Source organism: Paroedura picta, chromosome 5, assembly GCF_049243985.1.
Source record: "Paroedura picta isolate Pp20150507F chromosome 5, Ppicta_v3.0, whole genome shotgun sequence".
Taxonomy (NCBI): domain Eukaryota; kingdom Metazoa; phylum Chordata; class Lepidosauria; order Squamata; family Gekkonidae; genus Paroedura; species Paroedura picta.
In genome coordinates this window covers 111142000-111286178 of record NC_135373.1, presented here as the reverse complement: position 1 = coordinate 111286178, position 144179 = coordinate 111142000, and the positions used below count along the sequence as shown (strand labels likewise).

General features: G+C 44.6%; 1 protein-coding gene and 1 long non-coding RNA gene across 2 annotated transcripts; one reads left to right on the top strand and one right to left on the bottom strand.

The window, feature by feature from the left end:
- Nucleotides 1-65469: 65469 nt before the first annotated feature.
- Nucleotides 65470-127102, bottom strand: SYT10 (synaptotagmin 10). The gene is made up of 7 exons (XM_077339898.1): nucleotides 126637-127102; nucleotides 106139-106505; nucleotides 92407-92971; nucleotides 84890-85010; nucleotides 82551-82722; nucleotides 78834-78963; nucleotides 65470-75290 (listed from the first exon to the last, which is right to left on the bottom strand). Exons 1-7 carry the CDS (start codon nucleotides 126770-126772, stop codon nucleotides 75219-75221), a joined length of 1563 nt encoding a protein of 520 aa, XP_077196013.1. The 5' UTR covers nucleotides 126773-127102; the 3' UTR covers nucleotides 65470-75218.
- On the top strand, nucleotides 113654-119060 carry LOC143838513 (uncharacterized). The gene is made up of 3 exons (XR_013231406.1): nucleotides 113654-113817; nucleotides 117646-117739; nucleotides 118354-119060. It is a non-coding gene; the product is annotated as an uncharacterized LOC143838513 (long non-coding RNA).
- Nucleotides 127103-144179: the final 17077 nt, after the last annotated feature.

The window sequence follows — 144179 nt, the reverse complement described above, 5'->3', positions numbered from 1 at the left end:
TTTGGCTCGGTTTGGCAGCCTCGGTGATCACCGAAGCCCAAAGCGGTGCATAGGAAGCCAGCGCCACAGTGGGCTGCAGGCTGGAGTTTGAGTCATGGCAGGTTGCCCCACCTCTTCCTACTCCTACATGGGGGAGCTTTTGGCCCACTGTATGTTGTCCGCCCCGAATTTGTGCTCCCAAATGGGAGCTGGAGCAGTGAAGTTCCCAGTGCAGAAACGGTCTTTTGAGGACCACTGTTTATTTTGCCAGTTTTAAATAGAAGCAATGGGGGGGGGGGGAATCTAAGACTCACTACATCCAGATCTTTGAGCTACTGACCCCAGTGTTCAGTTTTTGGCTGTTATGAAAATATGGGGCGAAATAATGTGTTATAACGGCTTTTAGAACTCAGACTACGGTAGTTGTAGATGCTCAATAGTTAAGGTACAGAACGATCTCTCAGTGCAGGTCTCTGTCAGAACCTGTTCCCTCAGCATACAGATCTCTTAGGACTTTTCCCTTCAGCTGTTGCTAATCCATCAGAGTGTTTGGAGCAGTCTGTCACTTCAGGTCTCTTGCTGTATGAAGGTTTAATTCCTCACTGGGTCTCTGATACTCCAGCACTCTGCTTTTAAAGCATTGTCCTTCACAGTATACTTTCATGAGCCCTCAAGAACTAGTTTCCGTTATCTCCTCAAGGCCTGTATGGGAGGGGTCACCCCTAGATCTTGTACATGTGCATGTAGGGTGCAGTCTTCCAGTGTGTGCCTTAGGGTTCTCTTCCAGTTAGAAACTATAAAGAAACCTGCTTTTTGAAGGTACCAGAGTCTCCTATGTGCTGGCTGTCAAGCAGAACTGAAGGAAGCTTTGACAGATAGGCTGTCTACTGTGCCTCAGAGGATACCACAGACCCAGGGAAGGAATCCATCCTCTGCCATCCCTGATAGAGGAAACAGATAACAAATTTCTGCTATCAAATGACGTCCACCAGAAAAGCACTCGTGTTTTTGTCCCTTCAGTTTCTTTTCCTGCCACCCGTGCTTTATGTCAGGCCCACAATTATAAAGCCCTTTAGGAGACAGACACCTGTGTGCTGTCGATTGCAGCCTCTCCCGATCAGCTTTTCGCTTGCCAACATGGGGATGGGGGAAGAGCCAGTGGTGCCTTTTGCTGTAATGATGCTTATTGTGCTCATGCCCCCTCGAGGGAGAGCAACCAAGCCAGGTAATTGGGCTCCTGCAAATTTGACAGCTGCAGGCAGTAATCACTCTCTTTGCTCTGCCTCACATGGCAACCGGCATGTTTACATGGGGGGCTAAAAAGTGGCACACTCTTCTCATCCTGCAACAAGAGAGGAGGCAGGAAGGGAGCAGGGTAAAGTTAAGGGGGAGAATGGGAGGCTGCGACAGCAAACGCTTTGCTCCGGTTAACGGAAAACAATGATGTTTACTTTGCACAATGGAACCGTGAAAGTTTAATAAGGTGCCTTCAGATAATGACTGACAGCCCAATTGTCCCTTGGAAGTGTACACAGTTGTTATTAATCATGTCTATAGAATTTCTGGAGGCACAAAACACTTCTTGCATTCACATCCAGATCAGGAGGAAGCAGTTGAGCTAACCTGTCAAGGGCTTCCTGGAAAAAAAGAAACAGCAGCCAATGGCTTTGGAAGGTGACTATCCCATGCTCACACACCAGTACACAGCTGTAGAACTCTGCTCCCCACCAGTAGGCAATACTCCACAATATCACTTCTATTAGAGTGGATGCCATTTGGTTTCTTTCTCCAGGGCATCATGTAAATGAACTTGGTCAATGCAAGGGAAAGAGGGTTACCTTCAACCCGGCCCTGTATAAAAGGGGACCCGATGGGGGCAATGTGGAATTGCTGTGGGAGGCATGGCCCTTTCTCTCCAGGCTGGAACCTGATCAAGATGTGGGCCTGTTAAGAGAGGGAAGGAAGGATGGCATGGGAAAGAGGCTACTGAAGGCAGTCTAAGTTAAGATTTGGCTGCAAATGGCTTTTTCCAATGAGGAACAATTTAGGCAGAAGACCTGAAGAAGACCAGGCAGCAGAGATCAGCACCAAGCAGAGCTTCTTCCTAGATGAGGCAGGGTCAGCAGACAAGTCCAGATTGTCCCTGCTTGGTGCTTATCTCTGGGGAGAGATGGAGGACTCAAATTAAGGGGACGGTACTTTTGCAAAAAGGAGGTAAATAAAAGACTTACGGAAGCTGATCATGAGGGTGGGCAATGAAGGGTACACCAGGTGATGGATGTCCCCTCCCCCTGAGGCATCATGGAACATAAGGGCTGCCATGTGGTAACTTTGGTTATGAATGCCCTGTGTGATCCCATTTGTGCAAGGAAGGAACTAATTAAAGGTTTGATTTTCAAGAGAGTTGTTTCTCCATTCCTGTAGCCTCAAATATACCATGAAATCTGATTTAAGCCAATAACTATGGAATCAGACTCAGTCGACAATCCCTCCTGGTCTTTATTTCATACTGCAGGATTTCACGTTTCTTCTATGCCCCGAAATATCTGCTTAGTTCCTTCTCTTTCCTTTGTCCTGAAGGCCAGCCTGAAGTACAGTTGTGCAGCATTTGAAAATCTTTTTAAAGTACTGTTTTAAAGTTATCGACCGGATACTATTTTAACCCTATGTTAAAATACATTTTAATATTATCTGGTAAAATATTTAATAACATACATTTTGGATCCAACACAGATTTAACTTTCAGTATGTTTTGCATCTCGTCATGAATAATGACCCAATATTTCCTCATTTTCTGACAGGTCCACCACATATGATAAAATGATGCATTTACATTTTGACATTTTCAACATTTATAGATGTAACTCTTGTTAACTCTTGCTATGTGTCTAAACATTTTAGACCATTTTTAAAGCATTTGACATTCAGTGAATTTCAACTCATTAACCCACTTTGATCTAAACTTATGCTCTCTCCAATATTTTGAGCCCATATTATCATAGGTTTTTATTGAGTCATATTGCAATTAAAAAGTGCCTCAAAATGATCTGTTGAGGCTAAAACAACTGCTCCAAAATACTGCACAAGATTGACAATTTTTATATAATTCCTATTAACAAAAAAATAAACCCTTCCAGAAAATGCCTTGCCTGTGTAATTTCTATATATCTTTTGGTTGTTCCAAAAAGAGCAATCAAAAATAACACAAAATAAGAAGAGCCAGAGGTCCATTGAGTCTAGCATCCTTTTCCACACAATGGCCAATCAGTCACCCTGGAAGGGCAACAAACAAGAACAGAGGCCAAGGTCTTAATGGTGCCTCCTGCTATAGAGGTATTCTGGGGCTTACATCTAAATGTGGTTACCCTTCAGTCACCATAGCTGGAAGCTGTTGATAGACCTCCATGAACTCATCAAATCCTTTTTTAAAGCTATCTATGCCTATAAGCACTAATATGGCACAAGAAGATTGCTCAGCATATCAAGGGAACAATATTTGCACCCCAGACCTTAATACTGCATTACCATTAAAAAGTGTACATATTCCGCGTAGAAAAATTGGTTGAAAGGCTTTTTATTTTTAAAAAGGCAGTTGTCAAGGCGAAAAATCTCACCAGCTGCCTTTGACAAAGTTTCCCAGCACGGTTCTTTTGAGTGCTTGGCAATTAGCTTGCCTTGTAATTGTGATCTCAGAATCAATTGTAAACAAATGCATTAAACAAACATCTTAGATGCTGCATTCACTTGAAAGGGAATAGCATTATTTTTCATGACAGTCACCAGATGGATAAATTAATGCCTGATGCCCCTTGTTGAGAAGATTCAACTTAAACAGAAGGAATGAACAAAAAACAAACATCTCATTCCGCAGATGTTGAATAACGGATTTTCAGTGTGCTTTTCCAGCTGGATTTTTCCTGCGCCAAACGGTCAAATCTACGTCTAATGTGCACCGAAATTACATTATCCAACATGTGCGGAATGATCAGAATAATTTGTCTAACAGAACCCCAAAGTCCCAAGTTTGGAAGTGGTTGGTGAATTCAACAGAACAGGCTTTCTCTCTCATCTCTGAAGATCTAGGTCTGGAAATATGAAACTGTTTCCCTCAGGAAAGGTAGATCATAGAATCATAGAATAATAGAGTTGGAAGGGACCTCATGGGTCATCTAGTCCAACCACCTGCTCTATGCAGGACACTCACAACCCTGTCGCTCATCTACTGTAACCTGCCACCCCCTTGAGCCTTCACAGAATCAGCCTCTCCGTCAGATGGCTATCCAGCCTCTGTTTAAAAATTTCCAAAGATGGAGAACACACCACCTCCCGAGGAAGCCTGTTCCACTGAGAAACTGCTCTAACTGTCAGGAACTTCTTCCGGATGTTTAGACGGAATTTCTTTTTAATTAATTTCATCCCATTGGTTCTGGTCCGTCCCTCTGGGGCAAGAGAGAACAATTCTGCTCCATCCTCTATATGACCATTTATGCACTGGAGGTTTTTTGATGAGCTGCAGGCTGGAGTTTTAGTCGTGGCAGGTTGCCCCACCTCTTCCTGCACCCACATGGGGGAGCATTTGGCCTAGTGCACCTCATCCACCCCCGATTTGTGCTCGCTCCTGCACAGGAGCTGGGGCAGTGAAGTTCCCAGTGCGTAAATGGTCTATGGCATCCTTTTAAATACTTGAAGATGGTTATCAAATCCCCTCTCAGTCGTCTCCTCTCTAGGCTAAACAGACCAAGCTCCCCTAACCTTTCTTCATACGCCTTGGTCTCCAAACCCCTCACCATCTTTGTTGCCCTCCTTGATCACAACGCGAGCTTTTCAAAGCCAGAGGAGACGACAAAACTACAGCATTATGAAAAGAGGCTGCTGAGACACACATGAAGCTGCCTTTGACCCTCCAAAGTCAGTATTGTCTACTCACACAGGGTGGCGGCCATCCAGGATCTCAGTTAGAGGTCAGGCAGAGGTTATCCACATCACTCCTGTATGGAGATGTCAGGGATTGAACCCGGGACCTTCTGCACGCTAGGCAGAGTCTCTTTTGCTGAACTACAGCCATGGATATGATAGTCTTCCACTACTGTCAAATCTTCTGCTATAAGAACAACGATAGGCAACTCCTAGAGGGTGTCTATATGGATGTTGTTGTTAGGTGCTAAGTTGTGTCCGACCCATCGTGGCCCCATGGACAATGATCCTCCAGGCCTTGCTGTCCTCTACCATTCCTCGGAGTCCATTTAAGTTTGCACCTACTGCTTCAGTGACTCCATCCAGCCACCTCATTTTCTGTCGTCCCCTTCTTCTTTTGCCCTCAATCGCTCCCAGCATTAGGCTCTTCTCCAGGGGGCCCTTCCTTCTCACGAGGTGGCCAAAGTATTTGAGTTTCATCTTCAGGATCTGGCCTTCTAAGGAGCAGGCAGGCCTGATCTCCTCTAGAACTGACCGGTTTGTTCGCCTTGCAGTCCAAGGGACTCGCAAGAGTCTTCTCCAGCACCAGAGTTTAAAAGCCTTCAAGGATCGCTGCCTTGCCGTGGCAAGGGGGCATGCGTAGCTCAGTGAAGCTATGAGCTATGCCATGCAGGGCCACCCAAGACGGACTGAGCTTAGAGCTCTGACAAAAGGTGATCTACTGGAGAAGGAAATGGCAAACCACTCCAGTATCTTTACCATGAAAACAAGTTCTGTATGGACTAACCAGTTAGAAATAGTGTTTCAGCTTATTTCAGGGTCTCAGCTGTGGCAAGCTCAGAGTCTGTTGCCCCGGCTCATACAGCTTAGTGAGGGCTTTAAAAAAAACCCTTCCCTCCCTGTTGCTGTTGTTTCAGGACTCAGAACCTCCTTTTCTAGGTGCTGCCTGTCATCTCATCCTCAGACTGAATCGACTGCAAAGTATCCCAAACTGGACAAGGCACCACCTGACCCTGCTGCTGCTAATACACAGCCCAAGTTGGTAGGCATGCGAGAGATGTTACCTTCCAAAAGGGTCGAGCAAAATGGTCACAGTGGGTCAGGGAGAAGCCCACCTCCTCCTGCAGTCCCCCTCCTAACAGACCTCTCAAGACCTGAAGTCAGTAGGTATGACACCTTCTAGATTTAACTTCTGGAGACCCTGGGGAGTGTTTACAGTACTTGCACGTACTGGCTCCCTGATTATGCCATTTTCTGCTGTGAAATGTTTTTTTTCTTGCTATCTGTTTTATCTGGCCACAGTGCTGTATTAAAATAAAAATAAATCTGAATTACAGTCTTTGCACTGAAAACAATTTAATAAGGCATCTCCGAAAAAAAGCAAAGGTTTGGGATAGCGATTTCCCAGAGATGGGTGCCAGGTGGAAAAAAAGGTTCTGTCCCTGGCAAACAGGAAGAGCATGCTTGTAAGTCTTTGACTCAATGACTGGGCTGGCTAATACTTCAGTTTGGTCCCCTGATTGGATGTATCCAAAGAACGCACTTTATTTATATACGTTAATCGCAACCAGCTTCTGTCTGAATGAATCTTGGTTTATTTTTCTTGCCAGCAGAGGGCACCACCGAATGCAAATATGTCCTGTCTCCGTCCCTACGTGCACAGAAACAGCAAACTGAAAGTTTATTTGGGGTAAAGAGACTAATCATTCGATGTCCTCGCCACACAAGCTGTATCTTGGCATTTATTTATGCTGCCATGCATCTCCCAGAGAGAAGATATTGCAGAGCTGAGAGAAGTGCAGAAGAGGGCAACCAGGATGATTAAGGGGCTGGGACAACTTTTCTGTGAGGAAAGGCTACAGCGTCTACAGCTTTTCAGATTAGGATAAAAAGCAACTGAGAGGGGAGGAGGGAGATGAGATAGAGTCTAACATGCTCGTCGGTGCTGGGGCAGAGTACTGGAGTACTTCTTCTATTTGTTGTGGAGAATAGACCGCAGGAGGAAGTGGGGGTCCCAGGTGGGGGAGCATGAACAGAGGAGCCAACATCTAGTTTTTTCAGCCAGACTGGGAGCTAGTTTTAACCATCAGGTGAAAATCACCTGCAGACCTGCTTGTGCAAGGGAAAGTATTCCGCTGAGCATGTGCAGAATGCCTTTGCTTACCAGTGAATACCGCTCTCAAGCTCCTGGCGTCACTTTCCCACACCAAAAAGAAAACTTGGAGCTAAAGAAGCAAGGCTTATTGTTGAGAGAGGTTTAAAGTCCAGAAGCTTTTACAAGACCAAAAACCACCCATCTCACAGCCCTTTTGTTTCTTTTTTCCCCCTTTTCTTCGTTGTCTTTTAAACTTTTATGATTGCACCGTTTGATCTTTTATAATTCTGACAATTTTCCCTGATACTCCGTGTTGATCTTTGGCTACACTAATAAATTGGATACCTTCTGTTATAACGGCAGTCCTGCTTAGGACAACCTGTCCAGTCATAGCGCTGAGTCAGAAGGTCCATGGTCTCATCAAAGGCAGGTTATCCAGCCATGAGGGGGTCATATTCCAACTTCATTCAGAACTAATGGTAAGAACAGGGGCAGCCAGATGGTCCCTAGGGCCCCCACCAACATCAGGTTAGGCACAGGAAGTCAGCATAAAGTACAGGAAGTCATCAAACAATCGATTGGTTAGCTTTAGCCCTATAGCAGTGGTGGCCAAACTGTGGCTCTCCAGATGTCCATGGACTACAATTCCCATGGGCCTCTGCCAGCACTGGCAGGGGCTCATGGGAATTGTAGTCCATGGACAACTGGAGAGCCATCGTTTGGCTATCCCCTGCCCTGTAGCAGAGGGTTTGCCAATGGTGGTTGTAGGTCTTCTCAGGCTAAGGATGGTAACCTTCACCTTGGGGCTCATTGTGACAATGATCTCCCTGATGCCCTTGTCCAGAGTGAAGTAAGAATAGCAGCCCACTGGACCACCGAGCTACTATGGACACTTCCGTAGGAAGTATTAAGATGTGCCTCCAGGCCATAGCTCCCCCCATGGTGGGCAATTTCCTGGCCATTGTGCCCACTGAAGCTCTAGTGCTGAGGCTTTTACCTACCTCAACTTTGTGAAGAGGCCACTGGACACTGACTCAGGTATCTACTTTAGGCCTTCACTACGGCCATACAGAGCCATTGCACCAGCTGTCACTGCTGATCCACCATTTGTTGAAGGAGCTGTCTCTCTTTTGGAATTTACAGCTGCAGCATGGCCAACCAGGTCATCAGGTCTCTGTGTTTCCAAGAGTTCCATTTGGGCTGTCTCCCAGGGCCCACTTTGTTGCCCCCTTCATGTCACTGGAACATTGTCCAGATTTCTATCTGTAGATGAAGCCGGACTTCAGTATTAGTGTGCTTTCATCTATTTATTCCACATACAGGATCACTGGTCATATTCCCACCCTGGAAATCTTGTTGGTCTTTAAGGTCCTACTGGGCTCCAGTCTGGCCCAGCCGTAACTCCTCAGTCCCAAGCCCCGAGCACCTGTATGTCTACCTCCTTCTCTGCTCCCTCTGACGGGACGAAGTGCTTTTTGAACAGACCGCTGCCTATTCCCCCAGTATGAGCACGTTGCCAGAACTTTCAAACAAATGCAAAAGAAAAAGAAAAAAAGAAAAAGAAAGAAGCCGTGTCTGATTTGCCACCGGCTAAGTGGTTTGGGAACTGTCCACTTGATGGAACGTTTCTTTGACTCTTGCTCTCATGCCATGAATGGGTCTTGAGTGAGTGCAGTTTGAGCAAAAATTAATGAGGCATTGAATGGTGGTGCTTCTCCTCCCCCACCACCCACTTCCAGGCTCAGGCTCTGGTCACTGCTTCATTTTGCAGAGAGTCCCATTCAGAACGGAACGGTGTTGCCAGTAGGGAAGCTTGTTTTGCTTCAGTGTGTATTACAGAGCCTCCATGGGTTGAGCAGGGGGTTGGACTAGATGGCCTGTATGGCCCCTTCCAACTCTATGATTCTATGGTAAACCATTTCCTGGCTCCGACAATACATCGCTGTGCTTTAAAGAAGTAATGTGCAAAAGCTGCACATTTAACGTCTAAGGCAGCCTTTCTCATCTTTTCCACCCTGAAACATTCTTCAGGCTTCAAGAAACCCCAGAAGTGGTGCAATGGTGCAGAATATGGTTGGGAAGCAGAGCTGTGGACACGCCCACCTGGGGCCCCTCCCCTTCCCATCATTGGCCATTTGGGGGAGGGGGGGGAGGTGGACATGACCATAAATGGTCATATCACTTGATAAATATTTAACAAATTTAGAAATATTTATAAAATTAATTAAGTCTCACCCATTCGGGAAATCTTTTCAGGGCCATCAAGAAATCCCATGGTTTTTACATAACCCTGGTTGAGGATGCCTGATTTAAGGGAATACAAATTTGGCAAAAATTAGAGGAAGAGCTAGTGGTAAACCACACCTGAAACACTCAATACAGAATTTGGGGGTGACCCTCCCAACACATTGAAAAGCAACACTGACAAGATTTTCTTGATCAGTTTTCTTGAGGAACAGGCAGAAGTCGTCTCCCATTCATCTGTATGTGGCAAATGAGGCCCAAATGTGCTCCCCATGGTACTTTTGACTGGCAGTTAAAATAATTGCTATTCTTAGCTCTGACCTGGATGGCCCAAGCTAGCTTGATCTCATCAGATCTCAGAAGCTAAACAGGACCAGCCTTGGTCCAGTACTTGGATGGGAGGCCACCAAGGAAGTTCAAAATCACTGTAGAGAGGCAGGCAATGGCAAACCACCCCTGAACATCTCTTGCCTTGAAAAGAGGCAACATAAGATGTCGGCATCTTGATGGCATTTCCCATCATTTTCTGATCCTTGATTTAGCAGCAGAGCCTTGCAATAGACAGCTGCTGTTGACTTATTGACTTCTGCATAGCCTGCCTTCATTTGTTCTCATGCCCCTTCTCATAATCAAGAATTAGGTAGTTAAGTTCAGGTGCCTGAGGCATGAATTATGTCTTGTGTCCCATAAGACTATTTCTATGGCTTGACACCCAAAGAAAAAATGTTGGTATAAATGGCCAAATATCATGTCTCTTCCAAGTCTGACAAGTTCTCACCTAAGTCTGGGCATGCAAGTGTATCTCACACAAACTGCAAAGCGAATTCAGCTAAACAGTCCCTTCTGAAACCAGTTTGGGCAAATGCTCAATTCTAAAGCCAAGGAGTCCAGCCTCCAGGCGATTTCCCTTGAACTAATACTGGCACACAGACAGGTTGTTTTTACAGGTCTGACGATCTAGGCCTGCTCTCACAGTCACCTAAGGTGTAATCACAAAACTGCAGGTTAACCCTGGAGCTGGTGTCAGTCAGAGGGAACACGAACCTGAGAATGGTGGGCCAGCCAACCAGCCAAAAATGATCTGCACAACCAAAACACATTGTAACAACAACAAAGGTCAGATCTTTTCAAAGCGGTAACGTTATTTAGGACAATAAAACAGGCTTAATCCATAGGTAAAACATTTACGCAGCATTTTTGTTAACTCTTCTTGGGAAACAATGGAACAAACTTTTAAACAGTTGTGAACTATTGTTACTGTTAAGAATATCAGGTACAGTTTTTACAAATGTAAATGATTCTCTGTATATTTTCTTTGGCTTTTATCTGGGTATAGGAAGGTCAGTTTAAAATAAAAAATGAAACACCCCTCTCTTGCAATGCTGTAACTCAGGGGTGCCCAATGAGGTTTATGGGCAAAATATTCAGGACAGTGGTAGAATTCACTGCCAGTAGATGTAATAGTGTCAGGAGCCATAGATGGTTCTAAAAGGTGATTTCACTGTGTGAAAAGGAATGCTGGGTCCCTTAATATGCTCTTATGCAGGGCTCTTATTTTCTGAAGTCTGTTTGAAGATGTCTGCAAATTATAGTAGTTAGTCAGTAACAACTATGATTTTATAAAGGTAAAGGTATCCCCTGTGCAAGCACCAAGTCAGTTCTGACCCTTGGGGTGACGCCCTCTAGCATTTTCTTGGCAGACTCAATACGGGTGGTTTGCCAGTGCCTTCCCCAGTCATTACTGTTTACCCCCCAGCAAGCTGGGTACTCATTTTACCATCCTCGGAAGGATGGAAGGCTGAGTCAACCTTGAGCCGACTGCTGAGATCGAACTCCCAGCCTCATGGGCAGAGCTTTCAGACAGCATGTTGGCTGCCTTACCACCCTGTGCCACAAGAGGCTCTATGATTTGTCTTGTGGATTCCTTGTTTTCAAGTAGACCTTGAGAAACCTCCAAGTGCAGGGTGTGTGGAGGGAAAGAGAAGGTACTAGAATAAATGGCTCTTGATATTTTATTTCTGTATTTGTAATTCCCAATCTTGGGGGTTATCACATGCTTACTGTTTTAGTGCCATTTCTTATCCCACAGAACGGGGTTGCCAACTCCAACTTCTCAAATTACTGGAGATTTGGGGAGTTGAGCAGGAATGGTTCCTCCAGGAAAGGTTTTCTCGACCAGGGTTTCATGAAACTCTAAGGTTTCTTGATGGCCCTGGAAGGGTTTCCCAAATAGAAGAAGAAGAAGAAGAAGAAGAAGAAGAGTTGGTTCTTATATGCCGCTTTTCCCTACCCAAAGGAGGCTCAAAGCGGCTTACAGTCGCCTTCCCATTCCTCTCCCCACAACAGACACCCTGTGGGGTGGGTGAGGCTGAGAGAGCCCTGATATCACTGCCCGGTCAGAACAGTTTTATCAGTGCTGTGGCGAGCCCAAGGTCACCCAGCTGGCTGCACGTGGGGGAGTGCAGAATCAAACCCGGCATGCCAGATTAGAAGTCCGCACTCCTAACCACTACACCAAACTGGGTCTCTTAGGTGGAATAGGTGGAAGTTAATTAATTTTATATATCTTTTAAATAAATGTTGAATATTTATTGGGTGATATGACCATATATTGTCATGTTGACTCACGCACACCCCTCCAATGGCCAGTGATGGGCCTGCAAGGGGTGGGGAGGGGAGGGACTCCATGTGGACATGTCCACAGCTATGCTTCCTAACCATATCCTGCATGATCACTTCATTTATGGGGTTTCTTGAAGCCCGAAAAATGTTTCAGGAGTTTCTCAATGGTAAAAAAAAATTGAGAAAGACTGTTCCAGGTGAACTAATCTGTCATCTGGAGATGATTTTATTTGTTTACTTCATGCCTTTCTCCTTGATGTAGATCCAAATCAACTGAGACCATTCTCCTCTCCTCTATTTTATCCTCACTCCATCCCTTTGAGATTGGTTTGGCTGAGAGTCTGCAGCTGGCCCTAGATCACCCAGCAAGCTTCCATGGCAGAGTGGGAATTTGAGCCTGGATCTCCCAGATCCTCATGTGACACTCTAAGCCAGCCTTTTTCATCCTTTTGACAATGGAAGTATACCGGAAATATTTTTCAGGCTTTGAGGTACCATGGAAGGGATGGCAGCCAGCCATGCCTTATATGCAAGTAAAATAAAATAAAAATAATAAAATGCACTCGGGACTGCAATGGATAAACTGCCCTGAACCTCAGGGGAGGGCAGTATATGAATGAATGAATGAGCTGGAGTCTGGAGCTACGGCTGCCCTGTGGAGACCCCCGATCTCCCAGTACCTTGAGCAGTGAGGATGGTGAGGGCCATGACCAGGAGGTTTGGCGCATGGAACATACAGCATGGGAAGGTCAAGCACAGGCTGGTATTGGAGGAAGGCAGCACTGCTGTGGTAGTGGCTGCCATCTTGGTTTTCCCATGTCACGGAATATCTGAGTCCCTCTAGAGGCACACCTTAGTACTGTAGTATACTGGTTGAAAAAAAACTCTAAGCACTACACCACACAGTTGTAATTCTGGGAGAACTGCAGGCCCCATCTGGAGCTTAGTCACCCTCCTACAGAAAGTGAGATGATCCCTGTTTGTCTTCCTGGCTGTGTTTCACTCAACATGCCAAATGGCATTTCCATCAGTTATGGCTGTTCAGATTTATTTAGCAAGCTCAGCCAGTGGAAGAATATGCAATTTAAAAGGAGACTTAGATAGCAAACACATTTAGGGTACAATCATTAGATTCAGTAAGCCAAAAACAGAGAGCGACACACCCCAAAATGTGTATGGAAGAATCAGCATCTCCTGCTTGCCATTAGCCATAAAGCTGGCACTGATATTTTTTTAATCAGCTCACAGTGGACTGTTGCTAAGGCACAAGGCATTTGCAGCTTTCGACTGAAGCTGGATTCATAAAGAGACAAGATCTGCAAATTAAGTGCTGTCAACAGAAATATTTCACCCGATTTCTTTGAAGTGGGAATATGTGCACATAGAATATATCTGCTAAGGCAGAAGGGCACAGACTGGATATGCCTAAACTGGCATTTGTCTAGCTGGATGTTCTCTTGCTGTTATTTACATTCCCTATTTCCATCTCAGGTTGTCTCCAAGACATTTTCCTAAGGAAAATGCAGAACTGTTAGGAAACTTGTTTCATTGACCTTGCATCAGAGGCTGAAAAGGTAGCCCACATTTCAGCTTAAAAATCCTTACTTGAAAAGAGACTTGCCTCTTCAGAAGGGCAGCTGGGAACACAGATGAAGAAGCTCTCTGATGTATATATATGTATATAGATTGGTGTAGTGGTTAGGAGCATGGACTTCTAATCTGGCAAGCCGGGTTTGATTCCCTGCTCCTCCCCCACATGCAGCCAGCTGGGTGGCCTTGGGCTTGCCACGGCACTGATAAAGCTGTTCTGGCTGTGCAATAATATCAGGGCTCTCTCAGCCTCCCCTCCCTCACAGGGTGTCTGTTGTGGGGAGAGGAAAGGGAAGCTCATACCTTGAATAAAACTTTGTTGGTCTTAAAGGTGCTTGTTGTTGTTGTTAGGTGCAAAGTCGTGTCCGACCCATCGTCACCCCATGGACAATGATCCTCCAGGCTTTCCTGTCCTCTACCATTCCCCGGAGTCCATTTAAACTCACATCGACTGCTTCAGTGACTCTATCCAGCCACCTCATTCTCTGCCGTCCCCTTCTTCTTTTGCCCTCGATCGCTCCCAGCATTAGGCTCTTCTCCAGGGAGTCCTTCCTTCTCATGAGGTGGCCAAAGTATTTGAGTTTCATCTTCAGTATCTGGCCTTCTAAGGAGCAGTCAGGGCTGATCTCTTCTAGGACTGACCGGTTTGTTCGCCTTGCAGTCCAAAGGACTCGCAAGAGTCTTCTCCAGCACCAGAGTTCAAAAGCCTCAATTCTTTGACACTCGGCCTTCCTTATGGTCAAACTTTCACAGCCATATATTGCAACTGGGAATACCATGGCATTGACTAGACGCACTTTAGTTGGCAGGCTGATGTCTCTGCTTTGGTGCTACTGGACTCTAAATCTGTCCCTGCCCCCTTACAGCAGAGCAGTCATAAGATATCAGCTAGTAGTGTTAGTGATATGCTGGTGTTAGATTTTAGGACTGGACTCTAACATTGGTTATGTTCACATACCTCCAACAACTAAAACTTCATGATGAATATTCCAGATCATTTTAGTTTTGGGTCAAAGACAAACCGTTAAATCAAAAGCCTACAATGGAAGATGCAGGAGGATGAAAGATTCATCGGATAGCAATTTTACACATTTGTGACTTCTAAATGGTTAGTCTGGGGAGCTGGATAAATCTTCTTGCAGTGACATTTGCACCTCAGATTTAATTACGTGTCATAGCAGATTCCTCTAAATATGTTCCAGCCATATTCTGTAAGAAATGGATGGCACCTTTCTTGCTTTGACATGGAATAAAATAACTGAGTTCAATTAAAATATGGAAAAAACCGACACACTGGAAAAGTGAAAACTTAAACTGCACCAAACTTATAACAGAGTTTCTAGTTGCTAAAGAAGTAATTACTTGCTAATTTATAAGCGTTTGGAATCAATCACAATGGGGAGTTCATAGTCTGACGAAGAGTGCTTGCACTCAAAAGCCCATGCCCTGAATAAATCTTTGTTGGTCTTAAAGGTGCCACTGGACTCTGGTTTTTTAATGGGTATGGGGTAGGGGAGTGGTTACCTATTATTTCCTCCTGCAAATGGGCAGCCTGTCCTCCCCCCAGCAACTGGATTAAATTAAATTAGGGTGATGTGATCACTGATCTACGCTGTAATGCAGGGGTAGTCAAACTGTGGCCCTCCAGATATCCATGGACTACAATTCCCATGATCCCCTGCCAGCGTTTGCTGGCAGGGGCTCATGGGAATTGTAGTCCATGGACATCTGAAGGGCTGCAGTTTGACTACCCCTGCTGTAAGGGGTCACTTGTCCCTATGCACAATACCTGCTTCTGCTTGGGAACGGCACCTTCAGCCTGCTTCTTGCCTCTCATGGATCATTAGCACGGACATGCCTATCTCCAACACCAATGGCTGTAAATCTTCATTTGGCATCATATACTAGGTTGCAAAGCATCTACCATAATCTTAAAGCAAGCCCAAGATACTTCCCACAGTGGAAGGGTACTATGCCATTACTTGCAGGCTCGTAGCTGGTTATTTTGGCACCTGGGTATGGAGTGGGGCTTGGTAATGTGGGGGCCCAAACTCTGTAGCCACCCCAGGGAGCATGCCCACACTACAGGTCACCCCATAGCCTGAAGTCCCGTCGCCTTCCCTACGGGCAGCTGTGGAATGGTCAGCCACCTGACGCTGAGGCATAACCCCAACAACTGGTCTTCTCCCTGAGGGCTTTCTGGAGGGAGAAGATTAGTCTTCTGTGTTCAGAAGGACTTCGAGGGCTTCCAGGACAGCAATGATCTAAAGATGGCAGGTTAGGTGGGTGGGGAGTGACCATCAGGCCACCTGCAGAGCAAGCAGGTGGGGGGACGTACAAGCTGGTTCCCATACTCAATCCACCCCCTCCCCCCAGACTGTGCTTCCTGGTAGAGGTGCAGGATGCCAACAATGTGTGGGGGGAACTAGAGGGGAAGGGGCACAGACAATGCACTCTGTGGTCTTTGGTCTGACAGGGCTCATGGCCAGAATCCAGGCAGAAGAGGGGGGGGGCTGGCTTGGCCACACAACACCAGCTCCCTTCCCTTCCCAAGTGCCTTCCCTCTGGTTGCTGCATTGCAGTGTCTCCCCATTGGTCATAGAAACCCATCTCCAAAGAAATCCCTTTGTGTGGCACATGATGCAGCACTTGCACCGGTGAAGGCAGGTGAGGCAGGCCTGGGCCTCTCTGCAAGGCCCTGCTTGGTCAGATTGCATGTCAGCCAGGCGCACTTGCTGTAGCCCCCTTGTAGGACCAGAGGTTCCTTGTGGGCTCTGGTGGGCATGATGCTGTGGACCCTTCTCCTCACCTTCCACAGACAAGATGGCTCTGTGGAGCTGCCCCATGCAGCAACAGTGAATGAATACCCAGCAGTACATGAGTCCCCCTCCTGTCACTCGGGGCCATGAAGTCTGGATGGACACCATGTGCTGCTGTCCTCTGCCCACAGGTACAGGAACTGCCCTCCTCCGTCCTTAGGGGCAGGCATTAGTAGTTCAGGTGGGAAGTGACCAGGGTCATTGATAGGCCTCCCACACACGGCAGTCACCCACCAGTGGCAGCCAGGGCATAGGTCATTTCCTCCCATGCTCCCCATGTGGTACTTAGGGCTTGTGCCCCAGCTGCTGAAGAATAAGAAATCCCCCACTTTCCCCCCTTTTCTCAAGCGGAAGGAGTTTCAAAGTGATTTCCAATCGCTTTCCCTTTCCTCTCCCTACAACAGACACATGGTGAGGTAAGTAGGGCTGAGAGAGCCCTGATATCACTGCTTGGTCAGAACAGCTTTATTGGTGCTGTGGCGAGCCCAAGGTCACCCAGCTGGCTGCATGTGGGGGAGCAGGGAATCAAACCTGGCTTGCCAGATTAGAAGCCACCACTCTTAGCCACTACACCACGCTGGCTCTGATGAATTGATGACCTGGGAGGTCCCTTCCAACTCTATGATTCTATGATCCTCTCTATCTTTATTGCTGGAGTTGTGTGGCTGTTGTGTACAAACTCTTAATTCAGTTCTGAAATGAAGTTCAGCATCTGATCCAGATCGCTGGCTGCACATTCCTAGGAGCCTTTGATGTTAAGCAGCAGGTATGACTTTCATGGTTATTAGTGCAGAAAATTCATTAGCCAAGTTGGTTAGGTGAGCAGATCCCATCGAGTTTATGCTTGCTAATAAGGTCAGGCCCAAACAGTGTATTCCCAACTGGAATTTCTTGCCCAGAATTAGAAAACAACAACAACAACTCCAAACCCATCAAAACGACTCAGTTTACACCAAATCTGCATCAGTTTGCTATTGAATAAATACAGTTCTGAAGAAACACACGCTGAACATGTTTTGACAGATTTAAAAAGTTCTCTCTTTTTTGTATGAATCGAAATAATCTTTTATTGAGGGGAAAGCACAAGCTGTCCACAAGATTATTGAAGAAGGAGCTTATAATGTGAAATGTTTTGGGTAGCTTATTAACATTCAGGCAGTGAGAATCCAGTTGAGAAGGAGTAGGAAGCCAAGGAATTTCTAATTTTTGATATAGTATTGCCATGAACTGAAGGATTGGAAGCACAGATGAATGACAGAAAAGAGTAGAGGTGTAAAACTTAAAGACTGCTAAACTTGATAGTTTGATAGTGGGTGAAATCTGGCTAAAGTATTTGGTCTCCAGGTACAACATTCACACCTACAGTTCAGTAGACTGAGAGTATTAGATAGGAAAGTACCCTATTGAATTGTAAAGAATTTATCAAACATATAAAATTGCCTAGGAGGTGTTTTATAACAGAGGGATAACATCCAAATCACAAGACACCATTGTCCCTGTAGCGACAGAGATGTGGAAGATATTGTCATTAGGCAGCCCAGGTAAGGGTGCGGGACCCTTACCTGTCCAGCCTGTCCTTTGGGAGATGTGAGGTGCATGGGAAGCATGCAGCTCCTCCCCCACAGCCTTCCCCGCCTGGCCTGCCCTTTGGGAGATGGGGATGGGGATGGGTGGGAAGGAGGCAGCCCAAACTCTTTACCTTAGCTTTGTCTACCCAGCCTGGCCTTTACGAGATGTGGAGGAAGGGGCAGGATGGAGGCAGCCCCCGCAACCTTCCCTGCCTGGCCCAGCCTTTGGGAAATGTGGAGGGAAGGAAGGTGGCAGGGCCCTCCCCCTGGGCATTTCTGGCCTGGCCTTTGGAAGACATGGGGGATGGGAAGGTGGCAGCCCACCTGTCCACAGCTTGCCCAGCTGGCTTTTGGAAGTCATGGGGTTGGATGGGAAGGTGGGGACAGTGGTGACCTATATAGACACTGTTGTACAGGGGTGGGGGTGGGAGGGTCCAGTGCCCTTCCAAAGCAGCTGTTTTCTTCAGGAGAACTGATGCCTTCTCTCCCTCCCTCCCCCTCTTTCTTTGTCTCTTTCTCTCGCCCTTTCTTTCTCCGTCTTTCTCTTTGATCTTCCAGAAGGTTTCCAGGCCCCCACCTGAAAACTGGCAACCCAGCGGGAGGTGGAGTCAGGAATCAAACCCAGCTCATAAGATGATAGTCTGCTACTCTTTAACCACTTCACCACACTGGATCTCAAGATTGAGTGGGGAGGAGGGCCAGAACCCAGAAAAGTCACAGTGTGGGTGTATGTGCTAGCGCCCATTATATTCCTGGTGCAACGGGCTTTGCTCCTAGTATAATATAGTCCAAAGCTAGAGAGATGTCTATATCAACTAAAAAAGTCCTAGTTCAAATTTGTCATCATCCCTCACTCCACTAGGACAGTGTTAATTTATCTGGATAACCATTTGTGTAATGACACCCAATTGCTATTTTGTTTCTAGCTTTCAGGCTAGTCATTTTTCAAGGCGCCTATAGTTAAAAGTCTTTCCCAGTTATTCTGTTGAATGATGTAAGAAGGGAAATCTAATTAAGACTAATGTATGCTAAATATTTTCATCTGGTGATGGTTGCCCTAACCCAGCAGATCCAGAACAGATCACAATTGGGATTTGGCCAGGGGGCGGGGAGGGGGGAGCACAGTAGGGATAAAAGCTACATGTTCAGCTCAAATCTGCAATTAAGCATGAAACTGCACACATGTAGAATTTGGAACCTTGCGTTTATGTTGACAAAAGTCATTTGTTTCTAATGTACACTCATGATAGGTACAATGAAGTCGTCTCGAATCACATACGTTCATTGTAAAACTATTACATTGTTCTGCCAGATTCAACACAAAAGGAACACACTGTTAATGCTATTAATTTGCCTGTTCTTATTATGACAATTTTCTCTCTGATTGAAAAAATGGAATCCAATTACCTAAGCAAATATCCCTTAATGAGGGTTCAATGAAAAGTACTGTTCCATAATAATGACTCTCAAATTAGTGTCGCCAAGTTTGTAGGCTTGTGGTGTGAACGCTGCTTGTTCCTTCTGGGAGGGATTTGTTCCTGCTCTCCAAATATCTTGTGAGATGTATTACGTGCAGCTGGACTGCAATATCTACTGAACCTCTTAATTGCTCTGGAGGTACAGTCAAAAATTCCAAGTCTGCTCTTGTCCTCAGTTAACTGAAACTATACTCCCTAATGGATCGGGCTGTCTTCTGTGATTTCTTGTATGCAAATCTGACAGACAGCTGAAAAAGTACCTATAGGTGGCCTGAAGTGTCAGTACATACAAACTACCATTTTATCAATTATATTTTTTCTTTTAAAATTTTAATAGAAAACACATCAAGACACCTTGGCCTAGTCTGCACACAATAGATAATGTACTTTCAATGCACTTTAGAAGTAGACTTTCCTGTTCTGCACTGGAAAATCCAGCTGCCAAAGCACATTGAAAGTGCATTATCCTTTGTGTGCAGACTAGGACCTCGAGTAATTTGGTGTCGTCTCCCTGCCAAGGAATAAACAGATGGACATTATCAACATGTGAGCATCATGCGTATTGACAAGGAACCCTGCACACACATGGATCATTATTTTCATGGAAAGGAGAGCCCAGAGCCATAACTGTACTAGCTAGGCAAACTCAACACCAGCCTCTATTTCAGTCTTAAAAGATATGACAGCCCAGCGTTCTCATCTTCAAGAAGCTAGGCACAGGAAGCAGATGAAGCAAGGAAAAGATTTTGAATTAGAATTCACAAAGTCTGGGGCAAATCGGAAGCACATGACTAAGCCAATCTCTGAGGTAAGTAAGGGAAGGGGGATGCAAGAAGAGATGGAGAGGACGGCAGCCGGGCCATCCAAAGGCAATCAAATAGTACCTGGTCAGAGGAGTCTGCTGTGAGGCAGGTGAGGAGGCAGCAAACCAGAACTTCCAGACAAGCCACTGTGCGTTTTCTGTGTCGTGTAGACCAGGGGTAGTCAACCTGTTGTCCTCCAGATGTTCATGGACTACAATTCCCATCAGCCCCTGCCAGCACATATAACCCTTAGGCTCCACAAAAGTCTAAGAGACAATGTCCAGAAATGGACATTGCAACCCTGAAAAATAATCCTGCAATAAAGATAATTACGTGTGAATATAAAGGGGATTCTTATATAATTAGAGGACCTACCCAACCCATGCCCATTTTGGACTGATGTTTGTGGATGAGTTACTAGATCCTCTCATTCTTGAAATTAAGATCTTAAGTCTTTTCATCCAGATAAGTGTCTGACGACAAGTCAAAAGTAACACTCATCAACTTTTCTCCTCTACAACAAGAGGGCTAAATTAACATTTGTATCTGAAGAACCTAACATCCTTAGGTTTATGTATCCCCCGGCTGAAATACTTTAGATACACCATGGATTCTGTTTCATATGTATTCCCAAATGGCAGATATGCCGGTTGCACCAAATCATTGTACCAAAATGCATTTTTAATGTAGGCTGCAAACCTATGCAGGTCTCCTCGGAATCACATCCACATAAGTATTTTTAGGATTGTGCTGTTAAACTGCTAAATTTTCAACTTTTTATTTAGGTTTATCTGTTTGTGTTAGTGCTTTTTTTTGGGGGGGGAGGGGTGAAATTGGCTTCCAGTTGTCCACATTACGTGTCTTTGTTCTGGTTTCTTCTGTTTCATTTCCATGGTTACCTAGTTTAGGGAACTGGAAATCGAATGAATTCTGACTTCATAGTTTTCATTTACCACATTAATCTTATCTTTCTTTTTAACTTCAGCTTTCATCTGTTTTTTTCTCCACATGTATCCCAACTCTGAAAGTTCTGTTGATTTTTCTTGCAAAGATTAAATGTATAACTGCGTCATCTTTTTTTCTTTCTCCTATTCCTGGTTTTTATTTCATTTCTTTCAGCCATCTTTTCTAAATAGAATCTCTTAAATTTGTTTTCTTGCCTCTCTATGAACCTTCCTCCTCTAGTTTTACAATCTCAAATAAAATTAAACACAGCAAATTCACTACCAGTAACTGTTAGGGTAATGATTCAGCTTATGTTTCAGCTTGATGTGTTATCTTCCTCCCAGTCATAAAATTACTCTATTAATTTGATTCCTTTGGTGTAAACTGATTCATCAGTATATCAAAACTGAGGATGAATGGCCAGCTCAATGATCCTACCAGGCATTAATTGTTCAATGGATACATTAAATATTCATTAGCAAATAAGCAGATCATACATTCATCAATGTTCATCAATAATATTATGTAATTTGACTCAGTCAAAGGATTCAGTCATCTTAACTAATTCATTTGATCCTTGGCTATAAACTAGTTTATCTAAACTAAATGACTGCGCCAAAGAAGTGTAACATGCTGACATGTTTTAATCAGACTGGGATTCCAATGCACATCTATCCCAATTACTTATTTATTTATTACATTTCTATGCTGCTCAGGGTGGTTTACATAAAACCTAGGGGAGTACATTATAACCATAATCATAACAGTAAGAACCAGTATTGATCAACAATAGCATAACAATTAGCAATGCAATAGAACATTTCAAACAGAATCTGTGTGTGTGTGTGGGGGTGTCAGTTGAGTTTAGGATGGGGAGGATGTCTGTGATGTCTCGGGGACCAGCTGAATGGCGTTAGGTCTGCCAGCCTCAGTGGAACATCTGGCGGAAGAGCTCCCTTTTACAGGCCCTTGGAATTGTGGGAGTTCAGGAAGGGCCCTGATCTCTTCTGGGAGCTCGTTCCACCAGGTGGGGGCCAGAACTGAGAAGGCTCTGGCCCTGGTTGAGGCCTGGCATGCTTCTTATTAGTAGTTAAAGCGGTGGCAAGGGGAAGGATGTGCAAATGGCAATCCTAGATCATCTGTAAGATTCGATGGGAATCTTCCCTTTTAAAGCGGTACTTTTAAAACAAACCTGTTAGCTGGCCAGCTGTGACATGTGAAATCTTTTAAGGAGTCACTTCTTATAGAATTATGGAGGTACTGAACTCCTCCCTGTTCCAGGGAATGTCCCCCCAAAGTCTTACAAGAGTCTGTGGTTCAACATTGATTTAAAAGCCCACACTCAACTCTCCAGTGTTGGCTGATGACAGACCCCCGTTTCCAATCTGTCCTTTTTGAACAAGATTATTGAACAGGTGGTAGCCAAGCAGTTATAGCAATATCTCAGTGACACATCTGCCCTTGGCACATTTCAATTTGCTTGTAGACTTGGTTTTGGAATGAAGATAGCTATGCTGGAATGCACTCATTGTTTACAACCTGATAAGGGAAGTGTCTTCCTGCTGGGCCTTCTGGATCTGTCCGTCATATAGCTGGTTATTCACTACTGTTGGAACATTTAAGGGCTGATGTAGGAATTAGGCAGGTAGCTCTGAAATAGTATGAAAAAATATACAAAATAACTAACTCCCACTCAATTGGGAAACCCTTCCAGGCTGTCAAGAAACTCCAGGATTTCATTAAACCCTGGTTGAGAAAGCTTGCCCTAAGGACAGTCTCTCTTCTGGCATGAGCCTATGAGGCTGTTCCATTTGGAACAGCTCTGTCTTCTGGTGGTTCTAATATCTGGGGGAATACAATTAATGAATGCCTATTCTTGGGTTTTTTTTGGGGGGGGTATCTAATACTCCAGTATGAGATAACAATCTTCCATAAGACATTTGACTTCGTTGCCTTTTGCAGTTTCAGGGGGGATTCAAGACTGAACTTTTTGGAAGGGCTTTCAGCTCACTCCGACAAGTGTTCATTATTTAGTCTTAAAGGGTAATTGGTTTGGACTTTTTAATGGGAGGCTATTTGCGTGACTATTATGGGTTTCAATGATGCATTTGTTATGTTATTTGCCTTGGGTATCTATTTTCTGGGAGAAGTTTTGCAAATGGGAGAAGATTCTGCACAGGCTTTTGTGAGCTCAGTCAAATGTGTTGATGTTGTATGTGCATAAAGGTAAAGGTAAAGGTATCCCCTGTGCAAGCACCGAGTCATGTCTGACCCTTGGGGTGACGCCCTCTAGCGTTTTCATGGCAGACTCAATACGGGGTGGTTTGCCAGTGCCTTCCCCAGTCATTACCGTTTACCCCCCAGCAAGCTGGGTACTCATTTGACCGACCTCGGAAGGATGGAAGGCTGAGTCAACCCTGAGCCGGCTGCTGGGATTGAACTCCCAACCTCATGGGCAAAGCTTTCAGGCGGCTGCCTTACCACTCTGCGCCACAAGAGGCTCTATTGTATGTGCATACTATACCCCAAATGGATGACCCAAATTCTGCTCCATCATCGATTTAACCCAAATATATTGGCAGGTTCCCCTGTGGGGCCTGGATAAAGAAAAGAGCTACCTGAAGAAGTCACGGCTTACAATCAGGTCCTACTGGCTTCTATCAATTTATCAGGATATCCTTTTGGACTGTATGGGGTGGTTGACTACCTTTCAGCATCTTACTTACTTAGGGAGTCCCCGGGACTTTCCTGACATGTATCTATCATCACTCTATTTATTGATCTTGGTAGTAGCATTTCAACCATCTGGATTAAGAACTGGAGCCTTTAAGGGCCACTAGTCTTACAGCCTCTTGTGGCTGTACAAGAGCCTCTTGTGGCGCAGAGTGGTAAGGCAGCAGATATGCAGTCTGAAAACTTTGCCCATGAGGCTGGGAGTTCGATCCCAGCAGCCGGCTCAAGGTTGACTCAGCCTTCCATCCTTCCGAGGTCGGTAAAATGAGTACCCAGCTTGCTGGGGGGTAAATGGTCATGACTGGGGAAGGCACTGGCAAACCACCCCGTATTGAGTCTGCCATGAAAACGCTAGAGGGCGTCACCCCAAGGGTCAGACATGACCCGGTGCTTGCACTGGGGATACCTTTACCTTTACTTTTAGTCTTACAGCTGACCTACCAAGTGTCAGATAATCAATTAAGAAGGTCAAATCTTGGGCTTCATTGAATCTGGGGGCACAAATACTGTTAGAATATGCAAGATTTGTAGTGTGCATAATTCAAAAGCATAGAATAATATCCTACAGAGGACATTGGATGAGATATAGAATCATAGAATCATAGAGTTGGAAGGGGTAACACAGGCTACCTAGTCCAACTCCCTGCTCAACGCAGGATCAGCCCAAAGCATCCTAAAGCATCCAAGAAAAGTGTGTATCCAGCCTTTGCTTGAAGACTGCCAGTGAACTTCCTGCTATCTGTCAAATAATCTCCTCCAGCATCCTGATTGGCTTCTTTGGAGACTTCTTGCTCCTTCCTTTGCTTGCCTTCAGAAGAAACAGAATGAATACAGAACAACAATTAGACCAGTAGAACACTCTCCTCCTTCTGGGGGCCTCCCTTTACACACTCCCCACCTTCTGTTACACCAGTAGAAATTGCTCCACAAGCCAACTGGGTGAACCTATGTCTGTGGCTACTAGGAGTTTGATTTGGTTGCCCAGTCTTTTAATGGGATGCATTTTACAGTTTAAGATATTTATATTGTATTTTAATGTAATTTTATGTTGTATTTAATCACATAATTAGCTGCTCTGAGACCGCAGGTGAGGGGCGGGATACAAATCTAATAAATAAGAACAATAAAGTTGCTTCTCTTCGAAATAAAACTATTTTATTCTTTTAAGCAGTCTGTTACTTAGTTCCTCTTTGCATATTCAAACTCTGCCAACAAATCTGATCTATGCCTGGCCCCGAGAGACTGTCCATGATACAAAAAAAACCCACGAGACAGCCACCGAATCAGTAATTAAATTGTCCTAAGCTGGATATTTTATATGCAGCTTCTTCTAATCAGGGATCAAATGGAATGGCCTTCTATATTCAACATGCTCATTACGAGATCAAGGAAATTAAGCAGGACGTGGAAGAGGGGAACATTTATTTATGAAAGATATATTTCAAAGGCAAAAAAATAAATGTCTCAAGGTATAATTTACATACCAATTTGTAGTTGTGCCAGGAAATTACAAAATTATTAATGCTGTTCTCAGGGGGAGAGTGGATAATTGGAGGTGATTTCAGCTTGCTCTTTACTAATGACGATCGCTCAGGAAGAATGCCAGAGTGATCTGTTTACAGCCTTTAAAAGTTTTCTCAAGCTATCCTATTGACAGCAATATTATATATTTCTTTCTAGTAGACAAAACGTGCTGTAGAGCAGTGGTCCCCAACCTTTCTGAGGCTAGGGACCGGCAGGGAATCGGGCCGCGCCCACGTACCGGGCCGCGCCCACACGTGCCACGCCCGTGCATCGGGCCGCGCATGCGCGATGCGTGGCCCGGCCCTGATTCCCTCTCCCCACTCTCCTGCAGTAAGAAGCTTCCCGGGCTGCAAGCTTGCAGCCTGGGAAGTTTTTTTACTGCGGGGGGGGGAGAGGGAGCCGTGGCCTGGCGCCATGGCCTTCACAGCCCGGCGCCATAGCCTTCGCGGCCCACCACCGGGCTGCAGCCCGCAGGTTGGGGACCACTGCTGTAGAGAGCCAGGAGGACACTGTCCCCAGCATCTCTGCCCATGTCCATCAGAAGCCATCCTGCCTTGCCAGCATGCATGCAGATTGGGAGAAGAGCCTCAGCAGCTTCAGCAAGAGGTCACTCTATCACAGCCACAGTGGCCATCAGATGTGGCACTCTGTAACAACAAGAAGAAGAGTGGGTTCTTATATGCCGCTTTCTCTCTACCCGAAGGAGTCTCAGTGGGGCCTTCCCTTTCCTCTCCCCACAACAGACACCCTGTGAGGTGGGTGAGGCTGAGAGAGCCTGATATTACTGCTTGGTCAGAACAGCTTTATCAGTGCCGTGGGGAGCCCAAGGTCATCCAGCTGGCTGCATGTGGGGGAGTGCAGAATTGAACCCAGCTCACCAGATTAGAAGTCCGCACTCCTAACCACTACACCAAACTGGCTCTCAAGGTTGAGGGCACTCAACGGGGCCCTTAAAAGTGTCCTTAAATGGTCAGGAGGCATTGGCCAAAGGGGAAATGTGCTGACGGCTTTATTCTGAACTTGGCTACTTGGTAGAATTGTGTGGTTTTTAAAATTGAATTTAGTATTACCTTGGCGAACTTGTGGTCTTAAAGACATATTCTCAAAAGTCCATCTTTGATTGTGTTATGACAAGGCTCCTTCCAGATCTGCGGATTCAAGTGTTACTGTCTTTGGTTTTTACTCTAACCTGTAATCTAGATAATCTAATCTAATCTGCTGCTTGATAATCTAATTTTATATTTGGCACTGTTAATTCTCTTCATTTTTTAAAATCTTGCAAAATTTTACAGCTTGCTCTTGGTTTCTTACCATTCCAAATAAATTAGCTTCTCTGTCTCTGTCACTCAGTATTCTTTCATCTAGAAGTAACATTTGGGCCCATTCCGTACAAGGACCAATGTTGCCAATTGGTTCCTGATAGTGGAAATGCTATTTTTAATAGTGCAATCTCTGAGGCCCATTCCGCACAAGGATCAATGTGGCAAATTGCTTACAGAAAGAAAAAATGGAATTAAAATAGTAGAATTCGGTGTAACGCATACCTGCCTTTGTAGTGGAATCCAGTTGCATTTCAATCGTTTCCCACAGGTTTCCGGTCTCGCCAAAAATCGCTAGAAAGGAAGCGATTTTTTCCGTGCTTTCTCCTGCCCTTGGCCGTCAATCAAATGAGCAGCCAATGGGCGGTTGTTACCATGCTCAGGAAAAGCCCCTTTTCCTTTAAGAACGGGTTTTTTTTTAAAAAAAAAGAAAAACACACGAATATGCCTTGATTTTGGCTTGAAACTCAACATCAAGAAAACAAAGATCATGGCATCCGGCCCTCTCAATTCCTGGCAAATAGATGGGGAAGAAATGGAGATAGTGACAGATTTTATTTTCCTGGGCTCCAAGATCACTGCAGATGAGGACTGCAGCAAAGAAATTAAAAGATGCTTGCTCCTGGGGAGGAAAGCTATGGCAAATCTAGACAGCATCCTAAAAAGCAGAGACATCACCCTGCCAACAAAAGTGCGTTTAGTCAAGGCTATGGTCTTCCCAGTTGCAATGTATGGCTGCGAAAGTTAGACCATAAGGAAGGCCAAGCGTCAAAGAATTGAGGCTTTTGAACTCTGGTGCTGGAGAAGACTCTTGCGAGTCCCTTGGACTGCAAGGCGAACAAACCGGTCAGTCCTAGAGGAGATCAACCCTGACTGCTCTTTAGAAGGCCAGATCCTGAAGATGAAACTCAAATACTTTGGCCACCTCATGAGAAGGAAGGACTCCCTGGAGAAGAGCCTAATGCTGGGAGCGATCGAGGGCAAAAGAAGAAGGGGACGACAGAGAATGAGGTGGCTAGATGGAGTCACTGAAGCAGTAGGTGCAAACTTAAATGGACTCCGGGGAATGGTAGAGGACAGGAAGGCCTGGAGGATCATTGTCCATGGGGTCACGATGGGTCGGACACGACTTCGCACATAACAACAACAATGCCTTGATTCCTTGCTTTCTCCTAATGTAGAGACCCATCTAGCTGGCAGCTGGTGTGTGAGCTGCTGTTTCACCGTTGCCAAGCTCCCCCGAGTGAAAAAAAAATCCCCCCCCCCGTACATGGGCGCGATTTTCGGCTGAAAATAAAGGGAACTTGCAAACGGGGCTGTGTTGTGCTTGGTGACTTGAGGGGAGCTTTGAAGCAGCTGTGTGGAGGGACTGCAGCCAGAGGAGCCTCGCTGGGTGAATGAAGGCTCACCGGTTCGTTGCTCTCCGCTCGCTCCGAGAAAATAAAATAGCGATCGCTTCACCGGAAGTTCAGAGGAGAGAGCCAGGGAGAGGGACTTTGCTGAAACCGCAACAATGGTAACGCATAGAACTTTTTCAAAACTGTTGCAGATTGTTTGCAAGAGTGTAGCGCTTTCCAGAGGATTAATCCACTTTTTGGGATTTCCCTGGAAGCGCTACAACGAAGCGCTTTTAGCGGGAGTATTTCAGGAGTGTGTCAGATTGTGTACGACGTCGTGCATAACTGCATATTAGTAGCGATTACAATTTGCGACCCTTCTGCTACATTATACTTGTGCGGAATGGACCTGAGTTATGCATACCTGCCTTTGTAGTGGATTCCATTAGCGTTTCAATTGTTTCCACAGGTTTCCGGTCTCGCCAAAAATCGCTGGAAAGGAAGTGATTTTTTCTGTGCTTTGTCCCGCCCCTGGCTGTCAATCAAACGAACAGCCAATGGGTAGCCGTTATCATGCTCCCGAAAAGCCGCTTTAACTTTAAGAACAGTTAAAAAAACACACACACACGTTGCAACGAATATGCGTTAATTCGTTGCAACGGAGAGCCCCATTTAGCTCGTGCATAACTGCAAATTAGTAGCATTTACAATTTGGAAGCCTTTTGCAACATTGAAGTCGTGCGGAATGGATCTTGAATTAAGAAATTTCGTTTTGGCAGTTTATTCATTTTGATTGCAGGGATTCTTCCAAGCCATGAAATGTTTAATTTTTTCCATCTAGATAAGTCTGTTGATGAAAGTCTTTTGAAACTGACTGTCTTAATGAATGCTTGTCTGTGTAGCAGAACTACAGTTGGATTTTTCACATTTGAGTTCTTCGAACAGTAATAAAACAGTGTATTTGTATAAAGAAGAAAAAAAAGGAGTTGGTTCTTAGATGCCTCTTTTCTCTACCCGAAGGAGTCTCAAAGTGACTTACATTTGCTTTTCCTTTCCTCTCCCCACAACAGACACCCTGTGAGGGAGGTGAGGCTGAGAGAGCCCTGAGACTACTGAAGAAGAGTTGGTTCTTAGATGCCACTTTTCTCTACCCGAAGGAGTCTCAAAGTGGCTTACGGTCGCCTTCCCTTCCCTCTCCCCACAACAGACACCCTGTGAGAGCCCTGATATTACTGCTCAGTCAGAACAGTTTTATCAGTGCCGTGGCGAGCCCAAGGTCACCCAGCTGGTTGCATGTGGGGTAGTGTGGAATCAAACCTGGCTCGCCAGATTAGAAGTCTGCACTCCTAACCACTACACCAAGCTGAACAATTTGGACAGTTAATCTTTGTGGTTTATAGTATATTTCACTTTGTATTTACTTTCCTTGCCTGTAATTTTGTGTGCTCCTTCCATGATATTGATTGTCATTGGTTACTGTGCATTCCGTCCTCTTCACAATATTTTCTTGTTGCATTTAAAAATTCACTATCATTTTTGTCTTTTGTATTGCTTTTGTATCCTGAAAATGATCCAAATTCCTCAATATGTTCCATTACATATTGTAGTGATTTGGGGAGGATCCACGACTGTTAGAAATGCATTTGTCTGCATAGCTTTAGGAATGTACCTGTAATTTTATTCTTTGTTTAAATCACATTATTCTGTTTTTTTGTAAGCTACTTCAGGTCTATAGTGGGGAGAAATGTGGCAAATAAATGCCTTAAATATTTCAGGTGGAGTGTAAGGTCACAGTTTAAATTGTCTGATAATAGTGTCCCTTTAGCCCAGGGGTAGTCAAACTGCGGCCCTCCAGATGTCCATGGACCACAATTCCCAGAAGCCCCTGCCAGCAAATGCTGGAGGGCCGCAGTTTGACTACCCCTGCTTTAGCCTATAAAAGCAGGAGCAGCTAATCACAAGAGGAAAACCACAAACCAATTTCTCATTCTTAGGTATTACTGAACCTGATGGAAATGGTAAACCATCTGATAAGCATACTTAGACTCTTGGATTATATTAGCACTTATACAACATAACGTCTATTAAACTAGGGAAAAAGAAGTGAGTTTTGCTCCAGCAACAAAGCTGTTTTAAAATGGAGTTTAAATTTAGAATGGCAGACAGTTAAGGAAAGGTTGTCTTCCATTGCTATGTGTAGTGGGTGAACATGTTTGATTTTCCTGCTCAGACCCATTCTGCACGTGTTGGATAATGCACTTTAATGCACTTTAAAAGGAGATTATCCTGTTCTGCACAGGAAAATGCAGCTGCAAAAGCACAATGAAAGTGCATTATCCAATAGGTGCAGCTGTCTTTCTAAAAGAAAAAAAAAGTAAAACAGTGTGCAGGACAACATAAAATGAGTATTTCACCCCACCACAAATGTTTATAGCATCTTCTGTAGCTCCCTACCCCACCAGCCATTCTGTTACATCATTTCACTGCTATTGCTGAAGGAGAGAGAGGGCCAACTTCCCTGAAAATGAGATTACATTTGTGTTACACATCATGCATTGTGCTTGGTGTTACGAAGTCTTCTGCAACAGATTTGGCTTGGGAAACATTGCCTAGTGCCAGTCTCTTAACTGCGATCAAGACGAAAGAACCTATTAATATGCGTTCTTCCAAAGACAATACATGCTGGCTGTGTGTGAGGGTGAATTTCAATCAACCGTCTCATCAAAGTGATGGATATTCTACATTTTCCTCTCCCTAATCTTTCCACAGACAGGCTCTCAGTGACCCTGCATGTTCTTGTTTGTAATGAAGCGCCAGATAGCCACCCTTGAAAGTCTGGCTCTAAAGAAAAGAAGAACAGCTAAGAGGACTCTATAATTACTCTGCACAAAACACATGCTGCGCCACTGGCATTGACTAAATAAAAGAGGAATTTAGTAGCTTAAGGAACAAAATCTCACCTTTAACTACAAAATCTGTAGAGATAACAAATCCAGAGAACAGTCTTAGTTCCTCACCAATCCATGAAATCAAAAAGCAATTTTAAAAGAGTAGCTTGTTTTAGGGTAGCTTCAGATCTGGGTGTATCATTTTCAGTGCCACTTTTTTTGAGTCCAGTCTCTGGCTTCTCTTTCAGGGTCACATTAACTTTGGCAGCAGCACTGAAAGTGATAAGTGCCCTGGTATTTGATCTTCTTCAGATACAGTACAAGCAAGCATTCTAGATACTCGTACTTTAGGAAGGAAACCTTGCCTCTCAATAGCTCGTACCCTGAAAATCCTGCTGGTTTCTAAGGTAAAGGTAAAGGTATCCCCTGTGAAAGCACCGGGTCATGTCTGACCCTTGGGAGGATGCCCTCTAGCGTTTTCATGGCAGACTCAATACGGGGTGGTTTGCCAGTGCCTTCCCCAGTCATTACCGTTTACCCCCCAGCAAGCTGGGTACTCATTTTACCGACCTCGGAAGGATGGAAGGCTGAGTCAACCTTGAGCCGGTTGCTGGGATCTAACTCCCAGCCTCATGGGCAGAGCTTTCAGACTGCATGTCTGCTGCCTTACCACTCTGCGCCACAAGAGGCTCTCTGGTTTCTAAGGAGATTTGTATCAAATGGGCAGTCAGTGGAGTGTCCGCAGAATGGGAGTGATATGATTTTGAGGGGAGACCAATCTATAGTGCCTTAGGGGAGTGCAGTTTCAATGTTACTGTGCTGTGGATCTTGGTGGCCAAGTCAGTATATCAAGGAACCAGGCCATCTTACAAACTAGGTAGGTAGAGTTAGGTAGAAAGCTTTTTTTTTTTTTTTTGCAGCATCATTAACTTGCTTCTCCAGTAATAAAGCATAACCCTGAAACTTTTAACTGAATCTGCAAAGGCCAGCTGAACTTTATCAAAAGTGGGGAGAATAATATATTTTAAGACCTCCCCCTTCTCAATCAGAATTACTTCTATCTAAGGTTAGGGTTTTTTTTCTTGTTTTTAGTTTCAGTTTTTTAGCCTCTTAGCCACAGCCACTAGGCAGTGATTCAGAAACTCTACTGCATCACTGGGAGATTGGGATAAGGATATTGGGAGCTCAATATTGTCAGTAATTTGGAGGTTGGTTGATGACAACCAACCTCCAAATTATGAATAATTTGTGCTAAGGGGTTTGCATAGAGATTGAAAAGGATGAGGGATAGAACTGCATCCCCTGGAACTCTAAAGCAGAGGTAGTCAACCTGTGGTCCTCCAGATGTTTATAGAATCATAGAATCATAGAGTTGGAAGGGGCCATACAGGCCATCTAGTCCAACCCCCTGCTCAACGCAGGATCAGCCCAAATGTTCATGGACTACAATTCCCATGATCCCCTGCCAGCATTTGTACCCCTGTTCTAAAGGATGGGTCCCACACAGATGACCACTGTGTTCCAATAGTCTGATCTATGAAAGATGATTAGATCCAATTCCATGCACACCACCTGATAGCTATTCCTGCCTTCAGGCAATTCAACAAAATGGTATCAAATCTATGGTATCAAAGGCTTCAGATCCATCCAGTAGAAGCAACAGAGAGGCTTAGCCTTTTTCTTCAAGACCTCAACTACACCTAGCAAAGCTGTCTCTTTCCTGAAGTCAGACTGAAAAGGGCCTAGAAAAGTTGAGCTATCCAAGAAGACATGGCATTGGTCCATCACAACTCTCTCAAAGACAGATTAGAGACGGGGTAATTGGACACATGATTTTTCTGTAGGGATATTTTTTTAAAGTAGTGGATGGATAACTGACTTCTCCCTGGCTATATTATGGGTCCTTCAGCTAGGGATGCCAACTCTATTGGGAATTTCTTGGAGGTTTTCTTTGGGGGGGGGGATGAGTCTAGTGCAAGGGAGTCCACTGTCCAGAGTGATACTCTGATTTTGGGGGCTTGGTGGGCAACAATGGGAAGGCTTCTGGAGTCCTGACCACATTGGTGGCCCTCTTGAGGGCAACTGGGCTTTGGCCACTGTATGACACAGAATGTTGGCCAGGATGGGCCATAAGGCTTAAATTAGGGATGGTTAGGAAAAGGGTGGAATAAAAGTCAAAAGATTTATACAAGCAGAAGATACATCAATAAATACAATAAATATGCAATCATGCCTTACTGAGGTTCCCCACAAACCCAGCCCTCCCCAAGTCCCCCCTCCAAGATCTCCAGGTATTTTTCAACCCAAGCAGACACCCTAAATGACTTTTTGTATTAGGTTAGTGTAGAAGATGTAGAGAGCTACAGGAAAGAATTGAACATGCTCATGTTTAGCAATGTATACATTATTAATGTGGTATGACAGTAGACCCATGACTTGCTTCTTTAGGCTAATGCCAGGAAATGTACAGTAGATTTAATATAACTGCCAAGGTTACAGTTCACAGCACTGATGAACACTGTGTCATTCATGTTCCCGTTGCTGGAGGGAGAAAAGTAGAACCACCACAGAAACTGGGGCCTTAAGTGATCTATTGATACCGGGGCTGATTCTGCACTTACTTTGTTTTTTCCATTGCAGATCCTGCTGAATTCAGATCAATTTGAACTCAGGTCTTCTTCTACCCCCCCCCCCCAAATTGAAACAGAAATTGTTCTGCACTTGATTGGGGAAGCTCAGAGCAGGGAGGGGAGCCAAGTGTGGCAGGAGTCTCTTTCTTTTCTTGAACAAGGGTGGGGAGAAGATTGGAGACAGCAGAGGAGGGAAGAATAAATCCAAGAGGCAAATCTCTGCTGAGAGAAGTTGGGGCTTCTGGAGCACAGTCACTTTAAGATACACCTTACAATCAGGAACCAGGAAATATTTGAACTGATGCTCTGGCCAATCAGGGAAGACTACTTTGCTGCGAGGCACAGAGAAGGATGTTAATTCACAAGAAGCAGAAATCTGCACACTTACTGATGGTGATTTTTCAAACTGAGGGTTATATCTACTTCTGGATATCGCGGGGGAAAGGTAGGACCACTCTGGATCAATCATGCATATTGCAGAGGGAAAATTTAAAGCATCCAAAATCAAAATGAAAATCGAATTCAGTGCAGATGGGAGGGATTTATTTGAACTGGGAGTGGGTAAAAAGCCCCTACACCCAGGATTCTCCATGAAGACATCTCCCATGATTATACTTTTGTTGGTTGTTTATAGGCTTTTACTGGCTCATTTTGTTTACATTCATTATTTTGCATTAACTGAATTTATTCTCCTGTTTCTGTAGCTGTTTTTATCCTTTTATCTCATAACTGTGTTATAATTATAAGCTATTTACATAGCTTAGGTGGGGTATTAAATATTGTAAATAAGTGCAAATTTGTTTGAACAGAAAGGAATGATGGTAGCCGCGATAAGTCTTGGGATGGCTTTCCGAAGAAAGTAAGCCTTCAGAGCCATAGCAGATGTTCAGAGGCCCAGCAAGATCATGTTCTTCAGCACGGCAAGATTCCACCTTACAGAAAGCCTATAAATTCATGTTAATATGCCTGGCAGTGATAATGCAATCTTGTGAAGGTAAAATCATTATTTGCGAATGGATTGGGTCAATTGTATTCCACTTTCCCCTCAGGGGTATAGCCCGTTTCTCAAGGCATAGATTCTCTCATCACCGTTGTTTTATGATTCTCTTTGAAATGGGCTTTGTTTCAATTTTCATCCCTAAGAGTTGTCTTTGATATGAGAAATAAAATAAAGGGGAAATGGAAAAACTGGAATTTATTCCATGGAGGTTGTTACAGGTGGGTGTTTTTTTTTTTTAAAGCTTATCCATTGCTCCTACTTGAATTTAGTAAGAAAGAATTGCTTGAAGGATGTTCAAGCGGAGTTATAGCTTTTTCCTCAGAGAAGAAGAGAATCAAGGCTCCGGTGGGAAAATTCTATGAGAAGTAAAACAAAATATGGCTCAAGGAGAAGGGAAGCAGCCAACCTGGCCCAACTTTTCAGGCAACTGATTTAGAAGAAGAGTTGGTTTTTATACCCCACTTTTCACTCCCCGGAAGAGTTTCAGAGTGACTTACAATCACCTTCCCTTTCCTCTCCCCACAACAGACATCCTGTGAGGGAGGTGGGGCTGAGAGAGCCCTGACAGGACTGTTTGGTCAGAAGGGCTGTGACAAACCCAAGGCCACCCAGCTGGCTGCATGTGGAGGAGCGGGGAATCAAACCCAGCTTGCTGGATTAGAAGCTGCTGCTCTTAACCACTACACCAAGTTGAAAAGGTTAGTATGCATACAGATGTACAGTGTACAAGGTATACCTGGAGCTCTCTATTTTTATCTTGACATTTCTCCAAGGAGCTCTGAATAGCACAGATGAATCTCTCCTCCTCCACTTAACCCTCACGATAATCCGGTGAGGTAGGTTTGTCAAAGGTCACCCACCAGTCTTCTTGGCTGAGGTCTATCCATTTTAGACTCTGATCTATCCACTTTCAACTCTATTCTATCAGCTCTGACTGTCAGGAACCCCTTCCGGATGTTTAGACAGAATTTCCTTTGAATTGATTTCATCCCATTGGTTCTGCTCCATCCTTCCAGGGCAAAAGAGAACAACTCTGCCCTTCCAGGGCAAAAGAGAACAACTCTGCCCCATCCTCTACATGGCAGCCTTTTAAATACTTAGAGTATTTAAAATAGTTTTAAATAGTTTAAAACTTTTAAATAGAGTAGGAACTTTTTGGAGCTTTTCAAATAATATCCTCCTTAGCTTGGATTGGCTTCCTCCCTGCTTTGCCTCCAGAAGAACATTAGTCAGTTAGACTGCTAGGACTATCTCTTACTCACAAAGTTTGTTTCCCTTCTTAAGGAAAGCATTTTATTCTTTAAGCTGCTTTACCCCTTTGCACACCTAAACTCTGTCAACAAGCTGAAGTGAGAAGAGAAGCAAATAAGGCATGGTGGACTGATATATGGAACTCCTGCCAACACAGGGCAGGGGGTGGGAGATGCCAGAAACCAGGATCACCAGCTCTGAGTTGGAGGTGGAGCCTGAGGAGGGCAGGATTTGGGAAGGGGAGGGACTTGTGGAGTATAAGGCCACAGAGTCCACCTTCCAAAACAGCCATTTTCTCCAAGGGAAGGGATCTCTGGAGATCAGTTGCAAAATAGCGGGAGGGCATGTAATTTGACTTGAAGAAGAAGAGTTGGTTTTATTCGCCATTTTTCATTTCTGAAAGAGTCTGAACTTTCTATTTTGGAACCAAGTACCACACAATCAATTGCCTGAAATGGGAGCCAGCTTTCATTGGGGAATCACTTCGTGGGTTTATTCTAATATGCTGCTGGACATATTTTGTATGGTGGTGGTAGTCGAAAGTAGGGATGGGCATGAACCAGCTCATGAGCCAAAATTTGGTATGATCAGCTAGCATATGAGGTACTCAGGAGATTTCTTTAAAAATTAATTGGGAGGATTACAGTTGCACTGGCATTCATTTACTTTTCTCAAAAGTGATGGCCAGCCAATCAGGGACAGACTGATTCTCTACGTCAGCATTGCAGGAAGTTAATCCGGCAAAATGCAGAAGATCTACACTATACTGGGGACTTTCAAAGGTGGTTTTTCAAATATAGCAAATTATATCTGCTCCTGGATATCGTGGGGTAAAGGTAGGGTCACCATGGTTCAGTCTTGCATGTTGCAGAGGGAAAATTTAAAGCAGCCAAAATGTGGAACTCAAATGGAGTGCACCCAAAAAATGCAGCCAAAAAATGGAACTCAAATGGAGTACAGAGGGGAGGGGTTTATTCGGGCTGGGAGAGGATAAAAAGCAAAATGCAGACTCGACCCTGTGCTCCAAATTTTTTGAAAGGTTCATCTCTGATTACACCCATCCACACAGAGCTATATTAAACTTGCATTATTTCAGAGCTGAACTTCTGTATTGTTCAAGTCAATTAAATGTTCTTTTAACCAAGGGTTTGCTTCTACTGTGCATGTTTTTTTTTACAATTAAAAAAACACACTGTTGCTATATAATTAAAATGAGTGAATTGTGCATTTTATCTACCACAAATGCAGCCTCAGTTCTACTGTTAAGGGCTGAAATATACATAATTAGTAAAAAAAATGGTTCAGGGACCAAAACTACGAACTCTGTCCTGGGATGTTGAACACAATTGGCAGCATGACCCTTTGCAATTAATTAGCTCAGTAGCAAACCCCATTTATAAACTGCCGTCTATGCCAAAAAACAATAAGTTCCCCAAGGAGCACACGGTGGACCCATAATTCAGCAAGTGATTAATAAGTGTTTATACAATCAGACACAGGCAAAGTAGGAATTCTTTTTTAATCATTAAGGAGACATGCTGCCACAGTTCAGTTAGCCAGCACAGAATACCTTCTAGAAGAGTCAGGCCTTTTGGTACCATGCTAGGATGAGAACCTTTAAGGCAGGCATTCTTAACCAGGGTTTTTGAAACCCTGGGATTTCTTGATGGCCCCAAAATGGTTTTCTGAATGGGTGGGAGTTAACTTCTATATGTTTTAAAAATGTGTTAAATATTTTGTGTCCAGAGGAGGGCAACAAAAATGGTGAGGGGTTTGGAGACCAAGACATATGAAGAAAGGTTGGGGGAGCTTGGTCTGTTTAGTCCTGTTTGGTCCTGGAGAGGATCTGATAAACATCTTCAAGTATCTGAAAGGCTGCCATGTAGAGGATGGAGCAGAGTTGTTCTCTCTTGCCCCGGAGGGACGGACCAGAACCAATGGGATGAGATTAATTCATAAGAAATTCCATCTAAGCATCCAGAAGAAGTTCTTAACAGAGTGGTTTCTCAGTGGAACAGGCTTCCTCGGGAGGTAGTGGGTTCTCCATCTTTGGAAATTTTTAAACAGAGGCTGGATAGCTATCTGACGGAGAGGCTGATTCGGTGAAGGCTTAAGGGGGCGGCAGGTTACAGTAGATGAGCGATTGGGATGTGAGTGTCCTGCATAATGCAGGGGGTTGGACTAGATGACCCATGAGGTTCCTTCCAACTCTATGATTCTATGATTCATTGGGTGATATGATCATATATGGTCATATTGACCTGCCCCCCGCCTTTCCCAAAATTGCCAATGGAGGGGGTGGGAAGGGGAGGGTCCCCAGATGGGCATGTACACAGCCATGCTTCCCAACCATATTCTGCATGATTGCCTCGCTTTTGGGGTTTCCCAAAGACTGAGGAATGTTTCAGGAGTTTCTCAATGGTAAACATGTTGAGAAAGGCAGCTCTAAGGAAATTATTTCCTAGTATGAATTCCTTCATGGAGAAAGCCTGAATGTGCAGGCATTGAGGGGATGTAGGGACTGTTTTTTTTTTAATTGCACTGCTTCTAATTCTGTAATCTAATATTATTGCATTGTGTGACTTGTTGTCTTGTATTCTATTGTAATTTTTAAAGCAACATTGTGTTGTCTTAATAATTTTAACTCAGATTTAGTATCTATTAACCAATCTTAACCTTCGTCGATTTTAGAATTATCTTTTTCTATGTCTTTTGTATATTTGGCAGGATTGCAATAGCCAATGGCTAATGCAATAAAACTAATCTGAATCCTATGGCATTGATTTTAAATTTTATAATCCACATGGAGTCTGAGCAAGAAAGGCAGCCTAAAAGTATATAATATGTCAAAAAAGACCTTTTAGATGTTTCAGGCACATGGTTCCTTTCTCCCTGCAGCTTCCTTAGTACTATTTTATTCTCCCTTAACTCCTGCTCCCAGACAATCAGGGATCACCTGGTGATACTACCATGGACATCAGAACAGACCCTGGAGGCCTGAGAAGTGTTGGAAAACTTCAAACAGTCCAACTTGAAGACAAGTCAGCCGAACTGTCAAGGGGGAAGAGTGATGGCAGCGGAGATTACGCTTGCGTAAGTGAGCTACAATATCAAAGGAGGCAATGAGCAGACAGGAGGAGGCAGAGATGATAGCAGCAGATGCTTGAGAGCTTGCATGTAGTTGGGAAAGCAGAGAAACAGCTGAGATCAGTGAAGCAGCCCTCAGTTGTTGAACAGAAGGCAGCTGCAGAAGGAAAAGCCTCATTGAAAGCAACAAGGTTCACTTGGAGAAGGTGAGGTAGGCACAGGCAGCTGTAAGAGATGGCATCAAGAAGATGAAGAAGAAGAGTTGGTTCTTATATGCCGCTTTTCCCTACCCAAAGGAGGCTCAAAGCGGCTTACGGTCGCCTTCCCTTTCTTCTCTCCACAACAGACACCCTGTGAGGTGGGTGAGGCTGAGAGAGCCCTGATATCACTGCTGGGTCACAACAGTTTTATCAGTGCTGCGGGGAGCCCAAGGTCACCCAGCTGGCTGCATGTGGAGGAGTGCAGAATCGAACCCGGCATGCCAGATTAGAAGTCTGCACTCCTAACCACTACACCAAACTGGCTCTTAAAAGCTTGGGTGGAGAGCCCAGTAGGAAGACCAAGGGGGACATGTGGAGGAGTAGACCCCAGATTTAAAAGGCTAACTTCCACTCAGAAGCCATGGCTCTTTTGTCACAGCTACATAGGCAACTCAAGCTAGCCGAGGGACTGCATGGCTCAGAGCTCTGAGTCCACCTATTCAGAGTCCTGAGTTCCAAAACCCCAGGACTGCAGAGGAGTTTACAAGCAAGAAGGTATGTGCTCTGCACGTCTGCTTTTCTCAAGTTCCCTACTTCTCTGAGTAACTGCAAATGGGAGGGTGTAGAGTTGATCTGAGAGTACATATAACATACTAATCCCATAGAGCACAATGGGGACTCTCTTACTGGCAGCCCACAGTGTCTATTAAAGCTTGGGAGGCTCATAATGTACTTCCAAGGCTGGAGAATTCCACCCCACAGTTTCCTTGGAATTTTGTAAACAGATCAATTGAGCGGAGATAGTCTGTCTGGAAATGTATTCATTCACAAACAGCATCAAAAGTTGTGCAATGTTTGTTTGAGAACCATGAACCGGCCAAAATTCGTGATGAACCATGCCTGGCAATCAGTATAAGGCAAATCTGACCTCAACACACCACTGCCAATGTTACATCCGATGCTTATCTGCTGTCATGACTTTCCCCACCCAAAACATCCAAGATACTGCACCCTTTACAATCTCTTTTCCTATGCACTTCCCCTAAATTTTGTGTTTTATTCTTTATATGCTCATTTATTTTATACACACACACACACACACACACACACAGAGAGAGAGAATAGGGATTTAGGCTGCGTATTGAAATGCAATTTGCCTCCATTTCTGAACTTCTCCTTGGCTGAAAGTCACAGTCCAATCAAAGTGTTTTATGTGTTTATGGCACTCAAAGATCTCTTACCTCTCCTACAAATTTCCATCACTCAGAAAGCTTGTATTAATACGGCTTTTCTAATTCATTATTCATCATTCTGGCAGTTCATATTTTATAATTACCACCTAGAGTTTAATTTGTTATGCTGAGTCTTGGAACCTAAAATTGTTTAAGTCAGAATTATGTTTTTGGAAAAGCCAAGACAGTCACTGTGTTATACAGAATGAATGGGAATTATGAACCCTTTCTTGAAAATGCACAAGTTTGAGGCCTTAAGAGAAATGCAATGTGCACTTGTGTTTTTCTTTGATTCTACTGATTTCCCAGGCAATGGTATATCTCCTTTCCAATTGGATCCTGGCAAGATAGGTGTCTGGAGGGTCACCCATATGGATTATTTGCAAACCACGGGTCAACCTGTGGCCCCAATGGTGGAAGTTATTGATCGTGATACCTGAGGCCTGACTTTACAAAAGAAAAAGAAATGTGGGCGATGGGAATCATAGAATCATAGAGTTGGAAGGGGCCATACAGGCCATCTAGTCCAACCCCCTGCTCAACGCAGGATCAGCCCTAAGCAAAATATTTCTATCTTAAGCCATTTTTGTTTGTCTCTGTGCATCTGTATATTGGAGGGATCCAAAAATGGTTCCAGAAGTATGGAAAGGAAGGTGATTCTGCTCTCCTGGACCCTACTTCAATGAAATAAATTCTCCGTTTATATTCAGGTTATAGTCTCTGGGAAGTCACAATATACTCTGGATACTGAGATTCCTATGGAGATTCATACTGAGCGTCCAGTATGTGGGTGGTGTGATTGCTCCAAGATTGTGGAGGCCAAAGTTCAGAAATCTGGAGTCAGCCATACACTCTTAGCCTAACCTATCTCATAGGGTAGTTGTGAGGAAAACCGAGAGGGGAATAAGTATGTCATTTCATACACAAATGAAATATTACTCTAATTGTTTCAGTCACGGAGTTCATGACATCTTTCCTCTCACCTTGTAGAATTCTCTTGCTTTGGTATTCAGACTATTATGACCACTGAAACTAGAAAGATGTCAAAGCCATACACAATTGAAATGTTCGCCAAGCAACTGCTCATGCCATTGTTCTTAAAAGTGAATGTGTATGCCATTTGCTCAGAAGAGAAGCTAGAAAAGGCACTGCTGACAATTTCATCCTCTTTGAGGTACCTAGCCTATCAAGATATGGCAGTTCAAGGTCATGCTGAGGAAGAGTCAGACCTGTGTCATCTCTTGCTGAGGATGTTTCACAAGTGAAATTGTGGCTGAATGAAACAAATTGCAATTGGATTTCACCTATTGTGAATGATATTTTTTTCGAATAATGGCTCACAAAGTTCTACATACATTTAGAGAAAGAGGCTGAAGTGGCTGTTTTATGTAACAGTGGATGTAAAAACAGATATCAGCACAAAGGAGAAGGTTCCATTTTGCATTTGCATTGCTATTGAGAAGAAGTCTGGAGGAATTCTTTTTTGAGTTTTATGAAACTGGGGTACTTATGGAGGAAGAGGGAGATAGCATGGGGAGATGAAGAGAGGAACAGGCTGGAGAAGGAGAAACCCTATTTGAGTTTGGGGTAGAGCGACTTCCCTTTAAATAAGTGTGCTTCCTGGTTGGTAGGGGAAGAAGAAGGCTGGAGAGTCTCTAGATGCAGTAACTGGCTAGTTGGATGGGAGGGGGGTAGAGAAACCTTAAGGGACTTGTTGAATCCTCTCCTAAACCCATTCTGAGCCCGGGGAAACCACTGAACTGAAATCAGGCCAACCAGTCAGACTCAGAACCCTTCTTACTGGTCATGTGTAATAATACATCTGTTTAATTTGTGTATCAAAGCATCCTGTTTTTCATTCTAGAACATGGCTGCTTCAGTTAAAAAAAAAACAGTTTAAAAACGTACGGTTAATTGTGAATGGCGGATCATTTTTGGAAATATGAATAATTTCATATAGCACTAATTTTCAGTTAATTGCTAAGTATGGGCTTGGGCTAGGATTAGCTCTGCAGCCCCAAAGAAATTGAGAAATCTGTGCTCCTGGTCCCCATGGCATCTTGTATGGACGAGCTAGGATTATGTAGGCAAGGTTTTGCATAGTGCAACAGCCACCAAAAGGGTGCCCATGCAAACTGTTTCTGAAGGACGCAGAAAATAAATTCCCAAATGGCTTGCCTCTGCTGCTGCAGTCAAAGGGGGAGCCAGTGTGGTGTAGTGGCTAACAGTGGTGGCTTCTAATCTGGCAAGGTGGATTTGATTCCACGCTCCCCCACATGCAGCCAGCTGGGTGACCTTGGACTTTCCACAGCACTGATAAAGCTGTTCTGACTGAGCAATAATATCAGGGCTCTCTCAGCCTCACTTCCCTCACAGGGTGTCTGTTTTGGGAAGAGGAAAGGGAAGGCGAATGTAAGCCCCTTTGAGACTCCTTCTGGTAGAGAAAAGCAGCATATAAGAACCAACTCTTCTTCTTCTTCAGTAATATCAGGGCTCTCTCAGCCTCACCCACCTCACAGGGTGTCTGTTGTGGGGAGAGGAAAGAAGGCCATTGTAAGCCACTTTGGAACTCCTGGTAGAGAAAAGTGGCATATAAGAGCCAACTCATCTTCTTCAGTAATATCAGGGCCCTCTCAGCCTCACCTACCTTCCAGGGTAATACACGGCTTCTCCCCATGTGCACTCAAAAGCTCAGTTATGCGCAGCAATATACCTGGCTGCCCAGTTAAATGAGGGAAAAAAAATACCAACAGTACCTCCTGTTTTATGGTTGAACTATAAAGCAATACAATAAACTAGATTTTAATCACCTCGAGACACTCTTTGGAAGTTTGGGCAGTAAAAAGTTCCTCAGGAGATAAGAATTTCTCCGCTTTGTTTTATAGTAACTGCAGAAAGCATGCCATCAAAATACCAACGATTGAAAGGAAGAACTTTACCCAACCTCGTTTGTTTGGAGAATAAAGTTTCTCTCGTTATGGATTTTGCCATTCTAGCCTCTGCAAGGGAAGCAGCTAACTAGGAAAATGAATCCTTTTATTGGCTGCTGAAAAATAAGCTTGTTTAGCAAGTGTTAGATCCAGACAGATGTCCAACATTTAAAATTGGTGGCTGATGTATAGCTGGTCTCTAAATTTATGCCTGATCTGCCACAGGACGGTAAGAGATTCTTTGTAAGAAACAGGCATTTTAAAAGGATGCCAGCACACAATCTTCTTATTTGGCCAGGCTTTATTTGGATTTATGCTGGATTGATTGCGCTTTGTCACAGATTCCTGCCTGCTGTGATCAATATCTTAATTTTTAATTATTTATTTATTAGATTTTTAGCCCACCACTCTTTAGAGACTCATGGCGGGTTACAATAAAAAATCCCCATAACACCCCACCTAGTCCCATAACAAGGCCAACAGGACATTAAAAGCAACCTGAACCAAGATTGGCTGTATAATCCCCCACTCCCTGCCCCTATTTCCTGCAGCTGTCCACCCTTGGGCGGGGTATGGTAGTGTCACCACGTAGCCTGAGGAGGGGTCTCATTATTCAGAGCTCTGACCTCAGCCAAAGGCCTGGTGGAAGAGCTCCATTTTACAGGCCCTGTGGAATGCTGATAGCTCCATCAGGGCCCTAAGCTCTCCTGGGAGCTCATTCAACCAGGTTGGAGCCAGGACTGAAAAGGCCCTGGCCTGGGTTGAGGTTAGGCACGCTTCCTTAGAGCTAGGGACCTCCAGTTACCATCCACAGAGTGGAGAGCCCTGTAGGGGGCATAAGGAGACAGGCAGTCCCTCAGATAGGCGGGACCCAAGCCATGGATGGCCTTAAAGGTCAGCACCAATACCTTAAACCTGATCTGGACCAGTACTGGCAACCAATGCAGCTGCCTAAGCACAGGGTGGATATGCCCCCCCCCCCAGGTGTACCCTAGCATGGACCCTAGAGGATGCGTTCTGCCCCAGCTGGAGTTTCCGGGTCAGAGATAAGGGTAGGCCCATATACACTGAGTTCCAGAGGTCCAGTTTAGAGGAGAACGTTGCTGATAATTTGTGATTGATGCAGATTTAATTATTTTTATTGGTTTGATAATTATATGGCTTCCCAAGTCTGCTAGCCTTGGTATATTAAAAAAGAGCTTCTCTATGCTCTATCACCTTTCCCCTATCTATAGCCCCTTGCCAATGGTTGAAACACGTAGAACGTTTACTAGTATGATTTTTCTACAGCCCTGCTCCATGTTTCTTGTATTTAGAGTACAGCTGCAGATAAGCTTTCCGTGGAAAGTAGTTCTAAAGTATAGAAATCTAAATAAAACAAACAAACAAATAAATATTGCCACAAGAATCACTCCATATTATCACCATGAAGACCTCTACAGGTCAAATAGAGGCATTCTCTCTATTAGTTTTCTTGGACTATTAGGTAGAGGGAGGGTGAAGCATGCAATAGACTCTTTAACTCTAGGCCTGTCATGGAGGGCTACTTTGGCCTAGTACTGATCCTGTTTGATTTCAAGTAGGACCTGGATGACCCAAGCTAACCTAATCTCACGAGATCCTGGAAATTAAGCAGAGACAGCCTTAGTTAGTACTTGGATGGTGCAGGGTTGCTATACAGATAGAACCCAAATCTGAGTCTCTAGCCTTGAAATCCCTACAGAGATTTCAAAAATGGAGTTGATGGCACTTTATACCACCTGGGAGAAAGGGAGAGATGAAGGTGTTGTGTGGTTGCTAGGTCTCTCAGAGCAGCCAGCAGGGGATGGGAGGTACACCTACAAGGAGCAAAGGAGAACACTGGAAATTAACACAATTTGCCTACATGACTCCTCCCCTGACATCCTTGAATATTGCAGCTGTCCTTCATACTCTGGGAATTTCCTTTCCATTATTCTCCAAACTCTTGCCCAACACATTGATCCTTCCAGCACTCATCCTGTAAATACATTAATAAATAGTTTACTTGGGGGTCTGTATTGTGCAAAGTCTGTATTAAGAGAGAAATAACAGTTTATATGGTAATGGCAGCTACAATTTTTACTTGCAAACTGAAGGTTTAGATCTCTACTCTAGAAGTATGGCAGACCAAAGCCCTGGTCTGATGTTACAGCAAACACATGGACATCCAGCCCGTATGTGTGAACATCTATTTGTAATTAAGAGCAAACACACATTGGTAATAAGGAGCAAAAGCACATTAACTTTACAAATTAAATTGGGGTCAGTAGCTGGTTTTATCACATGATCAGCTATACATGTCTTCTCTGTAACATGAGAATTACTCAATGCACATACAAAGAACATTCACATATACACTTGTATATGGACTGCATGTATGCGTAATGTAATTTGTGAATTGGGCTTAAGCCATTGGTCTGTTTCTATGTAAAAATACATTTATGATGGGGGGGGGGCACAAAAATAATACATTCTAAAATAATAAGCTTTCTTTCTTTCTTTCTTTCTTTCTTTCTTTCTTTCTTTCTTTCTTTCTTTCTTTCTTTCTTTCTTTCTTTCCCATTTAGCAGAGGATTGAACATTTCTTTTCTGACATTTATTCTCAGCATTTATTCTCAGGAATCTGCATACGTTTGTCCCTGAAAGTTTCACACTTAAGTCTGGGATGCTTAATAATTTGCATGGGTGAATTGCTGTAGTTTTCAGAACACCCCATTGTCAGTGCCAAGGAATTTGCACAAACAACAAACACCACCAACAAAAAGACTCCCATTTCTTAAACATAGTGACTTCAGGATATATATGCCTTTCCTTTCCAGTGTTCAAAGACACATTAACACCACTACGGATGTTCCTCGTTCAGTCCGGTTTGTTCTCCTTCTGTGAAAACCTCACCCTCTAGACTAACGTGCTATTTTTGCATTTGCATTGTGTTCTAAGCACATGCTTCCCCCTCCGCCCCAGTTTGCCTGGCACAATGTGTTCTTTCAGTAGCATGCTGCTAATACTTGCAAGCCATTCTGTGGGATACACCTTCAGAGCTCTTCAGCTTTAGAGGGGGAGGGGGAAAAAAAGAGGATGCATAGCTGTATTTGTACTATAAAATGGTTTTCTCCTTATTTCCTCCCGTCTGCAGCGTCCCTCATCTTGAGTGAGGACAGCTTTTTGCTTGAAGGAAATAATAGCTCCTTACCGTTGATGCTATCACCAAGAGCACTTCAAACGCATTGCCTCCGTAATACTTATTTTACAGGGCTCCCTATTGCAGGTGGCCAGATTAAATGCCACAGCAGGCTGCTAGAGAATCTGTGGCCAGGCACGTATATTGCAATCATCTTCTAGCTTTGTGAAGGTGTTGTCTGCTGTGATTTAGTTTATTTGCCTGGTTCCTGTAGTCCTAGCCCAATTGCGTTGTTGATTGGAAGCATTATACTGCCTTGATGATTGCATGTTTAAAATATTTTGCAACCCATATTGTCTTAACCTGGACAGCTCAGGGTGCCTTTCTAAACTTTTTTTTCACTGTTGAGTAAGCCCTTAAACATTCTTCAGGCTTCGAGAAACCCCAGAAGTGGTTTGATGCAGAATATGGTTGGGCTCCTCCCCTTCCTACCCCCTCCAGGCCCCTCATTGGCCATTTTGAGAGGAGTGGGTGGGTTGACATGACCATATATGGTCACATCACCCGATAAATGTTTAACAAAACTCCCACCCATTCGGGAAACACTTCCAGGGCTGTCAAGAAACCCCCAGGGTTTCACAAAACTCTGGTTGAGAAAGCTTGGCCCAGGCTTGCCTGATCTCATCAGATTTTGGAAGCTAAACTGGGTCAGGCCTGGTCAGTATTTGGATGGGAGGCCACCAAGGAATTTCAGGATTTCTGTGCAGAGGCGGGCAATGGCAAACCAACTTCTGTTTGTCTGCTGCTTTGAAAAGCCTACGGGGTCACTGTATGGCAGCTGTGACTTGACAGGACTTTATACCCCCACAACCCACCTTGAGTCTCAGTGAGGAAGATGGGATCCAAATGAAGTAAATCATGTCCAGTTTTCAGCTAGGGATTTCCTCATTCGCCAGCCTTTGTCATGATGCGTGTTTAGTCTCTGACAGTATGAGTTTTCCAAAGCAGTGTCCCAACGCTTAGAAGTAAGAGAAGATACATCATATTAAGATGTAGTGAATTCGCCCCATTTAATATCTATTTGGGATCACAACCTGCTTCTTATTGTAAAGAACAACACCTTCTGAAACTTTCACGGTAGCCGAGAAACACACTATAAATTCAGGAAGCAGCTTTAATTTAACATCATGCAAAGGCAATATATTCTAGTGAGGTCCCAGTAATGCATTCTTCTATAGTCTCACAATGGTTTTGTTAGTCTGGAATTCCTTCAGTTGACAGTGCTATCATGTCCCACTGCATCCAGGCAGCATAAAAGACACCCAGTTCACAGCAGCTAGCGGTTGCATTGCCTTTTCTCAAAAAAAACCCCACTCACATTTCAATGCTTTACCAATGCTAGCGTGGTGCAGTGGTTAAGGACAGCAGGCTCTAATCTGGACAACCGGGTTTGATTTCCCATTCCTCTACCTGCAGCCAGCTGGGTAACCTTAGGCTGGTCACAGTTCTCTTAGAGCTGTTCTTGCAGTGCAGTTCTCTCAAAGCTCTCTCAGCTCCACCTATCTCACAGAGTATCTGTTGTGGGGAGAGGAAGGGGAAGGTGTTTGTAAACTGTGGGGCTTCTTTGGATAGTGAAAAGCGGGGTATAAAAAACTCCAGCTCTTCTCCTACACACACAAAAAAAAAAACAGTGGTGGTGGTGGTGTATCATTTTGTTGGTGGAATACTGGTGCTGATTTCAGAATGCCTGAAAATTCCAACACTTGCCAATAGAGAAGTGCCCAAACTCCCAAAGTGTCCTTACTGTTCATGTAAGCAAGCCAAGCTGTTAACTCTTTGAACTTGCTCTCTAAGGATCGAGTCTGAGAACACAAGTTTTGTTTCCTAGGTAACTAATTGCCATTGTCTCCCAAAGCTAGCTGGGATTTGGAAGAAAGCCCATATTCAGACAATGGGCGGTAGAGAAGATCCTGAGCTTTATGGGATCTATCCGTTCACCCAACCTCAAAGAAAGTAAGCTTGTCTTGAATCTGCTTGGAACCGATCTGGTGGAGGAGGTAGAAATAGCCAAAAGAAAAGATTACTCTGCCACCCACCCCAAGAATATGGCCATATTTCTGGCGGCAAAGATAAGGATAACCAGAATGAGGAATGCCTTAAAATTAGTATAAAGAACTAACCTAAGGCTTACTCCACAAGAAAATATGGCCATGTTATCTTAGGGCAAATCCACAAGTTACCAGTTCCTGAATGTGATTAAGTATAAGAAATGGTCTTGAAATTATGAATTCCACCACCACAGAAAATGTTAAATGCTGCAGTGCTTCGGCTTCAATAGTCTCAAAAGGCTTGTGGCTTCTTTATCCACTGACCCCCTTGTAATAATAAAATTTGTAGCCACCTCCGGATTGAAAACTCAAAGCTAAACCTAACTAAAAAGGAGGCAACATAGGGTTGCCAGACCTCCCACTGGAGGCAGGAGTCCCCTGCTGCCAGGCTCCTTTGCCAATTACCTGGATGGCAGGTGGGAATTGACCCTGGAAAAGGAGATCCGTCCAATGTACAGCCATGTGTCTAGATCACTGCCCATGTGACCCGGAAGTGATGTCATCACACTCAGGACCTCATGGAGACACTCTAGTACTTGGGTAAAACTCTGGGGGATATTCAGGCCCCACCTGGGGGTGACAAATCTTCTAACTCTTCACCAGCATAAAAGAAAATGAGGAAATTCTAATGGTGCAGCTTTTTGTTTCAGTTTTTTTTTCTTATTAGTGTAACTTTTGTACTGGACAGTCTGTGCTTGTGTATCTCACCTGAGGGTTGGAAAGCCTAGAGGTAGGAGCGGGTTTGAGCAAGAGACGACTTTCAATAGTGGCGGTAACAAATCCAAAAAGTAAAAATCAACCAACCAACCAAGTTCTCTCAGCAACGTTCATGGAACTTACAGGGTAGCCAGCTCTAGTAGAGAAAATTCCTGAACATTTGGGAGTGGTGTCTAGGAGGGGCAGAATTTTGGGGAAAGGAGGAAATAGATTGGGGATGTGATGTCATAGAGTTTGCACTCCAAAACTGCATTTCCTCTATGGGTAAAAATTTATCACTGTATGGTGTAACTCCGGAAGAAATCCCACCACCTACCAACCCTACACTCTAACATAAATGAGAAGCAAGCACATGTATTTCTCCATGCATACTATGCACAACTACAAGTGATCAACCATTGTGCTTTCTCCCTTCACACTGTAGAACAGACACATTTGTGTTAGTGTAGATGACATACTGCTAGAGTTGCCATGAGTTCTCCCAGAATTACAACTGATCTTCAGACTACATGGATCAGTTCCCCTGGGGAAAGTAGCAGCTTCAGAGGGTCAAGTTTATGGAACTGGATCCCTGCTGAGCTTCCTTCTTTCCCAAAATGCCACTTCCCCCCACACCACTCTAAAATATGCAGGGAACTGTCCAACGGGTGCTGGGATCCTCAAATGGCATATGGATTTGTACTGAAACCATGAACTTCCATAAAGAAATTTAGGATGGAGAAGGTCTGACTTCCATAAGTTCTGACTTCCGTAAAGGAATTTAGGATGGAGAATGACTTCCGTAAAGAAATTTAGGATGGAGAAGTCCTGACTTCCATAAAGGAATTTAGGATGGAGAAGTTCTGACTTCCATAAAGGAATTTAGGATGGAGAAGTTCTGACTTCCATAAAGGAATTTAGGATGGAGAAGTTCTGACTTCCATAAAGGAATTTAGGATGGAGAAGTTCTGACTTCCGTAAAGGAATTTAGGATGGAGAAGTTCTGACTTCTGTAAAGGAATTTAGGATGGAGAATGACTTCTGTAAAGAAATTTAGGATGGAGAAGTTCTGACTTCCATAAAGGAATTTGGGATGGAGAAGTTCTGACTTCGGGTCAACTGTGAACAACCATTGGGATGTTCGTAGGCAGTCTGTTCTGCTACTCAACAAATAAATTGTCTCATATGGTCTTGGTGTTCAGGGTCATGTCCCTAGTGAGTCATGTACTTGTTGTCAGCTTTAAGCAATGCACTGACTTTTCCAGCACGCATTTCTCCTCTGTGTCACACTTATAATAACGACCTATCTCCCTGGGTTGTTGTATTAATGACAGATAATGAAGGTAAATTGCTGTATACACCAAACAACTATTTTATTTGAGTCCCTGTCTGAGCATTTGTAGGCAATTGTTTGTTCTTGGAAGGCTGCTTATGTTGCTAAGCAGAGGCAAGTGTTACTCTAGCATTTTCAGGTGAGACCAGGGAAAGGACAGAGAAAATGTTATCACGGTTGATTCCTAAAATATGCATGTTCAGTGACTTGCTGAAAGCCTTCTAGTGAATTCACAGTACTGTATATACTCGCATATAAGCTGACCCACATGTAAGCCGAGGAACCTAATTTTACCACAAAAGCTGGGCAAACTTATTGACTCGCATATAAGCTGAGGGTGGGAAATGCTCTCCCCCCCAACAAATACAGAAAAGTCAAGAGGATGAATAGCTGCTGGTTTTTGTACCCTGCTTTTCAGCCACAGAAACCAAAATAATAGTTTGGAAGAAGTGATTAAGAAGAGGAAGAAGTGAAGGCAAAAGGGGAAAAAAAAAAATCAGAGTCCCCCAGGCAAACCGTTGATGTCATACAAGCTGCCAGAATAACGATTGGGTGGCTGGAGCAGGCTTTTATTTCAATTATCGTATATACCCGCATATAAGCTGAGGAGGGCTTTTTCAGTGTGAAAAAAGGTGCTTGAAAAACTAGGCTTATATGCAAGTATATAGAGTATATTCTTGCACAGGAGACCTCAGCCTCTTAGAACCTTTGGATATTTTTGGAATTTGGAGAACACAGAGTGGGTGACACAATGGCAAAATCCAATAGTTGAAACCCTTCCAGGACCATCCCAATACTCAGGCTTTCACAAAACTCTAGTTGAGAAAGCCTGCACTAGGGTCTGTGAAACCCCTGGTCAAGTCTCCACTCAGCCTTAATGCTTTCCGGGTGACTGCAGATTAATCACTTTTTCCTCACAGTTTTACCTCACAATTTTATGTGTGGGGAGTTTACCTCACAGCTTTTTTTGTGGGGGGGAGAGATGGGAATTAAGTGACAACCATACATGCAGCCCTGGGTTCCTTGAAAAAAAGGGTAGATGAAGATTACATTAGCTATTTTAAATTCAAGATGAGAGCAAGTGTGATGTAGCGAACCAAATAGAGGAGGGGAGAAGCATGTTTTAGCTACAGAAATAAATAATTATGTATCCAAACCCTGTTATTGTTTTTAAAAACCCAATGAAAACCAGACAAGTTACTATGTTGGAGAACATTTCTGGATAGCCTGAATGCTATATTTAATTCATTGAGGGCCTCCATTTCTGGTATTTACCTAGCAATACTTTGAGCACATAGTCCATACTTGGTCTTTGCAGTAATCTTATCAAAAGTTATTGGATGATAGGGACATGTGACAGTGACTCGGCAGCCGAGACCTCACATCGCCTTTCCTACCAAGAAAGGGGTTCATTAGTCAGATAAATTTAGATCCAAGCCAGTATGCAATTATCCACAACTTCCTGTGGAGCTGGTTTACCAGCCCACTTGTATTCCATGCTCCCTCTTTCATTTTCTCCTGCCTTTATTTTAAGGAAAAGAACCCTGTCACAGAGCACTTTGAAACAGTGGGATCTGCCACCAAATGACATTTCATTAAAACATCTCAGCAGACTGCTGTTCATTTGTACAACCCAATCCAGCATATCTTCTCACAACACAGAATTAATTTATGGAATTCACTACTATGAGACTGGCTGCCGGCTGCTAGCTTAGGTGACTTTTAAAAAAGTCTGTCCAAGAGCCTTAAAAACGAAATGGGATGACCCCATTGAGAAGAAGCAGATCTTTGAAGGCTGGATGCTGGAAACAGGTAAATGTGATCATCCCATTCTGGCTCAATTTAAGGCTCCAGCAGATGTTAATAATAAATTTTTAAATTTATATCCCGCCCTTCCAGTGCTCAGGGTGGGTTTACAACCTTAAAAAACATATAAAAAGTTAAAACTTTAAAACATTCTAGTTCTGTCAGTCATGCCCTTGACTAAGTCCCAGATGGAGAAGGTTTGGTAGGAGCAGATCTCCCATCTTCTCTCCTTCCTCTCCTAGCAGTGAGGCCAGCCTCCTTGGTGGATGTTATTTTTGGCCTCGATCATAAACCTGGTGGAATAGCTCTGTCTTGCAGCCCTGTGGGACTAATTCAGGTCCTGCAAGGCCCTGATCTCTTCTGGGAGCTCATTTCACCAGGCCAACTTCACCTCTTTCAGGCTGGGGAGCCTGTGCAGATGTTGTTTTGACAATCTCAACACTGTTGGGGGACCATAGATGAGACACAGATCATGATGTTGCCTCGGGGGTCATGATGGTATAGAAGAATCATAGCGTTGGAAGGGACATCATGGGTCATCTGGTCCAACCCCCTGCAGTATGCAGGACACTCACATCCCTATCGCTCATCTACTGTAACCTGCCACCCCCTTGATCCTTCACAGAATCAGCCTCTCCATCAGATGGCTATACAGCCTCTGTTAAAAAAATTTCCAACGATGGAGAACCCACCACCTCCCGAGGAAGCCTGTTCCACTGAGAAACCACTCTAACTGTCAGGAATGTCTTCCGGATGTTTAGATGGAATTTCTTTTGAATTAATTTCATCCCATTGGATCTGGTCTGTCCCTCCAGGGCAAGAGAGAACAACTATGCTCCATCCTCTATTCAGGGGTAGTCAACCTGTGGTCCTCCAGATGTCCATGGACTACATTTGCTGGCAGGGGCTCATGGGAATTGCAGTCCATGAACATCTGGAGGACCACAGATTGACTACCCCTATCTATATGGCACCCTTTTAAATACTTGAAGATCATATCCCCTCTCGGTTGTTTCCTCAAAGGGGGGTTAACTCTTTAACCTCCATTTAGTTTTGCTTTTCAAAAGCTACTTCCTTGGTGTTAAGAAGAAGAGGCATGTCCTTTTCAAACACCCTTTTACTTTTAAAATGCCACTAGGGAAGCATAGACCCCACTTTACAGTAATGACACTGAGTCATTGAAGGGTTAACTTCCCTTTCACATCTCTGCATGGCTGCAAGGCAAATTTGTAAGGCTGCTAAAGCATTTCATGGATGGGACAGAAACTAGTCTTGGGGTGTTCTGTGAAGGGAAGAGGGAGGCAGGGAGTGCTTGAGCCATGGAACAAGAACAAGTGGATCCTTTAGGAAAAAGGGTTGCTAGCCCCGGGTTGGGAAATACCTGGAAACTCTGGGGGTAGAGCTGTGAATGGGCAGGATTCGAGGTGGGGAAGGACCTCAATGGGGTCCACCCTCCAAAGTAGCCATTTTTTCTAGGGGAACTGATCTTTGTCACCTGGAGATGAGGACATAGTGGCAGGAGCTCATGGGAATCATAGTCCATGGACATCTGAAGATGTCCAGTTTGACCACCCCTGGTATATACAATCTCAATTGGGTTGCAGGTCCCATCACATGACTTGTAAACATAGGTGATGCTGGAGAATTAACATTCCAGATTTGTCTGGAACGTATAGCACATGGCCAGGAGGGGTTTTAGCTTATTCTCCTGTGCCATTTTTCTGAGCTGAAATGGAATGCAGCCCCAACAACAGGGCAAACAGGCCCTCCTTCCAGCTATTTCAACTCAGGAAAATGCTGCAGAATGAAGGTCCAAAGCCTGTTCTGCTCCTATGCTGTGCTCCTCAAGCTAACCTAGGTCTCAAGCTAACCTACTCTTGCCATTTCTAGTTCTCTGAGGTCACATGTGTCTGGCTGAGGAACCCAGCCTGCATTCCATGTAATCACCTGGTTTGGCCATGAGATTTGTTCATAGCATCTGAACTGGGCTTCAGGCCAAATCAGATTGTTGAATGCTTTGATGAGGAGGGCCATACTGGTTAGAGCACACAGTACCAAATGACATGGACCAATGGTTGGACTTGGTGTAGGGCAGTTAATAGCGCTCGATCTGAACCAGCAAGACAGTTCTTATTTATACATCTCTGGTTTACTGCTTGCATTGCCTGTTTTGTGCTAAATGTGTCACTTGTCTGTGTACATAAGCATGTGAGCCACTTAGTCAAGCAAACAGGCCCTACGTCATCTTGTATCTTTGTGTGACTGATATTCCCCTCTAAAGCGTTTCAGATTTGTTTGTGTGTGTGTGTGTGGGGGGGGGGGCTTTCTTTTTGTAGGAAGGTTCTTGCACTCATAGGGTATCGGTCTTCAATGTGAAAATTCAATACCTCATAATTTTGATGGATACTTCTTGAAATTCTTATGATGGTCATCTTTCTTTCAGTCAGAGAAATGTCAAAGCATGTAATGTCATTGTCCAAAGAGCTCAGAGAGAGAGAGAGAGAGAGAGAGAGAGAGAAATTATGAAGTATTCTTTCAACAGTCTAATAAACCATCAAGAAAGCCATTAAGGATGAAAGGTGATAATTTACACTATCGTTTGGAAAGTCACAAAAGGGTTGAAAAACATTACAGCATAATCACTATTATTATGTAACATTTTAATGTACAAAAGGGTTTTACAAGCTATTGTCTTTATTACAGAGAGAAATGTGCCTAGCTCAAGGTTGCCTACCGAGTCCAAGGCCAAAGTAGAAAGAAATGAGAACTAATGTGCAAAACAGTTTGCCATTCTGCCTAACCTCTAATAGGTTCTCAAATAATCATTTTCACTGGCAGTCTTCAAGTAGCGACTGGACAGATACTTATCTTGAATGCTTTAGGCTGACCCTGCATTGAGGAGGGGGTTGGACTAGATGGCCTGTGTGGGCCCTTCTAATTCTAGGATTCTTTGATTTTCAAGAACACCAAGTCTGCAGTTTGGTGTCCAGGCTGAAGCTTTCAGTGCATTTAGGAAAACATTTCTGAACTTCCAGAAGAAAAAGCTCCACCAGAATTATGGAATACCTCTGGCTAGACTAGTTCTCCCACTTATGCGTGGAGTGTGTTTTGATATACAAACAACCATTGACATGACAATTGGGGGGACCGCTTTGTGAGAAGAGGAACTCCCTCCTTGCCCACATCAACTATTTGAGAGTGGCTTGGGAAGAAGTTTTTCCTGGTTTAAGTCTATGTCATCTACCATAGGAGATTTTAAAACAAGAAAGCCCATGAGCCTAGTTCTGGTTCTTTATTGTCTGTGCTACCAGGAAATCAATAGCTGTCACAATCCTGGCAGACTGAGATCTGTGTTCCTATATTAGATGCAGTTTCAGATATACTGGATCACCAAGGCCAGTCTCTAAAGCCCCTGAAAGGTAGAGGCACAGATCTTTTTCTATGGTCCAAGCAACTCATAGGAGGTGGGGGGAAAATATTGCATAACCCAGGGCTTTTCTGTCTGGGGTTATTACTTTCCAGGCCGCCGGGAAGCATTGAGGACGAGGGGAGGGTGTGTGTGTGTGTGGGTGGGGAGAGGCCCCCCCCACACACACAGGTATGCTTGCCAGGCCTTTGGGAAGTGCTCCCCCCCTAGCCAGATGGCTCCCCAGCGGCCTGAAAAGCACACCTGGGGCATCTGCGAGGCCCTGGGTGTGCTTTCCAGGCCTTTGGGAAGCGCTCCCTCTCCCCGCCGCCTGCGGCTGGGCCTCTTATCTGGGCCCTGCAAGTGGAGCCACAGAGTCACAGATGTGCCTGGCTCTAACAGCCAGGCACGTCTGTAAGGCAAGGGGCGAGGGCTTGGTGAGGGAGAGCGGGAGCTGTAGGTGCAGGGCCAATCAGGGTGCAGCTGGCTGCACCCTGATTGGACCTATTCCAACTCGGACAGGGAGGGCAGGAGCTGTAGGGGCAGGGCCAATCAGGGTGCAGCTGGCTGCACCCTGATTGGCACTGGAGAGGCTGGACTGTTCGTCCCTCAAGGCTGTTTCACAATTATTAAGAGGCACCGAATGGATAAGATGAACCTGGCATGCTGGTGAACCAAAACATTAATGTCAAGGGAATCCCCCCCCCAAAATGTTTAGAGTAAATGTACCATTGGAGGAAAAGGAGAATGAGAGGAAATGTGTCCCATCTTCCATGTGAAATGGATGAGTGCGAAAATTGTCTAACCAGGCACATATGTATTAATTTCTTATTATTTTCAAAAACAAAACTATCTTGCCATGGTCATGCGAGAGGTATTTGTGAGTGCTCTGTGTGTGCTGTGTGAGCAGGGGAGGGGGGGAAGATGCTGCTGACCAGGAGTGACCAGGAGCAAAGGGGGAAAACAACTCCCACAGTCCTTTGCGGAATTGTACATGCATTGAAGAGCCTCTTGTGGCACAGAGTGGTAAGGCAGCAGAAATGTTGTCTGAAAGCTCTGCCCATGAGGCTGGGAGTTCGATCCCAGCAGTCAGCTCAAGGTCAACTCAGCCTTCCATCCTTCCGAGGTCGGTAAAACGAGTACAAGCTTGCTGGGGGGTAAACAGTAATGACTGGGGAAGGCACTGGCAAACCACCCCGTATTGAGTCTGCCATGAAAACACTGGAGGGCGTCACCCCAAGGGTTAGACATGACCCAGTGCTTGCACAGGGGATACCTTTACCTTTACCTTTACATGCATTAGACCAGGCTTTCTCAACCAGGATATTAAGAAACCCTGGTTTTTTTTCATGGCCATGGAAGGGTTTCCTGAGTGGGTGGGAGTTAATTCATCCTTATCCATTGTTGCTCCTCTATATATTTATGAAACAGCCTAGGGGGTGGGACTTGTCCGGCTGTCCAAGTTGGAATAGGGCCAGTCAGGGTGGAGCCACTGATTGGCCCTGCCCCTGCAGCTCCTGCCCTCTGTCCCTGGACTCCAGCCTCTTTGCTCTCAGATGCCTCAGTGCCCAAAGCCAGTAGCAGGTAAGGTGAGAAGCCCTGGGCAAAGGATCGTAGTGGAGGGCCTCCTAACTAGGGCCTCTTGGCCTTCTAGGCTGGGCCTGCTGACGAGGGCCTCCCAGCCTGCTGACTGCTCATTAAGGACTGCTAAGGAGCTCTCTCCTGGCCCTGCTAATGAGCTGCCCAGCCCCCACCCGCCCCACTTGATCTGGCTGTGATCTGCTGCCCAAGGCCACCTTAAGCTGCCTGGCCAGGGGTCAGGGGAAGGCACCCTTTCAAGGCCCATTCTTAGGAATGGGCTTTGAAGCTAGTTTTAATATAATTTTTAAATTTGTTAAACATTTTTTCAATGATTTGACTATATATGGTCATGTCATCCTTCCCCCCCCCCAAATAGTGGGCCTGGAGGGGGTGGGAAGGGGAGGGGCCATAGGTAGGTGTGTACACAGCTCTGCTTCCCAACCATATTCTGCATGGTCATGCCACTTCTGGGGTTTCTCAAAGACTGAAGAATGTTTCAGGGATTTCTCAAGGGTAAAATAGTTGAGAAAGGCTGCATTAAGCAGTGCGTGTTCATGAAAGGGGAATGTGGGTTTATGGGTATGTACTGTTGTGCTAGATGTGCAGCTGGCCAGTGAACTCTGATGAAAGGCCTGATGAGTAGTCTCTCTAGCCATAAATAAATGGGGGGGGGGGAATATTTGGAACTGGTGATTATGACACAATCTGACTTTGTCCCAGCGGGCTATGGAACAGAAGGACATAGAATCATAGAATTATAGAGTTGGAAGGTACCTCCAGGGTCACCTAGTCCAACCCCCTGCACAATGCAGGAACTGACAACTACCTGCCCACCCACAGTGACCCCAATTTCATGCCTGATTTACACCCCCCCCCTCCAAATCCCCAGAATTCAGCCTAGCCTGGAGGAAATTCACCTACCATCCTACAGTGGTGATCAGCAATTCCCTGGGAATACATGGAAGGGCCATGAAAGGCAAACATTGGTACATCCCTTCCTGCCCACCCACTCACAATCTGCCTAAATTCATGAAATCAGTATTTATTTCAGGTGGCTATCTAGCCTCTGCTTTAAAACTTCCAAAGAAACATGATGGGCAGCCAAACTGAAAAACCACTACTGAGGTCCCTTAGCTCAGCTTGTCCCTGGGCCACTTTAATAGCCCAGTCCGACACTAAGTGACTCATATAATGTGCGAAGGCCTCAGTCTCATTGTTAAGGCTGGGGAGCTAAAGATGTTTGCATTGCAGATGTGAGAAAAAAGTGACTTGGGAACTTTGGTACTGAGGCAACCCAGAAATACTGCAAATAAATAGCACTGAAATCAGACTAGGCTTGCTAAAGCCAATAACAGAGCCCTAGGAGTATATGAAGATTTATTAAAACAATTCCAAAGCTCCCAATGCACTTAGAGCTAAATGTTCTTCATTGTGGGAATAGCTAATGGACATAAATGCAGGACAAAGGAGCCTGCTTGTGGCCATAGATCTATGAAATTCTCTTTAAAAAGCAGCGAGTTGCTGGAAAATAGGCATTTGTTGGGCCATGAACGGTCCAAGCCAATAGCTGCTTGCATTTCATGTTTAGATTCCCATTTCTTTTCCGTTGCTGTAGCGTATATTCCCATAGCCGGGCTAGCCTTTATGTTTAAAAGCGAGAATCAGTATTCTTTATTACGTTTCTTGATCTAAATGTAAAACCAAAAGCCATCTCTAAAAGAGTGGGCCCAGGAGGCACGTCCATAACATCAAATGAACTTTTAAAAACAAGTCATCTGTACCTCTCTTCAGCTGTGCTTTTCCGATCCTCAAATACAGAAGGGCCCTGGGTAATACTAAAATCTCTCGGACTGGGGCGGCTGGATTTATCGTTACTGCTTTTATGGTTTATTCCTCCTGGAATTTATGGGAATGAGTTTTATGGCATTAAGTAGACTTCTATGAAATTTCACTTCTGTTCAATTGATTTTCTCAGCTACATGATGCATCAGGGACTCTGGCAGCATCCTCATGTAACCTTGTTGGCCCAAACCACAGTTCAGACTGGAAATGATCAACCACACCACATATAATGACTATTTCCCTGAGAGTGTTAAGGTCTAGTGACCAGAATCTGTTTAGGGTCCTTGCCCTCCCCCATAAAACTCACCTCAACCATGGCCTTTTTGTCTTTGACCTCGACCTGGTGGAATACTTTGCTGAATGAGATCAGAACCCTGTGGAACCTCAACTTGTTCTGAAGAGCTTGCAGGACAGAGTTGCCCCACCATGGTTGAAGCAGGCAGGGCCCATCAGATTTGCTGGCCTCCCTCATCAAGATTCCACCCAATCAGAACTTCACTGCAACGATACATATGTTTCCCCCTCTGCCCCAGAACAGAGATGAAGTATGCAGAGACTAGTTATATTTTGTATTTATAATTTCAATGTTTTTAACATATTTTATGAAGGATGATGTATCTTTATGACAGCCTTTCTCGACTTTTTTATTATTGGGAAACCCTGAATCTTTCTTCAGGCTTTGAAAATATAGAAGTGGTGTAATGGTGTAGAGCCTCTTGTGGCGCAGAGTGGTAAGGCAGCCGCCTGAAAGCTTTGCCCATGAGGTTGGGAATTCAATCCCAGCAGCCGGCTCAAGGTTGACTCAGCCTTCCATCCTTCTGAGGTCGGTAAAATGAGTACCCAGCTTGCTGGGGGGTAAACGGTAATGACTGGGGAAGGCACTGGCAAACCACCCCGTATTGAGTCTGCCATGAAAACGCTAGAGGGCGTCACCCCAAGGGTCAGACATGACTCGGTGCTTGCACAGGGGATACCTTTACCTTTACCTAATGGTGCAGAATATGGTTGGGAAGCATAGCTGTGGACACACTGAACTGGGTTCCCTCACCTTCCCAATCCCTCCAGGCCCATCATAGGCCATTTTGGGAGGGGAGGGTGGGACAATGTGACCATGTATTGTCAAATCACTTGATAAATATTTAACAAATTTAAAGCCTCCTTTTTTGTTTTAATCTGAAAACTGCCCTGATCCTTTGGGGAAAGGTGGCGTAAACATGGTGTAAATAAATTAGTAATAATAATAATCCTTAAAGATGAATTTATCATTACTACTACTACTACTACTACTACTACTACTATTAATAATAATAATTAAATTTCTATCCCACTCTCCCAAGATGGCTGAGGACCTAACTGTCAATCCATAATCTTGATTTTGAACTATTGATGATATCATTTCTACCCCCACTTAATTCTGAAAACTTCCCCTTCCATCCTCTTTGACGTGGTCCTCTCTTGATTTCAAATCTCCATTTTCGTGCTCATGGCTCCCCACTTTGTAATTCTTTGGCAACCGCAAACATTCTATAGAAAGACCAATTAAGGCGCCATTGATGAGAGAGGAGAGACGCTGGCTGTGATGAGTTGGACAGAGGTGCAATTAAACTGCCAGGGAAAGACAGCAGCAGTGCTAAGAACCCCCCCCCCCATGCTCTGCGTGTTGTTTGTTGGAACAAATAGTTTCAACCCAAGCACGTTTTGCACTGCACATCCCAGGAAATAATTACCGTAACAGGGTTCATAATAGCTCATGTGACGGTCAAGGTTTATATTACTCCTCGTTGTGCAAATAACTGGGGAAAGGAATGGGAGAAGTGCATGTCGGCAGAGTCTCCCATCTTCTTTTGCCTAAGATCTGTGCAGGCTGAAGGGGGGTGGCAGGTTACAGTGGATGAGCGATAGGGATGTGGGTATCCTGCATAGTGCAGGGGGTTGGACTAGATGACCCAGGAGGTACCTTTCAACTCTATTATTCTATGATTCTATGAAAATGCAAAAAGGGGGGGGAGGGAGGGAGGAGGACCTGAAGTTCTTGAAATATTTTTGCATTGCTTTCAGTTTTTATTAAAGTTGAGGTTTCATGTCAACATCTGATTGTAATGAAGGAGAGAAAGCATTTTATAGTTGCTTATTACTAAGATAGTTATATCCCACTTTTGAGCCCTGATCCATGCTGCAATAAAAAAATCTAGAATAGCATCTGATGGGCATTTATTTATTCAGACACATACAGCCACTTTTTTTCTCTAGTGGGGACCCAAACGTGCTTACTATATTGTTCTCATTTCCTTACCAACGGTCTGCTTGTGTGTGTAAAGGACCACCAAGTTGCAGCAGGTTTATGGTCTCCCCATAGGGTTTTCAAGGCAGGGAGGCCAACAGAGGTGGTTTCCATTGCTTTCTCCTGCGTAGCAACCCTGGAATTCTTTGGCGGTCCAGATACTAAAAATGGCCAGACCCGCTTAGCTTCCAGGCTCTGATGACATTGGGCTAGCCTGGACCATCCAGGTCAAGGCCTTTACCGCTATGCTTCAGCTCCTTTGTGTTGGGGGAGACAAATGGGCTCACTGTGTTTCCCACATGCCTGACCAAACCAGTAATTTGATTAGTTAGGGTTAGGCCAGGCTTTCTCAACCAGAATTCTGTGAAACCCTGGGGGTTTCTTGATTGCCCTGGAAGAATTTCCCGAATGGATGGAAGTTAATTAATTATAATATATATATTTTAAGTTTGTTCAACATTTACCTGGTGATATGACCATATATGATCATGTTGACCCACCCTCCCCTCCTGAAAAAGACAGTGATGGGCCTGGAGGGGGTGGGAAGAGGAGGGGCCCCAGGTGGGCGTGTCCACAGCTATGCCTCCCAACCATATTCTGCATGGTTGCGCCACTTCTGGGATTTCTTGAAGCTTGAAGAATGTTACAGGGTTTCTCAATGGTACAAAAGTCAAGAACGGCTGGGAGTGGCAGTGGTAGAGGGCCAAGAACCAAGAGTATGGAAGGTACATCTTTTCCTGTCTTTATTGGGGTTCCATCAAAGGCTCAAGAACTTTTTATCAAGGATTTTGTATGTGATGCTTCCGGGTGGGTTTCAGGTCCAGTTTTTTGACATTATTTTTACTTGTTGGTTTTTAACGGATGTTGGCTTTCATGGTGTTCCCTTTAGAATACTGGCTTCATGGTATTTCATTGTAAAGACCTTGTTTGTGTTTCTAACCTCCCATAGAAGGTCCATTTTTACAAGTGGACGGATATAATCTAATAAATAACTTAATTAAATGAATAGAAAAGGCTGGAGGAGTCTCTTCATCTCAAACCAGCGCTGCCAAAACTGGGGCACTCCACAGGCCCGTCACCCCTTTCTGAATACAAGCTGAGCACTGCTGAAAATACCGCAGCTTCACATTTGCAGGGGAAATGTGAGTTTCTGTAATGCGTTTTGGGGAATCCAATAACTCGTTTCAGTAAAATAAATTTAAATAATGTGACATTCTGCATTCAAGAACACCCCCTCCCCCCCCGAATATGGACACATTTTAAAAGCTGTGTTGCTTTATTAACTTTAAATAATGCGAAGCGACGCAGAAGAGCAAAGGAAATTATTCCGACCGCTGCTACGAACCATTGCTGCCGAAGATGGATGACAGAATTCATTCAATTTCATCCATCCTGGGTGAAACAACGGGGGGAAAATATATCCACACTTTCGCATTGTTGCCCTGGAGCCTTTTGATTGATATTGGCCTTAGCAAAAACCCCTTGCGATGAGCCAGTCGAGGAACTGCATACATCTGGTGACTAACTGAATTCTGAAACACCAGGTAGAGCATAGCAAACAGATATTACTTTAGCCCCTACTGGCTGGCCCGCACTAGTACCCAGTCAGTGATGCTGTTTGACTTGCTATCAGCCATTATGCAGGAAGAGTTTGCATTGATGGGTTCATTCCCTTTCAAGTTGCACCTGCTGCAGTTTTCCGTGGAGACCGCTGGCTTCTCCTATCCCAGCGTCCCTTTTGAAGATGCTCTCCATCAAGGCTCTGGCTGACCCCACGGGATGAAACAAAATTAAATAAAACCAATTGAACCTTTTCTTTAGAGAAGACAGAGCTAGCTTTGCTCTTCTTCCCCCTCCCCCTGTTTTTTTAAAATGTCTCTTCCGATGGTACCTGGAGGCTTCAAAGCATCTCAGGAGGTGAGCTACTCTGCAGGATTACCAAGACCAGGAATGTGCAGCACCTTTTGTAAATCTTGCTGACCTTAATGAGAAGAGGAGATGTCAAAGAGGTAGTGGTTGGATGAGAGATCACCAAAGAAGTGCAGGGATGCTATGTAGGGGCAGACAATGGCAAAGCACCTTTGTTCATCTCTGGCTTTCAAAACTCCTTGGAGTTGCTGTAAGTTGGCTGTGATTTGATGGCAATTAATTAGATGCCCTGACCTGGATGACCCAGGCTAGCCCTCTCTTGCCAACTCTTGGCAGGTAAGCAGGGCCAGCTTGGGTTAATACCTGGATGGGAGACCACCAAGGAAGTCCTGTGCGGAGGCAGACAACCCACCTATGAATGCCTCTTGTTTTGAAAACTCCACAAGGGGGACACCATAAAGTTTGACTAGTTAGCATTGCAGAAGCTAACTAGAGGTAGACACCCTATATACTCACATATAAGCCGTTTTCCAGCACCTTTTTCACACTGAAAAAACCCTCCTCGGCTTATGCACGGGTATATATGATAATTGAAATAAAGGCCTGCTCCAGCCAGCCAGTCGTTGCATTGCTTTTTGCAAATGTGTACTGCAAGCTGAGCTTGCTATGGGAGCTTGTAGGACATCAATGGCAATGCTGGATGGGAGAGACTGTGATGGTGGAGCATTTATCACCCTCGGCTTATATGCAAGTCAATAAGTTTGCCCAAATTTTGTGGTAAAATTAGGTGTCTCGGCTTATATGTGAGTCGGCTTATATAAGGCATCATGTGCAGAGAAGCATTTAGAACTGGTTCACAAGTCCACGTGCATCCTTTTTATTTAATCAACCACTCATCATTCAGCAGCAGACTACTTTCAGCCTAATCTGTGAACTGCCATCACTGATTAACCACTGAAAGCTAAGGAAACAGTGGTGGAAGTATAGACAATGTTCTCTTATAGCCAGCATCGGGGATTTATTATTATTTTCCTTCCTTACTGCTGTCTGTTGCACTTACTGTCTGTTATTTAGAACATTTTCATGCCACTGTTCCTCAAAGATTGTTTGAGGTCCTCCTGGTTTTTTATCCTCAGAATAACCCAGAATGATAGGTTATACTGGGACAGAGTAATTGACCTCTCTCAGTCTTTACGTAATTGACCTCTCTCGGACTTTACGTAATTGACCTTTCTTTATAGCTGAGAGGTGACTTGAACCTGAGTCTCTTAGATGCTTGTTCAACATTCCTACCATTTCATCATGCTGGTTTAGTATTATTTTGTGAGAATTCAGCATTCTGCATTGTTTTGATTGTGTGTCTTTCAATTTAAGGACTCTTCTGTCATGTGGAGGCCAAGCAAACTTTGTTTTTATTGACCGCACGTTAGAAGCTTTGTTTTATGATTTCCATGCCCTGCTCCTGGCCCCATGGTAAAAATCTGTAAAAAGGGTGCAGTGCATTTCTGTTCTCATGTTTGGCTATACCTTATGCCAGATCCAACTTGCTGGCTGGGATGCTGCTTCTGGAACCCCTCCCTCAGTGTGTCAAATGGCAAATATAATTTTCATATGATCAAAATTCTGCCTCTTTTACACCCGATCACCCCTTTTTATTTTTCTCTGTATGGCTGTTCTAGTTTAAATTATAGGTATACTGTTAGGGACTATTTTTATTTGTTTTCAATAAAATTCTGTTTTATCGATTTTTAGAGTTGCCTCTGTCTGAGATTTCTTGCCAGATACTCTGTACATATACATAGGCAAAGTATCTTGCTTGTTTCCATCTCTCTCATTGTTTACTTGTTTCCTAGCATTTGCTAATTCCCCTGTCATAAATTCAGGAGTCAGGTCTTTTTCTGGATGTAGGGAGGCATGATAGAGACTAATCTCATCAGATCAAAAGCTGAACAGAGTTGGTACTTGGAAGAGAAACCTCCAAGGAAGACTCTGCTGAGAATAGCAATTGGCAAACTACCTCCGTTTCTCACTTGCCTTAAAAGGCCCTTGCTGGGGTCATTGTAAGTCAGCTGTGACTTGATGGTGCTTTACACACAGAGACACCCACCCACACATCTACCTAGGTTTTCAGATAGTCCTCGAAGATAATAAAGGTTTCCATTCCAGCCTCGTTTAGTTGATGAAGTCGAAACTGAAAAAACTTGAAGACAACGTACATCCTTTTAGGTTACTTTTATTTCTTGTTCAAAATACATATGAAACAAATGGAAATTATATCAAATATTTCTTGGTTTTGTCTTTTTATATATAAAATTATCACAAACTGTACACTTTGTAATGTATCACTGAGGTGTTGGCATTACACATCGGTTTGTTTCCTCTTGGCTGACAAACAGATTTTTCACACTTTCTAGATGCTATATTGTAAAAATACAGAAACGGGTGATACATTTCTTAAAGGCTAGTGCAAAACGGAAACAAAAACATTTACTATATCGTTAATAACAATAACATATCCTCAAATTTCCACAAATCGCTGTTGAGCAGCACATACGAAAAGCCAGGGACAGGTGCTAGGAGGAAAAGCGTGTGCTTTCTGAAAACTGGTCTATCAAGAGCAGAAGCTGAAGATACCGACATGAACAGCGGCAAAGGACCAAATCACAAACTGCCTTGGAAAAAGTCACAGAATTAACACGGATTAAAGGGTGCCAAAAGAGATCCCATTCAGCCAACATCAAATAGCACATACTCGGAAGAAGGCTCGAAGAACAAGACAGCTTGTCAGAGGATACTTTGACTTGGCCTTGTGACTTAGGCTTTTCCACTGATAGGCAGCTTAGTTAAGGTTGGACTGTTTAGAGCCTGATAGCAAATTGTCTGCACAATAGTTCTGGAATGTTGAAACCACCATGGGTGTCCCCAAGTTCCGTTAGAACGAGCCTGAATGGCACATGCAGTTGTGCAAGTTCAAACCATGCGCTAACCTGTGGTCCTCCAAGGGGACGAGAATGTTTCCTGCAAAGGTTTTGTCTACATGTGCCCTCATGCAGGAGACCTATGCTAATTTTTTGTTTCCCGCAAGGAAGTTCCATAAGGCTACACATGGAGTTCCAAAGAAAAGTTCTTAAAAATTGGCCATTGACTTTAGCGGTAGCAAATGGCAATCCAAATACCTTGTGGATACACTGGAAAGATCTTTACTGTTGACCACGAGGACAGCTCATCTCTGCATTCTGCAGTGGACATTGTATCAGGCTCTAATTTGTAATGTGGTCATTTTTGTAAAATAAGGTATCAGCACACCTTTTAGCCTTTGAGATTTTCTGCAGCCAGATATCCCTGCCTGGATTTTGTCTTTTCGTACTGTTAACCCTTACAAATCAATTTTCTAAAAATAAGCATATATATTCTATATATTTATCTGTGCACTTAACCAAAATAGTCTTCAGTGAAAACAATATCATATCAAAAGCCAGACTTTGTCCACCTCACTCCCATGAGCAGATTCCCTGAATCTGATTTCAGAAATAAGGAACAACGCAGTAGGTATACCTAAAAATCGGTTCTCAGCTACACTCGTTGCCCTGTGTAACTAAGCTGAGTGGAAATCTGTTTGGCTCCCCTCTAACCAGTTCTACAAAAGGCAGAATCATTAGGATGCCTGACAATCTGGTAGCTGATATATGATAATAGTACAACTTGTCTGAGCAATAAAATTTCATTGTCTATTTGACTGGCCTGCCTTCTGAAGAACACCGTGGTGGTTATGAGGTGGAATTTGTGAACACAGAACATGTGTTCTCTGGGTCACCTGCAAACTAGTTGACTAGATTGCTTGAGGATGGTTGATGTCTATAGCACCATGTAGATCAGACTTTCTCAGCTTGGGTTTTGTGAAACCCTGGGGTTTCTTGAAGGGTTTCCTGAATGAGTGAGAGGTAATTAATTTTTAATATATTTTTGTAAAATTAGTTAAACATTTATTGGGTGATATTGACCCCATATTGATATTGATATTGTTCAACATATGGTCATGTTGACCCCCCCAAATGGCTAATGATGGAGGGCAGGGATGGTGAGGGGAGAGACTTCAGCAGTGCATAATGTAGTAGATTCCACCCTAAACCAGCCAATTTCTCCAGGAACACTGATCTTGGTTGCCTGAAGTTCAATTGTAATGACAAGAAATTTCTCCCCAACCTGGAGATTTGCAACCCAACTTGTTCTCCCTGTCTTTGGGGAAAGCAGTCATCTTTAAATGATGTTGCCCACCCTGAGCAACACAGAAGGGAAGGATTAAAAATTTTAAAAAATTACTATTATATTATGGTTTTTATAGTTCACTCTGGCAGGTGGGTGAACAATGCAGGTGTCAGAGAGAAATCAGTGCACTGTGCCTCACATTGGGTAGAAGACAATGAGAAACCAAGTACTCATGGTGGATGTTGTCGTGTGCATGCCAAAGGAGAAAGTAAGGATCGGCAGGGAGGCCTTAAGCCATAGCCCAGAGAAGGGGAGGGGGCAGGCTGCAATCATGGCTGTTGCACAGTGCCTGTGCCCTCCCCAAAACATGGGTCCCTGAAAGATAGTGCTATCTGAAATCCCAATGCTGGACCATGCCACATACACTAGGAAACGGTTCCTGCATGTTAAAGGTCAATACGCTATATGGTGACCCGCTGCTGTGTCTACTGACATAGAAGTCTGAGGTGGACAAAGGACGGCGAGCATTTTTCAGAAGAAGAAAATAGCAGAATTCCTATGAAATAGCTCTCTCTTTTTGCAAAATGAGAAATAAACTATTCTTTCATCATTATCAAAAATTCTGTAACTTTGTTCCCCGCCCCCCATAGAAATATATAGATATTTAATAGAAGTGCTTTCTAATTCATGTGCAAAGCAGGGCTCGGTCAGCGTGCACTTTTAGGACAGGCACTCTCGCCATCTCCAATGCAAACGAGTCCCTGTGTCAACAACTACACAATAGAAGAAGACCAACATTTTGGGACATACAACACAGCAGAGTTCAGAATCTGGCTATGACAATCCTACCCATTCCTTTATTGTTTTCAGAATCACGTACAGCTGGAAGAGACCACAAAGCGACCGAGGCCAACGTTTCAGGCCGAGGGCTTACCATCATAACATGAATTGATAAAAATATATACCTTACATGTTGTTGGAGATCAGAAGCATCAACCTGCTTCAATCAGTGCTTCCACGGATGTGCAAGTCCTGGTGCGCATGCACATGGCAGAACAACACTGATGACAGTGGACATGGATAAGAGAACTTCTCCTTGTCACTCCTCTATTACAAAAGAGCAAGACAGGATGTCTCTTCAGTGGAGAAAAGGATGATGGGTTGGGGATGTGCGCATTGAACCTTTCCTTTACCAGATCCCTTTCCCTTGCACCTTCTTTACCCTAGCTGCCAGGAAGGGTCCTAAATTTTGTACATCAAGTAAAGGCAGCAGTTGGAGGAAGGGTTGCAGCGGGAAAATTGTGCACAGGCGAAAAGTGTTTGTAGGAAACCAGGGATTCACACCAATTAGGGTTCCCGGGATGTGCCAGCAGTATATTTCCAACCATAGAGTTCTCCTATGCTCAGTAGCTTCCCAGTCACTCGGATGGAGATCGTCAGTCCAGATGCACATCTCATTGAATTTGCAGAAGCCCTTCCTGTATCAAAATGGTCATGGCTTGCCAGCCCTGTGCATACCTGTGCGTCATCACTTGGGTCACCTAATCTGCTGCGATCTTCTCCTTGGCAACCCCCCTCTATTTCAGCAGAGCTTGCACAGGGGAATGTCCTGAGCGCTGTTCAACAACAGCATCTGTAAATCTGGAATGTTGATATTAAACACACCTCTTACGGACACTTTCAAACCCATGCTTCTTTGAGCAGGCCGCTTGCAAACAAACACGCGCAGAAAACCACGAGAGCACGTTTTAACACCGGGTTGCCTCGTGGAAGCGAATCAACCAGACTTTTTGCAACAATCAAACTGGAGCATGCTTTCTCAGCATCCTTATTACTGCCACAAAAGGACCGTTGCATTTAAATAAATAAGCAAAAAAAAAATACCCAGTGTTTAGCCGTTCAGCTCACAGTCATTGTTCCCCTGGTTCCAAAGAAAGGGAGGTACGATAAGCCACCCATTTTAAAAATATTTTGTAACCCCCCCTGACTCATTATAGTTTAACACAAGACCAATTACTGCAAACAGAGAAAGCACAATGGCAAAAAGACATTACGAGTTGTCATTTCAAAGAGATATTAGTTTTTTACGTAACGGAAAGACTGTTCGTGTTGAAACAGTTCCTTACCACCGTGTAGCATTTTTTTTAAAAGGTAGTAAACACTTTGTGCTGTCCTTAAATTATTCTTTGAATTACAGTATCTATCTGTGTTTTTTGATATTTTACTATGAATAATTTATTATCATTATTACTTCGCTAGTAAAGTTCCTTAGCGTGTAAAAGGCTTCCCAAGCAGAGAGTGCTCCAATTCTTGCAGAATTTTGACATGATACATCTTCTAGCAGCCTGAGCCACTGAATGTTTTCTCATCGTGGGGCTCAGATGAAGAAGAGTTGGTTTTTATATCCCGCTTTTCATTACCCAAAGAAGCCTCAAAGTAGCCTACAAACACCTTCCCTTCCTCTCCCCACAACAGAGGGAGGGAGCCCTGAGATTACTATTTTGTTAGAACAGTTTTATCAGGGCTGCGACTAGCCCAGCGCCACCCAGCTGGCTGCATGTGGAAGAGGAACAGGGAATCAAAGCCAGCTCTCCAGATTAGAGGCCGTCACTCTTAACCATGAGACCAGGCTGGCTCACTACAGAGTAAGCGTGGATAGGAGGGTTACACAGTGCCATGCCAAGCAGAGCTATACCCTTCTGAGCCCACTGTGAATGAGCCTAGAAGAGCACAAGTTTGTTCAGGGTGGTCCTGGTAGCTGCATAAGCAAGGTGAAAAAGTGGTGGGTGACACAGCCTCGATTGCAAGAGAAATAAATCCAGCCTTCCCTTCCATTCCGTATCTTCCAAATGGATGGTCAGTAGGGACTGAAGACTATTCACTGCTAGTGTACCTGCATCAAGCATTCCAGCCTCTGGAAATAGTCAAGTCACACAGCACTCATGATTGTTTCTTCTGATTGGGTTAGTGTTGTCCACTCCCAGTTTGGAAATAGGTGGATATTAGAGAGAGGAGCCTGGGAGAGTGTGGTTCAGGAAGGGGAGAGAACTCGGTAGGTATAGTGCAAGACAATCCACCTTCCCAAGCAACCATTTTCTCCAGGACGAGTGGGATTTTTAAAAGGAATAAATAATAAACAAACAAGCAAGCTATGGAGATCGGTTGTACGTCTGGGAGATCTCCAGCCTCCAAAGGGAGGATGGCAACCATACGTTGGATCTCCACAAGGATGACTTTTTTGTTGTTGTTGTTCGGTGGCCTACAGACTTTGCATTCATACCTGAGTAAACCATGGATACAGAACCTACACATTTTTTAATGGCACACTAGGGATGAGACTGAATTGCAAAAGTTGGCTGGTGCAAATTCATATTACGCCATTTCAACTTAGTTTCTTCTCTAGAGAAACGAACCTGAGAATCCTTATTTTTAGACCTATTTCCTGGATCGAATGTTTCCCATTCATATTTATTAATCTATTTTTCAACTTCATCTGGCATCAGGGCAGTTAAAATGGTGCAAAAGAAGCAGCAGTTTAGTCAGTGACAGTAACAAAAATCTGATGAACCGAAATTGGTTAATGACAGTACAGGGAGCAGAAAAGACAATAATATGGCCCGGTCAACTTATGCATATGTAAGCAGCAACTTATAGAAAACATTGATCATGCAGAGAGGCACAAGGAAGAAATATCTCTTCTGCTGCCTTCCACATGTATAGCATCATGCCTCATCTATGTATGAGCTAGCCCTCCGGTTATAGTTATCAAGATTTAAACCAAAAAGCAGGTTGATAGTTGTTGATAATTTAATCTTCTTTCACTGTGGCTCTGAACTTCTGTCTTTTTACATGTTAATGGGACCTGGCTTATCCCAGATGCGACTAGGGCTAGGTTTCAATGTCACTGTGAAGACCATGTATCTACCAATGCATCTACACACTCTTACCATGATTGCTGTGACTCCATTTTGTCTGTCCTTGCTTTGATCTGTACTAGCTGGGATGGGTTCAGAGGATGTGGGGTTGGTATCTGCCACTTCTGCCATTCCATTGGGAGGGGCAGGTAGTAATCTGCTTGGTGCCTAGCCTTGGGTTATATCCATGTCCTTGGAGGCCAGACAGGTTGGCGGCTAGTTTCTTGGCAGTTGTCAGTGAAGAGAGATTGGCCATGGTTGCTATGTAGAACCAGCCAATGGCAAACCCCTCCTGAATGTCTCTTGCTTTGAAAATCCCACTGGTCAATCAAAAGTCAGCTGTTTCTTGACAGAAGTCTATCTTGAACATGTTTTCCATTCATGGGGGATGGCCCAAGATCTCTGTTATGTAATTTGATAGCCACCCATAGGTCTAAACTGGCTCTTAAGAGTACGTTCAAAGGGAGTGACGTTCAAAGCTGTAAGCATGGGATTACCTACAGCACTAAATGAAGAAAGCCAAAGCATAGGGCCCATGCTGCAACATTATTCATTTGGTGCTGGATGATGATGATAATGATGATAATAATGGACAGTATTCTTACCTGAAATTGGGTGACACCCTGGGAGTTTTCCTGAGGTGCTGGTGGGGGGGGGGATTGGCAGGGTTGAGGAGATGGGATTTTTACTTTTTCACAGCCAGATTTTGATTATTGATAGTGGTTGGTTTTTAGCATTTCTACTTTATGTTTTTATCTCCCCCCCTCCTTTATCTTTCTTTATCTTTGATTGTAACCCGCTGCGAGACGGTTCCCCGATAGCGGCGGGTAATAAATCCAAACAAATACATAAATAAATAAAAATAACCGTACAAAACAGATGCTTTAAACCTCTTTCTAGGCACAAGAAAAGCACTGCCTTATTCATAGAAATCTATGAGACAATATAAGATAGATGTTCTTTGCAGAACACAAATGCTACATTTTTTTGTGACCTTGATAGGTATATATATATATATATATATTCAAATTGCATATATATATAGGGGGGATAGGTGCAAAACAGTGCAAAGCATATGCAATTTGACTCTTATAATACATCACTACAAAAATTTTACCATCAAAAACACAGCCCCTTGTTTTAGAGATTATATGTGAAGAGGAAAAACTCAAAGATTTGAACTCTTCAGAGGGTACTGAGCAAACAAATCACATGTCATTATGACTCCAAAGAGACAGCTTCTACAAATTTAGCCCTGGAATGATGTTTGTGGAATGATCGATCCTAGGACTGATTCCATTGCTTTAACCTCATAGGCGTTAATGGACTTGTATTACTGTGATCTGCTTGTGAATAGTATTTGAAGGCTTATTCAATTTCCAGAAAATGGTTCAGGATATTTTTAAAAAATCCTTGGCAATATAGGGTTTTAGATTAGTTTGTTCCCTGACATATTAGCTCTCTCCATTTGGGGAGGGGCTTTATTTATATGGAGAAAGCATTCAAACCGGTTATCTCCCATTCATAGGGTCAATCCAGGAAGAATGCCACCATGCTCTTTTCCAGCAGGTTTGAAGCAGCTTGAGATTCCCTTTCCTGGCCATCCAAATTCTTCCTTAAAGTGACATTGTGAATATTCACTGGGGGCCCTGGGTATCGCCTATGAAGCTAGATGCAAACGTTGCAAATCAAATCTACTGGACAGGCTCCATTCAGAGGAGTTGGCTTAGCAAATAGATGGGATCCGTCAATAAATCAGGAGAAATGATCGAAGGATTTCTGCAAGACGAAATAAAACAGAAATCCTCCATGCTTCGATATGCAGCTCTAAGCTTGTGATAATGGACTCCCTCTTCCTACCTCTGAATAAAAGCTACTGCCTCGGGGACATTTTCTCTGCTTGAAGGCAATCTCCATTGACGTCACCACAGGCAAAGTGTCTGGGGTGACCGTTTCCTTTTCCGCAAGCACAGATTTCAGGGACGTTGTTCCTGCAAAGTTGATTTAATGCTGAAGCTGGACCCTGTTATGCAGGCTATACCTTTTGGAACTGCCCTCCTCTTGATGGAGATCCTTGATCTTTCCATGCAACGATGACAATAACTGCTTCTCTTGGGTAGGCACCATCCCATAGCTAATGGAGTAATCATTGTCATTAGACAACAGTATCTGAGGTGGTTCCTCACTAATGCAATGGACCACAAAGTTTGGGTGGTTATGGTAGCCAGCCATTGTTTCTAGTACCCAGTATGACATGCTTCACACACTTCTGTTCCAGAGAACCACTGTAAAATTGCATCATTTTTGGACCTGCTGTTTAGTAAAAGGACTCTACAGGCGAGGAGCGGCAGCTTTGTATGTGGTGGAAACTTCCACTCCAAGCCATGACACTGCTGCTGCAGCCCAGAACCAGCTGTAGCGTGGTGCCATTTTGAAAGAGGTACTCTAGTCTTCTTGCATTGCTGGCATAAAGATTCTTGACTCCGGTGCTGGAGTATACCAAAGGTTCTCCCTGATGGCCATCAGAATCGAATTTCCAGTTGATCATAGAATCATAGAGTTGGAAGGGGCTATACAGGCCATCTAGTCCAACCCCCTGCTCAACGCAGGATTAGACCAAAGCATCCTAAAGCAATAAACATGACTTGGCAACCACATTTATGGACTCGGCCCTTGCGCGTACCCAGACTCTGCAATTCATCGTGTACAATGCACAAATCAAATTCCTCTTTGCCTAAATGTTTAACGGATGAATCTTTCAGGAAAATCGGAGCAATGAACTTAGACTAAAGATTGACAGAGTTCCTCCTTTGGACACAATACGGCCAGAACAACATATTTCAAAGGTTTAAGATGCTTAGGTACCCAGCTTTGAGGAACCCTTTCACATGTTACTTTTGCAGGCATACTTAACACATGAATACATAAGCTGTAGCAAGCCTCACCCCGGGACAGATGTGCGGGACCCTCCTGTGGCATGAAGAGTTGCTAGCTAGGCCATCAGCAGCTGAACAATTTCAATTTTACTTTGATGATTGGCCAGAGAGGAGCCAATCGGCTTTTGCAGCTGGGCAGCAACTGGAAAAGGATCAACATCCATATCCAGCCTTCCCCTTTTTGCTGTGGTCTCTGCTCTGGATGGCAGCTTTTCCTTGGCCCCCAAACTCCGCACCAACGCAAACAGCAGTGACCTATTCAGAGGCAACAGCTTCCCCAACTTCTTGGAATGGCTTCTGGCTGGGCCCAAGGAGATGCAGAGGGGAGGAAGGTTCTTGGAAGTCTTAGCACGTGAGGTGACGTTCCGTGGGCTGCTCTTTGAATCCCACCCTATATTGGAGGCCCAGAAACCAGAGAACATTCAGAAACCGGTTGTGTGCAATCAGACTATTGTGAGCAAGACAGGTGTAATCCTAAAATGCAAAGTATGGATGAGACATCCACCAAACACGCATCATACACAGGAACTTGCATCAGGGAGCTACAATTGGCTGCAGCTCCATACCGATGATTCACTCAGTGCATCATGTATTTAAGAAGCTGGATTGAATGTCCGAAGGACATGACACAACTTGGGCTGCCATGAAAGGTTATGTCGGCGCCAAGACTGTGTTCGTGCCAAGAACAAGGGAGAACCAACCTCTTCTGTTTTCATGGCATCCACATCTCAGTGCTCGAGTGAAAGTCAATGGGACATTAAGGATTGAAAACAATGGAATGATATAGTTGAGATATGACATGTTGTAATGCAGAAGTATGGACACCGTTCATCGGTTGGAGCCAAACCTTCAGTCATGATATAAGTATGAAGAGCTCCTTACGCTGGACATCTGGAACCCATTGTTCAGTCTAGGGCGTAAGTGGTGGTTTTGGTGAAGAGCAAGATCCTTGACTGTCAAAACTGGTTGCTCGGCCTGGCAACTGGAATGAATGATATCTTTTCACAAATGATATTCCCAATGTATTTGTTTCATATTGAGAGACATGTGATTCGTACATTGCTACGTGGAAAGGTTTTATACCATCATTAACATGGAATGTTATCTGCAATGAAGCCCAGCCAATTGATAGATTAGGGATGTTAAATTAAGGCACTCTTCATTTTTTTTTCCTGCCAGGACATCATGCAAAACATAAATGACTGAATATTTGGGCTGTAGCATTCAGCCGTGGTGGCTGATTGAGGTATCTAGTAGATGGTGGATTTGGGGATTCCGTCTAGATCAGGGGTAGTCAACCTGCGGTCCTCCAGATGTCCATGGACTACAATTCCCATGAGCCCCTGCCAGCAAACGCTGGCAGGGGCTCATGGGAATTGTAGTCCACAGACATCTAGAGGACCGCAGGTTGATTACCCCTGGTCTAGATAACAGTTCTGCCTTGATTCTAGCATTTATCCAAAGCCAAAGTCTTGGCTCACACTCCAAGGCAGGGCATAGGGGCCCAAATCAACCCTGCAAGTGGTTATTCATCAATAAATAATTCAAATCCAACCCCAGTTCCAAATACAATCTACTCACAGGAGGCTTCTACAGCCTGTTACCCACCAAGCAGAATGTATCCCACTATCCATTTGTCTATTTTTGAAGCAAAATGAAAGGTTTGTGCTTCTTAAACATTCAGCACCTCGGCCTGGCTTCAGAGGTGTATTGGCCCTTAACGGTGTCCTCCTAAGTAGACAACACTATATTACAGTATTTGCTGGCGTATAAGACTACTTTTACCCCCTGAAAAACATGCCTCCAAGTGGGGGGGGGGGTCGTCTTATACGCCACGTGCACTTCAGTTGGGATAGACAGAGCTGCCCATAGTGGCCCATAGTACTGTAATGTAATGTAACAAACTCTATTATTTTGAGTGGAAATGTTGGGGGGGTCGTCTTATATGCCCAGTCGTCTTATACGCCGGCACATTTGTTTAATTAATGGGCTTTGAAAGTTGGAACTCATCTCAGGATGGTGCTGTGAATTTACAGGCGAAGTTCCAGTGGAAGACCACAAGCAGCTAGGAAAAGCTGAGACACACTGGTACTGGCATTGCTGAGGGGGCTGTCCAGCCCTGATCAAACAAACGGTGGCAGCAATGGACATCATCTGACCCCATGACACACATAGGATAATGCACTTTCAATGTGCTTTAGCAGCTGGATTTTCCTGCGCAGAACAGGAAAATCTACTTCTAAAGTGCATTGAAAGTGCATTATCTATTGTGTGCAGAAACAGGCCTAGGTCTCAGACTGAGAGACCCAGACGTGGCATAGAAGGAGGTGACAGGGGAACCGGTGCCTGTCCACAGGATCTCTGTGCCTATTCTGGGGATGCCGATGCCACAATAGCCATTCTGCCTGATTGCCTCTGGGGCCTTTGGGCATCCCAATCCAGCCCTTCCCCTATTTGATTTGATGGTCAGAAGAAGTTGTGGAGGCCTGATTCCTAATATTGGGAAGCTCGGATCCTTTCAGTGATTACATCCCCTTGAGAACAGAGCAGATGCTTATTTCTTGACATCAAAATTGTCTTTTCTTATTAGATTGTAGTGGCTCAGCACAGATGCCATTTAAATCTAATGCTGTAATTCCCTTTTCAGATTGCCTTCGGGCAGAAACCAGAGGGGGTTTAAACAGAATATTTTATTTTCTCGTTGCGATTTCACATTGGATCAACTTGGAAGATCCCTGGATTCAATTGTTCAATGACAAACATGGCATATGATCTAGAGTTCTTGATCGATACACTTTAGTTCTGCCTCACCAGCAATGCTAATTTAGTATCCTCCTTTTTTTCCTGTTTCTTTTTTTAATTGTTTTACAGGTATATATTTTTTAAAAAATTAGGAATATGCTTGTAAATGTTGCGAACTGAGGGAGTTTTTTTTAAAATGAAGAGTGCAGATTGTAAATATTTTAACTAAAGAAATGACAAATGGGATTACTCTAAAAGGACATGATTCGAGAGCAGAAAGCTTGCATTGCAATGTGGACTATATTTAAGGCAACATTCTTTCTCTTATATGCATTTTCATTTATTGAAATTAAAAGATTAGAACTCAGCCTATAGTCCGGTGTCATACCATGCAGGTTTTTGTTCAAACTAAGCAAGCCTCAGCCCCAGCAAATGTCTAGACCAGGGGTAGTCAAACTGCGGCCCTCCAGATATCCATGGACTACAATTCCCAGGAGCCCCTGTCAGCATTCGCTGGCAGGGGCTCCTGGGAATTGTAGTCCATGGACATCTGGAGGGCTGCAGTTTGACTACCCCTGGTCTAGACAAACAAACTGCAAGACCCGCACATTCTATTCTGAGATCTGAGAAAGTTGAATGTTACATAACAGTGAAATCTTAAATAGAATCACGCTCTTTTAATCCCATTAACTCAAATAGATTAAGAAGGAAGGTATTTTTTATATACTCAAATAGATTAAGAAGGAAGGTATTTTTTATACCCTGCTTACCACTGTGTGAAGGAGCCCCAAAGTGGCTTAGAAATACCTTTGCCTTCCTCTCCGCACAACAGGTGAGTCTGATAGATCTTCTGACAGGACTGCTCAGACAGAACAGCACTATCAGGGCTGTGACAATCCCAAGGTCACCCAGCTGGCTGCACGTGGAGGAGCGGGGAATCAAACCCAGCTCTCCAGATTAAAGTTCACTGCTTATAACCGCCCACTGGCTCCCTTCTTCTTAGGATGACATCTCAAGTGTAAATGAGTAAATAAGTGGTCAAGTGAGGCAGCTTCTAATCTGGCTAGCTGGGTTTGATTCCCCGCTCCTCCACGTGCAGCCAACTGGGTGACCTTGGGGTTTTCACAGCCCTAACAGTGGTGTTCTGACTGAGCAGTCCTGTCAGAAGATTTCTCAGCCTCACCCACCTCCCAGGGTGTCTGGTGTGAGGAGAGGAAAGGGAAGGCGACAGTAAACTGCTTTGAGACTCCTTCAGGCAGTGAAATTTGGGGTATAAAACACACTTCTTCTAAAATAAATCTGACAGCTCCCGCACTTTGTAGACTGCAAGCTGTGTAAACTTGCAAGGCAGTTCTGGTTAACATTCAGAATAGAAAACTATTTTAGAAATGGATTCTGAAGCATTTGCACTGGGAAATACAAAACCCCAACAGCGTTTTCACACACGCGGAATGCTGCACCTGCCATCCACGCTCAATGCACTTTGGCAACGAAATTTTACTGTGTGAAATGACGAAATCCATTGTACACAATTGCTATAGTGCATTGAAAATGGACTAAAAGTGCATTATTCATCACATGTGTAAGTGCAACTGTGGCGGGAAACACATCAGAATTAGGCTTTTCATTCCCATTGACTTTCATAGGGTGGCTTTCCTTTCCTAATGCTTGCCTTTAAAAAATGCTCTCCTATGAAACCATGGCCAATTTGGGCAGAAGGTATGTCAAACAGAAGGGTGGTGACTGTGAGTAGCAGGCCGCAGTGGTATCGCCATCCTCTTACCTCGACTAAGGGGTGCCAGTGAGTGATGGGCTTGCGGGGGTATGCCAGCATTTCATTCCAGTGGTCTCTTCCGAGTCCTTCTGCGTCAAGTCCAACCCTACAGACTCCGATCACCTCATTGTGGCCTACCCTGTGATTAGAGAAGGAAAAAAGGAAAGTCACAAGCTAATTATTCATTTCAAGGGCCATGGGTGGTCTGTGACACAACAAATGCTGCACAGATGACCAAATTCTGTGACCAAAGAGTAGCTGTTGAAGAGGGGGCCGGCTTGTTTACTGCAGCTTTAGAGACAAGGACTGGGAGCCAAGGGTTCAAATTATGGGGAAGGAGGTTCTACTTAAATATTAGAAAGCATTTTCTGATGGTGAGGGCTGTCCGTAGACGGAATATGCTGCCTTGGAGGGTGGGGGAGCCTCCTTCACTGGAAGTTTTTAGGAGGACACTGGATGAGCACGTGTCTGAATTATTTGATTTTTAAGATTTTTAAGGAGGTAGGGGCTGGACTGGATGGCCCTTTGTGGTCTCTTCCGGCTTGATGTCTGATTCTGATTCTATGCAATCTGTGTGTTTTTTGAAAATTAATCAAATTTGCATCATTTCTCTTTCCTTGTGTACACCGTCTAAATTAAAAGGCAAATGGAATCTGTTTCCTATCAGATTAGGGGATATACCTCTTAGTGACCCTGCAGCACCATAGAAGAAAACCTGGTCACCGAACCAATGGCTATTATTATTATTATTATTATTATTATTATTATTATTATTATTATTATTATTATTTTACCTGCACATTTTACAGGGAGGAATGTATGTCCTCCTCCAGCTCCTTAAGCACAGGCTACACCCATCTTTACTATCCGTGAAGGAGGTCATTGATGAGCAGTCAAGTATGTAGTGAAATCTAATGGGAGTACTGTTGCTTATGATCACACACCCTTTAAACTTCAAAGTGTTTCTGGGCTGTCAAAAGACTCACTAGTGAAGCAGATTTGGATGCATGACGGCTACAAGTACAACAGCTACTTGATGAATCAGAGAGAGTTCCCAAAGGAAAAACAAAGAGGAAATTTATACAAAGTTGGTCTCCTCCAGCCTTGAATGAAGCCTTAAATGCAGGGTGGAATTTGAGCAATGTAACCCGCTGCCCATGCTTGGTGACCTTTGACTCTAGGGCTTAATCCTAAATTGTCCAGTGAAAATATTAAAAGAAAAAAAATGACACGGGTGACACTAGCATGTTTTAATTTAATTTTGCTCGTCACAGGAAGGGACCAGTTGTTATTAGGGATGCAGAAGACATATTTGGCCTCCCTTCTGGCTGAATTCTGCACCTGTTACCACATTTTGTGCTTTTAGCTGTGTTTCCATGGAGTTCCAACACTCTCCAACATTTCTGCCTGTCTATTATGCCACGACAGCAGATTGGCAGCTGCACAGCATGTATAATTATCTTTAAACAAATTAAATCTTTCCAACGCTTTCAAATGTGTGCTAATATTGAAAAAAAAATCCTGAGATTCCAGGACAGGGTGGGTTAGTAGTTAGCAGGTCAGATTAAATAATAATAATGAGGATTTAGGAGATTCTGGCAGTCTTTAAGCAGCACTCTTTAAGTGGTAGCTGGACAGACACTTATGATGGATGTTTTAAGTCAGGGGTGGGCAAACTGTGGCCCTCCAGTTGTCCATGGACTACAATTCCCATGAGCCCCTGCCAGCATTTGCTGGTAGGGGCTCATGGAAATTGTAGTCCATGGACATCTGGAGGGCCACAGTTTGCCCACCCCTGCTTTAAGTTGATCCTGAATTGAACAGGGGGTTGGACTAGATGGCCTGGATGTCCCCTTCCAACTCCAGGATTCTATGCTTGCACTGGGTGATGAGGCTTGCTAGGTGACCTTAGGCCTAGAGCTCAGTTCCTCTCAGACTAACCAACATCACAGGTTTGCTGTAGGGACAACATGGAGAATCTGTAAAGTCTATGCCAGGGATTCCCAACCAGGGTTCTACAGAACCCTGGGGTTAAGCAAGAGTTCCCCAGAGGTTATACAATTTTTCCCAGAACTTCGGATGGCTGTGACATCCCTAGTTAACACTAGAGCCTACTTCCCCTGTTGCTCTACAGGCCTAGTTTCTTTCTCCACAATTGAAATGGTAAGTAATGGATCGATCGGCTGGCTTCCTCATCTTACTTCTCTGAAGGAGCATGTCACCACTTCTGGAGTTCCTCGAAGCCTGAAAAAATATTTCTGGGGTTCCTCCATGGTCCAAAGGTTGAAAAGGGCTTGTCTATGCCCTCCTGAGCTCCTTGGGGAATACATTAGTGGTGGAAAGTGTCACGAAGTTGCAGGTCAGGGCCTGGCCGGACAAGGCTACCCCGGTGTCGTCAAACCCCAGAAGCTGAACCGTGTTATCCCCCGTTAGTATTTGCATGGGAGGCCACCAAAGGAAACCCTGTGGGATCGTTCTACGTCGGCTACAACTCAATGGCACTTTAGACACACAATAACACATATTAAATCCAACACTAGAATGGTATTTTAATGCTTTTAAAAATTAAAGTGCTTCATTAAGATAGTAGCTTTAGATATTGGATATTCATAGAATCATAGAGTTGGAAGGGGCCATACAGGCCATCTAGTCCAACCCCCTGCTCAACGCAGGATCAGCACAAAGCATCCTAAAGCATCCAAGAAAAGTGTGTATCCAACCTTTGCTTGAAGACTGCCAGTGAGGGGGAGCTCACCACCTCCTTAGGCAGCCTATTCCACTGCTGAACTACTCTGACTGTGAAATTTTTTTTCCTGATATCTAGCCTATATCGTTGTACTTGTAGTTTAAACCCATTACTGCGTGTCCTCTCCTCTGCAGCCAACAGAAACAGCATCCTGCCCTCCTCCAAGTGACATTATTAGCCTCCTTCTCCTTGGTTCCCCCCTTATTTTAGACCATCCCAGTCCGGTTAGCCTGGTGGAGGGAATTTACAAGGGTGGGTGGAGGGAAATTGGTTTTAACTGTGCTTTCATTTTTGTAAACTACCCTGAGCTGTCTTGTGGGGAGGGGTGGTATAAAATTAAATAAACAACCAGAAGTTAGACAGGATCAAGAGAATGGATCTTTGCCCCCTTTCCCTTAGTTGCGTCTCCTAGGAGATGGACCATTCTTGCTTTTCCCCATCAATTTCTCCCCCATGCCACGTCCCAGATAATTCCTGATTGTTCCCTGTTACTCAGGAACACCTTTTCATTGGGAGTAGGGGCAAACAAACTGGTCAGTCCTAGAGATCAGCCTGGACTGCTCCTTAGAAGGCCAGATCCTGAAGATGAAACTCAAATACTTTGGCCACCTCATGAGAAGGAAGAACTCCCTGGAGAAGAGCCTAATGCTGGGAGCGACTGAGGGCAAAAGAAGAAGGGGACGACAGAGAATGAGATGGCTGGATGGAGTCACTGAAGCAGCTGGAGCAAACTTAAATTGACTTCGAGAAATGGTAGAGGACAGGAAGGCCTGGAGGATCATTGTCCATGGGGTCACGATGGGTGGGACATGACTTCGCAACTAACAACAACAAGGGATTTGGCTCTTTGAGAAGGATAAAATGGCCAAGACGATGAATCTCTGGGTCCATCCTGGTGTAGGTAACCATAAAAGGCAATGTGCAAATGAGAAAAAGCTTGCTAAAATGTAACCTTAAGAAAAAAGTAAGATGTTTCATACCGGTCATAGTCCATAACAGCGATGGAGAGGCTGACTTGATCCACGTTCTCGGGAGGGATGTCAAAGATGATAGCCTCACTGTACACTGGATTGAGAGTATTCTTCTTTATTGTTGTTTTCCTCTTTTTTAATCGCCGGCCATCACACATCAGGGATACTTTGACATACGGATCTGAGGGAACAGCAGAGGCCTTTATCTACTACGTACCTTCTAGTAGAGTGCTCCAGGTGGCTAGCAAAATCAGACTGCATCAAGCAATTATACCAAAAGGATTACAATCAAAATATTTCAATCCAAAAGGATTACAATCTAAAGGATTACAATTATACCAAAAGGATTACAATCAAGACATTTCCTTGAATTATCCACTGCAGTTAAAAAAACGAACAAACCTCCACCTATTTTAAAACAGATGCAGCCATTTGGGTCCCCGTCATTGACTCAGTATATCTCGGAAATTTTGGAATATTTATTTTATTCAGTTTCTAAACCGCCTTCCTGAGCCTGGCTCAGGGCAGCGTACGTACATAGATTATAATACCACAATTTAAACAATTAAAACCACAATAATACAGTCTAACAATTAGAAACCAGTTAACAGGTTTGCAGCATCTGATTAACAGCATTGATAGCCTTTCCATCTAGAAAACTGGTCACTGCCGGGGTGGGGTTTCTTTCTTTCGGGATGGCCTACACATGTTTTATAGTCATGGGCCCCAACCAAAGGCTTGGTGGAAGAGCTCCGTCTTACAGGCCATGTGGAAATGTATCAGGTTGCATTGGTTTGGCACTTGAGGTCAAAAAGAGGTCAAAAACCAGGCAAGGCTTGCTGAACATCAGCAAGGTTGCTGGATCATGTGGCCTCCAAATATCCCTCCCTAATTATTCATAAGATTGTGCCCCGAAGCAATTATTTCCATATAGTTAAAACTGTTCAGAACAATGATGACGTAAATGTTTATTTCTGTGAGTTCTGCCATATTCTCATTTTCCTCGCTTGTGTGCCCCTATTGCTTTGGGTTCCCCCACATTTCTGCATGGGCTTTGCTCCCTCTAGTGGTAGACTTGCTATTACATCATTTTGTGTACAGCATAAAAACCTGGGCTGAATATGCACTTACTTTGTTTATTCCGTTGTGCATCCTGCTGAATCCAGATCGATTTGAACTTGGGTCTTCCTCTCCCCCCCTCCCCATTGAAACAGAAAAGTGTTGTACATGTGGCTAGGGGAGCTCAGAAGGGGAGGGGGAGGAGCCAAGTAGAGCAGGAGCCTCTTTCTTCCTTTTCTTGAAGGGGGGGGGGAGGCAAAGATTGGAGACAGAAGAGGAGGGAGAAAAAAACCAAGAGGCAAATCTCTACTGAGAGAAGTTAGGGCTTCTGGAGCCTCTGCTGAGAGAAGTTAGGGCTTCCCCTTTAAGGCAAGCTTGCAGCATGGGAACGAGGAACTGAAGCTTGGCCAATCAGGGCTTCTCTACCACAGTGCTCAGCAGCAAGTTCGAAACATGCAGAGCTCTGCATGCTTTCTCATGCTTTCACACACTGATTTTTTTCAAATATTGAGGGTTATATCCACTCTAGGATATTGCAGGGAAAAGGCAGGGTCACTCCGGATCAATCATGTTTGTTGTAGAGGGAAAATTTAAATTGGACAAAATCAAAATGGAAATCGCATTCAGTGGAGATGGCAGGGATTTAATAGATTGGAATAAAAGCTCTGTGCAGATTCAGCCCTAGACTAAATCTGCAGGGAGATATGCTGGATATTGAGCAAAGTAATATTGAATCAACCACTAAAGAAAGCAAAACACACGTAGAAATGACTCCCCCCCCAAGCAATAGGGACACACAAGTGAGGGAATTGGAATGCAGAAGAGCCATCTGATTATGGATTTGCACTGCTTGTAAGTAAGATTGTACTCTGTAAAGAAGAAGACAAGTTGGTCTTTATACCCTGTTCACTGCTCAAAGTAGTCTCAAAGCGACTTATAACCACCTTCCCTTCCTCTCCCCACAATAGACACCCTGAGGGGTAGGTGAGGCTGCGAAAGCTCTGAGAGAAACCGCTCTGCGAGAACAGCCCTATCAGGATTGTGACAAGCCCAAGGTCACCCAGAGGGCTGCATGCGGAGGAGTGGGGAACCAAACTTGGCTTGCCAGATTAGAAGCCACGACTCTTAACCACTGCGCCAAGATGTCAGATTTCTTCAGAGGCAATAAGGCAACTGGTGATTTGCTATCCCATCTCTGACCTCAGCTTCAAGCGCCCTGAATACCTGGGCATAGAATGGTTCCCCACAGAAACAGAATCTGGCAGCTAAGTGAAAAAGGGTAGCCTTACCTGACGAACCTGTGATGTCCATGGCTTTGAGATTTCTGCATTTGATGACGGTGAGTGTCATCCTCCCCGCGGTCGGCAAATAACAAAGAGAGAACATGATCTCCCCCAAATCTATGCTCTCCTGAAAAGCAAAAATGTGGGAGAAGGTTTAGTGCAGGAGGCTAGCGCTTGAAACCACCTGGATTTTACAAACATTTCCACGAGGCTAAAACATGTTTTGTCTGTTTGCAGAATTACTGGCCTCCCTAAAGTGCTTTTGTAACCCATGTCATTTTAACATTTTATTTCCATTAGCCGGTTTAGAATTAGGGCCTAGGGAGAAAAAGGTCACAGAGCGTGGGCAATTGGTAAAGTTGGATACAGAATCTAGCGGCAAGAACCACGCCCCCTTGGTCAGACTGGCCCTGCAGCAGGAGAGAGACGGCCTAGAGCAGTAGCTCTCAACCTTCCTAATGCCACGACCCTTTAATGCAGTTCCTCATGTTGTGGTGACCCCCAATCAGAAAATTATGCAAGTGTTCTTTTGCAGAAATTAAACTAAAACTGGCCAATGGCATGAAGATCCATTGTTCAGGATGGTATATAAATTGCTTTTTTTTCCTGGAGTTTCTCAGTTCAGTTCTGTCTCTTGCCCCAACATGCTGTTCTCACTCTTTTCCGCTGCTCCAGACAGACAAACGCTCTATCTCGATCTACCCCGCAAGACTTTTGTGTGGATGCCCCCACCTGGCCAAGCTGCTTGCCCTGCCACAACCCCTGTGAAAGGGTCATTCGACCCCCAGGTTGAGAACCACTGGCCTAGAGCTTAGCTGGGAAAACTCATCTCTGTCCAGGCCCAAGCCAGAGAAAGGATCCCAGAGCAGCAGGAGCAGGATCAATAAGTCACTATTGAAGAGCATATGGAGAAGACACTCCCTTCACTTCTTTCAATTTATATTTTGGGTTTTCTTTTTCCCCTTGTGTTGATGCACACTGCTTGCTAGAATTTGCCTTTGCCCTGACCGTGCTTCCTGAAGATCACTGAAGATCCTTTCTCTTGAAATGTTGAAAAGTTCATAGTCACATAGACGTTATCATTCAGTTTTATCTTTAATTACCAGTCAGTCAGTCAAATTTCTTTGTGTACCCAAATTATTGAAATTCTTAAAAATCTTTCATTGTAAAGTTGCTGCAATTCTCTAGGTTTACGATCAGTGTTTGTTATATTGAAAACTCTTTACCACCTTGCATTTTTTCTCTCTCTACACTTTTGAAGCAATTTCACATTTGTTTGCTAAGGTGTAATTTAGGATAGGCCTGGAGGATCGTTGTCCATGGGGTCGCGATGGGTCGGACACGACTTCGCACCTAACAACAGTTTAGGATAGGGTGGCCAGGGCATGGGCCCTGGGTGTCACTTGATGCGGGGGGGGGGGGGAGCACTGCCCAAACGGAGTGTGCTGGGAAAGGAACCATGGGACTGCAGCAGCAGTAGTTGGCATGCCACCTGTGCGTGATCCAGTGACCATGGGGGCCCTGCTGGCACCAAGCCAGCTGAGCCCAAACCTGCATGCCATGCAGGACCAGGCATTTGTAAACATGTTTTGCAAACATTTGCAAACTTGTCTCCGGGAGCAAAGCCAGAGACTCATGGTCTAAGGAGGCCCAGCCGTGGCTCTGCCATGAGCCATCTGGGCATACTTGCCTGTGGGAAAGGGAGTAAGGCTTGCCAGGTGGGAGAGTCCTGGGCTGCTTCTGGGCTTGCAGAAGGTGAGGGTGCTCTCTCCAGGATGCTCAGAGCCCACTTTCTGCCCTGCCCCTTTCGTTCTGGAGAGGGCTTGTTTCACAGGGTAGTGGGTGCATCTGTGTCCAGCCAGGATCTCTTTCTCTTCTGCTGCTTCCCTACCCAGCACATTGTCGAGAGCCAGTTTGGTGTAGTGGTTAGGAGTGTGGACTTCTAATCTGGCATGCCAGGTTCGATTCTGCGCTCCGCCACATGCAACCAGCTGGGTGGCCTTGGGCTCGCCACGGCACTGATAGAGCTGTTCTGACCGAGCAAGAATATCAGGGCTCTCTCAGCCTCATCCACCCCACAGGGTGTCTGTTGTGGGGAGAGGAATGGGAAGGCGACTGTAAGCCGCTTTGAGCCTCCTTCGGGTAGGGAAAAGCGGCATATAAGAACCAACTCTTTCTTCTTCTTCTTCTTCTTCTTCTTCTTCTTCTTCTTCTTCTTCTTCTTCTTCATTTCACTGAATAACAGTGTCACCATTGGGCCTTCCGCCCTGTTGTTCTACACACTCGATGGGTTGCACAGAACCATGTTTCTGCTCACGGTGGCATGGGAGGATTTGCACCTCTCCCCAAGCAGAGGTTAGGCACTCTTCCTCTCACCCGATTATTTCCTGCCAGAATCTCTTAGCTCCTGCCTGCAATTTTGCTTTTTCTCTACAAATGCAGACTGGGGAGAGAATGCGTTTGCCAAGAGGATGTCGTTTCATCCTGCGTCTCTGCCAGAATGTCATCCTAGTAATGGCACTTCATATAATGCATAAGTGGCACGATTAAAAACAACCCCCATTAAGAAGACACATTAACCACTAAGACTGTAATCAGATCACACATACATGTTAAAACTCTAATCCCCAACAGCAGCTGATTTAAAGCTGGCCTTGCAAAGCCACCAATGTTTCCACCAGTTCAGTGGTCGGGGAACTTCTTCTAAATAAAAAGTTTAATGCTGGAAGAAGCGGCCAGATGAAAAGCACGCCCGGAGATACTTGGCCCTTCCCCAGCCCAAAGGAACCAAATGAATCTTCGAAGGAACACGGATCAAGAACTCACCTTCAGTGGGATGGGAATGGGGAAAATGTACAGGTGGATAACAGTGAAACTAGCTAAATCAGCAACAAGCAAATTTAGGGTGCAGCAGGTAAGTGAACCGGCTGAAAACTGCCCAGGACCATGCAGTTAGCTGTTCTGTGATGAAAGTAAGCTAGTACTAAGGTTACTAGGCTTGGCTTGGCAACGGGTGGGAGATGAGGGCAGCAGGGACATGGGGGTTGGCTGGCAGTGGTGGTGTGATGCCAGTTTCTAGGAGATCCCAAAAGTGACATCACAGCTTTCTAGGAATCCCCAGAAGCTTTATTTGTTTGCTAGCAGAAAAGTCCACTGTACAAAAAATACAGTGGGTGCTAGCCTCCCCCTCCCTGAGCCGGGCAGGACCAGCGAGGCCTGGTGAGGCCGCAGTGGGGCTACTTGGGGTGGGGGCAAGTGCTGGCAGGGCTCTCTCCCCCCTCCGGGCAGCCCTCCTGAGGCCTGGTGAGGCTGTGGCCGGGGCTGCTTGGGGTGGGAGGAGCACTGGTGAGGGCGGCCTCCCTCCCCCCTGACCCAGGCAGCCCTGCCGGGGCCTGGCCAGGCTGTGGCTGGTGCTGCTTGGGGCAGGGGGAATGCTGGCAGGGCCAGATTCCTCCCCCCTCACCTGGGTATGCAGCCTCGGGCCTTCCCCCCTCCCCTCTCCCTCCAAGCTCTCACTCACTTCCTGGCTTATTGCGGACTGGCACTTGGAAGAAGTTGGAGGGGGGATGTGGCCAGGGGCGGGACAGCCTACCTGGTTGGCCATTCATTGGATGGATAGCCAATCAGGTAGGCGATGAGTCCCAACTCCTCCCACCATCCCAGTTGGGCTTTATTTAAGTTAAAGTTTTATTAATTATTTATTACTTGGATTTCTATCCCACCACTTTCCGTAGACTCATGACGGGTTACATAAAACAGATAAAATCCCAATAAAACTAATGAGCTCCCCTTAAAACAAACATAAGAAGGTGGCCTAATCCCCACACAAATTAACAGCAAGTGTTTCCTAAAGGACAAAAATAGTGACCACTAAGGTGCTCATGACCATACAAGTGGTGATTCATGGGTTGAAGACCATGAATCTAGATTGATCCTCAAATGTTTACTTTTTTATTTAGGCACTTATGTCCAACATGGTATAGTGGTTAAGAGCAGCACCTTCTAATCTGGAGAGCTGGGTTTGATTCCCCACTTCTCTCCATGCAGCCAGCTAGGTGACCTTGGGCTAGTCACAGTCTGGTCAGAGCTGTTCTCACAGAGGAGTTCTCTTAAAGCTCTCCTGGCCCTACCTACCTCACAGGGTCTCTGTTGTAAGGAAAGAAGAAGAAGAGTTCGTTCTTATATGCTGCTTTTCTCTGCCTGAAGGAATCTCAAAGTGGCTTACATTCACCTTCCCATTCCTCTCCCCACAACAGATACCCTGTGAGGGAGGTGAGGCTGAGAGAGACCTGATATTACTTAAGAAGAAGAAGAAGAAGAGTTGGTTCTTATATGCTGCTTTTCTCTACCCAAAGGAGTCTCAAAGCGGCTTACATTCACCTTTCCTTTCCTCTCCCCACGACAGACACCCTGTGAGGGAGGTGAGGCTGAGAGAGCCCTGATATTACTGCTCAGTCAGAACAGCTTTATCAGTGCTGTGACGAGCCCAAGGTCACCCAACTGGCTGTATGTGGGTTTGATACTCCTTTCAGCAGTGAAAAGTTGGATATAAAAAACCCAGTTCTTCTTTTCTCTCCAGTGGGGACCAAAAGCTGTTTTCAATGTTGTTCTTCTTTTCCATTTTATTATCACAGCAACAGCCCTGTGAGGTAAGTTAGGCTGAGAGAGAGTGACTGGCCCATGATCATCCACCAAGTGGGAAGTCCAACCTGGTTCTCCCTGATCCGAAATCAGCCCTCTAGCCTTTACTACACCATGCTCCGCTCTTGTCTTAAACAATATTTATGTTCTTGTCTTACATATCTTTTAAAGTAAAATAATAAGAATGTTACTTAGAGGGGGAGAAAGACCATCAATACCCGCTGGACAAGTTTCCTAACTTACGACACTAAATACATCATTCATTTAGGACAACAGGCATTAGAATCATTTGACAACATGAAGTTTTGTAATCATAGGAAACAAAAGCATGCTATTGGCAGGAAAGTGGTAATTTATGATGGATTTTTAAAAAGACCCACAGTGCCTGTGGTTTAATGTTCAGAAGCCGCTGCATGCGATGTCGGGCCATTGTTGATGTGGCTGCTGTTTACAGGAAGCCTTTCAGAGCGGCTTTGTTTGCGCTCTGTGAGGGTCACGTGAAATGCACACAAAACCTGTCGGGAGAAGAAGATTGTACTCGAAAAGTGGCTGTGAAACAACAGCCAACTGGGAGAACTGCTGTGAAATGGATGGACCAGGCTCAAAACGTGCACCAGAGCAACTGGAAGCAACAAAGGAACTATTGCTGAGGTTAAACAGCACAGAGGTCCCAGTGAGATTCATAACGGAGTAAAAAGATACAAAAACAGCCAGAAGGCTCATGTTGGCCCATAAGAGAATTTGGTTCGGACGTGTTGACTATGTGTTACGAAAGTGCTGCAGATGCAGAGGCCGTGTCTATATACACCAGCATTTCTCAACTGTTTCACTGTTGAGAAACCCCTGAGATAGTCTTCAGGTTTTGAGAAACCCCAGAAGTGGCTTGATTGTGCAGAATATAGTTGGGAAGCAGAGCTGGGTACATGCCTCCCCGGAGTCCCTCCCCTCCCCACCCCCTCCAGGCTCACCATTGACCTGGGAGAAGTTGGTGGGTCGACATGAATATATATGGCCATAAAGCTAAGGTAGAGGTATCCCCTGTGCAAGCACCGAGTCATGTCTGACCCTTGGGGTGACGCCCTCCAGCGTTCTCATGGCAGACTCAATACAGGGTGGTTTGCCAGTGCCTTCCCCAGTCATTACCGTTTTACCCCCCAGCAAGCTGGGTACTCATTTTACCGACCTTGGAAGGATGGAAGGCTGAGTCAACCTTGAGCCAGCTGCTGGGATTGAACTCCCAGCCTCATGGGCAGACAGCTTCAGACAGCATTTCTGCAACGTACCACTCTGCGCCACAAAAGGCCATATCCGAAATACACAAATAGAGTTATGTGTTGAAGCAGCATCTTGGAGACCCTAGTTCGCTATGCTTGCAGCCCCTCAAGTGTACAAAGGCAGGTCCTAAGGGTCAGAAAGGCAGATATTCCCAAGGTTTCAACAGAGGCTCCCCAAAATTACCCCATGACAGCTTGGCAGACCAGCGAAAACCAAAGTTTCCCACTTAAAGTGATGTGTTATGAGGTAGATATTGGTTCATGAGGTAGGTGTTAGGTGAGGGTGCTTTTCCTCACCTGGCAGAGGTAGCTGTCCTCCCACTTAAGCACCAAGAGCAACATGTTGGCCAAATGGAGGTGGGACAACATTACTTGCTCTGGACACTGATAGGAGGGCAGAAGAGGAGTCTCATGGCCACTCCAGAAAGGTCGGGCCAGATGACATCCTTTCATACCCAGTGATACAGGGGATTGTCAGAGGTGAGCTCATGTTAGCCTGGGCTACCCTGGCCAGGCCAGGGCTCCATCCATTAGTCAGTTAAACTTTATGCCAATAAAGGTATTGTGTGTGTGTGTATTCAGTTAAATATATTTTACATTTTTCTACAGAGATATTATAGGGGAAAAATCTATAGTCAGGAGTATGCTGATGAACTGCATACATTTATCTTGATATCTATATCCTGCTTTTATCTCCAACAGGGAGTTTTGTTCATGTTGTTAATTGCGAAGACGTGTCTGACACATGGCGCCCCCATGGATAATGATCCTCCAGGCCTTCCTGTTCTCTACCATTCCCCGGAGTCCATTTAAGCTTGCACCAACTGCTTTAGTGTCTTCATCCAGCCACCTCATTCTCTGTTGTCCCCTTCTTCTTTTGCCCTCGATCGCTCCCAGCATTAGGCTCTTCTCCAGAGAGTCCTTCCTTCTCGTGAGGTGGCCGAAGTATTTGAGTTTCATCTTCAGGATCTGGCCTTCTAAGGAGCAGTCAGGGCTGATCTCCTCTAGGACTGACCGGTTTGTTCGCCTTGCAGTCCAAGGGACTACATTTATATCCCACCCCTCCCGACAAAGCTGGCTTGGGATGGCTTACAGAATAAAAGGGTGAAGAGCCACATAACCGTAAAACAATAAAATCAACAATCCCCTCCAACCCTTCCCTTAACAAATTTAACAATCAAACAACAACAAAAACAAGATGGTGGTCTAAAACCCCTCCAAACACTCCCATAACTTCCCTCCCATATCCTGCCACCAACGTGGCTCAGATGACATATAAGGGTCATCAGAACTTTCTTCCAATGCATCTAATGCAAGGCACTGGACATAGGGCGGGACCCAGAGTTGAAACAGCTTCCAACATCATTTCCCCTCCTCCATGTTATCCACACAACAACCTTGTGAGGCAAGTTGGTCTGAGAGTGAGAAGGTGACCAGCCAGAGATCACCCAGCAATCATCCATGAGTGTCTGAAGATTAACTGGGTGTCCCAGATCCTGTTCCAACACTTGAATCACCATAGTCCCAAGCGTCGTACTGGTCCCACCAAGTACAGAGGAGACATGAACATATAATAATGTGACATTTTAAAGACCCAGTATTACTTACTGTAGTGGCACAGTGGATGTCTTTCCATACTGTGGCTTCTCTGGAGAGATCAGAGACTTCAAAAAAGTTATCCAGAATAACTTCCCCAATCATATCGTGCCTAGAAAATCTGTCAAAATCATACACACTGAAATGCAGTTTCCTGTTGCAAAGCTGATCATAGGCTACAGGAAACTGAAAGGTTTCATCAAAGACTGGATTCAAAGTCTTTCTGTGCACCCGAGTCTGATACTTCTTTTTCCTGTCCGGAAGGAGGTAAATTTTCACATAGGGATCTGAAGTACCTGTAAAGTCTTTAGCAGGTAGATCCAAGGCTTTGACAATGGTAACAACCAGCAGCTCGTTTTCGTAATCATATTTAAGGGTGAAATTAAGTTTCCCGCAGATTTTCACGTCTTCTTTCTTGCCTTCGGAATCCACAGACTTCTGTTTGTAAAGTTCAGGTTTTATCCTCCCAATGCTGGTGGTCGTCTCCCCCCGCTGTAAAATTGGGTCCGTCCCCATGTTAAAATCAACACTGGACACTTGCATTTGCCTGGGCAAGTGTCTACGGAAAGAATTGTGCCTGCAGAACACAAAAGAAATGAACTCGGATTAGCTCAAAGGGGAAATATGACTGAAATTTAAAAAAAAAGTCAATTACAGTTCAGATTTAACAAGTTTCCATTACAATTCCCTGGAGAGAGAAATAACTAGTTAATTATTCACGATAAAAGGAAATCAACAAGCCGGAAGACACTTCAGAGCAATTCTACACTAAGTTCTAAAAGGTTTAGAAGGCAAATCCAGTAAAGACAGGTTGAGGGGAATGAGCACACCTGACCTGTGGAAAAGATAGTTTGGAGTCCAGTAGCGCCTTAGAAATCCACAACATTTGGGGGGTATATGATTTTGGGATTCAAGGCTCCCTTCATCAGATGGCATCTCCCACCAAACCAAGCAGCAACAAAGAACTAGACAATAGATGACGATGGGAGAACAGCCTATGAAAACAAAAGCCTCTTCACCTGGCACCTAACCTTCAAAAGAACACAACCAAATACAGCCAATGATAATTCTTTGTCAAAACAGCCAATCAACCCCCTGGAATTCTATTGTGGTTTACAAGGGGAAAAAATCCCAGTTTTTCGTTTTGTACATGCGTACTTAGGATCCTGGCCCATACGGGGAAATGTCAATACCATTTTCTTGTTTCAATCTCAAGGGCAATTACCTTGCCTTCATAAAAAAATAATAAAGACATCCTCTACCAGCTGTTTTCAGTGTATATATAATGTTCTGCCACTAAAGGTAAGTCAATTTGCCTGGCTGTCGTGCTTTTGCATGCTTCAGAGAGGCCTGGGGCTCATGCACCATGCTGCTCAATTCCATTCAAGAGGGGGGTGAAACACAGAGAGGACTCCACTGCAACTTAAGCTCTTTCATACCGAGAGCACAAATTGTCCATGTGGAAACAATTGCATTTTCCTTCATGGAGAGCCCAGTTTCTATTTACACTTCAAGTGTCTGATAAATGGAAACCTTTAAGTGTCCTCCGTTTTATGGAACAGGAATGCTAGACCAAACTGAGTGTGATATTTGGAAGTACGTGTGCTCACGCGCACCAGGTTTTTGTTCATTTTCAATTCTACATGTCACCCGCGTTGTTGATTTCAATCCTCTTAATTCTTCTGGCTCTTATTAATTAAACCATACCATCTGAAAGGGTCCTCCCTAAGAATAAACCCACCCCTGAATAGGACAGGGAGATGCAGAAACTATGATTTTTGGCTGTTGTGGGTATGAAGTATTTTTAACTGCTTTTCAAACTGTTTTAGATTATTTATTTACTATTTTGTCTTTTAAATTATGTGAACCTCTCCAAGCTGGTTAGAGAAGGGCAGCATAGAAATTTAAGAATGAATGAATGAATGAATGAATGAATGAATGAATGAATGAATATTGGGGGGCTGGTAGGTTTTATTGCTGACTGGGTTAGTTTCTTTCAGATTTGTTGTCTTTAGCTTGGATCCTAGACTTCTGTTCTCCGCACAAAATAGTATCACTCTCTAAAAAAAAGAGGGAGACACCCCCCCCCCATATCCTCCCACTTTATGATGTTCTGGGAGGTCCTTAGAGGTGGGAAAGGGGCCAGTTATGTAGATCTGAGGTTTTAATTTTAATTGTAGTTACGTTGTGAACCATTTCATCTAGAGTAGGGGCTAGCAAACATTTTCAGCCTACAGGCACCTTTAGAATTCTAACACACCATAGTAGACACAGCGACAAAATGACTTCCACAAAATGGCTGCCGGAGGAGGCGGAACCAGCCACAAAATGGGCACTGCAGTTTGCCTTATTTATTTATTACAGTTATATACCACCCCTTTCAGGATTGCTCCTATAAGTAAACATGTCTGTTGCTAGACTACAGCATTGTGCTTAAGTACTTCCCTGCCTACCATCATTCAGTTTAAGACAGTGAGGAAGTCTTAGCTATAGTTAAATAAGAATAGCTTTAGAAACCAGAAAGCAGTAGGGCAGGGTAAAAACATAATAGATTTTCAGTGTGCTGTTTTCTTTTCGCATTAAGCACACTGAGCATTTGGAATGGAACTGGCTAGAGATTCAGATAAATTTTAAAAGTCTAATTTCCTGTCCTTAATCATGTGTACTTTACAGGAATTTGTGCTTGTCTTACTCTGAAACTGTAGCGGAAGGAAACCTGTCCTTAAGGGGAGCATCCTTTTCAAGTTGCCAAGTTCCACCGAAATTTTAAAGCACTTTTCAGATACCTAATGTATAATCAGTGACCTTATACTTTTTCTGAACAAAGTTCAATTCCTGCGGCACCTTTAAGTTCAACAAAGTTTTTGTCTTAAAGGTGCCTCTGGACTTGAATTTTGTTCTGCTGCCTCAGACCAATATGGCTACCCACTTGAATCTATTATAATTTTTTCTTTCACTCTGTATCATGATCTGGATCATTCCCTTTCCATTAATATAACTACTACAGCTGAAGCCACATAGAGGTTGCTCCCAGTGAGGACTGACACAGATTGTGTCACTTTTGCTCTACTAAGGCAGTGCCCTAATGACACACTAGTGTATGTGGATTCCTAACCGCAACATTTAAGCTAGACATCTAATTGATGTGTTAATTATTTAAATACTTTACAGTTCCCATGGCAACCCCCTTTTCTGGTCTGCAGGGACAACAGGATTAGGACAATTGCCCTGCCACAGTACCAGGAGCTCGGCCAATTAGTTTGCAGGGATACTGCACAGCTAATTGTTCAGGTCTTCAACACAATATTGCTATGTTTCTGCACTCGGATTCACTATATTGCGCTGGTCTTGGCTTCATTCTGTTGGATCCTTGGGTGAAATAAAAATAGCACCTCTTGCTAGGACTAGAACCTACAATACAAAAAAAAATCTTGACAAATGATTAAGTGGTAAAGGCTGCAATCTGATTGAGGAAAAAAGCAAAATATCAGACCAGGCAGTGGGATCACAGCATAAATTTCAGCTCTTTTTACAGAATGGGATGGGGGATAACAATAATAATTTTATTTTTGCATTCTGCTCTTCCCTGGCTGGCTCACGGCAGATCACAGGAAGCGAAAAACAATCAAATAAATTACACATATAATAGATTAAACCTTAATCAAAACTATAAATTTGAATTTAGGTTTTTAATTCATTAAAAAAGCCACCCCCTCTTTACAATTTAGAATTTTACTGAGGGGAATGAATCAGTGCTTGGAGGGCTAAGTTAACTGGCAGATTATAAATGGGTGGGCAGAAGGAATTGTGTCCATGGTTGGCTCTTGTGGCCCTTTCTTGTACACCCAGGGAAATGCCAATCGCCACTTTGGGGTTGGGAGGCAAATTTCCTCCAGACCAGATTGGCCAACGATTCTGGTTTTTTTTGGGGGGGGCATCATCTTGGCATGGAATTGGGGTCAATGACGGTAGGCAGGTAGTTGTGAATTTCCTGTATTCAGCAGGACGTTGGACTAGATGACCCTTGGTGTACCTTCCAGCTCTATGATTCTGGATGGGTTCTCAGGCAGGGAGGCCAGCATCTTCTTGAAGTTATTTCCTGGCCTCAGCCATGGCCCTAGGCCTAGGTGTCATTTCAGTAGTTGGTCTACTGCTCTGCATTCATTGGGCCATGAAGTCATTGACCTCAGTAGAGGGAGATGCTCTTATTTCTTCAGTCTGGCCTGCAAACTGAACCAATGTATATCATGTAAGCTCCTTTCCTGCTTTGCTCCTGCCCGCACCCAGGAAGACCAATTGTTCAGCAAAAACCCTGGCAGAGAGAGCAGCAAGTAATCCTAATTCTGGCTCATAATAAAAAAGGAATACTTGTGCTTCAACTCAAGTTCTCAGGGGGCGTCCTTGTCTTTTCTTCAGTAAAATCCTACTCACTTGAGATCCAAATCCCATGAGGCAACTGGAGAATCACGTTTCTGATTGTATTCATTACCGCATACACCTCATGAGTTGGTTCCAGATTAAATTTTCTGTTTACTCGAGAGGGAACAATTTCCATTGATTTCTCCTCCTACTGCACACTCCCAATTTGCCACTCATGCTATTCCAGAAGGTCCCCTGTCCATCATGAGCAGCACTTTTGGGAGATAAGCAGGCTGCAGCAGGAGATGGTAGACAGAAATAACAGAAATATTCTGATCTGATTATAAAAGTTTCTGTTAGGGGAGAAATTAGTATGGATCCAATCCAGTATCCCAGTTTAGTCTATTATTTAGAACTGCCTGTTCTCCTCTTATGACAGATGGCTATGCAGTCTTGATCTTCTCATTGTATCACCTTTATGGGAAGTTGTGTAAGCTGTATGAGAATTGCACAGTTACTTTCTTGCATTTTGCTCTGTGTGCACCTCAGTAGAGATTAGGAATAGGCATGAACTAGCTGATGGAGTTTATCACAAATTTGGGCTGGTTCACAAAACCATGTTCATGAACTGAAAAGCCACCATGAACTTCCATACATTTTGATGCAGTTCATGGTGGTTCGTGAAGAAGTGAAAGGGTTTTAAAGTGCTTGGAGTCCTTTAAAATCTGTTTTAAGCACCCTAAAAATTAGGGATGGGAACTCCCTGCTGCTCAGCTGTTTGCTTTAATTGACTCAAAGCTGTTTAAACCACTGCTTTCTGCTCCCTGGGAAAACTGTGGGGAGCAGAAAGCAGGGTTTAAATGGCTCTGAACCATTTCACCCTCAGCTTTCTGATGGTTGCAAAACCAGATAGCAAAAAAATGGGGGGGGGGGGGTTTAAAATCGCTCAGAGCCATTTAACCCCGTACATACAGCTTGCCATGAAAAGCCATGGGCAACAGAAAGCAAGGAGTGAAATGCCTCTCAAGTAATCCACCCCCAGTTTTCTGCTGGCCACAGATTTCCACAGCCAGCAGAAAGTCTGAGTGGAAAAAGCCTTGGCCAGTAGAATGTAGGAGATGAAGTGGCTCCCAGGCATTCTACCCCCAGATTTGGGTTTTCATAACCTGGAAAAATTTAAATCCACTTTCTACTTTGCACCACTTTTCTCCGGGAAAAGAAGATGGACATTTAGTTTTTATACCCCACTTTTCACTGCCCGAAGAAGTCTCAAAGCGGCTTACCATCAGTTTCCCTTCCTCTCCCCACAATAGACACTCTGTGAGGTAGGTGAGGTTGAGAGTTTCTGGCAGGAATGCTCAGTCAGAACAGCATTATCAGAACTGTGATGTGCCCAAGGTCACCCAGCTGGCTGCATGTGGTGGAATGGGAAATCAAATCCAGCTCACCAGATTAGAAGTCAGTGCTCCTAACCACTATACCGAGCAGGGGTTTAGACTTTAGATGGCTACGAACCATTAACTGAATGGCAAAAATGTGATTTGTGTCCATCCTTAGTTGTAATCCCACTAATTTCTCACTAATCAGAGAGTAGATTATGGAACAGTCAGGGGAGGCCAAAGTGTTTCTAACATTCTTCAGCACTCATATGAAGCCTCTGATGAATTCCACCCAAGTGGAGGAGACCTGCTTAGGATAGCTGTTTTAGTTCTGAAAGAGAGCGATCATAAACAAGTCTAGTTAGAAATCTACTTAAACGTATTCTGTGAAGCTTCAAAAGATTTCTAAGGATTGTACTGTAAATGTCATTAGTATATCGATGACAGATATGTAGCTTTGATGCCACACTCCCTTCATTCATGGAAGGCTTTGTTCAGTATGTAGAAAGACTCCTTTGAATGGAAGACTCCTTGTGTGAGCAGGAGGTCATCTTTGGATCCCATCCCCATGCTTTGGGTTCAACACCAGTCATTATTGGGTAACAGAAAACATACATCTGGAACCAGATGAACTCAAGCAAACTAATTAGACAGAAACAATCAAGATGATGTGGTGAGAGTCTCAGGGTTCTCAGATATGTCTGTGTTGGATGGCATTTCAGGTCATTTAGGAGTAATCTGTTGAGAGAACTTTTTGATCCTGCATTGCTCTGGAATCTCAGGTAGCTGCTGTGACTGTAAGCACCTTTTCTCTGCTCCACCTGATCTTCCACTAGTTCCAAACCTGAGGGGAACAGAATGTTCTAATCACTATTTAGCATGGCAGTCACTCCATTTGAGATGTTTCTGCAGAAGAATTAAGCATTTTGTCATTTGCACAAGCAGGAAAAACAAAGCCTTAAGTGAAGGTTTGCTTATGCGAATGAGCCATCGTAGATGAAATGCCAAAGGAAAAAAATTCATCTTATCTCAAATACGATGCTTTCCAGCACAGCCAATTCAAAAGATCAGCTGCAATTCACCTAGGGTTAAATAACCGAGAGAGGAGAAATCAACGGATGGACATGCTTGTCTGAACTAACACCTAGTTTCTGAAGATTTCTATTTGGAAAGAGATTGTCAACACATGCAGAAGTACTTTAATAAGTGATAAATGTGAACAAGGCTTAATTGATGAGTTGAACTGAGATGTTTCTTTTCAACCTTCTATGTCTCTTCCCTATCTTCAAAATAAATAAAATACATGGACAGGGTGTGTTTTTTAATCTATGAAGATTATAAAGTCTCAAACAGAAAGTTCTGATGCAATCACTTTGATTGGCTGTAATAAGCATAACAGATTCAGTTTAGACTGCTGAGCCCTTTGGCAAATATCCTCTTTCCCCTAAGAACTTGCACTGTTTTGTGTCATTTATTGTTAATCTTGCTTTTGTATTTGTTGCCTGCCATCCATTTGATTTTTTAATATCAATTTATAAAAAGGGGCATGAAGTTCAGCCAATCTGCCATTAATGATGAGTGCAATGTTTCTCAATTTGATCGCAAAAGATGAAGACCTTTTTTAGATTGAAACGAAATTAAAAATTCAAAGTGCATCAGCTAGGCAACTCGGTCAGGGAATCTGTCTTCTAGAAGGACCAGGCTGTGGTCACAGGTGGCAGAGCCTTGGAGACTTGTGGAGGCCAACACTGACAATCAAAATTCAATATGCAAAATATATTTCTCTGTTGGCCAGGCAAAAGAGACACCGCTTCAGTGAAGGATCATATCTGGTCCACATACATGCAACCTACATTTTAGCCCATGTTGTTCAGACTGGACCAATAGCAACCTTCGACCATGGAGGGAACCCCGAAATATTTTTCAGGCTTTGAGGAACCCTGGAAGTGCTGCCATTCCCCTTCCAAGAACTTGGTGGGGAAGCTTGCCAATAGTCAATCATTTACCATTTTCCATTGTGGAGAAAGAGGCTACTCCTGGGCTCCAGTGACATCTAGTAATGTCACCAGCCAACTGAACTTCAGGGAAAGGCTGTACAACCCCCAGGGAGCTGTCGCGTAACCCCAGGTTCTCTGGAACCCTGGTTGGGGATCCCCGGCATCAAACAACCCAACACATACTTTATGGATCAGTCTGTTCAACATAAAAATAGTGTGTGAGCAACTCTAAACTGCTCCAGGAGGAAACCAGCAGCTGCAATAAACATACTGGATCTCGTCTTGATGCAGTAGACAGAACCAGGTGGCACCAAAAGCCCTGTTCAGCCATAAATGTTTCCTATTCTCTGATCTCTCCTTCCATCAATAAGGATATTCTATTGCTTGGCATACATTTTTTTGCTGAAGCCAAATTACACCCTGAAGGTGTACATCAGTGCCTCTGGCATCCTTATTCTGGTGTCATTTGTAGCTTGTTTGAGATCAGAAGGCTTGAAAAATGACTTTTGTTTCATAAGCTGGGCTCTTTACTAATTGCACCAAATGAATATAGCATATAAAATATTCCAATTATGACGGCTCATATTCATTTCCTTCTACACCAGTGAGCCTTCCATATTGACAAATAAATCCAAAGCCCATGACTGGAGGTTTCTTAGCCGCATTTCTCTTCCAGTTGGAGCATGGCGTAGGTTTACCATTAATTTAGGAGGCAAAAGATACAGCTTCCTTGCAGGCTCTTGGATACCAGTGGTATGCCAGAGCATTGGCTTTGCTTGCAGAAGTTCCAAGGTTCAATCCATAGCACCTTCAATTTTTTTAAAAAAGGGATCAGGTTGTAGGCAATGTGAAAGGAACCCTGGAGAGGGGCTGGCCATCATGGGAGACAGTAATGGTCTTGATAGGCCAATAGTCTCACTCAGTATAAAGCAGCTTCATGTATTCATGTGTGAGACCAGCCAGAAGGAAGAAGAAGAGTTGATTCTTATATGCCGCTTTTCCCTACCCGAAGGAGGCTCAAAGCTCCTGGCCACTGGTGCAGATGTTAATTGCACACCATCCAGGCATGGGAGCCGCGCTTCCTGATCCTGTCCTCTTCTTCCCAGCCACAGGACCTCCATCTTGGAGGGGTTGAGTTTCAGGCGACTCTGCCTGAGCCATCCAGTATCGCCCCCTGCGGAACAACACAAGGGAGCTCACGGGGGGGGGGGGAGAGCTCACATCTCATCCCCCATTGCAACCCTCTGTGTCTGGTTCCGGAGAAAGGAGACCAGCCATTGCAGAGCAGTCCCTCTAATCCCGGTCCCGGTGAGGCGGTGAACCAATAGCTTGTGGTCGACCACATCAAATGCGGCTGACAGGTCTAACAACACGAAGATGGCGGAACCACCTCGATCCAGCTGGCGCCGGATATCGTCCATCAAGGCGACCAGCGTGGTCTCCACCCCATGGCCAGGACGGAGCCAGACTGGTATGGGTCAAGGATCGAAGCTTCCTCCAAGAATACTAGGAGCTGGTCTGCTGCGGCCTGCTCTACTACCTTCCCTAGAAACGCAAGATGCAAGACAAGGTGGTAGCTGGCGGCATCCTGCACGTCCAGGGATGTTTTTTTCAGCAGAGGGCGTACCACTGCTTCCTTGAGTCCCTAAGGGAACTCTCCAGATGTCAAGGAGAGGTTAGTAATCTCCCACAAGGGGCCTCCTATCCTTTGGTCGCCCGATTTAAGCAACCAAGATGGACAGGGATCCTGTTCTCCCTCCCCCATGGCCAAACCTTTCCGCTGTGGCTGCATCCATGAGAATGCAGATATCCAAGGTGGACAGCGTCTGCCACTGAAATTTATCTCCTGTGGGGATACAGAAAGTAGTGGAGCATATGGCTCCACTGCAGCGCACTGGCAGTGGCCCAGAGTGGCGCTGCTCATGTGGTATCGGCCCTGGTGAGCAATTCTTTGCAGGTCTACTTGAAAGTCCTATTTTATTCAGTGGGGTTTGCTCCCCAGGAAAGTCTTCTTAGGATAGCTACCCTATTTCTCCCAGGAGCAACTTACAGTTAAAGAGGTGCTGTACAAAATAGACCAAGGACACAGGTCTTGCCTGAAGGAAGTATACATTGTACAGAGAAAGTAATAGTGAAGAGGAGAGTGTGGGTACTTACACATAAGTGTTATGGAGGACAGGCTACAGAAGTGTCTGAACTGGTTCACGAACCCAAGTTTGTGACAAATTTTGGCTGGTTCGTAGTCCATGAACTGAAGAGCCGCCATGAACTTCCACAGATTTTAGGGCAGTTTGTGGTGGCTCATGAAGACCGATTGAGTGCTGTGAGCTATTTAAACCCCTGCTTTCTGCTCTTCACAAAAAAACAGCTGAGCAGTAGGGAGAAGAAAGCAGGGGTCACAAACTATTATGAATCATTTCAGTTTGCAAACCCACCTCCCGGTTCGTATTAAACTGCAAAAATACAGTTTGTGCCCATCCTTAGTCGTTTTAGGATCAAACCACACCCATGTATGTCCCCTGCACTTTATTTCCAACATGTGCATGTATAGTGGATAAGTGCTTATAAATAAATGGACTTCATCCCCATATATAGTATTTCCATGGAAAGGGAGCATCAAATTGCCTGAAGATTTATGGGGCCAACTTCTTAGATACATTTGTATTGATATATACTAGTACTAGTATAAAAGGAGAAAATGCAATAATCTGTACATATGTATTCTCATTGCCTCCTTTCCCACAGTGTTGCTGACTCCCCTAAATCGAGTTTCACACTGAAAGTTTAAAAGCAGGGACTCCTCAGTCTATCTTCTGCAAAGGGTCATGCAAGCTAATGATGGAATCGACGATATCAAAACAGTCATGAAAACAATTTGCCAAAACAGAGCTTTAACTGACTCAGCATTTCTGATATTCCGTACGTGCAATCATCTGTGATCCTTTCTACTCAGCATTACTTTCCTACTGCGTTTCAAAAGGCACTACTTCTTTCAAAAGAGGGGAGGGATGTATGCATTTCACTACTTAATGTTCTTTACACATTAAAATTAGACGCTTCTGTCATTCTGTTCACAAGATCACCTCTTGATTGACGCTCCATGGAGTGCTAAGTGCCTTAGTATTGTTCTTCAGGTACACCTTGTTGCCTTCTGAAGCCTCACCTGGGGAAGGAACTGTTAAGAACTGCTGTTTTTCAATATACTTTGCTAGCTGACTGTTGCTAAATCCAAAGCTGCCCTAATATATAGCAATGCTTCACTTCACATATTCTGTGACTTTGTAATTAGGGAGTCAACACAACCCCCACCCTTCAAATGTTCTGTTCTACAATAATGTTTGCCTTGTTAGGCACTTCCTGTTCAGGATACGTTCGTGGGGCAGTGCTACAAGGTTTAGCCAGCCTTGGGTTAGAGGGTCATGACAAATTTTGACCGAGGAGACTGGCTTGGAAGAGGAGGAGTTTTCAACTTCTCACACAGATAGTGGAGGTAGGCATGGAAACCAATGATACTGATTCAGGCACCAAGACCCGGTGCTTTTAGGATAACTCAAATGCAGAACCTTCTAAGATTGTATCCTGCCACATACACACACAAGCATGCTCACTGTAAGAAGGATCACATTCTTCCTGAAAGTCTCAGAACTGCAAGTTATCCCTTGCTGTAAGTGTCAACAAGCTTGTCTAGGTACACCAAACCAGAAAGGAGAGTAAAGCTCCAAGCAAGGGGTTGCCAGCCTCCAGGTATGGGGTGGAAATCTCCCAGAATTACAACTGAACTCCAGGCTATATCTCCTTCCTTCCTTCCTTCCTTCCTTCCTTCCTTCCTTCCTTCCTTCCTTCCTTCCTTCCTTCCTTCCTTCCTTCCTTCCTTCCTTCCTTCCTTCCTTCCTTCCTTCCTTCCTTCCTTCCTTCCTCTTATCCTGGAGAAAATGGCTGCTATGGAAGGTGAACTGTATGACTTAGGTCCCTCCCCTCCTTAACCCCCATTCTCTCAGGTCCTACCCTCAAATCTCCAGGTATTTCCAAATCAAGAGTTGGCAAGCCTAAGAGCTACCTTTAAGAGTTCCACTCTTCAGCGAGGAAGTTGGATCCTGGAACGTATATCAAGATGTATTGTGTGTGTGTGTGTGTGTGTGTGGGGGGGGATAGCAGGACATGCGTGGAGGACATACGTGCAGTGGGACATACATGCAACGGCAGCTCTTGGTGCTCTGACTGGGTGCTTGGTGAACCCAGAAATTGTTCAGGCCTAGCTTTGGGAAACTGACGGCTTCAGTTACACTTGTGGATGACCTCTATCTTCATATGGACAGAGGAAATGCACCTCTATTGCTGTTGATACATCCATGTGCAGCTTTGATAGCGCATGCACTGTTGAGACAGGTGGAAAGTGAGGTGAGTATGGGGGGAGCAGTGCTGATTTGGTTCTGGTCTTTTAGACCAGTCAGAAAAGGTTGCAGTGGGAGGTATTGAATCATCCCCTTGGGAGCTGCTATCTAGGGAAGCTGCAAGACTCTGTGTTGTTCTCTTGGTCAGTCTTTTTTCTCTTCTGGTGTGTGTGTCAATGTTGAGTGACCTATTGGAGTTCTGTGCTAGGTGTTCGTACTGCAAAATTTTCCATTTTAATATTGGGTTCAGGTTTTCTATAGGGCATTTCTTTTGTTATGCTAGAATTTTTTTGGGGGGTGGGGTGGGGAGCTGATTTAACAATTATTTTCAGGCACAGTTTCTGTAGTCCGGAATTATGGCACCTGAAAATCATGCCCTGTAGAAAAATCTAACTTGAAAATCCCTCCTGACCTATTAAAGTTTTAAAATTGAAAAGGAAATGAAGGTGTGACTTACTGGCTCTTTGGGGTTGGATTACAGCCACTGGTCTTTCCTTCCATGGGAGGTGGAGCCTGTCTGGGCCACTGAACCAATGTGTTGGCTTCTGAATGCTGACCAGGGATTTGTGGGGTTCTAGAAGCCTTCACCCCTTCAAGGATCGCTGCATTGCCGTGGCAAGGGGGCTTGCGTAGTTCAGTGAAGCTATGAGCTATGTCGTGCAGGGCCACCCAAGATGGACAGGTCATAACTGAGAGCGCTGACAAAAGGTGATCCACTGGAGAAGGAAATGGCAAACCACTCCAGTATCTTTGCCATGAAAACTCTATGGACAGTTCCAAAAGGCAATGCAAACTTAAATGGACTCCGGGGAATGGTAAAGGACAGGAAAGCCTGGAGGATCATTGTCCATGGGGTCGCGATGGGTAGGACACGACTTCGCATGACAACAACAACAAAGAAGCCTTCATGACTCTCTGAGTCTCGGCTGATTCCCCAGATTTCAGAACCAATGTTGAAAGGGGAGGTAAAATTCCCTCTCGATGTAATAGGACCTAATATCGCCAAGTCTGGGTAGGAAAATTCTTGGAGATTTGGGGTGTGGCCTAGGGAGGGGTGAACCTCACCAGGGCATAGTTCCAAGCAACCATGTTTTCCAGATGAACATTTCTGTAATCTGGAGGTCAATTGTAATCCCAGGAGAACTCCAGACGCCACTCAGGGATGGCCAACCCTAATGGGATCACAGGTTTACCAAACATACCACCGGCCAAATCATGGTTCTAGTACTGAGCAAATCATGATTTATAAAAATTACAGGGTTTGGGATCAGATTGAAAGAATTCTTTGGCTCCTTTCCTAACAGCAAATGCTAGCGCTAGCATCCTAATTTAATAACAATGAGCACATGTAGAGTAAGAAATGCATGCCTGGGGGGGGGAGAAAGTTGTCTAAATGTAAAACAATGAGTCTAGCAAACATCTCACATCTGTCTCTCTTGTATACATGAGTACTGATTTACTGAAATCTTCAGGTAAGATCTCCCACTGTATTTGTTCTTCCTATACTAATTCTTTCATTCGATATGCCAAGAACCCGCAGATGTTGCTCGTCTATTTTAATTTTTCCAAAGGATTTTCTCAGCTAAATGATTGGCATTAGGCTTATGTTCCTTCTTACCTCGATGAGGACGTGGGCTCTGTGATCTGCCTTTGCATACGGGCATGCTTTATTAGATGCTCTTTCAATGCGTTCTGGACTTCAGCTGGAATGTCGGGTGACGTGTGGCTAATTTTCATCGCGGCCTCCATAGTCTTTGTCGGGGGCTTTTCGTTTTCTTTAATCATTTCCTTTTTCTCTTTCTCGTTCGTTTCCAAAACCTCAGTGGGAGCACTGGAGGTGCTTTGAGGGATGCTGGTGGGGTTCGAACTCATCGGCTTACTCCTCCAGCACGGCCAACACAGCTTCCAAAAGACGAACAGGGAGACTAACAGCAAGGCGAGCCCACAGAAGCTGACCACAACTGCCAGCAGGCTGACGGAGATGTCTGCAAATAACAAGAAGGCAAAAGGGATCATCAAGACTGCCTTAATTGGTTTAATTGGTGGATTAATCCAAACTGCAATTGGGGTAATCGGTAAATTAATCACTTAACGGTTCTGTCCCTAGGCCTATTTACTGAAAAATCAGTTCCACTGAATTTACTGGAACATAATCGTGTGCAGGAGTGTACCGGTGCAACTTTTCTGGGGAGCAATTTTACTCAGTAGGGCAGCGGATTAAGGGCATACATGGTTATTGTTTGAGCTATTTTGATTCTGGTATGTTCCTGTAATAAGAATTGAACTAAACACCAGTAGAACAGTGAATTAAGGGCACATGTGATTATTGTTTGGGCTGTTTGGATTGTGGTATGTTACTGTAATCAGCAGAACAGTGAATTAAGGGCACATGTGAATATTGCTTGAGCTGTTGTGATTCTGGTATGGTACTGTAATAAGGAATAAACTAAATGCTATTCTTGAGAAGACCACAGTAGTAAAGCAAAATACTTGCATGGGGAATGCCCCACATTTAGTCCACAGCATCTCCAGATAAAGGCCTGAAGGGAGCAAAAGTTGGCAAAAGCTTTTTTCCCCCTGTCTGAGACCCTGGAGATAAGCTGGTGGTCAAAGTAGGTTAGAACGATCCACTGATCTTATGACTCAGACCAATGCAGCCCTTCCCACTAACCCTGGTGGCTTTAATTTAGAATGTTGCACAGTACCTGACGTTAGAAAAGCAGAACAAATACAAAATATTTTTGAAAGAAATCATATCTCTAAGTCATATAAGTAGGTTGTGGACGGGGATATAAACGATTAAACAAGGTAAATAAATTAAATCATCATGGTCACATATCCAAAGCCTGATTGATTGGTGTATATTTTTTTATTTAACTGGCATATCTGCATGCACTATCACAACAGGAACTTTTGCATCTTCTTTTATGCCTCAATGATCCAGTGTGTTTCAAATAAATCAGTTCATGCATTCAGCTACCAGTTATCTAAATTACAGTTCTCAAAAATCGGCTTCCATGCTTGGAATGGGATTATGGGTCATTGACAAGAGGTCTGCTTTGCATGCAGAAGGTCCAATGTTCAGTCCCCGGCATCCCCAGTTAAAAGGATCAGACAGGAGGTGACACAAAAGACTTTGGCCTGAAACCCTGGAGAACTGCTACCAGTCTGAGAAGACAATACTGACCTTGATTAACCAACTCAGCAAGTCAGCTGCCATCCTGTGTTTGAGGGTACACACCAGGATGTAAACAATCTTTGGAGAACTGAATACCCAATTAAGTGCCTGTTTTCTTGCATACAACAGCATACACTTTTAGCCTGTAGCTTTGTTGATTTCCTAGCCCAGGCGTAGTCAAATTGCGGCCCTCCAGATGTCCATGGACTACAATCCCCATGAGAATTCTACAATTCCCAATTCTCATGGGAATTGTAGCCAATGTAAATCTGGAGGGCCGCAGTTTGACTATTTCTAGCCACTAGACACCATATTAGCTGACCCACTGTGGTAACACTCTACTTATTCCTATTGGACTGGACTGCCTCTGCCCCCCCCCCCCATCATTTCCACATTTTTCATATTCTTTCCCTGGGTTGGTCTCTTACACTAATATTTTTCTACTCCAGACTTCTTATTTCAGTTTTCCACCCATCCGTAATAACGTGTTGAATTATGCATGTTTAATACTTATTTCCCATCTTTCTCCAAAGAACACCCCAAGGTGAGCATGATGAGTATAAAAATGCAATTATTTCCAGTGCCCATTTGAAAGCTCCATGATACAGATATAGGGAGATTTTTGTCAAGTAAGACAACAGCAACCCCTTCCCACATTTGAATTCTGATAACAGGTAGGGAGCAAAATGGCTGCCAGAGGATGCTGAGGTCAACCATGTTCCAAGATATACCTCCCTTGAGGGAGATATTTCTGAATGGGTGCTCCTTGCAGACCCAAAAGTGATACCTCCTGCATTCTTCTGAGGCACCTGCTATTCCAAAGAGGTAGAGGAAAGCGAGGACCGGTTTCAGGGAAGAAGAAGAGTTGGTTCTTATATGCCGCTTTTCCCTACCCGAAGGAGGCTCAAAGTGGTTTACAGTCACCTTCCCTTTCCTCTCCCCACAACAGACACCCTGTGGGGTGGGTGAGGCTGAGAGAGCCCTGATATCACTGCTTGGTCAGAACAGTTTTATCAGTGCTGTGGCGAGCCCAAGGCCACCCAGCTGGTTGCATGTGGGGGAGGAACGAAGAATCAAACCCGGTATGCCAGATTAGAAATCCGCACTCCTAACCACTACACCAAATAGTTTGGAAAGTAGAATAGCAACCAAGGAACCCATAACTTGGTTGCTATTGTATTCATAACTGGGTGACATGTGGTCTGTGAGCACCTCATGGAGGATCATCGCGTTACAGGGTGTTCGGGTCACTAAAGATTTGTGCTCAGAGAAGGAAGGAAGCCAACTGATGGCTGGTCCCAGACAAGCTAACAGAAGTTGCTTTTGTTTCTCCTCCATTTCATCTGCCAGATGGAGCATAGCTTGCTGGTAGATTATACTCTGAGACCGCACCATGAGAAGTAAGATTGTGGGCTTCGGCTTGGTTTGGCCACCCTGGTGATCACCAAAGCCCGAAGCGGTGCGTAGGAGGCCAGCGGTGCGGTGTGGAGAGAAGGGGTGGTAGTAGCAGTGGGGCACCACCTGGCAGCTGCACGCAGGCGCAGAGCAATGTGCCTGCATGCGGCCACCAGCTGGCGCGCCACCGCCACCCCTCCTCTCCATGGCACTGTCTGTCTTGGGCTTCAATGATCGCCAAGACTGCCTAAGCGAGCCGAAGCACACACCCGTAGAGAAGAGAAAGCCAACTTCAGAGAGGCAATTTAAAAAGCATCCCCCCATTTCTAACATTTCAAGAACACCATATTTGAGAAGAAGAAAAGTTTGATATTTATACCTCACTTTTCACTACCTGAGTCACAAAGCGCCTTACAATCACCTTCCCTCCTATCCCAAACAACAGTCACCCTGTGAGGTAGGTGGGGCTGAGTGAATTCTAAGAGAACTGGCCCAAGGTCACCTAGTTGGCTGTACGTGGAGGAGTAGAGAATCAAACCTGGTTCCCCAGATTAGAAGTCACTGCTCTTAGCCATTACACCAAACTGGTCCTCTCACACTAATAAGATTTCAAGAACACCCAGATCTTTGGCTACTCAAACACACTCTTGAAATCCAGTTATGGGCAATCCAATGCGAAATATAACTAAGAATCCACTTTTGATCACTGCTGTAAATCTTTGCTCCCCATGGAAGGGCAATTCGTGGTCGGTTCGATCATTTCAAGTTAGAATTACAGAAACAGTTGCATCAGCGTTTGCCCTTAGCAGGATCTGGAAATACAGTCCTAAACTCGGTGTTGTAATATTATGTATGTAAATGCCATCACGTTGCACTTGACTTATGGCAACCCCAACAAGGAGCTTTCAAGGCAAGTGAGAAACAGAGATGGCCTGCCAGTGCCTTCCTCTACCGAGTCTTCCTTGGTGGTCTCTCATCCATGTACTGACCCTGCTTAGCTAAGTTCTGAGATCTGCTGCCTTCCCTCCCATGTTGCAATATTATAAAGATTGGCATCATGCAGACAATAATGTAACAGAGACAGCATGATGTTATTTCCTCATTTCTGACTGTCAGTTACTAACAGATATAGAGACAGTGCAATAAGCTAGAACTTTTCGTAAAGCAGTACCGAAACTGAGATTTCGGTTTCTTTCTGCATTAAGCTTGAAAACGTCAACTATTTATTTTACGTGTGCATTTTAAAAATGTATTAGCTTCCTTTCCCCCTTGCAGAACTCAAGGCGCCTTACAATATAAACAAAACATTATAAAAACACCACAAAAACAACTATTATAAAACCCATAAATGTTGCAGTTAAAAAATATCCAATCAGGATTGCCAATATTCAAAAGCTAGAACTATCAAAATGCCACCCTAAATAAAACTGTCTTCAACTACCTCCTGAAGATTGACAAGTTGGGCGGTCAGGTGCACCTCCCTGGGGAGGTTGTCCCATAGTTGTAAGGCTGAGACAGACAAGGTACTCTCTCGTGATTTTTGACTGGTGGGATGGTGAAGGCATCTCCTGTTGGAGCTTTCAGCGTTCTGCAGGGCCTGCAAAACGGAGCTCTTCCGCCAGGCCATCGGGTGAGGCTGGGCCACAAGGACGATCTGGCCCCCCCCTTATGGCAGCAGTAGCGAAGACCAACTAGCGCTCTCCGTCTCTCCCCCCTCTAGGATCGGTTACTGAGGGGGTTTTAATTGTGCTTGATTTATTGTGCTTGCCAATTGTATATGTTCTTGCTTTTATGGGTTTTATTCTATGGTTTTACTGTGGTCTTATGTGCTGTAACTCGAGCCTTCGGGGAGAGGCGAGTAAGAAATCCCCAAAAACAAACAAATAAATAAATAATAAAACTGTCTTTCAGATATCCCAGTCCAAGCCTCATAGAGTGTTAAACCAATACCTTGAACTGTAAGTGGGAGTGGATTGGTGGCCAGTGTAATCGCTGTAGCCGATGACACCTGGGTGGAGTCTGCACAAAGCTTTTATTCCAATCCCAGGTCAATTCAGTCCCTGCCATCTCCACGAAATGCGATTTCCATTTTGATTTTGTCCGATTTAAATTTTCCCTCTGCAACAAGCATGATTGATCTGGAGTGACCCTACCTTTATCCTGCAATATCTTAGAGTGCTTCTAACCCTCAATATTTGAAGAATTGGATTGAGAAAGCATGAGGAACTCCGGCTGCTTTGAGAGGTCCATGGTAGAGAAGCCCTGATTGGCCAAGACTGTAAGCTTTTCTTAAAGGGGAAGCCCTAATTTTCTCTCAGCAGAAGCTGCAGGAGCCTTACCTTTTGCCTGTAGAGATTTGCCTTGCGTTTTCCCCCCCTTTCCTCTGCTGTCTCCAATCCTCCCCTTGTTCAAGAAAAGAAAAGAAAGAGGCTCCTGATCCGCTTAGCTCCCCCATCCCCTTCTGAGCCTCCCTAAGCATGTGCAGAACACTTTTCTGTTTCAATGGGGAGCGGGAGGGAAGAAGAAGACCTTCAAATCAAACTGGATTCAGCAGGATCCACAATGGAATAGACAAAGTAAGCCAGATTGGAATAGGTGCGGAAAATCAGTCTGGAGACTGGCTGAAAAGTTTTAAATATAGTAAGCTCAGAGATCCCCCCCCCAAAAAAAACCTTCAACCCCCCCCAATAACCCAGGTCCAATCACTGCCTCCTTGAGGCAGCACAATACCTTGTCTCCAGGAGGCATTTACAACTCCCTTTACCCACTCAGCCGTTCTTCTTGGCAGGGGTACAGAATTCCCAGGGACCAAGTCAGTCAGCAGGCAAAGTGAAGTAGAATTATTTCAGTTTTAAAACTTTTAATGCAGTTACCCAATGCAGCCACTTGGGGTGAAGGTTTGCCAGATAAGAGCAAGCAGGCAGCAGTCCCTGCTGTTTGCAGACTGTTAAGAACAGCGATTTTTAAAGAAAGCTCTTCATGGCTGGAAACTTTTTAAACCACGAGACTGAGGAAAACCAATTTTTTTTTTAATGTTGAGGGAAAGGTGCATGCCCAGAAGTATTTTTCTTCCAGAACTCAGCTCGTGTTGAAAACAAACTCCTAGGGAGAACTTTATACAAACTGAATAAATACAAATGAAAAATGCTAGAGGGGTAGCCATGTTAGTCTTTTGTGCCAAAACCAACAAGGAATTTTGTGCCACCATAAAAAATAACATGCCTTGTAGCCTTTTCTGTAGCTTTCTGTACCGTTCATGGTTAGAATTTATTTCATCAGATACATGGAGTCTCCAGATACTGTTAAAACCCATGTGGGGAAAACGTTTGTTGGTAAGGAAGAAAAGCAATTGTAATCCCCCAATAAAGTTAAGATACCTTGCAATTAATTAATTATTATGTGAACTTTAAAAGATATGCAACAGAAAACAGAAAACTGGGATTAAGCTGCATTGAGAAACATGGAATTTAGACTTCTAAGGGTCACTGTTCAGGATTAAGATCTAGTCAGTTCTGGACCCAGTGCTGTACCTTTTCATCTACTAAGGTTTTGTACATTATGAACAGGAGCAGGGATTGGGACATGCTGTCAATTATTTTCAGAGTAGTTTCTGTTGCTCAGTCTACCTCTGCTCCCCTTCTTTTTGTCTCTTTAATCAGAAGAGGAGGGAATGGAATGGGAAGAGAGTGTTGGCAGAGTTTGAATATGTAAAGGAGCAGAGCACTGGGTGATTAAAGAATATTTTTTTCCAGAAGAGAAACAACTGTGTGAAGAAGAAGAAGGAGGAGGAGGCGAGAGTCTTTAAGACCCATTATGCATGGGGGAAGCTACACCAGGCTGCCGCTGTTCCATTGTGGCGGGGCAAAAAGCCCCGCCGTTCCCTGTGTATGCACGTGGAAGGGGCTCCCCCGGCGAATGCTGGCTTTAAGTCTCCTTTGGGTAGTACAAAGTAGGTAGTAAAAAGCTTTGGGTAATAAAAAGCTCTTCTCTTCTTCTCAAAGGGGCAGGAAGTCTCCAGTTCAGCCTATCAGGAGACAGGAAGACAGTATTTGAAAAATACCAGGAAGTTCCTGATCTAAAATGCTAACTACACATCTCCTTCAATGTTCCTTGTAGGATATTCTTCAGTTCTTTCATATCCTAACAGAGGAATATGGTGCAATTTGGATTTTGGCAGCCAGGGTCTAGATTTGCTTTCTGAAGTTAGTGCAGAAAAACTACACCCTTTAGGGACTTGGGTTGCTTGCTTTCTTTCCCTGAATAATGAAATCAACTTCTCCCCTCCCCTCCATTTTCCTTCCTCTATTAACATGCACTTTTTAAAAAAAATAATAGAAATATTTTAAAAGTCTTTTTGCAGTTCCGGCTTGGCAGAGACTGATGTCTCACTTAATTCAATGGGGCTTGTTCCCAGGTAACAATTATTCTATTCACAGTAACACAAAGAAGTGATTTGTTTTGTTATGCTATTTGTGTTGGATCAGGGTTGGGGGGGGGTGGAGCAATGGTGATGCTCAGCAGCCCAGTAGACAAGCTTTTGTTTCTGCCAGGAAGGGCAACGTTGAGAACACAGATGTTAGGACTCATCTGTCCAAGGATTTTATCCACACCCTCAGGATCCACAAGCTGACATCAGTCAAAGGAGATGCCTAGGGTACATTATCTGGATATGCACCCATGGCAGCTTCTAAACCAGAGTGCATCTGAGTGACTCCATCTGCAAAGTAAGTAGCAAATCAATCCCAGAGAGCTTTTGTATGGGCTAAGTCTAAAACCTTGGGGTTATAATGTAAAAGTCCCCAAATGTCTTTCCCTTACAAATGTTTGATTTGATGGTACAATATATCAAGAGATATCCAGAAATCTCTCTAGATACCTGACAGGGATGTAGGAAAGGATGTCAAATGAAAGAGATTCTGTTTCCTAGGTGAACATGGATTATGAATAATGTTTTCAGAGGTTGGAATTCTTTCCTCGTTGTTCAAGCCTGCCCCAAGGAAAAAAAAACAAATAAACCTAGATCCAGTAATGTTCAGAGCTAGTATCAGGGGCTGGTATCCTCAGAGCCCTTTGCTACCAGCCTCATATTTACAGCAATACACTGTAGGCATTGACACCTTTTTCTGTTGAACATTACTTGGGATTCTGGACGCATTTTGCTGAATTGGGAACGCTGCGGACATTGCCTTGCAGTGCTGTGGACACAGTTTATCTGGATTTTAGTAGAGCTTTTGATAATGTTCCACATGGCATACTTGTTGACAAATTGGTAAAATATGGCATGGATCCTAATTCTGTCAGGTGGATCGATAACTGGTTGACAGATCGTACCCAAAGGGTGCATCTTAATGGTTCAGCATCATCTTGGAGAAGAGTGACAAGTGGAGTACCCCAAGGATCTGACTTGGGGCCTGTGTTGTTCAACACATTTATAAATGATTTGGATGAGGGTTTAGAGGGGATACTTATTATATTTGCAGATGATACTAAACTGGGAGGGGTAGCAAACACAACAGAAGACAGAATCAGGATACAGGATGATCTTCATAGGCATGAGAAGTGAGATAAACTGAATATAATGCAATTCAATAGGGACAAATGTAAAGTTCTGCATATAGGTAGGAAAAATCATTTACACCAATATAGGAAGGGGGAGACGGGTCTTGGCAGTAGTATGTGCAAAAAGGATCTAGGAGTCTTAGTAGACCACATGTTGAACATGAGTCAGCCGTGTGACTCGGTGGCTGAAAAGACAAATGGGATTTTGGGCTGTATCATACAGAGTAATGTCCAGATCATAAGTGGTGATGGTACTGCTTTACATTTCTCTGGTGCAGCCTCACTTGGAGTACTGTGTTCAGTTTTGGTCACCCCAGTTGAAGAGGGATGTAGACAAACTGGAGCGTGTCCAGAGGAGAGCAACAAAGATGGTGAGGGGTTTGGAGACTAAGACATATGAAGAAAGGTTGGGGGAGCTTGGTCTGTTTAGCCTGGAGAGGAAACAACTGAGAGGGGATCTGATAACCATCTTCAAGTATTTAAAAGGCAGCCATATAAAGGATGGAGCTGAGTTGTTCTCTTTTGCCCCGGAGGGACGGACCAGAAACAATGGGATGAAATTAATTCAAAAGAAATTCCGTCTAAACATTGGGAAGAAGTTCCTGACAGTTAGAGCAGTTCTTCAGTGGAACAGATTCCTTGTGAGGTGGTGGGTTCTCCATCTTTGGACTAGATGGATCACTGGTCTGATCCAGCAGGGCTCTTTTCTATGGTTTTATATTCTTATTACAGGCAAACACACAGTCTTCTAGACACCCCAGGCAGCAAATTCCTTTTTTCCCCTCATGAAACACTCCCTGCAACAAAGAAACTACCACAACAGGAAGTGGGTTTAGGGCTGTCAGCTCTGGATTGGGAAATACCTGGAGACTTTGGGACTGGCCAGGTTTGGGATGGGGATGGATAGTAGAGTATAATGCTATGGAATCCATCCTCCAAAGCAGCCATTTTCTTCAGGGGAACTGGTCTCTGTCACCTGGAGATGAGCTGGGGACTGGTATCCCTGAGCTCTTTCCCATTCCCAGATTGCATATGATCCAGGTTAATATAACATTAGTCATTCCTGCAGCAGAAATCTCATAATTTGCTGTCTTTCCATCACTCTAGTCCCCTTAATATGCACATTTAGAGGTACTGACTGTTCCTCTCCTCAATTCCTTTCTAAATTGTGCTTTTCATTGTTTGCCCAGCTGAAGCATTTGTTTATCCCTGTGTTTACACTTACAAATAACTAGCTAGATTGGGTCAGGTTGACTTTCATTTCTGATTGCATCACTCAATGAATTTTGAAAGCACAGCTATTCATTGTTCTTTTCTAAGGACTTGGTGGACCACAGGGCAAAGTTTTCCACATTGTGAACTCAAAAGTGTTTGTGGCTGGCTTAAACAAAAAAAGTGGGCCAATTTCAGCCCACCAGGTGGCAATTCCCAGGTGAACACAACAGACCACAGTGCCTTACTAACCCCAAGTCAATCATGCAGTGCTTGAGAATATATTCCACAGAACCATTATCAGTAAGAAGGGTTATGACCTCTCTTGTGCTTATGACTGGTTCTATAATGAAATCAGGTGGCATACTGGGGAGGGGAATAACCATTACTGACATTACTTTTGTCCCTCACCCTTTTCTCCCCAATAATTGCCTAGAATACCTAACAATCCCTCCTTGTTGCCCTGGCAACTTTAACCAAGCGTAGAAGTAGGGGCTTTCCAAAGGCTTTTGAGGTATGGGAGGGAAAGAGAATTAACTGCTTCAGCTCTTGGAAACAGTGGCCTTAAGCATTCCCACATTCTTGAACTGAAGAAGAGGGCTTTATACCCTGCTTTTCTCTACCTTAAAGAGTCTCAAAGTGGCTTATGCTCATCTTTCCCTTCCTCTCTGTATTACAGATACCGTGTGAAGGACTCTGTGTGAGACAGTCCTGAGAGAACTGTGACTGGCCCAAAGTCAGCTGGCTGGCTTCATGTGGAACAGCAGGGTCTCACCTGGGGACCCTCTGTAATTGTAGCTCATCTCCAGACTAAAGAGATCAGTTCCCCTAAAGAAAATGGCTGCTTTGGAGGATGGACTCCATAGCATTATACTCCATTGAGGTCCCTCCCACCCCAAATCCTCCCCACTCTCAGCTCTTCCCCCAACATCTCCAGGTATTTTCCAACCCACACCTGGAGGAGTGGGGGAATCAAACTCATTTCTTCAAATTAGAGTCTGCTGCTCTTACCCATTACACCACACCGGCTCTCACACTGCTACTGCCTGTGCATATGATACATTATCTCAAAAGATGTGCTGCTGACACTGGCTACATTTTGAATGCTTAAGATATTCTCTTTCAGTTATGAAAATGGCTTTAAAGTACATGTAGAATAGTACTGGCTAGATATTAGGACATTTATTTTATGGCCAGAGTAGTTCAGCAGTGGAATCGACTGCCTAAGGAGGCGGTGAGCTCTCCATCACTGGTGGTCTTCAAGCAGTGGCTGAACAGATACTTATCAAGGATGCTCTAGGCCAGGGGTGGTCAAACTGCGGCCCTCCAGATGTCCATGGACTACAATTCCCATAAGCCCCTGCCAGCGTTCACCAGGGGGTTGAACTAGATGGCCTGGATGGCCCCTTTCAACTCTATGATTCTATGCATCTGTCTACTGACCCTTGATGCAATCTGACTTTCTACAGCTGATTGTCAGGAATTTGGCTCGATCCCTTGCTTTCCATGGATAAACCTGTATCCTCAGTGACTGTTTTGCCACCTACGCAAAACATATATGGTCATGTCAACCCCCCTCCCGAAATGGCCACCGATGTGCCTGTAGGGGGTGGGCCAGGTGGGTATGTACACAGCGATGCTTTTCCACCATATTCTGCCCAACTGCACCCCTTCTGGGGTTTCTCAGAGCCTGAAGAACATTTCAGGGGTTTCTCAATGGTAAAAAAAGTTTAGAAAGGCTGGCTTATATCCTTAAATAAAACTGGTTTTTATTCTTATAGGAGCCACTGGACTCCAGCTTTGCTCTCCTGAAACTACTGTTCTTCGTTCTGCTGATTCAGATAAATATGGCTACCCACATGAAAAAGTTTCCAGGTTAGCTTTTTTTAGCATATTTATTTCTACCCTTGACCTTAATAGGACTTATGGATATTCTGTTCTTCTGACAGGCAGGCCCTTACCCTTAGAGAGGAGTCATGTAATCATTAGGACCAGAAAAGTGTAAATGTACTTTGGTGTTAAGGAGGACTCTTTCTAAGCAATCTAATTACTGCCATTCAATGAGCATTAGTCCGGAGATCTGAGGACACCTTTTGCATCTTAGCCTTTTAGATTTACAAGTGCTTTCAGTAAGTGAGATCGACTGGACTGCTTTATATTTTGCTGTCCTTACTTCATGTCAGTTAACTGTGGAAAACCATGTTGAGAGGTGGGTTTTAATTAGCAGGATTTGGCTTTTGATGCCTCGGAGTGTAAACATGGTTGACAACTATCATTGGATTGCTCTGCCTTGAAGTGGAGAAGCACATTTGTATGTAAATGAACACAATTGCTCCCCCCCCTCTCATGAATAGTTAAAAATCAATTTTGTCAGTGAAAGGGAAATTTAGCCGTTCAGCTTTAGGAGAGGATTATGCAGTGGTTAAAACTGAACGGCGTGAGGTGTCCAGAGTGATGGTGGATTTGTTGCTGATGATACTATGTCACAGATTACAGAGGTAATATCAGAAGAATGGACACCTTACAGGAAAGAGTCGTGGCCCCAGTCATCATGAAGAAGAAGAAGAAGAAGAAGAAGAAGAAGAAGAAGAAGAAGAAGAAGAAGAAGAAGAAGAAGAAGAAGAAGAAGGTTTTATATGCTGCTTTTCTCTACTGGAAGAAGCCTCAAAGTGGCTTACAATTGTCTTCCCTTTCCTCTCCTCAAGTAGTTTCATTACCCAAGCAAAGTGAACATCCATAACTTGCAAGTAACATTAAATATCTCAAATAATACCTCATGTACTTGGGAAATATAGTCTGCTTACAGAGACTGGGGTTTCCCCCTCTCCCAAAATACTAATAAAAATGGACTTGCTGAACTTTGATTTACAGGAGTGCGTACAGAATTGCATTTTGAAAAGATGCTAAGAGGTTCTTGTTTTCATACCAGGAATGGTCAATCTATGACTCAAGATTCAAATCTGGCTCCCCTCTGTTTAGCAGCAATTCATAAAGAAGGCCAAAGGGATAGAGAAACAACCCTTCCTCCCTACTCATTCATTGAAGGGTTGTGAAAGGCATGCATGAAAGGCAGTAGGAAAGCCACTGAGGCAATCATCTATGTTTGGGAGTGGGGCAGGAATGCCACGCAGGAGCAGCAAGATGTTTATAAAATTAGAGGTTAACTCACAAGGACTTACAGGGGACATATCATTAACCCACCTATTTCTTCTTTCATTTCTCTGAAAGCCCCTATAACTTGTTTCCTTTTGTTCTTCCCTTCAGAAGCTGCCAAAACAGCTGAGTGGTGAGGAGGCACTCTTTACTGCTCAGCTGTTTAGGGCAGTCTTCTGCATTCTCTTTAAATTTTAAAGTGACTGCACAGGACAGCTGAAACCACTGAGCAACTGGGAGCATCTCCCCATTGCTTAGCTGTTTCTTGGGCTGTCTTGGCAATCTCTTTAAAGTTTAAAGGAAATGTACAAAACAACCTGAAAAACAGATGAGTTGTTCTTCTAGGCCAGTGGTTTTCAACCTTAACTTTCCAGAAACCCCAACTTCTGCGGTGGCTGTGCACACAGCAAATGAGGTGGTGTGCAGGTGGCCATTGCCATGGCCCGCTGGCCATTGCCTCTGCCCACCTCTGCCTCCACCTCTGCACACCACCTACCGCCGCCACCCGCCTTCACCTCTGCCCGCTGCCCAGTGCCCACCATTGCTGCCTGACAGCTGTTGCCTCTGCCCCCCGTCACCCACCTCTGCCTGCCACTGCTGCCCACCGCCACCGCAGTGGCAGGCAACCTGACAACCCCAGGGAAGGGGTCAAGCAGCCCCAAATGGAGTCATGACCCACAGGTTGAGAACAACTGAGAACCCCAGTCCCTTTCAATGGGGTTTGTGGGGCCATGAAACACAACCCAATTCATGAACAAACTTCCCAGTATGGTTCATAGTTTGGCCACAAGCCACAAACGTTATTTTCCTGATTTGTACACTTCCCCATTTGCTACTTTCCAGTCTTCTGGTACGGTGGCTAATTTTAGTGACAAGTGACATATATGGGTTAGTAGCTCAACAAGCTCACTAAAAACTCTCATTTGTATGCCATCAGGACCTGGAAACATGTTGGTTTTTAGTTCCCCCCCTTAGGTACAGGGGTAGTCAAACTGCGCCCCTCCAGATGTCCATGGACTACAATTCCCATGAGCCCCTGCCAGCACAACCATAAAATGGCCACTGCAGGAAATGGAACCAACCATCAAATGGCTGCCATGAGAGGCACAGCCAAAAACTAAATCTCATGGAGTGAAGGTATGCATAATTCTAATAGCAACTCTTCAACATTTAAGGCAGAAGCACTGCTGAGCAGTGAAATGAACATACTATTTTAAAATATTTTCTTCCATACACAAACTTGCTGTCAATCGTGCAGTGATCACCCTTATGGTGGCAGCTGCTCCCACAGCCTTGTTTTGAAAAACCTGCACGTCTATTCAGATTTCCATTGTCCAACCAGAAGCTCTGCAGGGCAAAAGCCCCAGCTGACCCCGCAGGCACAAGGGCACCCATAGGCATCAGGTAGAGAACCCCTGAACTTGATTGTGACTTTGCCTGCCACTTTTTATCTGTTTTTTTTTTTGTATTCTCATTCTAAAAAAGAAAACTATTTCAAGCATGGTTGTTGTTGTTGTTGTTAGTTGCGAAGTTCTGTCCGACCCATCGCGACCCCATGGACAATGATCTTCCAAGCCTTCCTGCCCTCTACCATTCCCCAGGGTCCATTTAAGCTCGCATCGACTGCTTCAGTGACTCCATCCAGCCACCTCGTTCTCTGTCGTCCCCTTCTTCTTTTGCCCTCGATCGCTCCCAGCATTAGGCTCTTCTCCAGGGAGTCCTTCCTTCTCATGAGGTGGCCAAAGTATTTGAGTTTCATCTTCAGGATCTGGCCTTCTAAGGAGCAGTCAGGGCTGATCTCCTCCAGGACTGACCGGTTTGTTCGCCTTGCAGTCCAAGGGACTCGCAAGAGTCTTCTCCAGCATACCACCCTCTATACAACCTAGGAACATGTGAAGGAATACCTTTTATAATAAGAAGGAAGTTGTGCTTCTCAGGCCTATATTTTTGTTATGCAATTGTTATCAAATCTCTCCATGCAGACTTGAAGACAAGATCCGTTTATGACTTATGGATTCGAAGGAGTAGAACTAGGTATGGAAAACCTGAATTCCGTGTTCCATGCAGCCACCAAGCTTGGGCCTATAATTTTCTTTCAGCCTGCGCCTCTTTCACAGGGCTGTTGTGAGGTAAATGAAGATGGAAACACATATGCTGTTCTTATGTGAAGAACTTGGTGTCCTTTAGAAAGCATATTGTTAATTTCTGTCCTTGCAGCCTGAGTTAGAAGCATTATGTGGTATACGTCTAGGGCCATTTAAGTGAATAAACTAAATACAGCTTTATTCTTAGGTCTATCTGAGGGATCACTTATCTCCTTATGCTCTTCGTTCTGCAGGTGAGAATCTGCTGGTGATCCCAGGCCCCCAGGAGGTTTGCCTCACCTCAACGAGGGCCAGGGCCTTTTTGGCCCTGGCCTCGACCTGGTGGAATGAGCTCCTGGATGAGCTGAGGGCCCTAACAGAGTTAGGTTCCACAAGGCCTGTAAGACAGAGCTCTTCTGCCAGGTGTTTGGTTGAGACCAGGGTAGAAAGATCAGGTCCCTCCCTCTGTAGCCTCGTAGCTTTGTAGCCATAGCCCCCTTGGCTGACCATCCCTGGTGAACATCTACCAGGGCAACGGTGAATGCTATTGAAAGGGTTGAGGGAGGGCATGGGGGGGGGGAATCTTAGATTGTTGATTGCTGCCATACTTTGGATGCATTGGGGGTTTTATCTTGTCTTACGGTTTACATCTATGTTTTTATGTAAACCACGAGCTAGTTGGGACAAGAGTAGCGGTTAAAATATAATAAATGAATGAATGAATGAATGAATGAATGAATGAATGGATGGATGGATGGATGAATGGGTGAATGAATGGGTGAATGAATCCATGCTTCCTGTGCAAATGACAGTATAATATAATAATAATGTCAATAAAATCATTTCAATTCTCCTACTAATTTTGACAGCGGGGGGTGGTATGGGGTTTAGAGTTCTTGGAGTGCCCTCAATTCCCAGCAGTGAGGCCAGGAATTCTTGGTGGTCTCTTGGGGCCCCTGACCATGGGCTTGGTGAAACAACTATTTCTTACACGCCCTGTGGAACTGATTAAGGTTCTGCAGGGCCCTGATCTCTTTGGGCAAAGCATTCCACCAGGCTGGGGGCAAGGTGGGACTAGGATTGTGAACCACCAGGTGAGGGTTGTGGATCTCTAGATCAGGGGTAGTCAACCTGTGGTCCTCCAGATGTCCATGGACTACGATTCCCATGAGCCCCTGCCAGGGTTTGCTAAAATACAAAGACATAAAAAATATATATTGGGTGGGAAGGAGGAATCACTGAGGGTATGCGAAATGAAAATAAAAAATCTTCACCTGCCGGAGGAAATGGCAAAAGAAAGGGACAAACAAACCTTCCCAGAGAGACAGAGAGACTTGCAGAGCTTTGGTGCCACCACTGAAAAGGCCCTCCCTCAGATTGCCACCTGCTTAATCTCAGAAGGTAGAGGCACTCAAAGTAGGGCTTCTGAAGTTTACTATAGTGGTCAGGTATGTTCAGAATGGAGTAGGCAGCCCTTATTGTCTATATTTATTTATTATATTTATATACCACCCTCCCCGAAGGTTCAGGGCAGTTTACATCAAACAGGAACAATACAAATAACTTAACACAATACAAATATGGCACTTTTTAGTATATTATATTTGTAATTTCTGCCTATCTCCACAATGACAATGCATAGTAGACCAAGAGAAAGAATCAGCAGCTGAACTGGACCAGAAGATGGTTCTTCACAACCATGCTCAATTGTGCATCCGCTACTATAGCCCTCATCCTGCTGCTCTGGATACAACGTGATAAATATTTTTCATTGATAAGATTTCTTTTCTCAGTAGGTCTCTAAATAGATCAAATGGTAAGAGCACCTCAGCAGATGAGAGTGAAATAGAGCATGTGAGTCTACTTAGAAGTTTGTCACACATTAATTGAAGCTTGAACCCAGAAAATATAGCCAGTGTTGTTTATGCACTGTTATTAATGTATCTGTTGCCACAATTCCTCCTTAAATAGGATTGATTTTTAACCCCTCCCCTAAACAATCTTGAAATGGTATCACATTTTGTCTTGAAATGTCAGGTGCTGGAGACCAAATTCTGGCCCATCCTTTTCATGGCCAGTTTGTGAGAGCTCAGAAGCACCCAGCTAGATATGCTGGGAAGGAAAGTCCTGGATTAGATGGAACACAGTTTGAGCCACCTCAAAGACTAATAAAATGCTATTCCAGCAGAAGGTTGGAATATAAACACAAGAGAAGCCATGCTGGGTCAGGCCAATGGCCCATCCAGTCCAGCACTTTGTGTCACACAGTGGCCAGTGCCCAGGTGTCACTAGGAGGTCCACCAGTGGGACCAGAACACCAGGAGCTCTCTCTCTATGGCCCCTCCAAGCACCAAGTATATAGTATCATTGTCCTAGACATAGTGTTCCATGTATACCCTGTGGCTAATAGTCACTGATGGATCTCTGATCCATATGTTTATCCAAGCCCCTCTTGAAGCTGTCTATGCTTGTAGCAGCCACTCCGTCTTCTGACCTTGAATTCCACATAATTACTCTTTGGGTGAAGAAGTACTTCCTTCTATCTGTTCTAAACCTACTGCATGCCAATTTCATTGAGTTTCCACAAGTTCTTGTATTAGGAAAAAAGGGAGAAAAGTATTTCTTTATCTACCTTCTCTATCCTACCCATAGTTTTGTAAACCTCTATCATGTCACTCCTCAGTCATCATCTCTTCAAGTCAAGGAGTCCTAGCTTCTTTAACTTTTCTTCAAGGAGAAAGGGTTCCACTCTCTTAATGATTTTAGTAGCTCTTTTTTGCACCTTTCCCAGGGCTTTCTTTTTTGAGTAGTGGTAACCAAAACCGTATACAATATTCCAAATGAGGCCACACCATAGATTTATCCAGAGGCATTATGGTACTGGGGGATTATTGCAGTTGCACACTGAGTTGACATTATCAGTGAGTTATCCTCCATGACTCTTAAGACGGCCTTTCTCAACTTTTTAATCATTGAGAACTCCCTGAAACATTTGTCAGGCTTCAAGAAACCCCAGAAGTGGTGCAATCGCGTGGAATATGATGGGAAGCATAACTGTGCACACACCTACCTGGGCTGCCTCTCCTACCCACCCCCTTCCAGGCCCATCATTGGCCATTGTGGAATGGGTGCATGGGTCAACATGACCATATATGGTCATAGGTAAAGGTAAGGGTATCCCCTGTCCAAGCACCGAGTCATGTCTGACCCTTGGGGTGACGCCCCCTAGCGTTTTCTTGGCAGACTCAATACAGGGTGGTTTGCCATTAGCTTCCCCAGTCATTACCGTTTTACCCCCCAGCAAGCTGGATACTCATTTTACCGACCTTGGAAGGATGGAAGGCTGAGTCAACCTTGAGCTGGCTGCTGGGATTGAACTCCCAGCCTCATGGTCAGAGCTTCAGACAGCATGTCGGCTGCTTTACCACCCTGCGCCACAAGACGCTTGTATATTGCTCATATCACCCAATACATGTCTAACATTTTTTAAAATACAAGATTAATTAACTCCCACCAGTTTGGGAAAGCCTTCCGGGGCTATCAAGAAACCCCAGAGTTTCATGAAACCTTGGATGAGACAGCCTGGTCTAAGACATCTCTCCTGGTCATTTACTGTCAGTTCAGACCCTATCAGTGTGCACTTGTAGTTGGGACTTTTGGCTCCATTGTGCATTACTTTGCACTTTCCTGTGCTGAACCACATTTGCCACACTGATGCCCACTCATTCAGCCTCGGCAGGTCTGCCTGGAACGCCTCACAGTCCTCCCTGGTTTCCACCACCCTGGACAGCTTAGTGCCATCAGCAGATTGAGCCACTTCACTGCCTACTCCCAAATCCAAATCCTTAATGAACAAGTTTAAAAGTACCAAGCCCTGCGGTACCCCACTGCTTACCACCTTCCACTGGGAACACTGCCCGTTTATACTCGCTTTCTGTTTCCTGTTAATTAACCAGTTTTTAATCCACAACTGCTGAGTTTACTTGGGAGCCTTTGTGGCCTACAGCCCACTTTGTTGGATGCATGATCCATCAAAGCGAATTAGGAAATGGTATTCAGCCTCCATCCCTTTGCCACTCACAAGAACATTTCTTTCTCTCCTGCAACAACAGGTACTTGAAGTTGTTCTCGTTCCACCTGTTGCTTCCTTTGCAAATGTGCCACCAGTTCCAGCTATTCACAAGCTGTCTGGACTGGACCAAAGGGCAGAGATAGAGAGGTACAAAGTTATTATTTTTTTTTAAAGGTAATTGTGATACCATGGCAAACATTCCAGACTTTTCAATGCTCAAGACCATATTAGCAGGGATTTTTTTTGAACAATAAAAACCTCCCTTCCCTAGGCAACTGGAGAAAAATCTGCCCTCTCTCTTTGATAATATATATAAGAGCAGAAAACGCAAAAGAGTTTCTCTTACAAAACAGCCATTAACATGGGATCGCTGGAAAAGTGGAAGAAGAGCTTGAGGAGGCAGCAAATGCCTGCAGACAATATGCCACTGGCATTTGCACATTTGAAGGAAAGGGGGGGAAAGCAGATCCTTATTTAAGACACAATGCAGTCCTAGAGGGGGGCCTTGGGTCCCAAGATTAAGTTCCGCCCAGGAGGGAGTTAGCATTCAAAGCAGCCTCCGGGGACCTACAGAAATGCAATTCTCTTATCACAGCGCTTAACTTTCAGCCTCTCTCTTTTTGACAGAGGGAGGAGCAGCGGAACGGAAATTTAACTTCCCTCGGCTTCAAGCTGCACCTGTTGCATTTCTTCCTGACGCACCTCTGTTACAATCAAGCGCAGAGCCACTGTCCAGAAAAAGCCTGGCTTACATAGGGGGATTTTAAGCAGGCTTGAACCCTCAGAACCTTTTAGAAAAAGGGATTAGCCCCTTTTGCTTTAATCACAGAATCATATAGTTGGAAGGGGCCATAGAGGTCATCTAGTCCAACCCCCTGCTCTACGCAGGATCAGCCCTGAGCATCCTAAAGCATCCAAGAAAAGTGTGTATCCAACCTTTGCTTGAAGACTGCCAGTGAGGGGGAGCTCACCACCTCCTTAGGCAGCCTGAACTACTCTGACTGAAAATTTTTTAATCCTTCACTAGGAAGTCCCAACAGAGTCTACAAAAACAAATGTGGCGACGGAAGTTTTCAAAAGAGAGAGATATCGTAGTACCCCCACCCCTTCTTCCACCCTCCACCCCCCCCCCCACAAGACAGGAGTAAAGGGATTCAAATCCCACTGCGCTCCGCAGGACGCCTTTGGATCGCGCTGCGTGTCCTTAAGTGCCCCCCTGCACGCGCTTCTCTCGCCCTCCCTCCCGCCGCTTCCCTTTCCTCTCCCCAAGAGCCGCAGCGAAGCCCTCCGTTTCGCCTGAGGCGGGCGGGCGGCCGCCTTTCCCCGCACAGGCGCGCGAGGCCCCGAAGCGGGCGACCCCCGGGGCGCCAACGCCTGCCCCGTCCCGAGCGCGCGCGAGGAAAAGTTCCGCGTGCCGGCCGCCCCCTCAGGCAGCGCCTCGCCTCGCCTCGCCTCTCCTGTACCTTGGCTGGGGGTCTCCAGCGGGAAGATGCCCGAGCATTTCTCCAACTCCACTTGGCCGCCCAGGCACAGCTCGGAGATGATCTGCAGCGCCTTGTGGCACAGGCTGCCCATGCCGCTCTCCTTGTGGAAGCTCATGGTGGGCGATCCGACGGGCCCCCGCCCCCCTCGCGGGCACTAAGTCATGGCTCTCGCCGCGGAGCCGGTCGGGGACGAGCGCTGCCTCGGGCCCCGCCGCCGCCGCCGCCGCCGGCCTCCCGGGTGGGCATCAGAGGCATGCTGGAAAAGCATCCGAGAAGCGAGCGAGCGCGAGAAAGCGCATGGGAAGCGACCCCCCCTCCCCTCCCCTCCCCTCCGCCCGCCCGCCAAAAGCACCGGTTTGGAAGCGGCAGGAAGGAGGGGTGAGGGGGGGGAGTGCTGCCCGCGAAGCCGGAGAGGAAAGAAAGCACAGTCCGACTGACACGTTGCAAGGGAGCCCGGGCGCACAGCGCAAGAGCCAGGATGGAGGAACGGGGGGGAGGGGAGGGGGAGGGAGGGAGGGGAGCTGGGGGGGGGAAGGCTCTCCCTCTCCCTCTCCCTCTCTCTCTCCCTCTCCCCCCCCCCGCCAGAAAAGTGCACTTAGCAACGCCTTTTGTGCCAGGCGGGCATCGGTGGGCGCTGGGGCAAGCGGCTGCCGGAGGGAGGGGGCTTGGGCGGGATACAGGTGGCTCCGGTGCGGGACCAGCCAAAGGGCGAAAGTTCCCTGAAGGGAGGGGGAGGAACCGCAGGATTGGGGGGGTGCCAAGAGCAGGCGCAAAGGGCCAAGGGGTGCCTGGTGCCACTCACGAGGGGTGAAGGGCCAAGGTGGCGGCAGGTCCTGGGCGGGAGACGGTGAAAGCAACAGGTCCTTCCTACCTTCTGCCTCAGGGAGAGCTTTGCTCGAATGCGGCCTTGTTTCCACCCCCCCCCCTCCGAGATTCAAGTCCACCCCATGTACCTGGCGGCAAGAAGTAGGGGACTGTGACCTCCTGGGCCAACTTGATTCATTAGCTCCTGCGATTCCCTGCGAGGGAATTCAGGTGAGGTCCCCCCCAGTTTAGGGGGTTTCCAAAGGGTCAGGCGACCTTATGGAGGTGTATTCAAGTCGAAAGCCCCAGGTTGCTCTGAAGCCGTACAGCAAAAGTTGAGTCCAGTGGCACCTTTAAGACCAACAAAGATTTATTCTGTGCATGCACTGAAAGCTCACGCCTTAAATAGATCTTTGTTGGTCTTCAAAGGTCCCATTGGATTTTATGGAGGTGTGTTAGCCAGGAGTGCTACAGAGAAGTTCCATAAATAGCAGTGCTGTTTCTCTAAAGGCCAGCTGCTGGGTCCCGACCATGGGGAAAACTCCGGAACTTTCCACAGGTGTCCAGCCAGAATGTGGACCCAAGCAAGGTTCCTCTTCTATACCCGTTGGAATGCTCCTAGTTATACAATGACTAAGGCGCATCATCGCTCAGCTGCTGTTGGATGTTGCATTCGCTGCTGGAGGGTCAAGAGTGTCTCTGAACATGTGCAGTGGTCATCCCCCCCCCTCACTTTCAAATAGCCCCAGGTTAGGCAGCAGAAGTAAGGAGCAACTTTGAGCCCCAGTTCATTTTAAAGGAGGGTGATCTTGTTTAATGACCAGCATCTTGAGTACATGGGGGAACATTAATTCCAGATAGCGTTTAAGGTTTCATGTTTTCCCTAGGCTGTTGTTTTTACCTTTGCTAACCCATTTCATCCTGAGATTTCAGGCAGGCATCAGCCTAACTCGAGACAGATGGTGCAATCTCTTTCAGAGTTTCTCCAGTCTAAACCCAGTGATTAAACTGGAGAAATTGTGTTTAGGATTGTACTGAGAGTTTACTGGATCTCAACTTCTGTCCTGATTTGGAATGTCAGAACTCTGACACTTAAAGATTTTTATTCCACTGGAAGGAGTTCAGTACATGGCTTCTGTCTTCATAGTTTATTATTGCAACAGACCTTTAAAATATTTGAGGCCAAACATACAGGCTGCCGTGTTCGGCACTGTGAAGATTGAACCCAGGACTCCCCTGGCCTAGTGCAGCACTGTAACTCTTTAAAGGAGCATGCCTAAGAAAGTCTACTTAGAAGTCAATCCCAGTAGATTTGATATAATTTACTCCCAGGTGAGTGGGCATAGGATTGTAGCCTACATTTATTTATTTACTTATTTCAAGCCTGTCTTTCTCACGTGGACTCAAGGAGGTTTACACCTAGTGCTTTGGGTCATGTGATGCTGGTTGCATTTTCTGTCTCCACTGAAGGCAGTGGCCCCTAACCTTTTCATAAGTGATCAGACATGCAGGTTTGGATATGGGAACAAAGGTCTAAAAACCTTTGCTTACCCATACTCTTTCTTCAGCCTGGTATGGATTTCCTCACGGCGCTGAATGAAATATCAAAGTTTTTTTAAAGTGATAATGCTGCAGCTAATTTTACATCATTTCACAATTTTAAACAACTTAAAACAGTACAGAATGGACCACTGAATGAATTACAACCAACAGCTCTGCGGTATTCTTACACACAGAAGAAGAGTTGGTTTCTATATCTTGCTTTTTGTTATCTGAAGGAATCTTATAGCAACTTACAGTTCCCTTTCTTTTCCCACAACAGATACCCTGTTAGGTAGGTGGAGCTGAGAGAGTTCTGACAGAACTGCTCTGGGAGAACATCTCTAACAGAACTGTGACTGCCCCAACTGTGACTGACCCAGCTGGCTGCACCTGGAGGAGCAGGTAATCAAAACCGGTCTCTCCAGATTGGAGGCCACCGCCCTTAACCACTACATATAATGCCACACAACTGAGATCAACAAGAGTTTCATTTACTTACTTAACTGATTCTTCATACCTACTAGAGATGGTTGCAAATGTTTGGGATTTCAGAAGAGAGTATCTCCATTTGCTGTGAAAGTTGACCATTTTCTGGAAGATGTGTATTCAGTCATACTGAAAATACCAGTCAGAGCTGGAGGGCTGGGCATGCTAAACTGTCTTGCACTGATTTAGGAGCTAGCGATCGTGTGTGTGTGCCATACCTGGGGAGCACTGACTTTGGGGGTCAGCCTTGCCATGGGCCATGTACTTAATTTCTTCTCCACAGAGGACACCAATGTTGCCCGTGGTTCATCTTCCCTTGCAAAACTGCCAACACAGACCTGTGTGTCCAGTGTTGTGTTAGTATTTTTTTTTAAAATTCTTAGGAGAAATGATCAACCATCATGAGATTAGCATTGAACTTGCATTAACAGAGTGCTTGTTTGTCGTCTTCTAAGACAGAGATAAAGCATGCACACAGATGGGGCATCAAGATCGATGCAATAATTAAAAAAAGAAGAAGTGTGTGTGTGTGTTTTTCCCAGAGATGCTATTTAGGTGGTATTAAGTCTGCAGGTTCAGTGAACACAGACTCCAATTCTTTAGAACAGCTCTTTTTATTTAGCAACTCGAGCAACAAATGCCAAATACTGAACAGAGAAAAACAGGCAAACTCATTCGCTTTTATACCTTTCTGACAGCCCGCTGCTGCCTCTCATTGGCCCTAGGCAGAGCAATCTGATTGGCCCTAAGCAGAGCGAGCTGGTTGGACCTTAACAGGCTCCTTTGATTGGTTAGTTCCTTGGCTGGCAGAAGCCCTCATTTGCATCAGTGGCCAAATGCCCACAGACATAACAGGTACGGTGCCATTTGGTCTAGGGTGGATGCTGCTAATACAGAGTTGATACATTGGTCCATCTCTTCTAAGGTAAAGGTAAAGGTATCCCCTGTGCAAGCACCGAGTCATGTCTGACCCTTGGGGTGACGCCCTCTAGCGTTTTCATGGCAGACTCAATACGGGGTGGTTTGCCAGTGCCTTCCCCAGTCATGACCGTTTACCCCCCAGCAAGCTGGGTACTCATTTCACCGACCTCAGAAGGATGGAAGGCTGAGTCAACCTTGAGCCGGCTGCTGGGATTGAACTCCTAGCCTTATGGGCAAAGCTTTCAGACGGCTGCCTTACCACTCTGCGCCACAAGAGGCTCACTCCATCTCTTCTAGTACTCTTCTATTGGAAGCAATTCTGCAGATTTCAGTCTTGTCTGTATTTACTTGAATAGAAGCTTGTGTTCAATAGACTTATGCATGGGAAGTGCATTTCTTTAATTAATACTGTTAATTCCAAAAGCCACCGTGTTCTTATTGGATTGATTCATATGTGGTGTTCTCCTTCCCCCCCTGCATTATTGTTTCATTATTGTTGTTTCATTTTCATGATTCAATGTTGTTGCTCATTAATATCACCTTCAATGGAAGCCCCCCCCCTGATCTATACCTTCATGATTTTCCATTCAAATTGGACAACATTCAAGGAGGACACCCCTCCAAGGACACCCATACAGCCATGACTGAGATAAAAAGAATAAAAGGGGCCTTATTTTTGAAGCGATGAAAGGCACCAATATTTAACATTGAAGTTGTCAGGAGAACTAATTGGAGCAGTGACACATATGGGACTGCATCCAATTAGCTTGAAGAACAGGAGTCCAGAAAGAGACAGACTGACAGTGGTGGGCCATTTGGTGGCACAAGAAGGGTTAGGCATCTGAGCAATAGGCAGCAGCAAGAGTAACCTGGGGTATATTTGCTTGGCTACGGGATAAAGTATTGCAAGTAGCAAGGAAGTGAAGCCTGCAAGGGGAAATGTAGCATGATAGGGCAGTCATTGGGAGGAGAGGAAGGCTAATTCCCACCCCATATCCTTCAGGGCTGGAATATCTCAGACATGTATGTTGGCTGTAGCTTGTGGTCAATCATAAAAGCCTGGCACTTCTTTCCCTGTTTCCCCCTAATGAACACTGAGCTCTATGCCTTCATGAGGAAAATGCTGGCTGTCTTGTAAAAGTGAAGCTAACAGGCAGAGGATGTCATAATGAAATAAACCAGAGTGAAATGCACTAAAACCATGTCCCCCCCCCCATGCTGTATGGGAAATTTGTTTTCATATTCATTATGCTTTGGGTTACCAGCCAATTCTGGCAATTGGTGGAAGATGGAACGGTGGGGGCATGGAGGGGCTGCCAATGCTGTGAGCAGCATGTCCCTTCAGAGCGCCTTATGTCAACATCACTCTAGAAATTGCTGGAAACTTTACCATAGAGTTTCTAGCGATTCCTAGAGTGATATGATATCACTTCCACTTTATCCCTGGAAGTGACATCATGCCGGGAATGATTTTACTCCCACACCATTCCAAGCAGTGGTGGGAAGTAACGGTTGCCAGCAGAAGGTGTCCTACCATAGCTGGAGACTCGGCAACTGTAATTATGGTAATTTATTATTATTTATTGGTTGATTTATAGACTGCCCCTCTCAGCTTAACAATCCACCCAATTTACCAAAACATTCAATTTTCATGATCATTCTAATTAACCATGAAACCATTCTAATGTTCAGCGGGGATCGTCTTCATGCAACTGCGCACAGGCTTGTATCCTTAGGCAACCTCAGCCATAAATCTCTAACTCGAAATATCAAGGACTGAACCTGGGAATGTAGACGTGCAAAACTTATGTTTTCCTATTGAGTTGGGCATTGATTTTGATTAGCCCCCGGCTCCTATTCAATCTGTGACATGTCATTCGCGCTGTAGTGAGTCTCATTGTCTAGTAGCAGTGTGTACAAAAGCATAAGATTTTTACAAATGGTTTGATTTTTCTTTTGGAAGAAGACCGTCAAGGCTATGGTAGGCAATTGTTAAGTGCCAGAATGCGAGCAGGATAAAGACAGTTAAGGAAATGTGTAGTCTGGCTTATGATTTAGCTTTCAGTCATACGCAAATGTATATCATTATGGTTGATGGGATCATAGTACACTACTTCAGTTGCCCTCAAAGTGTATCCAGTGAACCCTGCATTCCTTGGTCAAAAGACCAATAATGGTAGGCAAAGTTATCTGAAAAGCAAATTGCTTGCCACCATTGATGGTCCCTTGGGACATACATTGTATAATTGAATGTGTTCTAGGGCAGCTGTCCCCAAGCCCCGGTCCTGTTGCCTTGGGGGCTACCCTGCCACTCTGCCACCGACTCACCTTTGGTGCTGTCTGGCAGCCACCATGGCTGGGGCTCCCCCTCGGCATGGCACTGTGCAGCTGCTGCTGGCAGCGCCCCCCCAGTGGGAGGCAGGAAGTCAGGGGCACCGGCAGGAAAGCAAGCGGAGCAGGGGCTCAGGTGGTGGCGGCGGCGACGTTCTTCGGCAAAAGACTAACCCCCCTGGGCCTCAGTAAAATTGTCAGCCGTTGACCAGTCCCCGGTGATAAAAAGGTTGGGGACCACTGTATCTAGAGCTTTCGTTCATTAGTGCCACAGGAAGCTTACTTGTGTATCCAGAAAAGGAATAAGCACCTGTTGGATCATGGGTAACCAGTGGAATCTTGGAAACTTACTATTAGGTCACCTGCTAGCATTCTAGTTGCTGGCACTCTTGCACAGACTGTTGGAATATATGGGCACTGGTCAGATCCAGCAAAACACTTTTGCTAAAGGATATACCGTAATCAACTCTACCTAGATTAGACATACTATAATTGCAAGCTGATTCCAAAAGAGGCTGACTCAGCACTGCCTATGGAACTTCTCACCATGTGAAGTGGGGACTGTGTAACATTTGGGCAGATGTTACAAGGGTAGCTCAAGAGTTTCCTTGTTTCCATTCGTTCAGTTTTCCCATTGCCTAATAGGAAAGAATGTGTGGGATGAAAAAGTGTTGACCTTGTGAACCAGTTTCCCCCCACCCGTTTCATGAACCAATGAATTGATTCGAATCTTGAACCTTAATGACATTCTGTACCATCTCAAGTTTGCCATTTTGTTTGCCATCCCAAGAAATGAAAGAGATACACATTTGATGAGGCTGATGCGTTTATGTTGGATCGGCTTCTGCGGCTGAGTTTTGAATCTCTAGATCTTTAGTCTTCCCTCCACCCCCTTTCAAAAGAAATCTGAAGCTCGCTAGCTTGTGCCGTGCTCTGCTCTCAGTTGGCCAAATGAAATTCGTTCAGAAATCGTTGTCGCCTTGCCTTCCTTATCACTTGGATACAGCAATGCATTCAAAAGGGCTGCAAACAAGAGATCACCCAATAATTCACCATGAAGTTAATATCCTTAGGAGTTGGCTGGGAAAGTCAGGGTCCTTTATCATCTCAGCGGGTCCCGCTTAACCAGCAAGAACACACAGGTTCAGTAGTCGAAATGAAACAAGTTACTGGCTTATTAAATACATGGTAGTACAAGCCTGAAAATACTTAGGAAATAAAACAGACATATATAAAACTAGTTTCAAAGCCCCTTTATAAAAAGGGGTTTTGAAAGGGGGGTTGCCTCGTGGGGCGGTCTGACGCTGCGCGAGGCGCTTCGCGCCTCCCGCAGCGTCAGACCAGCAAGGAGGGAATCCCCAGCAGCCGCGCTTCGCGCGACTGCTGGGGGTTCCCTCGGGCGGCGGTCTGACGCTGCGCGAGGCGCTTCGCGCCTCCCGCAGCGTCAGACCGGCAAGGAGGGAATCCCCAGCAGCCGCGTTTCGCGCGACTGCTGGGGGTTCCCTCGGGCGGCGGTCTGACGCTGCGCGAGGCGCTTTGCGCCTCCCGCAGCGTCAGACCGGGAGCAACTGCGAGCCGCGCTGCGCGCGGCTCGCAGTTGCTCAGCCTGGGAATCGGAGGGACCAATCGGCAGGCGCGAAGCGCCTGCCGATTGGTCCCTCCGATTGTCTGTCGTGAGGAAGGGTCCAACCCTTTATCACCTTTAAGGCCATACACGGTCTGTGCCCAGTATACCTGAGGGAACGCCTCTCCACTTACACTCCTCAAAGAGCCTTGTGCTCTGCCACTTCCAACCACATGGTGGTCCCTGGCCCCAAGGAAGCCCACTTGACCTCAATCAGGGCCAGAGCTTTCTCCATTCTGGCCCCCACCTGGTGGAATGAGCTCCCAGAGGAGATCAGGGCCCTGACAGAACCTAAACAGTTCCACAGGGCCTGCCTAACCCACTGGGTCCCAGTAAGAGTTGAGCTGAGGCTCTTGCAATTCCATTTTCTAATGTTATTGTTATGATCATGTTAAGTTATTGTTGTTATGTTATTACTGTTATTACTGTTATCACCTGTTGCCATATGTTATATGTATCTTTTCTTGTTCCCTGTAAATTTTCCTGAGCCTTCAGGGAGGGTGGTATATAAATAAACAAACAAACAAACAAATCAATAAAAGATCTGAACAATTCCTAGAAAATATATATATGGTCCGGTCTAAGCTGTTGATGAACTGGCAAAGTAAGATGAATGGTGCATCCCACATGTTGTTCTTAGTGTAATCCTATGTTGTAGGAAGCCCCATTGGGTAGACATGGTTAGGATTCAGAGTAGACTAGCTCAGGATTGCTTTCTGAATATGCTCTGGAAGAAACTGGTGACACATTAAACATAGTTCCTGGTAAAATAATAAGACTATTGATCATAGTTCCCGGTAACCATTTATGACTCATAATAATATAGGCATGATGAAGGCAGGCAGACTTGACTTTGTAGACTAGATGGCTACATCCTAGAATCTTCTCCAAGACACCCATTCATTATTCTAACGGGGCCAACTTTCTCCTTGATAAAAATGCTTCGGAATTTTTTGTATGTAAAATCCTAGAAATGGATATTAGGAAGACAGGGTTGATATTTTCCCATAATTATCATCTACTCTCCTCCCTGGTTTACCTTGATTTCAGTAGAGGGTTTTTAGGATGATGAAGAGTTTCGCTTGTATGCCCTTTTATACTGGTGTCACATGGCATTGGAATAAAAAAGAAATGACAACCCACAAATGGACAATGCGGAAAAATCTGCCTGTAGTATCAGTGGAATGAAATCAGTAAGTCTCTTTCTCCTTTTCTGCATGATGGAAATATAGACAATGAACACGGACCTTTGTCAAAAAGAAAGGATTAAAGTGGAATGCTTTAAAAACCCATTCTTTTCCCTTGACGTTTCTTCTCGATAAATGAACTGCACTTCAACATTTATGGAGCGGTGGGAGACCATTATTCGATGACATTATTCTGGTCCACTGACATTATTTCTTAATTATCTCCACTACCACAGGCCATTTTCAAATTGCCTTTGTATTCCATTTTAGTGACTGGTTGCTAATGGATTTCCCCCTGTCATTTCAGACAGACCTGTTTTAGTAACCATGGAATGTAGGTACCTGTTCATACAAACCCACTTGTGCTGGGTTAGCAAAGAAGGGTAGAGCTGTGTTTGTGGGGAACTGCTATCTTCTGTTTTCTACCCCTTTGTTGCACTTCTGGATTGCTCTTAGGTGCTATTTAAAATGTCTGTAGTGCTTCCTACAATGGCTCTTCCCCCACCCCCCCTTTTCGGTCCTGCGTGATCTTCCACAGACATTTTTTTTAGAATGTTCTATAGTGCTATAGCGCTAGACCAAAATAGCAGTAATGGGCTGCCATCCCTGTACCTTCTTGCCAGGTGGATGTTGTTTTGAACTCACCTCTGCTGAGTGAACATAAGAGCAGGAACCTGAGTGAGTACTCGATTCCTGATTTGCAAGCAAAGGGGAACATCACCAAAAAAAAAAATGGCACACAGAAACAGAATTTGTCACATATGAGCAAAGCTCACCAATACTAAAGAGCATCCTAAATAATAAGAAAAAAAATGACCTGGTGGAATGAGCTCCCTGTCAGAGCTTTTGCAGTTCTGCAGGGCGTGCAAAGTGGAGTTCTTCCACCGGGTTTTTGGTCAAGGCTAGAGCAAGGAAAATCTATCCCCCCCCCCCATATATATGTGAGATCTTGGCCTGAGATAGTCCTCCTGAGTTATTGTAGTCGTTACAGTTTGGTGTAGTGGTTAAGAGTGCGAACTTCTAATCTGGTGAGCTGGGTTCGGTTCTGCACTCCCCCACATGCAGCCAGCTGGGTGACCTTGGGCTCGCCACAGCCCTGATAAAGCTGTTCTGACCGAGCAGTAATATCAGGGCTCTCTCAGCCTCACCCACCTCATAGGGTGTCTGTTGTGGGGAGAAGAAAGGGAAAGCGTCTGTAAGCCGCATTTGAGACTCCTTCGAGTACAGAAAAGCGGCATATAAGAACCAACTCTTCTTCTAGAGATAAGCAGCATATAAGAACCAACTCTTCTTCTTTATTCCAGGAGGTCTGTTGAGCCGGGGGTGGAAGGGAGAGGTCACCACCAGGGGATGGTTGTAACTGGGTTTTTAATCATTTTAATTGGGGGATTTTATGATTATTATGGGATTTTATTGTGGGGAAATTCCTTTGTGAACTGCCACAAGCCATTTTGGGAGTGGCGGTATAAAAGTTGAAATATAAATAAATAAATAAATGTGGACTGACCGAGGGTGCTAGAGATACATTCAAACATGTGGCCAACTGGTATGAGGAAATCCTGGTGCTCATGGATTGCACTCAGGGTCCCATGAATGGAGGAGACAGTTTGGCAAAATGATTTTGCTACCTTCTCCTTCCCCAAGCAGTTTCCCACGCCTCTTGTGAGTCAAGAAACAATCAAGAATATACCATGTGTCAGAGAGACTGCTACGAGGAAAGAACTATGCTAAGACAGGTCTTCCGCTCGTTGTTGCATTAGTTTCATCCCAGGATAAAAAATGTTGTTATTTTGACATGCTGTATTTATGCAATAAGAGCCTCTTGTGGCGCAGAGTGGTAAGGCAGCAGACATGCAGTCTGAAAGCACTGCCATTGAGGCTGGGAGTTCGATCCCAGCAGCCGGCTCAAGGTCGACTCAGCCTTCCATCCTTCCGGGGTCGGTAAAATGAGTACCCAGCTTGCTGGGGGGTAAACGGTAATGACTGGGGAAGGCACTGGCAATCCACCCCGTATTGAGTTTGCCATGGAAACGCTAGAGAGCGTCACCCCAAGGATGAGACATGACCCGGTGCTTGCACTGGGGATACCTTTACCTTTACCTTATTCATGCAATGTTGCGTATTGTGTGTACTATTGTATATCCAACCATTTCTGGACTTTGTGAGGCAGGACTTTTCTGGTTGCCCTTTCTGCTGAAGCCTATTCTACCCACTCCCCCAATTTTGTTTCTTGAGGATTAGTGTACAGCACAGAAGACAAAGGGAGGAGGAACTGGTGGGAACTGCCATACCTTCTGCTGGAGCAAAACCGCCAGTCTTTTCACTAGCACAGCAGAGGTTTTTTCAGGAAATGGGAGGGCTGGGTTTGAAAGGCATTTTGTGTTGCAAGTCAAATGAGGTGGTTTATGGTTTAATGTTATTGGGGGGGGGTTATGCATAAATTAATTAATTAAGTGTAAACAACCAGAGTTTGCGCTGTACATCAGGCTAATGATTTTATTGTGATAATTACAATAAATACTGATTGAATTATCATTGCATATTAGAAAGTCAGCAAAATATACACTATGATTTCTCAGGACATGAATTGCAGCTTTTATGTAGTCGAACGTCTTCCTAATTCAATCATTTTTTAAAAATAAAGTTTTTACTATTTAGTATCAGATGATTGCTCTGTCAGGTTTAAGCAGTGGTGGCTCAACAGAGGGGTACCACCTAAGTCCCCCTTCCAATATCACTCTACTTCCACGTCTAGCCAGTTGCACAGGGAATTGGACTAGATAACCTTGGAAGTTCGATCCAACTCTATAATTCTGATTCTAGTGAACTTAATAATGGAAAGCCATGAATGTTCAATACAGGTCCCTGAATTCTTGGGCCTGGGAAGTTCTGTTGTGTATATGCAGCTTAAAGAGACCCTGTGCAAGCACTGGGTCATGTCTGACCCTTGGGGTGACGCCCTCTAGCGTTTTCATGGCAGACTCAATACGGGGTGGTTTGCCAGTGCCTTCCCCAGTCATTACTGTTTACCCCCCAGCAAGCTGGATACTCATTTTACCGACCTCGGAAGGATGGAAGGCTGAGTCAACCTTGAGCCGGCTGCTGGGATCAAACTCCCAGCCTCATGGGCAGAGCTTTCAGACTGCATGTCTGCTGCCTTACCACTCTGCGCCACAAGAGGCGCTATATGCAGCTTACTTCAGTGTTTTTCAAGTTGCCTAGGAAATCAAGATGGGGAAAGTGTTACCAGCTCTAGTATTGGCTGGCAGAGGCAGTGAACAAAGGCCGAGTGGAGGTGAGGAAAAGATGGTGGCAGTAGAGGAGGCAGAGGCCGTAGCCTCCCCAAATCCACTGCCTGAGTCCCTTGCATTACCTGGCCTCATGGAACTGGCCCTGTCCTCAGATTTACATTACTACATAGTTTCAGTACTCCACAAACTGGGATCATAACCAGTTTTGTTCAGGAAGACCATCAGTTCCATGAGATGCATGAGGTAGGTCCTCAAAGGGCAGATCTATATATGGAAATTCCAAGTTTGTAGCTTGAAGTCTCCATTGAAGTCTATGAAAGAATGGTGGATCTCCCATTGGTTTGAATACTGCCCATTTTGCCTGTTTTGCCATAAACAACCACCAAAATTGGCAGCATTCAGAAACTCAAAAAGATTTCTGCTACCATACTGCTGACCTAAAGTCGCTATTCATCATCAGAGACGCCAGTGGGAGTCCACTGAATTAGAATTAATCAAGAAATTTGATTGCATTGCCCAAGACGAACAAGGTTTGAGGCATTTGGCAGTCACTACAGGTGTTAATGAGCTCAGCAAAACTGGGAAGAGTATAATCAGGGGAGTGCTTAAGTCCTTGGTGAATGCTCGAACAGCCAGCAGCCCTTCAGACTGTCAAGACTATATTGTTACCCCATGGTGATAATCCTAAAGTTGTCCATCTAAATTTGGCTGTTCATACATTGCTCCTTTCCTTGTGGATTTTCCTATGTAAAAGCAGTGATATTTTGAAAACATAGAATGAAGTGGATGGGGCTGATGCCATGGGTTCTTTCTACTCCAATTCCAGGGCCGCTGAGACCCACCATACAAAGATTTCCTTTGGGGACCCTCTCATATTTACAATAACATGCTCAAGATACTACACACGCTTGATCTTAGCCAAAAGGCTGAGGAGCGATAGCATAAGATAATGGCTTAGAAGAGTAATGCTGGTATTTTCCCCAGTGGCATCTTAGCAAGATTCTCAGGCTCCCACAGCAGTATGAACCTCTGCAATTTTGCAAATCTAGCCACCTCTCTCCTTATTGTCCAACTAGGAGAGGGGATAGTGATAGGAGAAGAAAGACCAGTATGATTGGACCCATCTCCATTGTTCTGGCCATCCCAATTTCACTGCAGTGGTTTTGGAAGAATAATAAGAAAAAGCCATCAGCGTCTTAAAATTAGGGATAAATGCAACACAGCTTGGGTTGACTATATGCCATTGGGGTTAAATCTTAACCCGTTCATGTCAAAAATAGCTTATGATCTGAAAACTTTAGCAGCCTGCTTCAAATACTGGGCATTTTATCAACAAATGTCTTTTTTCATATTTTTTCACATCAATGCTAATATATTTTGTAAGGATTGCACTTCTGGGTACTAAATAATTAACAGCTTCATCATACATTTCAGCAGAGGGCACTCAGAACAAATTCTCAATCAAAACAACATGAGAAAAGAAAGTGTGTTGAATGGCGTTCTTGTATGCCAGCTTCTCCCTGTAGATCTGTTCAGTGTACAGGTGTACATTTTCCACTTGGGCTTAGGGATCCTATCCTGGTATATATTTGCTCTTTAGTCCAAAATGAATTTAGAAGGGTGTAACTCTATTTCGAATCATGCTGTCACTGTTTGATAGGGTTGCCAGCTGTGGGTTGGGAAATACCTAGAGAATTTGGGGGTGAAGCAGAGAGTAGGTGGGATTTGGAGCAGGGGAGGGCCCTCCAAAGCAGCAGAAACTCTACTTTAAGCTGCTCTGGTCTTGGAAGAGAGGTGAAATAAAAATGTAACAGAATGGTACATGTTGCTTTAATGGCAGCAGTTTATAATGGCAATTGTATACTGTGGGTTTTCATTGCCAGCGGCTTTGGCAAATATTGGTTGAAACCTCTGATTTTAGTAAGTCACATTGTCTTAATATATATATCCCAGTGGACAATTTCACTGGGAACTAGTCTTTTCCCCATTTTGTATCCTGAAATTTCATCAACAATAAATGGCATATGTTCAACAGTTTTTAGATCTAGATATAAATTACCTTTAATAGCACAAAGAGACACAAATGTGTACAGGTAGCCACAACCCGAGTAGACATTTAAAGTGTACACAGGAAGCGGAACACATATCCTAAAATTTTGACAAACACAGAGAATTATACCTTAACATTGCACAAAGTACCTTTGCAACCTTAAACAGTTGGACATGGTTCTTCTCACTGAGCAGAACTTTGGTGATTTGTAGTTCATTGCTAAAAATAAGATCTAGTTTGGCTATATAGAATCATAGAATAATAGAGTTGGAAGGGACATCATGGGTCATCTATTCCAACCCCCTGCGCTATGCAGGACACTGACATCCCAATCGCTCATCTACTGTAACCTGCCACCCCTTTGCCTTCACAGAATCAGCCTCTCTGTCAGATGGCTATCTAGCCTCTGTTTAAAAATTTTCAAAGATGGAGAACCTCCCACCTCCCGAGGAAGCCTGTTCCACTGAGAAACCACTCTGACTGTCAGGAACTTCTTCTGGATGTTTAGATGGAATTTCTTTTAAGTTCATCCCATTTGTTCTGGTTCATCCCATTTGTTCTGGTCTGTCCCTCTGGGGCGAGAGAGAACAATTCTGTGGTCCTGAATTGGGGTACGCTGACTTGAGAGGATCAGATTCAAATGAGTAGCCGCGTTGGTCTGAAGTAGCACAACAAAATCAGAATCCAATAGCACCTTTAAGACCAACAAAGATTTATTCAAGGCGTGAGCTTTCAAGGGCAAGCACAAGTTATTGCACTCAAAAGCTCACGCCTTGAATAAATCTTTGTTGGTCTCAAAGGTGCTACTGGACTCTGATTTTGTTGAGAGGATCAGACAGACCAAAATAATGTGAGGGAGGGTGTCTGGGACACCACAACTATGATTCTATGATCTTGAGGAATGGTTGCAAGTCAGGGTATACAATTATGACCTTGATAGATCAATGACTTGACTCATGATACGGCACTTGGTTGTTGTGGGTGGATAAGGCTGCTGGATCCAGGTTGGGAAACTCCATTTGGGGATGGAGTCTGATGAGAACAAGAAACTCGATGGGGTATAATGCCATCAACTCCACCCTCCCAAATATCCATTTTCTTCAGAGGAAGTGGTTTCTGAAGTGTGGAGATATAACTCGGGGGGGGGGGGAGGACATGGGGACCTGAGGTCCCACCTGGAGGTTGGCATCCCCCAAAAGGCAATTTAGTATGTTCATGTCTCACATATGGTCAGCATGAATTCATTGGCCAGGATTCATGTTCCTCTAAAAATTAAGACATGTTTTAAGGTTAATACTAGTGGGACGGAAGAACTCAGTGTCTTTTTTGAACTGGGGCCTCTGCCTTTATGCATGCAGCAATAGCATGCCAGAGATCCATGGTGTTGGTACACTCAAGGCAAAACCAGACATGGCAGTCATCCACTTCCGTATGTCCATAAAAGGCAAACTGCAGGCTTGTATATTCTCAGTTTGCTTTGGAATTGTGCAGGGAAGGAAGGAGGACTTCTTAATCTTTCATTTTTTGCTTGGCTTCCTTAATCAAAACTGGGATCTGTGCTTCACTGTTAGCATTTTAAAAGGGAAAATGACAGGGTTTCAAGGGAAATATTTTTCCCTTTAAAATGATAATGGTACAAATAGTGGCCGTGGCGGAAAGTGCCATCAAGTCACAGGTGACTTATGGTCACCCCGTAGGTGCCTTTTCAAGGCAAGAAATGGTTGGAAGTGTTTGCCACTGGCTACCTACATGTCTCATCGATATTCCATGGAGGCTCCCCAATATTAACCAGGGCTGACCCTCCTTAGCATTTGAGATCTGATGAGATCAGGCTAGCCTGGGCTATCCAGGTCAGGGATCATGCATAGTTGCACAGGGGATGTGGATGAAGGACAAGGAGGGGCAAGGGAGACGTTCTCACATAGACTGAAGTCTATAAATAAGGAGGGAGCAGGGGGATGGGAAGAAGTCCTTGGATTTGCCACAGAAATTGGGGGGGGGGGGAGGCAGTTATGGCGGAAAGAAAGGGAGGACCCTGATTTAGCGGCGGGAGGGAACAAGGGCTAAGGGTGTCAGGATTAGAAAACCCTGCCATTAATTAGCCTGAGTTCTTCCATGTCAGTTTTATTGCTTGGTGCCTGGATGCTCCAGGTCCTATATCATGCTAACTAACTGAAAGTGAAATGTATGTTATTGTAACCATTATCTCTTGTGTGGGGCCTCTCGGCTGGGTCTGGTTTTACTGCAAATACCATCTTATCTGACACAGCCAATGTAGCCTAGGCCATGTGAAAGTAACACTGTTTTTAATTGTACATGTATCCTCTCTCACTCTCCCCTCCCTTGGGAACTGTCAAGTTTTGGGCGGGAGAATAGTATTGATAAGAAGAAGCAAATCTGTCTTCAAGCCAGATTTGACTTCGCCAGCCTAGATGTATGAAGTACTTCTCAATTAAACTTTCTATTTCTAAGAAGTTGGTTGTGAGTTCTTGCAACGTCTGACACAAGGGGGCACATTGGAGTGCTAGTGAAATGGTCGCTTTGGCGGAAGAATGCATTTCCCTCCGCATTCGGGTGCTTCCTGTTCGTCCAGATGCCAACTGGAAAAGGCACATGAAATGTATGCAAAGTTCTCCTTTCCCAATAGCATCGACTTTAAATCAGGATTAGCATGGCAGTCCTGTGCAGTTCCGCCATTCTAAATTCACTGAAGTCAACGGGCCAAGACGGGAGCAATTCTGTACAGGATGGCACTGTAACAGTACAATACAAACAGAGTTGCTCCATTCAAAGTCCATCGCAAATCTCTTGAGTGAGAGGGTAAGGGAGACACATCTCATCTCTAGTGCATTAATGCATACATTAATATGGATCTGATATGAACAAAAATGTAAGGTGATAGTGTAAAATGACTCTGTTTCACCCTTATTTCTAAGGGCAGATTGAACATGACATTTCACAAAATTGCCCATCATTATTTTCCCATTTCAGTTTTTTTTATTAGAACATAATAATTGCTTTGCTAACAGTTTGCAATCACACATAGGAAATAATTGTTTTCTTTGACCCCAAGTAGGTGATAATGTAGTTTACTGGATTATAATAGATCTTTGAAGTCGTCCTCTTTGGATGGGAAAAGCCATGTAGTAGCTGCTCTTCTATATTAGAAAAACACAGGGTTAAATGCAATTCATTGACATATTTGACTTATTTGTCACTCAGATTTGGGGCTTTGTGCTATTACAGAACACAGTCAAGAAGGCTAATACAAGGCACCGTGATTGCTTAACACTGCAAACAATTCATTGGCTACAGATCTTTCCTTA

What these genes read in the sequence shown, in the direction of transcription:
- SYT10 (XM_077339898.1), bottom strand. Translation starts at nt 126,772, where the DNA reads ATGAGCTTCCACAAGGAGAGCGGCATGGGCAGCCTGTGCCACAAGGCG. An exon ending in GGACATCACAGGTTCGTCAG is followed by an intron (nt 82,723 to 84,889) that starts GTAAGGCTACCC and finishes CTGTTCCCTCAG; the next exon opens with ATCCGTATGTCAAAGTATCC. An exon ending in ACTGGCACCCCTTAGTCGAG is followed by an intron (nt 75,291 to 78,833) that starts GTAAGAGGATGG and finishes CATTCATTCCAG; the next exon opens with TTGCCAGGCCGAGCAACCAG.